Source organism: Medicago sativa, chromosome 5 (genome assembly GCF_051527215.1).
Source record: "Medicago sativa cultivar Bolivia chromosome 5, Bolivia_mono, whole genome shotgun sequence".
NCBI classification, from domain to species: Eukaryota; Viridiplantae; Streptophyta; class Magnoliopsida; order Fabales; family Fabaceae; genus Medicago; species Medicago sativa.
In genome coordinates, this window is record NC_140753.1 from 6,630,201 (window position 1) to 6,774,379 (window position 144,179).

Sequence of the window (144,179 nt, forward strand, 5' to 3'; positions counted from 1 at the left end):
TTTAAGTTATTAGATATGATTAATGAATTATAAGATGTTTAAGTTGTTGAATGTACTTTATATGATTTATATGCTTAATATTATTGTTTGAGAAATCTCACCCCTCTGCTTGGAAATGTTGCTCTTCGTATGGGTAACTTGCAGGTAACCAGGATTAGTTGCGGTCGTGAGTGGACTCCTCACAAGTGTGTCTTAGGTGCTCTGATACGTAACGGGATGGGATTATGTCCTTACTTTCTGTTCCTTACGTATTACTTTATGAATCTTTCAAGAATTGATGTTGAACTAAGTTTTATGAAATTTTATATTGAGGCCCTTGTGCGAAAGATTATTTAAGTTGTCAAACTATTCCGCTGCGAAGTTTTAAAGATTATGTTGTTATATTTTTGAAGGATAAATTATTATTCCATTTACGTTTTTTAAGAAATGTGACATTCCGTTTTATGATGAAAAACTCTGATTTTATTTAAGAAATTTTTACGTTGGGAAAACGGGGTGTTACATCTGGTGTCATCATCATGCATCCCCTCTATCTTCTTTTCGTTGTTGATGCATTTTAATTTTCCACGCCACTGCAAATATTTATAATTAATAAAGTGAGTTTAAATTCATGGCTTCACAAACATATTTAACAATAAATAAACCAGTTAGATATAAACAGTACATAACCAAGCAGTTTTAGATATAAACTGAGCTTCAGATATAAAGTGAGTTAAACAATACATACCACGCCATCAACTGCCTTCCTGGCCACGTGCACATGGTACCTCCACAGCAGGTCAGTCTGGTGTGGGCCACCGGGATAGTCTTGTAATGGCTCAGGGTCCACCACCTTCTCCTTCTTCTTTCGCCTCTGATGTGGCTCGTCATCTTCCATCTCCTCGTCCATACCCTGCAGCTCCTCCTCAAGCTCCTGCTCCTCCATACGCTGCAACTCCACATCAGGCATCTCCTGCTCTATGTCCTCTTGCTGATCCGGCTGCTGCTCGACATCAGGATCGACATCAGCACGGCGTCCTCTAGCACCCCGATGTAACACCCCGAAAATTAGATGTAATGATTTAATGAAGTTAATTAGAATAATTCTTTATTTCTTTTTATAATAATAGTGTTATGATGCTAGAATATTATGTTAGCTATGAAGAAATAGACATATGATGATTAATGACGTGTTATAAGGATTATTATGATAAAAGGGAAAATAAATGAAGTAATGTAGAGGCGGGAGGTGTAGAATAGAAGTTTTAATTAAGTGGGGGAGGGAGAAGTAAAAATAATATAAAATAGAATGACATGAATAATATTATGAGGTTAGCCCATATATAAATAGAGAATTAACAATCAAGGTTGTCACTTTGCTGAAACGTAGAAGCAAGAGAAGAAGAGAGAAGAGGAGGAGAAAACCCTAGTTTCGGAGAAGAGAGCCGGAAAGCTGTGACTTCGAAGATTCGAGGTAAGGGGGAGATTCCTCTCACTTTAGGGTGTTTAATCTATGATGGGGGTAACTTTATTTAGTATGATGTGTTATTTTAATATGATTTATGATGGAATTATGGTGATGAATAAAGGTCGTGATGTTGTTGAACGAATAGAATTGATGGAGATTAATTTAGAGTTTATAAATTGAAAATTTTGATCTTGAAAGAGTAGGTAATCCAATAAGATAATGGAAAAGTTAGTGTTTAGATGATAGGATAATCCCTAGGATGATTATCGGAAGTAGTTTTGAGGTTGGAACCATGGGATTGGATGAGATGTCGGTGAGTTAAGAATTAGGGTTTTGAGGTTGTTATAGATTGTCGATTGAATAGAAGTTTGTTGAAATCAGGTCCAGATGATGTACAGTTCATAGATTAATCATATAACAATGTTCTAATCAGTATTTTGGATTTTGGGTAGATGAATTCGGGTTTTTCGTGTGAAATATTGATGTTTAAGCGTTTTTGCAAATAAGTGACTAAGTGAGGTTCTGGAAAACGATTTTGGGGTGGTTTAAACTTGAATTTTTCAGTAGAATATGATAGAGCTTAGTGTCAGGAGCGTGTAGGCGAAAACGGCATCGAAAACGGATTAACGGTTTGGGTTTTACGAGCGAAAACGTGAAATCTGATGTTGTCTGTCGAACTATGAACGTGCCACGATGGGAGCCCAACGTGCCACGATTTTTCCAGAAACGAAACCATTTTTAGGCTGTCCAAACGTGCCACGATGTTGTGTTGACTTAGACTATTTTTGACCTATTTTTATGCCTCTAAAGGGTTCCTAAGATGTATAGTAAGGTCCCAAATCAATAAAATTAGAGGAGAGGAGTTTAAATAAGGGTTATGAGAGTAGTTTCATAAGACATAACGAATTTAAAACAATATGAGTATCAAAAGTGTTAGAGAAGAACTAAGGTAAGGATATGAGTTATTCGACGACCGTAGTGATAGGAAATGTTTGGTGAGCCTTAACCGTAATTTGGTGAGAGGGAGACATGACTATTATAAGGGAGAATACGGAAGGATAGTTTGTGGTAGTAGTCAATTACAAATTAATTCCCAATGTAATGGTAAGAGTCGTAAACTATTAAATCTAAATGAGGGAGTATGCTTAAGTGTCATTAGGATTGATTATCTCAAAAATCAAAAAGAGATTAGGTAGTGGAACGATGAAGGACTTAGAAGCGAAGTAGACAGAGTTGTGAGAGGGTAACTCAAAAACTAATGAAGATGAAAATAGTAGTAATTTAGGATAAAGGATAGACGCAACGACGAGACTATATGAAGAGTAGAAGCTATGGTAAATTAAAGAGACACGATGGTAAAGGATTAAGGTAATAAATGACGTTAATGGTGTGGCAAAGTATGAAGTAAGGTACAAGATATGAATGGGTTGAAGAAGTGAAAAGACGATGATGAGAGGGAATGATAGAGTAGGTGGCTATGGGTAATTGATGAGGGTAAACATAACCGCCTTAAATAATAATGAGCTTAGGAAGGTTGTTAGGTTGTAGTGAGTAAGAGTTAATATAAGCGGTAATGTTAAAGAGTTGATTAGGTGTATATAAACGAGGAGAAGGATATGTGGGTTAAATGGACATACAAGATGAAAGTTGAAGAGTGTCACGGGGAGTAAAATATGTAGAATGAAAATTAAACTAATGGTGGGTGTAAGATTTAGATATGATGTGAATATGACAAAATCATGAGTTAGACATAGGTAGACGAATATATGGTGTAAAATGATGATGAGTTGATAATGACGTAAGATGATGATGTAAAATGATGTTATGATTATTAACGACGAATGATGTAAAATGATGTATGACGAATGACGTACTTGTTTTCTAATAACAAGCAATATGACGAGTAACTATGATGTAAAGATGATGATATGTTGTTTATGTGTCTTCTAAATGATGTTTTGGTGGGTCTTCATGCATCATATCATACTGCATAATGACGAATGACGAATGTAAGTTCAGTAACACACCTCTGACTTACATTATTATGACGATAGGATCCGGTACCGGCATGCATGTAGGTCTAGGAATGAATTATGTTGCATATAGGTCATGTTAGGTGAACTTTGATATGTGCTAATGATGTGAATGTGATATGTGTGTTAAAGGTGTGCATAAGATGTATGTGTTAATAATGTATATGAAATGAATTGTATGAATATTATGATGAATGATTGGTGATGGTATGATGAATGATTGATGATGATTAGAGGAAGTACCGATGAAGATATGATTATCTACTTTATTGTTCATGTATCCCAATATATGCTATGATGTGAATTCTCACCCCTTTGTTGTTGTTTGTGTATTTTGGTGTCTGTACCCTTGGGGTACAGATATTCAGGACGAGGAGCTTTAGAATTGCGAGATGCTTAGAAGGTGGTGATGGGGACATACTCCTGTAGCTATTATTTGGGATATTAAGTAGTCGAATAAATACGTGCTCTGATATGTAACACTGGGGTTGGGTTAAATGTTGAATGTCCTTAATTTATGAAGTTTAAGCACTATGATGTTTTAAGCTGTATTTCCTAAATAATGTTAAAGACAAGACATTTATAATTATGAAATTTTATGAAGTATCTTCCGATGTTGTATCTGATTCTCTATTATTTTATTATGTGAAAGATGAATTAATGTGTGTGACATCCTTTTTCGTTAAAACCATGACTATTATTATATAAAATGACCGTCGGGAATTAGGGTGTTACATAGTTGGTATCAGAGCAGGTCGGTCCATCCGGCCAGGTTATTTAATTTTGTTATTTCCCTACAGGCGGCATGTGTGCAAACACTATCAATGCTTGAATCCCTTTAATATGGTATCTAACTGCTGATGGGTATAAAAGGAAAGTTGGAAGAAACTTTTCGAGCGAGGTCTACTCACTAAAAGAGTGTCAGATAGAGGAAGGGTAAGAACCAGGAGTACGGTGATGCCTTGTGGAGTTACGGCGGATAAGGAAGAGGATGAGTGTCAACACGAAAACAAGTGGGGGTGATACCTCTGCTCCTCTGGGATGTTTCACTTGTGGTATCGTTAAGAAGAGAAGTTTAGTCATTAAAGTGAGAGATTAAGAGCTACAATGATAACCTTTGGAGTTAGTTTGGTGTTAGTTATAAGTTGAAAGAGTGGGAGGAAAAAGTTGGGTATTTGTGCTTGACAATTTAGGAGGATAATATGGATCGAGAATTATTAGTTTGACCTTTTAAGCTTAGTCGCGAATAAGTGAGTTATAACATAATTTTGAATGTGGTTTAGATTAATATGAGTTGGGAAGATAACCCTTTGGTGGAAACATGTTTCAGATGGGTAGTTATAAGATCTTAATGCGAAGGGTATTTTTGGAGAATGTAGATTGGATATGATTCATTTACGGATGAGTCATAGAAAGTTTTGAGCAGCTTGAATTATCATAGGGAAGGAATGATTAGTGGATATTATTACGTTATATTTAAGTTTTCATGTGGATCATCGACAGTTGAGATGAAGATGTAGTAAGAATAGGCGACTCACCAGGATTGATGATCTTATAGATAAGTTAGTTGGCGGGTGCATGTGTGATTAGTTAGATAGAATTGAGATCGGGATATCATCATATTCAAGTGAAGTTGGAGGATGTACCCTAAAAACTGCATTTATGACTCATTATGGACAATATGAATATTCGGTAATGTTATTTGGAGTGTCTAACATGCCTAGAGTATTTGTGGAGTATATGAACAACATTTTCTATCCGTATTTAGCTCGGGTTGTTGTAGTAGACATGGATGATATTTTTGTGTACTCTGAATCAGATGTGGAGCATGTAAAACATATGATGATTTTGTTGCAGACTTTGAAGAAGAATAGGTAGTGTGTTATGATGTTGAAGTGTGAATTTCGGTTATGAGAAGTAAGTTTCTCACGACATGTGATTTCTAGTAATGATATAACAGTTAATCCTTCTAAAGTGGATGCAGTGTTTGCAATGGGAGGCTCCGAAGACGGTTGCGAAAATAAAACATTCTTAGGTTTAACAGAGTTCCTTAAAAGGTTCATCGAAGGATTTTCATAGATAATGTTACATGTGACACAAATGATGAAAAGGACATACATATGTGTGGGATAGACAATGCGAAGAAAAAATTCAAGGGCTTAAAAGGAAGTTGACGACGACGCCAGTGTTAATTTTGCCAAAGCCAAGTAGGTCGTTTGTAGTGTTTTGTGATCCATCTAAAAGGGGTTAGGATGGTGTGCTTATGCAAGATGATCGGGTTGTGGCTAATGCTTCAAGACAACTAAAAATTCATAAGAGGATTTATCTGGCACAAGATTTAGAATTAGCAGTCGTGGTAAGTGTACTTAAGTGTGGAGGAATTATTTGTATGGTTCGAGGTTTGAAGTATTTAGTGACCATAGTAGCTCACGATATCTGTTTAATCAGAAAGAGTTGAATATGAGGCAAGGGAGATGGTTGGAATTATTGAAGGATTATGATTTTGAGCTGAGTTTTCTTCCAGGAAAGGCCAATGTTGTAACAGATGCCATGAGTAGGAAGTCCTTACACTTGTCAACACATATGGTTAAGGAAATGGAATTAATAAAACAATTCTGAGACAATAGTTTAGTTTGTGAAGTGACGCCTGATATTGTGAAGTTGGGTATGCTAAAGCTGACGAGTCAAGTGTTAGAAGATATAAAAGAAGGGCAGAAAACTGATTTGGAGTTAATTGACTGTTTAACACTAATCAACGATGGAGAGGAAGTGAATTTCAAAATAGATGAGAATGAGATTACGAAGTTTTGAGATAGAGTTTGTGTGTCGAATATTCCTGAACTGAAGCAGAGTATCTTTGAGGAAGGTCACAAAAGCATTTTGAGTATACACCCGAGAGCCACTAAGATGTATCAAGACCTTAAGGAGATATTGTGGTGGGCAAGTGTTAAGAACGATATAGCTAAATTTGTGTGTGCTTGTTTAGTCTTGCAAAGGTTAAGGGTGGAGCATCAAGAGTCTTAGGGGCTAATGCAACCTTTGAGTATTCTGGAGTGGAAGTGGGACAACATTTCTATGGACTTTGTGAGGGTTTGCCAAATAACGAGAAGTGAAGAACTTAAGGGGAAAGGAGATTGCATTGGTGAAAGTGACATGGGGAGGACCAGCCAAAGGAAGCGTAACATGAGAGCTGTAGAGTTAGATGAAGAAGTCTTATCCGGAGTTATTTCCTTCAGTCAATTTTCGAGGACGAAAATTCTTTAAGTGGGGGAGAGTTGTAACACCCCGAAAATTAGATGTAATGATTTAATGAAGTTAATTAGAATAATTCTTTATTTCTTTTTATAATAATAGTGTTATGATGCTAGAATATTATGTTAGCTATGAAGAAATAGACATATGATGATTAATGACGTGTTATAAGGATTATTATGATAAAAGGGAAAATAAATGAAGTAATGTAGAGGCGGGAGGTGTAGAATAGAAGTTTTAATTAAGTGGGGGAGGGAGAAGTAAAAATAATATAAAATAGAATGACATGAATAATATTATGAGGTTAGCCCATATATAAATAGAGAATTAACAATCAAGGTTGTCACTTTGCTGAAACGTAGAAGCAAGAGAAGAAGAGAGAAGAGGAGGAGAAAACCCTAGTTTCGGAGAAGAGAGCCGGAAAGCTGTGACTTCGAAGATTCGAGGTAAGGGGGAGATTCCTCTCACTTTAGGGTGTTTAATCTATGATGGGGGTAACTTTATTTAGTATGATGTGTTATTTTAATATGATTTATGATGGAATTATGGTGATGAATAAAGGTCGTGATGTTGTTGAACGAATAGAATTGATGGAGATTAATTTAGAGTTTATAAATTGAAAATTTTGATCTTGAAAGAGTAGGTAATCCAATAAGATAATGGAAAAGTTAGTGTTTAGATGATAGGATAATCCCTAGGATGATTATCGGAAGTAGTTTTGAGGTTGGAACCATGGGATTGGATGAGATGTCGGTGAGTTAAGAATTAGGGTTTTGAGGTTGTTATAGATTGTCGATTGAATAGAAGTTTGTTGAAATCAGGTCCAGATGATGTACAGTTCATAGATTAATCATATAACAATGTTCTAATCAGTATTTTGGATTTTGGGTAGATGAATTCGGGTTTTTCGTGTGAAATATTGATGTTTAAGCGTTTTTGCAAATAAGTGACTAAGTGAGGTTCTGGAAAACGATTTTGGGGTGGTTTAAACTTGAATTTTACAGTAGAATATGATAGAGCTTAGTGTCAGGAGCGTGTAGGCGAAAACGGCATCGAAAACGGATTAACGGTTTGGGTTTTACGAGCGAAAACGTGAAATCTGATGTTGTCTGTCGAACTATGAACGTGCCACGATGGGAGCCCAACGTGCCACGATTTTTTCAGAAACGAAACCATTTTTAGGCTGTCCAAACGTGCCACGATGTTGTGTTGACTTAGACTATTTTTGACCTATTTTTATGCCTCTAAAGGGTTCCTAAGATGTATAGTAAGGTCCCAAATCAATAAAATTAGAGGAGAGGAGTTTAAATAAGGGTTATGAGAGTAGTTTCATAAGACATAACGAATTTAAAACAATATGAGTATCAAAAGTGTTAGAGAAGAACTAAGGTAAGGATATGAGTTATTCGACGACCGTAGTGATAGGAAATATTTGGTGAGCCTTAACCTTAATTTGGTGAGAGGGAGACATGACTATTATAAGGGAGAATACGGAAGGATAGGATTGATTATCTCCAAGGCGGGCGGCTACTTTCCAGCTTGCTGACTTCACTATGACCTTAATTCCCAATGTAATGGTAAGAGTCGTAAACTATTAAATCTAAATGAGGGAGTATGCTTAAGTGTCATTAGGATTGATTATCTCAAAAATCAAAAAGAGATTAGGTAGTGGAACGATGAAGGACTTAGAAGCGAAGTAGACAGAGTTGTGAGAGGGTAACTCAAAAACTAATGAAGATGAAAATAGTAGTAATTTAGGATAAAGGATAGACGCAACGACGAGACTATATGAAGAGTAGAAGCTATGGTAAATTAAAGAGACACGATGGTAAAGGATTAAGGTAATAAATGACGTTAATGGTGTGGCAAAGTATGAAGTAAGGTACAAGATATGAATGGGTTGAAGAAGTGAAAAGACGATGATGAGAGGGAATGATAGAGTAGGTGGCTATGGGTAATTGATGAGGGTAAACATAACCGCCTTAAATAATAATGAGCTTAGGAAGGTTGTTAGGTTGTAGTGAGTAAGAGTTAATATAAGCGGTAATGTTAAAGAGTTGATTAGGTGTATATAAACGAGGAGAAGGATATGTGGGTTAAATGGACATACAAGATGAAAGTTGAAGAGTGTCACGGGGAGTAAAATATGTAGAATGAAAATTAAACTAATGGTGGGTGTAAGATTTAGATATGATGTGAATATGACAAAATCATGAGTTAGACATAGGTAGACGAATATATGGTGTAAAATGATGATGAGTTGATAATGACGTAAGATGATGATGTAAAATGATGTTATGATTATTAACGACGAATGATGTAAAATGATGTATGACGAATGACGTACTTGTTTTCTAATAACAAGCAATATGACAAGTAACTATGATGTAAAGATGATGATATGTTGTTTATGTGTCTTCTAAATGATGTTTTGGTGGGTCTTCATGCATCATATCATACTGCATAATGACGAATGACGAATGTAAGTTCAGTAACACACCTCTGACTTACATTATTATGACGATAGGATCCGGTACCGGCATGCATGTAGGTCTAGGAATGAATTATGTTGCATATAGGTCATGTTAGGTGAACTTTGATATGTGCTAATGATGTGAATGTGATATGTGTGTTAAAGGTGTGCATAAGATGTATGTGTTAATAATGTATATGAAATGAATTGTATGAATATTATGATGAATGATTGGTGATGGTATGATGAATGATTGATGATGATTAGAGGAAGTACCGATGAAGATATGATTATCTACTTTATTGTTCATGTATCCCAATATATGCTATGATGTGAATTCTCACCCCTTTGTTGTTGTTTGTGTATTTTGGTGTCTGTACCCTTGGGGTACAGATATTCAGGACGAGGAGCTTTAGAATTGCGAGATGCTTAGAAGGTGGTGATGGGGACATACTCCTGTAGCTATTATTTGGGATATTAAGTAGTCGAATAAATACGTGCTCTGATATGTAACACTGGGGTTGGGTTAAATGTTGAATGTCCTTAATTTATGAAGTTTAAGCACTATGATGTTTTAAGCTGTATTTCCTAAATAATGTTAAAGACAAGACATTTATAATTATGAAATTTTATGAAGTATCTTCCGCTGTTGTATCTGATTCTCTATTATTTTATTATGTGAAAGATGAATTAATGTGTGTGACATCCTTTTTCGTTAAAACCATGACTATTATTATATAAAATGACCGTCGGGAATTAGGGTGTTACACCCGACGCCTCGGAGGAACAGCACCTTCAGCCTCTATCTGTTGCCTACGCGCTCTCCTACGGGAAGCATGCCCTGCCTCCCTTACGCGCTGAGTATTAGACGTTGAACCTTCTGTAACATTCAAATTAGGGTAATCAACCATCACAATCAAACAGCACAAAACAGAAGCAAAACAACAATCTGGGTTTGTCCGGATTTCGAATTCCGGAAGGGCAACAACCTAGTCCGGAAAACGAAATCCGGATTGGATTCGACAGAATTAAAAAAAAACGAACTAATTGAACTTGCATGACTACAGAAATCGAACTTACCTTCCATGATGTTTGACAAGGGTTGAAATGCGGTGCTTTTGAGCAAAAAAAACTCCAAATTTGGACAAGATTTGTTGTGTTCGGAATTTGGGATAATGTAGAGAGAGAGAGAATGGGGAAAGTGAAAATGTAAAACTGTAAAAATGGGGGGTGAAGTTCCTTTTATACGTCGCAATTGTCCGGATTATATAATCCGGAATTTTCATAGTTATTCCGGAATATATATTCCGGAGGGTATGTTGGTAATTTGCATAGGGCGCGCGAGGAGGCCATAGGGTGGGAAAAGTAACTCTCTTTCCTTTTTACTCCTATGGTTTGGGCTTGTTAAGGCTATCCACCTCTTTGAGGTCGGATCTATAACCCAATTTTTTTGCCTTTTCCTTTTTACTTCTATGGTTTTTTTTATCACACACCTCGGTTAAGGCTATCCACCTCTTTGAGGTCGGATCTATAACCCAATTTTTTTGCCTTTTCCTTTTTACTCCTATGGTTTGGGCTTTCCTGTTACACACCTCGGTTAAGGCTATCCACCTCTTTGAGGTCGGATCTATAACCCAATTTTTTTGCCTTTTCCTTTTTACTTCTATGGTTTTTTTTATCCTTTTGATTCTAAGAAAGGGAAGAGCAAAAGGCTTCTTAAGCCAAAAATGGATTTGTAATGTCGGGGGTTTTCCCTTCGTGAAACCAGCCAGCGCTGAAGTTCGTCCTGGTTAGTACTGCCATCGATCTTGCGTTCATGCCATATAAGGCATAGTGCTTGCTCATAAATTGGACCCTGCGGCTGACCCATTTTGGATCCTGCTCCACGGATCATTTATATTAATTCAGAGTGCTAGAAACATTTTACAGGAATTCCCCTTTCTTGTTTGAATTTAAAAAAAATATTAAAGCCAGTACCAAATGAAAGAAATTATCACCAAAATGGTATTTAAAAAAAACAACAGGTCAAGTTGGTTGCATCAACTCTAGGTGAAACAAAAAAGCACATGAGAAAATTCTCCACCACAAGGTTGGTTTGAAAATGTAGAAACAAACACCAACAAACAATGCAACAAAACAACATCATTAAACCTATATTATGTCTTTAAACATTCCCCATAAGACTATTGCAGCATCCAAATTCCCTCTCTTCACCATTTCTTTCAATGGAGCCTCTGAGACTATTACTGATCTTAATTACTGTTTTGTCAAATATTCACACTCTAAGGGGTAGTGAACTGTCAAATATTCACACTCTAAGGGGTAGTGAACTTCTTGTTCATGATTACTACAAGGAAAAATGTCCCTTAGCTGAAGGGATAGTGAGACATAACGTAGCGGTAGAAGTTTTAAAAGATCCACGTATAGCAGCGTCGCTACTTCGATTACACTTCCATGATTGTTTTGTTATGGTAATTAACCATGTATAAGTACTTCAAGATTTACAATATCAACACACACTCTGCACCAACCACTTGCGCTAGACCTACACGGTGTTTTCAATTATTGTTTGTATGTTTTAACTTTTTGTCTGTCATACATTGCTGGTTGTTGAAAATGAATATAAGGGGTGCGATGCATCGGTACTTTTGGACAGTGTTGAGGGAATGACAAGTGAGAAAGAAGCTGGACCAAATTTGAACTCTTTACGTGGATTTGAAGTCATTGACAAGATAAAGTATTTACTTGAAGAGGAATGTCCTCTCACTGTTTCATGTGCTGATATTCTTGCAATGGTTGCTCGTGATGCTGTTGAATTGGTACTCATCTCTGCCTTTTCTCTCTACTCTTTTTCTTTGGATCAGCTCTAGTAACCAATTTTTTAATAACCGAACTCGACATCGAACTGCAATAAAACCATGACCGAGTCACCAAATAACCGAACAGCAGTAAATGTCAGTTCGAAGTTAAATTGATTGAACTGTTCAGTTCGGTTAAGTTTTTAAAACACTGCTATTAACTAGTTCAATTGGATATTACTACATTGTTCATAGGGTCACCATGAAATAAACAATGTTTTTTACTACTACTGTTTGTTTTGAAGAGAGGAGGACCAAGATGGGATGTGTGGCTGGGGAGGAAGGACTCCCTTGAGTCAAGTTTCAGTGGAGCCAACCTATTCATCCCTGCTCCAAATTCATCTTTAGAAGCTTTAATTAATAATTTTAAGCAACAGGGTCTGGATATTGAAGACCTGGTGGTTCTATCAGGTATATTTATAATTATTACACTTCAATAATGTGAATCACCAATTTAGTCCAAAAAATTGTAGGGTAAAACAAAGTGATTACATATGTTGAATTTAACAGCATTTTCTTTTATAAAGTCAGTTTTAAAGACCAAATTATCTTGATTCAATACAAAACTGAACTCAACAGATACAAATCTATAGTGTATATTCTGTTTACACCAAATTTTATTTAAAACTGTCATATTTTTATAATAAGATTCGATTCACGACTTGAACAATAAGTTTCTAGATTCAAAATTTAAATCTCGATTTCATAACTTAGAGTTCTTACTAATTAATTAGAAGGGGGAAAAAACAGGTAGCCATACAATAGGAAGGGCAAGATGTTTAAGCTTCAGGCAGAGGATCTATGAAACAAAACATGAATACAACAATGACTATGATCGCTACAAACGATACACAACCTTCAGAAGAGTCCTACGGTCCATATGTCCTATTACCGGAAGGGATGACAAATTTGCACCCCTTGATTTTCAAACACCAAAACGGTTTGATAATCAATACTTCATAAACATTATTGAAGGAAAAGGCTTGTTAGGTTCTGATAATGTTTTGATCAGTCAAGACTTTGATGGAAGGATTAGAAGGCAGGTTTGGGGTTATGCCTCTAATGAAAAACTTTTCTTTGATTCTTTTGCTAAGTCTATGATTAAGATGGGAAATATTAATGTTCTTACTGGAAGTGAAGGTGAAATAAGAAGGAATTGTAGATTTGTCAACCCTTAGGGAGGTATTATGTATTTCTATGATTTGTAATAGAAACTTGTTTGGACTTAATTTTATTGCTTGCCTTTGAAGAATATAGTTATCTATAAATAAATGCAACAATATGGATTTCTGAAATTAAAAATAACCTAAATCACCTAAAGAAGCATGGTCATTTCCGAAATTTTGGCCAACAAAAGTGGCACTTCTCTGATCTCTATGATGAAGATCTAGTCAGGTGTCAACTATAGGTCAATTCATGGTTTGATAGATTTTTGCTTATTTTTCTTTTACACGTGTAAACTTGCATAGTACAAGAGCAAATAAATTATGTTTGCATATTTAATCCCCTTCTATACACTCATACTTCCTCTTTAGGAATGCATTTCTTTTGTACAATACGAATGCATATTATTATTATTATAATAATAATGTGACGAAGAAAAAACTCAATGCATTTCATTATAATCAAATCTCCAATACATGTTGAAATATCACAAATACATAACCGAGGATTATCAAATGATATGGTCACCTTAGCTAAAAAAATGAAACAAGAGATCGAGAATAACTTCTTACATTCATGAATTATGGAATCGAAATCTCGATAGATCCTCAACAACATCATTGATACTATCAACAAATAACTTTGAATCTATCTAGAAAATAACATTATCAATATGGAGACCCTTCAAACATTTGATTGCTCTGAGAAGACCATAAGTTTCACCCAACCTGACTCGAGATGCGGTTTGATCCAAACTCGTTGCAAAGACATATGCCAATACCAACCATATTAAATTGCAACAAGAAAGAAAGCTCTCCTACTCTCACTACTCACTAGCATAAAAGATGCTCGAAAAAACAAAAACAAAAATGTAAATGTTTGAATATTGAATGATAATAACTTCCATTGCTTTCTCTCAAATTGAAGAAACAGGACAGGAAAGCAAATGATATATGACTCCCAAAAGCAGAAATCCAAAACGGGGTGAGGATACATCATAGATGGTATAACCAGCTTGAAATCAGAGAGAACTCAAACAGAAAAAAGAGAACCAATGAACCAATATTATCAAATGAATTCTCTTATTCAACAAAGAATCAGTTTCTACTATTTTATATGAACAACTAGAAAACTGAAAACAGGTAAGGAAGTTACAACAGATTGATAACAGAAACTAACTACTAAGTAACTGTCAGCTCAGCGACTATGTTTGTGAAGTTGTATTAGATAGATCACTCAAAACATTAATCAATATTGTTGGCCTAAACTTACTTGCTATAAGCACGATTAAGAGCTGCATACAAATAATCTGATTATTACACATTTTCACTTAACTAAGCAATGATTATATCCTTCAACTACCATATAGAAGTATCATTAATCAATTCTCTATAATTATTTAACAGTATACCGGATACAGAAGTCAAGTAATGGGATTTTATACATATACATGACTCTGTCATGCACTGTAATACAATGCAATGTATGACTCTGTCATGCACTGTAATACAATGCAATGTTTATGCAGCCCAACATAGAAAGTATATTGAAAAACAGTGAAAAGTGGTATAATAGTAATGACCTTTAAATCGTTGCTAAGAAGAAGAAGAAGCAACTTTTATAGCTTTTTCCAATTCAGATTCAAAATCACTCACTACAATATTCTGAGTCTGAGACTTGATTTCTTGTTTTTTCTCATTCTCTTTTCTTCCATTTCTATTGCTGTCCAAACTTTGAAAGCTCTCGCCTGAATGCTTCTGCTTTGAAACGTTCCCTTTAGAAACTCCCATTTTCATTTCATCCAACACTCTCTTCCTCACCTTATTCTCCTTCTCAACATTATTTTTAAATTCAAAAAAGAAAAGACATTTCTTGTAAAATGTTTCTAGCACAAAAATTGAACTCTGAATTAATTAATATAATTGATCCTTTACTTTATGATATACAGAAGAAAAAGGGAAAAAAAAACTCAGAAGCATAAGGGAAAAAAATTGGGTTAGATCCAACCTCAAAGAGGTGGATAGCCTTAACCAAGGTGTGTAACAGGAAAGCCCGAAGGCTGTTCCCATCCCTGTCGCGGGAGATGCCAAGCATCTCTCCTTTTCATGAACACAACTACTTGACTAAGAATCAAAAGGATAAAAAAAATCATAAAAGCAAAAAAGGAAAAAAAAAATTCTTAGAATCAAAAGGATAAAAAAAAAAATCAAAGAAGCAAAAAGGGAAAAAAAAAATTGGGTTATAGATCCGACCTCAAAGAGGTGGATAGCCTTAACCGAGGTGTGTAACAACCGAGGTGTGTAACAGGAAAGCCCGAAGGCTGTTCCCATCCCTGTCGCGGGAGATGCCAAGCATCTCTCCTTTTCATGAACACAACTACTTGACTGAGAATCAAAAGGATAAAAAAAAATCATAAAAGCAAAAAAGGAAAAAAAAAATTCTTAGAATCAAAAGGATAAAAAAAAAAATCAAAGAAGCAAAAAGGGAAAAAAAAAAATTGGGTTATAGATCCGACCTCAAAGAGGTGGATAGCCTTAACCGAGGTGTGTAACAACCGAGAAAAAAATTCTTAGAATCAAAAGGATAAAAAAAAAAATCAAAGAAGCAAAAAGGGAAAAAAAAAATTGGGTTATAGATCCGACCTCAAAGAGGTGGATAGCCTTAACCGAGCTTAACCGAGGTGTGTGAAAAAAATTCTTAGAATCAAAAGGATAAAAAAAAAAATCAAAGAAGCAAAAAGGGAAAAAAAAAATTGGGTTATAGATCCGACCTCAAAGAAAATTGGGTTATAGATCCGACCTCAAAGAGGTGGATAGCCTTAACCGAGCTTAACCGAGGTGTGTAACAGGAAAGCCCAAAGGCTGTTCCCATCCCCCATCCCTGTCAGGGGAGATGCCAACCATCTCTCCTTTTCACAAACACATCTATTTGCTAGAGAATTTAGTTTATGAAGACTCTAACGTTTGTGTTATTACCCGATGTGGGACTAATTTTTCAAACCACCTTTTCATGTACTGAAACACTTCGACCTTTATTAATAACACTACTGTTAGACTTCTTGTTCAAAAAAAAAAAAAAAAGCACTACTGTTAGACTATATACCCTGGAGGGTTAGCATGATACCTATGTCATGTCATAGTTTGGTTGGTTCATATATTTGGAGATACCCTGCTTTTGTTTTTGTTTTTGAAAACATATGCCTCATGATAGCGGAGACATATTAGCAACAATAGTATTCAAATTCGACAAACTACCAATGTAAAACCCATCAGAAAATCCCGATCTTTTAGACATTGATGTATATAGGGACTGATCCAGTAATTTGTGGAATGGAGGGCTGGATAAAAAAATGGTTAAGCAACTATTTTGATCAAGGAATGTATGAGGTGTTGTCACTTTAGTTTTTGAATGTATCCCAAATACAAATACATCCATGAGTGTTTCTTTTTTTTAATAGTTATTTGGATCCTCAAATCTGCTTTTACATATTCAATTTAGTTTTCGAATGTGTTTTTTTTGTTGGTCAATTGAGTCCATAAAAATACTAACAAAAAAGATATTAGAAACGTGTTTGCAAAGTTCTAGAGAGGTTGTGGTGTGGGGACATGTAACATCAACCACAGATTTTCAAGAGTTAAAATTACTTATTTTATGCTTTAGAGTGAATTGTTAATCTTAGATAGTACTATAACCAGATCGAAATCAGAGAGAAATCAAGGAGAAAGAAGAGAACCAATGAACCAATATTACCAAATGAATTCTTTTAGTCTTATTCAACAAAGAATCAGTTTTTCCTATTCTATATGAACAAGTAGAAAGCTGAAAATAGGAAATGAAGTTACAACAGATTGATAACAGAAACTAACTACTAACTGTCAGCTCAACAGTAACTCACTGCCACCTTAGCAACTATGTTTGTGAAGTTCTATTAGATAGTTCACACAAAACATTAATCAATATATGTTGGACTAAACTTATTTGCTATAACTAGTGTTAAGAGTTGCATACAAAAGAGTAATATAGTCAACATAACAAAGTACTACACAATTACAAAAATAACAAGTTTCTTCTTGGCATCCTTTTTACTCCACCCAAATAATCTAATTATTACACATTTACACTTAACTAATCAAAGATTATATCTTCAACTACCATATAGAAGTATCATTAATCAATTCTCTAAAATTATTTAACAGTACACCGGATACAGAAGTCGAGTAATGGGAATTTATACATATACATGACACTGTCATGCACTGCAATACAATACAATACAATGCAATGCAGCCAAACATAGAAAGTATAATGAAAAACAATGAAAATTGGTATAATAGTAATGACCTTTAAATCGTTGCTAAGAAGAAGCAGCAGCAGCTTTTATAGCTTTTTCCAATTCAGATTCAAAATCACTCACTACAACATTCTGAGACTTGATTTCTTGTTTTTTCTCATTCTCTTTTCTTCCATTTTTATTGCTTCCTAAACTTTGAAAGCTCTCACCTGAATGCTTCTGCTTCTGCTTCTGCTTTGAAACCTTCCCTTTAGAAACTCCCATTTTCATCTCATTCAACAATCTCTTCATCTCCTTATTCTCCTTCTCAACATTCTCCAAATCCATTTTCATCTCCTTCAGCACCTGCAAATCACCTTCACAATTATCATCGTTGTTCCACTCATCTTTCTTCATTTCTTCAACCCTCTCCAACCCAATTTTATTCACTGCCAAATATGGCATTTTCAACCCCGATTTCCCTGGAAAACTCACACCCCAACGAAAATTCAACAGCAACCCTTGTGTCACCGGCATCACCGTCCTAGCCATAACACCAACACAAGGTGAAAGACCATATTTTTCACTGTTTTTAGCATCTGGGTCAACCCCAACACCAACACCAACGTTGTTGTTGTTGTTGTTGTGACCAAATGGTTCCAAGTTCAAATTTTGCCAACCGGAAGAACACCCTTCAGGAAAAGGAACACAACCCTTTTCAATTTGAGGTGAAACAGAAAGAGGGCTAGAATTAGTAACAGTTTTGGTGTTGGTGTAAGAATCTGAGAGAACGGTTTTGTGAAGAGAGAAATGACCAAATTGGGGTTTAAAGTGTAAAGAGAAAGAAGGAAGAAGAGGGGTAGAAGAGGAAAGAGAAGAAAGAGAGAAATTAGCGGAGAAGACAAGAGGAGAATGATTCGGTGAACCAAAAAGACCTAAACCGGATTTGAGGGAGAGAGAGAAAGGAAGAGAAGAAGAAGTTGTTGTTGTGGTTGGAGAGTAAGAGAGTTTGAAAGTTGGACCAGTTGGGAAATTTGTTGAAAGTGAGAATGAAAAATCAGAAGTTGAGTAGTTATTTGTGGCTGTGATAGTTGAAAGTAAAGGGTTGTTGAATATTGTTATTGGTACTTTTGCTGTCATTATTTGGGTTTGAGGGGTTTGTTGATTTTCATTGTTGTTTTGGAATTTGAGGGAGAGTTTCATTGTGAGTTGTGTTGGATTTGAGGAGGTTTGAAGTTAGAAGTTGAAGGAGAGGTGAAGCAGAAGAACCATGTTCAGCTAGAGAGAGAGGATGATGATTTTTTATTTTTGGTGGAAGAGAAGGGATGTGGAGGAAAGGAAGAGAATGGTTTTTCTGACCCCTCAATGTTTTTTTAGGCTGAAAAATGTCTTCGAGGAATTATCTGACCCCTCTATTTTTTAGGCTGAAAAATGTCTTTGAGGAATTATCTACACAATGTCTTAAAAGTTAAAACTAAAAAAATTGTCCTTCCATAGTTATCAACGTTTTTGGGAGCAATTCACAAACCTTCAATTTGTTATGAATTGATGCACAAAATTTAAAAGAATGTTTTTATTTTTAGGTTTCTTAACATGTTTCTTTATGATAACACAAGTTAATAAATAATCTGTTAATTGAAATCGATAAACAATCAAATTTAGGGTTAGATGAATTCCCCTTAGATGAATGAAGGTTGAGAGAATGTAAATATAGACGCATATGAGTTATTTGAATTTTTCTCAAGTCTAAAGTCTAATGAGGTCTATGAAAGTCATGGGGATGCTAGATTCAATCAAAACTCAGTGGAACTTGAAAATTTTGATATTTTTACTCGTGATCCGTGTTTATAAAGCCGCTAACCAAAATAGCTATTAGCACAAAAGCACGTTATGAGGAGGTGCTAGTTGGAAGAAATGAGAAATGTCACGAAGGAGGGAAGATCAAGTAAAAGGTGAGGCGCCATGTACCCCTAGCATCGGGAGAAATCACGCATTACGTGTATAATTAATTGGGCAAGGTTAAATTTTATAGGCCAGGTCATTTTGCCGAGCAAGACTCGTGTTTGTTTGTAAATATTGTACTTGTAATTTTTTTCTTCTAATACACAAAATAAATCAAGCAAGTTATTTATGCAATGTATCTATTTATTGTTTTGTTTTACCCTATTTTTTTTTATGTATTTCTTAGTTTAGTAGCTTAAAAAACACTCAAAGTTTTTATAATTTCGCTTGCATGTTTTTAACTAGTAGTGTTGTGAATTCAAGACTTAAAGTCGCACCAATAAACTTAGATATGTGAAGTAAAATAAAGTAGTGATCAAAATCAAAGTAGCTTTAAGCAACAACAACAAGAAACTCACTTAGATCTGAGTGTGAAGCTAAAACACAAGCATAACCAAAGCAATAAAGATAAAAAGGTAGAGAAAACCAACAACACATCAATATTTGTTTACCAAGTTTAAACAAATTTATCTTACATCTGAGGGAGAGCAACTCTTCAATCCATTATTAGAGTTTGCACCAAGACATGTGAAATTGCTTTTGATTGAGAATAAAGAAATTAGATTGGAGAAAGTGAATTTTGTTCGATGTGCATGAAGATGACGATCAGACAACACAATTCCAATAAATATCAAGTATTTGAAATGGGAAAAGGGTGTAATGAATAAGCAAATAACACAATACAATATGAAAACGAGATTTCCTGAATAAAACACGTTAGAATTTAAAAGAAGAACCTAAGCACAAATGCTTTTGGTCATTACTCTACGAATTACACACAATGTTCGAAGACAAATAAGAAGAAGAACATGAACATAAACGCATTTGGTCATTTCTCTACAAATTATAGGTAATGATAGAAGATAAAAGAAAGAAGAGACCTAATCACTTTGATGGTTGTATTTAAACACAACGTTGTGCCTCTTTTGAAAATCAAGCAAACATTTTAATAACTATCTTCTTCTTTCTAAAATTCTTATTCAATATTATTCTCATATACACTTAAGATACACTTGTTAAGTGTACCGTCGATATTTTGAGTTATAACAAAGGTAAGGACCGTCCATTGAAACGAGGAGTACTCCTACTACCAAGAAGAGTGAAGAGTCATCGCATAAATTGCATCTAACAATATAATTTTTTTTTTTATCTAAATGTAATTGCTATTAACCTTGTTATATTTTTACGTTTCTGTAAATCGTTTTATAAATCATCTTTTTTTTAATTTGTATGCATATCTATTTTTATTCATATATTAATACCGAAATTTATTTTTTGGTATTTTATATGGGGCTTACAAATCTATAAAATCTTGTGATTCTCCTACACAAAAAACATTAAGCAATTAGAGATTCACAAAGTTGGGAAAAAGAGTAAAAGATGGAGCATGGCCGCACATAAAAAAAAAGTTACCTTTTTTGGTTACTTGGCATTGATTTCTTAGGTTTTATTATAATTTTATTTAGGGTGCGTTTGATGGTCAGGATAGAGAGTCAGGATAGGAAAGATATATCATATCCTGTTTCAATCCTTCGTTTGATGCACCAATAGGATATGATAAATTATTCCTTTAATTTATCGTATCCTATCACTCTTTTGTATTTTTTCTATCCTGAGTTTGAGCTGGGTTAAAATTAACCTATCAGGTTTGATAAGAGAAATCCTAAATTTACTCTCACCCTAATCCTCTCTACCTGATTCATCCACAACATCCACTCATCGTCTTCTTCCTATTGCTCATGCCATCATTTTCGATTTCAATTCATCCATCATTATTATTGATATCAATTTATTTTTGTATGGATTCATATCATTTTTCTTTCAATTCCTCTTCGTCCTAACAACAGAATTGATGTACAAACACCATCAAAATCTGGCAGATGGTGTTCTTCGAAGTTGAAACAAAACGAATAAATTGTTCATAAAATCTGGCAGATGGTGTTCTTCGTCCTTTAATTTTCCTGTTTCAATTGTACAAAACGGATAATTGATGTACAAACACCACATATTCTTTTACTATGTTCATATCATTTTTTTATAGATCCATTTTTTTCTTTTCCGATTTCAATTCCTCTTCGTCATTTTCTTTTTAGCATTCCTCCTTTTTTTTTGTTTTATTATAGATTCATCTCTTTATTTTTTTATCGATTTCAATTTTTCCTCTTTGTTTGATGTTTTTATAATATGTACAATATGGAAAAAGTTAAAAATGTAATTGATTACAAGTGTAATTTTGTCATTTAATATGATATAAATAATGTTATACGGGTTGTTATCATGTGCGCATCAAACACATGATATGATAGTGTTTATCTTGTCTATATCATATCCTATCCCTATCCTGTTTCATATCCTATCCTGTCTTTTTCTTATCCTGACCATCAAACGACCCCTTAGTGTCTAATACTAAGATATTTAGTGTCTAATACTAAGATTCGAAATTCTTGTTTTTTTTTTACAGAGATTCGAAATTCTTGTTACACACCTTGTTATGCAAAATACGTCAACTTATTTATTAATTTTGTTAGGTCTGCAGCAATTTAACTTAATATTTTCCCGCTCATTTGCTGTATTAGGTTAACAGTAATTTAACCTAATAAATTTCATCTAAAAAAATGCATCGCACCAGTTTCATTCCTATCCTCTTGTTTTTTTTTTGTACACTTATTTAATACTAAAAAAATGCATCGCACCAATTTCATTCCTATCATGTTGACTATATCCTTATTCGTATATCAATCCCTTTACAATAAACATGTGCGGAGCACGGGTCAAATATCTAGTTTGTTTTAATAACCTTAAAAAAAGAACAACGAATAACAAATATTAAATGGATTTCACATATTAAAAAAGTAATCTATTTTACAAAAAAAAAATTTGGGGTGGGGGTGAGGTTAACAGGAAAATTCCTTGGGTGGACTAGAATATTATTTGCATGAGTAAGGAGGTTGGTGGTTTGGGGGTAAGGAGGCTAAAGGAGTTTAACATTGCTCTTTTGGCAAAATGGTGTTGGAGGTGTTTAGTGGATAGGGACAGTTTGTGGTTTAAGGTGTTGTCGTCCCGTTATGGAGAGGAGAGAGGGCGGCTTAGAAAGGGTGGTAGGATGGGCTCGGCTTGGTGGAGGGAAATAGTAAAAATTCGTGAAGGGATAGGTGTAGAGGGTGTAACGCCCTATTTTATTACTTATTTATTTTATTGAGATTAGATGTCTTTTTATAATTTAGTTGATATATTTTTTGAGTGATATTTTGTTATGTTATATGTTGGTATTTATTAGTATAATATATTTGTTATTTTGTGTAGAAATATATATGTTATCTGGTGTAGAAATATATTTGTTATTTGATGTAGAGATATATTTGTTATTTGGTGTTAAAATATTATATACATATATATGTTGATGAAATATGCTATTATGTGTTATTTAGTGGAAGAATATATTTAGTGGAAGAATATATTTAGTGGAGAAATATATTTAGTGGAAAAATATAATTATTTAGAATAATGAGGCTTTGGGGCAGAATTGGAAATAAGAGAAAATAAGTAGGTTAAGGATTTATATATATAGAGGAGAGTCAGAGTTAGAAAATAAGGATTACGTGTAAACTGTTTTTGGGAGAAAGAGGAGAAACCTAGAGAAAGAGGAGAAACGAAGAGAAGAGAAGAGTCAGAGAAGGAGAAGTCTGTAGAACCTTGCTGTCAATTAATCTAAGATAAGGGTGGGACTAACCTTCTTTAATCATAAGTATATGGTTCTGAAATAGGGTTTAACATGTTTGTTGTTGTTTTATTTTGATGATTAAAGAAGTTAGGTTTTGAATTGCAATTTAATTGATGAAATTCGTGCTCTAGTTGTAGTGATATGTTTGGGTATGTTAATTTGTTGATAAATGAATTGTTGATGATGAAATTGCATGCTCTTGGTATATGTATTTGGATACTTGATGAATTATGCTCAATTGATGATTTATGTTATGTTGTTGTTGATTGTGATGATTTTGAATGAATGTGAAGTTTGAATAATATAAGTTGCTTTTTCTGATTTTTTTCATCACTGCCCCGAATTTTAAAATGAAAACTGGTATTGATCGGTACAGAATTGGTCTTTGGTGTAAACATGAAAGTTTTAGATAATTTTGTTAGCTTTCTAGTGGCTTTGGTTTGACGTGAATATGATTTTTAGTTTTTGAGTTATGATGAAAATACTCCAAGGAAGTCTTAGCGAAATTGTACGGTGACAACATTCTCTTTTTCATGTTTTTGCGTTTGTTTCACATGTTTCTGTTCTGAATTAGTCTTTGGTATAAACATGAAATTTGTTGATATTTGTGATATCTTTCCAGTAGCTTTGGTTTGACATGAAAATATGTTGTGGATAATTTATTATGTTTTTACAAAGATACATAGTGAATTATTGTTGTTTAAATACGATGTTATATGATGTTGTTTATGATTGATGAATATGATGTTGTTCATGATTGATGATGTATTATATGAAGATATATGTTATTTAATATGATGATATAAGATGTTGTCTATAATTGATGAATTATGATATTATCATGAGAAGATGTTGTTGTCGTTGTCGCTGTTGTCGTCAATGTCATTAAGTTGTAAGTTGTTGTTGATGTCGTTGAAGTTGTTGATTTGTTGTTGAGTCCATGCATACATCATTCAAGTTGAGGGCTTGATGCCCTGGAGCTTTTGCTCAATTAAGTTGGGGGTTTGATGCCCTGGAGCCTTTTTACGCTCAAATATGTTGGGGGCTTGATGCCCTGAATTGGTACCACATGCATTTGCATTATCAAGATGGTTTTAAGAAGTTGAAGTTGCATAGTCGAGTCAAAGTCGTCAAGTTGATTAAGTTGATTGAGAAGTTGTTATTGATGATTGATTATGAAGTTGTCTATGATGATGCTATGATTTTATATGATTATTAATATGATATGATGATGATGTTTATGTTGTTAAATTCTGTTGAAGAATTATATGCTTATTATTAATAAATGTGAAATCTCACCCCTTCTGCTTGAAAATGTTGCTCTTCGTATGGGTAACTTGCAGGTAACCAAGATTAGTCGTGGTCGTGAGTGGACTCCTCACAAGTGTGTCCTAGGTGCTCTGATACGTAACGGGATGAGAATTTTGTTATTGCTTTGCTGTTCCTTACGTATTATTTTCAGAAGCTTTTCAAGAATTATTGTTGAACCAAGATTTTATGAGATTTTATGTTGAGGCCCTTGTGCGAAAGATTATTTAAGATGTTGAAATATTTCTGCTGTGAAGTTTTAAATATTACATTGTTGGATTTTTGAAGGATAAATATTTATTTATTCCGTTTACGATTTTAAGAAAAGAAATGTAACATTCTGTTTACGTTGAGAAACTCTGATTTATTTTTGAAATTTTTATGTTGGGAAAACGGGGTGTTACAGAGGGCGGGAATTGGTTTGAAGAGAGCATTTCAAAACGTATTGGTAACGGTTTTAATACTTACTTTTGATCGGATTGTTGGGTAGGGACGACGACGTTTATGGAGAGATTTAGGAGGCTGTTTGATTTATCGATTAACCAGGACCTAACGGTGGGCGCGATGCATGCCTTAGGGTGGGGTGAAAATGGGGAGGCTTGGGGATGGAGGCGGCGGTTGTTAGCATGGGAGGAGGATCTAGTGGTGGAGATTATGAATTTGCTTTCTATAACACCCTAATTCCCACATTTTATTTTTATAATAAAACACATTTAAAATAAGGAAACACACAAGGGTGTCACACATCTTCTAAAAAAAAAATTCAAAAGTACTCCATTCAAATTAAAATCATTGCAATGGAATAGTTTTCAAAAACTTTAAAATATATGTCGCATTAGAATTTCAACACCAAAACTAAATTCAAAAGAATTCTAAAATAGAGTCTAAAATAAAAAGAATCCCCGGTCCCTAGTGTTACTGATCAGAGCTTCGACTCAATAAAACTCCCAAAAAGCGATAGACAAAAAGGAGAAGGCCCCAACGCCATCCTCCGAGACTCACTGCTACTAAGATCTTCTTCCTGCAAATCTACACCACAAGGGTGCAAGCGCCCAACCCGCCACTAGAGGGTGAGAATATATTCAACATAAGAAATGCATAAACACATGTATAGATCCAGATAAAAGAACACAACAATTACATTTAGATATGTATGTATCATAGTCAGACAATATTCATATTTAAATATAAAGTTTCATTAATAAAAATCAAATAGACATCAACCAACATCTTATAATAACATATAAGCATCGAGAACATTTAAGAATATCGAGTAACCACTTAGCAAAATACAAATCATTCAGACATAATCATATAGAAGCACATCATTAAATATCACATCTTAAAATAGTTACACTTTTCAAATAACACGTCTATTAATTCCACATCTTCAAATAACACATCAATTACACATCGTTAAATGACACATCATCAAATAATTCACAAATTACACTTCTTTAAATATATAATCAAATTCACTACACCTTCAAATATGTTTGACAATGAATGCAATGTCCCTAACTCGACTCTATATGCATGTGATACCGGTTTTGGATATCAGAGTTATGTTACTGATTTATCCCCCATCTTTAAATCACATCTTTAAATCGGACTGATCATGAATGCATGAACATCAAGTAATGACTCAACAATGCACATCTTTAAATAACACCGTCGTCAAATATCACATTTTTATATAGCACATCTTTAAATCACACATCATCAAATAGCACATCTTTATAAGAAACATATTTAAATCACACATCATCAAATAATTCATCTTTGCTAATCAGTTAATATCTAATCAATTCAACCCATCATCTAAAACTTATTATTTCAAACATATTTCAAAATGGTAGCAATAATTTTCATCATAACAATTATCTCTATAAAATCTTTTTAAAAATAAGATTCATTATTTTAACAAATATAGTAGTAATCCCTCACTGCCAATTGTATAAACATGCATGTTAACACCTTTAATACAAGAATAGCTACAATTCACCAATAATTATCAATTTAGCCAACTAGTCACAATAAATACAAAGAATTGCAGCAAGGTCAAAATTTGAATCTCCATTATAAGGCAACATCTTTTATAAGTCATTTATGCTGAATGAAATTATTTCTAATTAATAGAGTACGTTGAAGAGTATATGTATATATGTATATAGGGACAATAAACTCGGCAACCCAAAACAAAAGTAAGGAACTCGTAAGACCAATTAAATGATTCCTTATAAAATTTCTAACCCGATAGATTTAGGAGTAAGACAAAAACATAGATTTCTTAATAAATAAAAACGGCAGGAACAAAAGATATAAGGCAGTACACATCACGAGAAGAGCATCATATTTTAGCACAACAGAGAAGAAGGAATCACGCAAGGGGATTAGCAAGCGCACAGGGAAATATTTGAGGATCAACACGATGACATGGTTAATTTTATTTTCTACGTTAACAACACCAAGTTCACAAAATCATAAATCAATTTCATAGTTATAAAAACACAAAGGGATAAATATAATAATGAATTCACCAAAAACCATGAAAACAAATAAAAATCTTTCACTACCCATATATTCATACAACCCTTATGGTAAATAGAGACTCGCCCCATACCTCTACTTTTGCGAAATTGATGATTTCCTACGGTGAAATCTCTCTCTAGGTTCTTCTCACTATTCATCTCTACCTCTTCTCTCCATAACCCTAGTTTTTCTTTTACCGTTTTGTTTCTCTCTTCCTCTCGGTAACCCTCATTCTCTAATTCTCTTCTCTATTTATAAGCTCTAATTGAGTTTGTTATCAATCTCTTTTAGATTACTATATGTCCTCTATCTTTGTTACTAATCTTTTCAAATTACTATCTGCACCTCTCGAATTTGTTACTATTATTTCTGTAACTACACCGTCTTGCTATTCACACTTCCGTCTACTTAAATCATTAAAGCACTACTCATCTCACTAACTACACCTCTTTTCTACCCAATTTTACTAATCCCCAGTTCGCACTCTAATTTCTTATTCTCTCTAAAAAAAACTCTATTTTCTTTCTATATATTAGTTTCTCTCACTCTTTTTTTTAATTAAACTACTACTATTAATTAAAGCTCTAGTTTATATATGTTACCCTTATTAATTTAATGTCTCTATCCCAATTAACTAAACAACCTCACCCAAACATGTTAAAACGGATTTAATTCAAATAAAATAATAAAAATAATAATAATGTCAAACAATCAACACTACTACTAATAATAATACTAATATTATCTAATAAGTATATTAATAAAATAATATTAAAAATCGGGGTGTTACACTTTCTAACGTTACTTTGTAGGATTCTGTGGAAGATGTCTGGAGGTGGAGACCAAATACAGGTGACGATTACACAGTTCGTGGTGTGTATCAAATGCTCATGAGACAGGAGATGCACGATCATGATATTGTTTCGGAGGCACCTTGGCATAAAAGTGTTCCTTTGAAAGTCTCTATTTGCGCGTGGTGCCTCTTCATCAATAGATGGCCGGCAAAGGATAACTTGGTGCGCCGAGGCGTTATAAATATGGACGACCAATTGTGTGTATCAGGGTGTGGCCAAAATGAAACAATTGATCATTTAATTATTCATTGCCCTGTTTTTGGTAATCTCTAGCAACTTGTTAAATCTTGGATTGGTGTGTACTCGGTGGATCCCTATCAGGTTACGAATCATTATTATCAATTTGTTCACTCCTCAGGTGGTTTTGCTCGACGTCGGTCATTATTACATTTGATTTGGCTTTGTTGTATTTGGGTTCTTTGGAACGAAAGAAACCAGAGACTCTTTGCTAATAAGGCCAATTCGACCGTGCAACTTTTGAAAAAGGTTAAGATGTCCTCTCTTTGATGGTTGAAAGCTAAAAATGTGTGCTTCCCTTTTGGTTACCATATATGGTGGCAGCATCCCTTTGTTTGTTTGGGGATTGACTGATGCCTTTATTTTCATTACTAACTCTGTTCCTAAGACTGGATTTTTGTAACTTTGTTTTGCTTCTTTAGGCACTCCTTGTGCTAGGAAGCAAACGTTTTTGTCGTTAATATATATCTCATTTTGCCTTATTCAAAAAAATAAATAAATAAATAAAGCTTATAAAATAGAAAAAATCATGTTGAATTTATCTAAATTTTGGTGTAAATATTCATTTTCTTTTTTGAGGGATGGTGTAAATATTCATGTTGTATGTTTAAATTACAAATTTGAAAAAAAAAGTTGTTTTGTTAAGGATAAATTTATGATGAAAAATAGCCGACAAAAAAAGTAGTTATTTTTTGTTCTGGATTTTGTTTTAGTACTAGTAATGTGCATATGACTTTGCACAAGTATATTTTATTTTTATGCATCTGTGTCAAAAATAAAAGAAAATAGTAAAATACAAAAGAATAGCAGAACAAAAATAAGTAATAGATTAGACAAAATCAATTTTTAGGATGTTTCTCATCTAAGTTGATAGTGGTAACTGCTGAAATTTATAATTTGTCCTAAAAATAATGAAAGATTACAAAATTTAAGTGATTATTTAAAAAAATTCAGTTATTTGAAGGATTACAAATAAATAAATGGGTGTAAGCGGTTCGGACTAAACCAACGAAACCGAAAGTCGAAACCGAACCAAACCGAAAAAATATCCGACCTTGTTTGGTTCGGTTTGAAACCGATCCGAACCAATCAAAACCGATCTAGTTTAATTTGGTTCATGGTTTTTCATTTCGAGATCCGTGAAACCGATGAACCAATCCGATGATAACCCCACTCCTTGTTTTACTAATATTATCCTACCTCACACAAACTTATGGTTAATCCCAAAATTAAAGTCCAACATAAAATACTTTTTAATCCATTCACTTTCTCTCATCATTATCTTCATCTCATCTCATCAGTCAGACTCTTTCATTTCTAATAAAAAATAAACCTTAGCCATCAACCACACCAAACCAATTGTTCATCACCACCGGCCACCGCTGGGATCGTTTATCTCTTGGTTAGTTTTATCATGTTTATGCCATTGATTTGCTATTTTGACTATGTTTTTAATTTTAGGATGTGCTTTTTGGAATTTTTGTGTTTGTTGATGAATGATGCATGTATGTATCATGGATGATTGAAATATTTAAGTTTGATGAAGTTGTTTTTGAAGAATGATGGATGAATGAATTTTGGATCATATGTCTGAAATATTGAGTAAGGTTAGTTATGAAAAGTTGTTTGAAAAATAGAGAACATGAAAAAACAAAATATGAAATACAATTATACAAAGTTCTATGAAATATTTTTGTGAGAATATGATTTTTTTTTAATTGTATTATTAAACAAACCGATCAACCGAACCAATCCAAACCGAACCAAACCGATTAGTTTGGTTCGGTTTCTTTTTTGAAAAACAGTGAAAACCGAAGCAATCCGAACCGATGAAGATTTCATCGGTTCGGATATTTTTTTGAATGAAAATCAATCCAAACCGAACCGTTACACCCCTATACTTGTAAAAAAACAATGTAATAGAGATTAGAATTTGCAATCTTTTTGCATATCTAGCATATATAATATTTATATCATAATATATATGACTCCGAGAGCCATATTTAATAGATGAAGAATCAGGGAGAATGATTTCTTTCATTCATGTAGTTGGTGGGAGTTTTATTTGTGATCGATATGTATGACTTTAAGAGTCATATATAATACATGAGAATTATGAAAAATCAATTTTATATGGTTTATCTAATATTCATTTTCTTGTAAAAAAAACTAATATTCATTTTTTTTAATTTAAACTTAATTATATATTACTTTTGTATGTTTTCATCATTTCTTTAATTAGAATTTGTAATAGCTGGATTTCCATGTTAAATGAAAATTTTCAGTTTTAAATTAAGTTTAAAATTAAATTCTCGATAAACAGTATCCCAGTTTAATCTTTAATTTGAATATTACTCGATATGTTTTTACTTACCTCCCATTGAATTTAATTAGATTACCATTCTCTTTTTCTTGAAATTTTGATGGATAAGATGAAATCTTAAAAAGATAAAAAAAAAATACAGATCATATCAAAGAATTTAAAGTTAAAGAATGTCAGCGGAAAATACTCGGTGGGATTTAGTCCCACATTAGATATATAGGATTCTTGGGAAGAGTTTATAAAGAGGAGACACTCCTCACCGTACAAACCGGTTTTATAAGATGAGTTAGGTTTAAATTTTCGTGTCAAAGTATTCGAACGGAATTTTATTTGATATTTTGAACAACTGATTTACAAAAAAAAGTAGGTATTTGCACGAAAATCAAATCAATAGAGAGATAAAGTAAAAAAAAAAAAGTTTTCATAAAATCAAATCAATAGAGAGGTAAAGTAAAAACATAATGTGAGTATGTGAAAGAAAGTTTTCATAAAATTCTTTAAAAAAAAAAATTTGTCATAAAATGGTTGTATAAATACCACTTCTCTATATTTAGTATTTTTTAACTTTGTCCAATCCGTGTTAGTATTTTTTAACTTTGTCTAATCCGTGTTAAGTGTATCCGATCATCATTATACAAGTTTCAGCGATCGTTTAGTTTGTTTCATTGCTTTATCTCATTATTTTTATATTACAGCGATCATTTTAATTTGGAGAATTCTAACTAGTGTCTCAAGGGCATTGTTTAAGCATCCAAAACAAGTAAGTTTTCATGCAAAAATTGTGTAATCATTGCTTGATAAAAAGTAACATCTTATATTTTCAAGACAATTTCTATTTCGAGATTTCTTAACCATTGTCCAGAGAGCACTGGTTAGCAAAATCCTTTTTATTTTAATTGATTTTGTATAAAATATTAAGTTTGTTTACGACTGTTTAAGCAAGGTTTACAGAACAGTCTTTAAGCAAGGTTTATAAAACAAAAAGGATTAAGTGTGCCACATAACACTTTACATGCATATCTTTTCCCTTTCCTCTTTAGACCTTCCTATCATAGAAATATATCACCTAAGGATTAAGTACATTTTTTGGGTAATTGGTTAAGAGGATCATGATTACTATTGGAGTAATCAAATCATAAGGAATCAATAAATTTTGCTCATTCACAAGCTGAGGCAAGATTTACAACAACTATTTTTCTGTTTACGACCCAATGATTACACCGTTCACTCGCAAAAATTATTGTTTATGTTGCTTCACTTCACATATCAAAGCTAATTCATATTGCAACACATGGGGCATTTGTTTATACCTAAAAATAAATAACTTGTTAGCCAAAATTGACAAACAATTAAATTTAGCATTATGCAAGTTCCCCTTAGCCAATTTAGAGTTATTCATATTTTTCTCATGTCTATTGAGGTCTTTGAAGGTTGTGGGGATGTTTGAATCAATCAAGACTTAATGGAACTTAAAATTTTGACTTTTTTTTTTTTTTTTTTCCGTGTTCTATGTTTGTAACACCACTAACCAAAGTAGATATGGACACAAAAACACGTTATGAGGAGGCATTACACACATGGATAGAGGAAATGAGAAGTGTCTCGAAAGAGGGAAAATCAAACCAAACGTGGGGCTCCAACAAAGGAAGAATTAAGTCACTATCTTTGCAAGTAACTGAGCTAGGTTGAATTCTACAGGCAACGTCATCTTGACTTGCGTCAAACATACGACTTTATCAGGTTTTCAAGGACAAAATTAATCAATGGTCACAAATTCAGAACGAATTATCCTATAATTACTTACAAGGTTGATTTATACTATCTTCACTTACGTACAAAAACTCTCCATGTTGCATATGGGGGTATACAAAATATTCGTGTGGCGTTAGTCTGATTTTGAACACCCTTACGAGTGGGGCATAGACATAAACAAAACAAACAGAGACTTTATACTACCAATTAAAAATATCTGAACACTGAAAAATCCAATAATACAAAAACTCCTTGATTTTTTTCGTGTCATTCATTGATTGATTGATAATCAATCATCATGACAACTATTCATCTTTCTTCTCCCACGTCTTCTCTCTTCAAATCTAATAATAATCTCAAAAATCTCTTTTCCTCCAATTCCATCTCCCAACAATTTCCATTTCATTCTACTAAGCATAAGCATAGGCATCCATCCAAACGCGTCCCCCAAATAACCTCCTCCAACCAGTCTCCCACTCTCGTAAGTATTATTAACTCATTATTTCTGAGTCGGAGTTCGACTCATCTAAACTTATATATTTTTCAAAAAAATGAATTCACTTCTCCTCTACTATTTGTTTAGGGAAATGATTACTACACAAACTCTTCTTTGCTTTATGGTACGTGGCGAACAGGGGAAGGATCAGATGAACGAACTAAAACGAAGATCGTGTGCACGATTGGTCCATCTACTAGCTCACGTGACATGATTTGGAAGCTCGCTCAAACTGGAATGAATGTGGCTCGTTTGAATATGTCACATGGGGACCACACTTCCCATCAGAAAACTATTGATTTTGTTAAACAATACAATTCTCAATTTCAAGATAGAGTTATTTCCATCATGCTTGACACCAAGGTTAAATTATTCATTGCATTGCATTGCAAAATGAATTAGAGACACCAAACACGACACTGACACCGGATTAACAATTATTCTTCTTGGCAGGGTCCTGAAGTTAGAAGTGGGGATGTGCCACAACCAATTTTACTCAAAGAAGGGGAGACGTTCAATTTTACTATTAAAAGAGGGGTTAGTACTCAAGATACTGTTAGTGTCAATTATGATGATTTTGTCAATGATGTCGAGGTTGGAGACGTTCTTCTCGTCGATGGTGAGTGTGTGTATGCTTCTCTGCTTGTATTCTGAAATTTGAAATTAACCTCCAATTTTGTGTTTATAATAATCTTAGTATTTAAGACGAATTTATTTATTTGTTGCATAATCACCTAACTCGATTATCCGAATCTCTTGATTCTCTCCCCATTGTTATTTTAGGAGGAATGATGTCTCTGGTTGTTAAGTCAAAGACAAAAGACTTGGTTAAATGTCAAGTTATTGATGGCGGAGAATTGAAATCTAGGCGTCATTTGAATGTTCGTGGAAAAAGTGCAACGCTTCCTTCCATAACTGGTATAATTCTGTTGTATTTGTCCTTGATCGATTGCAGATAGGCAATAGGTTTCAGCTACTTGCAGATATGTACTGTTAGTATGCTAATCCAGTTGACAATTTTATGCTACTTTGAAATGTGTTTATCTTCACAGAAAAGGACTGGGAAGATATCAAATTCGGTGTAGACAATGAAGTAGACTTCTATGCTGTATCATTTGTCAAGGATGCTAGAGTGGTTTATGAGTTAAAGGACTACCTCAAAAGTAATTATGTTTTTGCTATCTAATTTCCTTTTTATGCTTGTTTATCCCGTTGTGTGAATCTGGTATGCGTGTTTCTTATTTCTTGGGGTATTGATTCTTTTAAGAACTAATTTTATATCTTTTCTGTAGGACACAATGCTGATATACATGTGATTGTAAAAATTGAAAGTGCAGATTCCATACCAAATCTTCATTCCATACTTTCAGCTTCAGATGGGGTTAGTTCCTCATTGTTTAAATTATGTATTGTAGTATACATATTTTAACACCTTTTATTAAACATATAAAAACTGGAGTTAATTTTAGCTGTTCTATACATCAGTGTGCATCCTATGAACATAGTCCTCGATAAAGAAACTAAAAGTGGAACATTTCAAGTTAAAAATATCGGTGTCCTTGTATAACACACAAATAGAAAAATATCGAGTTTGATGTAAGTTGATCTGGCAGTCAGTTTTATTTTTCAAGTTCTGAGCAAGTCTCAGATTCTTACGGGGTGTTAGAAAAACATAACTGCATCTTGAGTTGATGACTATAAACTACTATATTTTCCCCTTGTCTTAGTGTTGTGCATTCATGATATGTTCTGCTTCACAGCATGGTGCATTATATGGACGATGATCACTATCTTTCTTAACTTAGATAGCCATTTCATGCAATCGAGTTATGGTGAAAATTGTCGGATAATATCATACACACTACTTGCATGGTTCATCCATCAAGTTGAATAATGGAAGATGGTGGGTTTTTGGTGCTTGTTTGTTTCTGCACTATTGCTGGCTGATAGTTTTTTTCCTTCTTACAATATCAAAATGCCAGATTACTAGGTATACTGCAGACGTTATTAAGGTTTGGAAAGTATATTGATTTGATTTCTACGTCAACATTCATAGTTGACCTTACTCATACAGATACCCAAAGATAACCACATTCTCTGTGCAGGCTTTGTAGTTGATTTCAATAGACTTGATAATGTATGAAACTGAATTTGTTAGAAAAATGTTAAATTAGAAAAATCTATTGCACATTTTTTAACTAAGTCTCGCTGAAAACTTCCCGCTATGGCTGATTTAACATTTGGTATACCCTGAATTAGTTTGAACCTGCCGATAGGTTTTCCAATACCCTCAGGCCTCAGAGTCTATATTTTGGAGAAAGCCATTAGTAATCATCTAATTGTACATACCAAAGTATTATATTTATTTGTGCGTAGCATCCAGTTTCATCTTTTGAGTTCTACTTTTGTAGGCAATGGTTGCTCGTGGGGACCTTGGAGCTGAACTTCCGGTTGAAGAAGTTCCTTTATTGCAGGTAATCTGATGCTGATGCTCAGAACATGATATGTATGCCATTTTGGTGACATGTATATAGGTTCTTTCATCAGATAATCTACAAAATATGTTTGATAATCATTATTTTGGCACATTTGATTAGGGATGCAGTAGCTCCAGTCACTGGGAAAATCTAATAAAAATAGCAATTTAAGTAGATGTTCTAAATTTCACTTTGTAGTCTCCTCCATCTCATTATAAGTGTGGTTTAAGGTAATGAGTATTTCTTAAGAAAATGATTATTAATATTGATTTCTATAGTAAAATATATAGGAGTAGATGACGGACAGACTATTTATATAAATGAGGGTATTATTGAAAAAAGATAATAAATATTTGCTTTGATATTCTAAAGTGACTAAAAATTTGAGACGGAAAAATATTTCAAATATGACACTCATAATGAGACTGATGGAGTATCATATTGTTGTCTTTAATTGTGTACATCAATTTTCCGGAATCCCCTTCTCTGCTGCCTGCATAGCTGTTGCACTAAACGTTAACGATGGTCTAGAAAGCAGTGAACTAAACGACGGCCTTTCTCAACTGAGAGGTCTTACCTTTCATAGAGGGCGTAATAGAGCCTATAAAACAAAAGATTCAAATATATGTGTGTTTCTCTAATATTGGAACCATAAAAAATGTTTATGAAGGAATTCATTGGATATCATTGATTGTTTAGAGTTTCAATGTGATATGTGGATTCCATGTAAAGTTTTACACGAACTAGATGGTGGAACTCTTACATATAGGCTTTCAAACTTTTATTTCTGTTTCTCCGTTCTTTTAATAATTTTGCGATTTCAAGTCTGCATATATCTTTTCACTGATATTTAGGACGTAGGACTATGTTTAACTCCATGTTCTATGTAGCTCAATCCCGTTTTTAATAAAACAGGAGGACATCATTAGAAGATGCCACAGAATGCAAAAGCCAGTTATTGTGGCAACAAATATGCTTGAAAGCATGATTATTCATCCCACACCAACTAGGGCGGAAGTCTCAGACATTGCAATTGCAGTAAGACAAGGTGCTGATGCTGTCATGCTTTCAGGAGAAACCGCACATGGAAAGTGTGTTTGCTATCCTCGGTGGCCATGGTTCCTTTTTTATTATATCAGTTCAAACATGTTTTTAAATTTCATTTTTTCTTCTTGTAATGCAAAAGATATACTATTTAGCTCATTTTAGATTAAAAAAATGTCATTAGAGAAGAGAATGAAAGAATAACAAGAATGTGATATAAAATATCCTCCAAGGGAAACAAACAAATATAAGGATAAATAGAATGGAACTTCAACTAAGCAAAGTTTGGGAATTTCTCTGCATGTCCGAAACGGGAATTTGTCTGAATCAACCTAGACATTTTAAAAAGTAAATAAATAACAGTCTTAAATGATTTTTAGTGCTTTATGACTGCAGACTTAACCTTGTTTTGGAGAACAATGCTTTCAGGAAAGAAACTTCATTCATAATAAAAATTAGTTATTTTTCGTCCTGCTATGGCTACAAAACCTAATTTGTCATCTTTTTTTAACAGAATGCGTCTGTGCTGATAAGTATGCATATATTGCATTTCTTTTCAAATATTTTTAATGTAAGAAATTTATTTTAAAAGGTTTACAACTGCTTCAGATATCCATTGAAATCTGTTAAAGTTATGCATGCGGTGGCTCTAAGGAATGAATCCAGTGTTTTAAGAAGTGATTCTTATCCAAATCATTTGAGCTTCCATAAGGTACTTAGTTCAGAAATAAGCCTCCTTGTGACATACATATGTAGTTTTGAAATTCTATTTCACATGCTGCAGACTAGAGCGTAGAGGATTTACCACCGTAGATTTGATTGATAATATCCTAAAACCTAATTAATTTGTGTTTACATTTTTGACAGAGCCATATGGGAGCAATGTTTGCCTTACATGCAACAATTATGTCTAATACTCTGAATACTCCTATTATTGTGTTCACCAGAACTGGATCCATGGCTATTCTTTTGAGCCATTATAGGCCCTACTCAACAATATTTGCTTTCACAAATGAGTGAGTATTAGCAGCATGTATGTTTTATGTTTTGTTTTTTAATATCGATCTTATATGCATAATGCATCTAACCAGAAAAATATACGTCAGCTGATGAAATTATGCATGCTGTACCTTTTGTCCTCACCGTTGTTTAGGAGAAACAAACAGTACTTGTTATGGCTTGATCATATTATATTATCTTGAGGTAATAGGTGCTTAAGTCAACAATCTTTTCCATCTATAACTTCTTATTTCACTATTACAGAGGAAGGATTAAGCAGAGGTTGGGACTTTATCATAGTGTTATGCCTATATACATGCAATTTTCAAATGATGCTGAGGAGACCTTTGCTAGAGCTCTCAAACTACTGTTGGTGAGTGATATCTTCACCAATTGCATGCATCTTCCTTTTTTTGATGGATATTCTCTTAAATGTTGCTGAAAGTCTTCTTATGCTGCAGAGTAAAGGTCATTTAGACGAGGGGCAATATGTTACTCTTGTTCAAAGCGGAGCACAACCAATCTGGCGTGCGGAATCCATTCACCACATTCAAGTTCGCGAGGTTCATGGATAATATTCTTGGTTAAAGGGTCTTTCTTTCTCAAAAGTGTGCAATAGCCTTTTCTTTTCCTCTCTCACTTGTAACCAAGTCTTTCTATGAATCATAGTTTTGATTGTTATTATGGATGTGAAACAACAAGTTGAATAATTTAGGAGCTTTTGTAATGCAAATAATGATTTGTTTATGAGCATTGACTATGGTTTTGATGAATTGTTTTTATTTTCCTACCTATTTTCTCACATACTTGTCATAATGATATTATTTTCTTGGCTGAAAGAAATTTCCTGATCTATTGCTGTTTTTGAAACCATTTGGCATAGATTTGATTTGATACAATATTCCACTGTGACATAAAGTTCAACCTATTTGCGTTTTGATTATGCATAATTTCATTTTGTGGACCAAACATTCTCCAAGTTTTCGTTGTTAATTCCGCTTTTACTACTACAAATTCCTAGGTTGTATTACTGCTGGGGTAGTTGTTGTTACCTATGAGTGCATTCAGTAAATATCTTAAATCATATGTTTATGTTGTCCTTTTTGTAAGTGATCTTGCACAGAACTTTTTCTGTCATATAGTGTAACCAGTATAATTTAGTGCCTTATTTTGTTCTTCCTAAGCGATCTTATGCAGAATTATTTGCTGGTCCACACTATTGTAGGAATGGCGTTAGGTATACTGCTGCCAATTCGGATTTCTTTGGTTTGATTGTACCAAACATTAAGGAGACATCACATGTTGGAAATCCAAACAACATATTTAACTCAATATTTATCAATGGAACTTACAAATAGGATAGAAGTGAAGTTTCTTGGGACCCTAAAACAGTCACTGTCTCATTGAGGTTTAGTTAACACAACTGGGCTTGAAGAACATAAACTGAAAATCAGAAGGTGTCCTAATTACAAATTAAAGTTGCAAGAGAATCGGAGACTCGTGTAAGAAGGGCTTCACTTTCTGCAAACCTGCAATGCATTTCTTCCAATGGAAGATAAAAGCAAGATTATTTCTACCGGTTTCTACCGGTTGCTCCTTCTTTCTCTTATTAGCATTGCCTTTGAATCATGTCCCTTGCAAATTAGACTTTGAAGCTACCTGGCTCATCATTCTCTTTGCGTTTCTCGCCCAGCTGTATACTCTTGTACCACTTTGCACATGCAATATAGGCAATTAAGTCCATCGATGTCAAGGCGGCTAAGAGGAAGTAAAACCTATCTAGGTGACCTTTATTGAGGTTTACTGGGATCCACCCCGGCATGTGATCCTCCGTAGAGATCTTCATAACTACACTGACCAGTAAGCTACTTACATAGTTGCCAAGGGAAATGGATGTCATGCAAAGTGCACTTCCGAAACTCTTTAAGCCATCTGGTGTTTGAGCATTGAAGAACTCTAACTGCCCTACATACATAAACACCTCAGAAGCTCCTATAAGTGCATACTGAGGGATTTGCCAGAAGATGCTCAAAGTACTCAAGCCTTTGCAGTGGCGGCAGTCTTGGTCTGCATGCTTAAGCCTATAACATTCAACTAGTCCAGCTGAAACCATTGCTATTACAGCTATAACAAGTCCAACTCCCATTCTCTGAAGCTCCGTAAGTCCCTTAGAGTCGGACTTTTTAAGTTTTCCCACAAATGGATCGAGAATTCGACGATAGAAGAAAATGAAGACAGCTACGCTGATGATATCAAAGCAAGACATGCTAGCTGGTGGTACTCTGAAATTGTAAACAGTGGTTTTCATGGCATCGCCTTGCTCCACAAAAAGAGAAGCCATTTGTGTGAAAACCACCGAGTATATTATGGTGCAGAGCCAAATTGGAAGGAGTCTCAGTATGCACTTCACTTCTTCAACTTGACTTACAGGACAGAGACGCCATGGGTTGGAACAGGCGCCTTTCTGGTTATCTTGATCTCTTGAAGATATAATCGCTGCTCTATCCAAGAACCTTCATCACAACAAAAAATGGAAAATTTATCAAATCATTTTAGTTCAGTAGGATCTAGAATGGGCAATAATGCTGAAAAAAGTTATTTTGTTCACAATGTACCAAAATTAGCTAAATAATATTGGAGAACTGTTTCATGCTTGCAGTCTCGGCTATACACACATAAGAAAGTATTATGGTTTCAGCTGAAGGTAGCTTCTATCACTTACTTGAACCCGTCTGTGTGGAGGATTTTTCTGTTCGCATCGGTGGAAGACTCCTTTGTATCCATGTTATACAAGTCATCTCCATTTGATGGCATTTCAACTTTCACTTTCCTTGATGCAGCAACAAGGACTTGGCAGAACCTGGCAAGAGGGTTGCCACTGGGCTTGAAATGTCGGTACTTTGGTGTGCCAACAAGAAACAATATCAGTGCGATAAAGGCACAGCCTGCAGACAGCCAGAAGCCAAGAGCCCACATTCCTTCATCCTCGAAATAGACGAGAATGGTGTTTGAAAAGAGTTGCCCAAAGTTCAAAGCTAGGTAGAAGTAGCTAAAGAAGGCCACTTTATTGTGACCCTCCTTCGAGTGCTCCTCGTCAAACTGATCAGCCCCGAATGTGGCAATATTCGGTTGGTAACCTCCATTCCCCAAGGCAATGAGATAGATCGAGAGATAGAACATCCCCATCTCCCAACTTGAATGTTTTCCACATTGAATTGATTCATTCCCACAACCTTTAGGTTTAATCAAGAAGAGGTACGATGACAAGGATAAGGACATTAGACCCTGTCATATATATCAAAGCCAGAAGATTTATTGATTAGTCAATGAAATAATGTAGCAGCTAAAAATAAAAGAGTGTTTGGAGATGAAACTGCTGAGAGTCATTACTTACAATTACAAAAATGACCTGAAAGACAGCACATGTTTTATATCTTCCCCAATAAGAGTCACTTAGGAAAGCTCCCACTAGAGAGAAGATGTAAACAGTTCCAGTCCATTTGCTCACATTGTTAGCGGCTTCTGCGTTATTTTGTCCTACCACCCTTGTCAGGAATACCACTAGGTTCACTCCAATCCCGAAAAATGCCAGAGTTGCCAGACATTGGTTCACTGATCAATACAATCAGAACAACAAAATAAACAGCATTAGCAACCATGTTCTTAATATTATAGTGAATTAAATATACCATCATGCTTATCTACACCTTCATGCTTTATGCCAAGTGCAGAGCAGATGTATACTGCTGAATTGATGTTCTGTTTTGTTATGTGTTTTTGTTCTTTTTTTTCTGTCTTATGTTGTTTTGGATTCTGTTTTTTCAGCATCTGTATTAGACTCTTCTTGAAGACTGAAATAATTTTGTACAAGGCAGCACAATTCACTTAAGATAATTTACTAAATTTGAAAAGAAAAAACAATATTGATAATATTCATATTATGTTATCTATATGCATGGCTTAGCTAAGTCAAATTTGTCGAGATCCTAATCAGCCATCACAACCATTCTGTAAAGGGTTGTCTATTTTGTCACCACCATACATATGCACACACAAGATATTGCAACAAGTTTATTTTATAATATATTGTTAGGTTACTTAGGTATGCTTAGGTTTCCTTTATAAAAGCACTATAAACACCATCTTATTAATGGTTTCAGAGGCGTGATAACACTTCAAAAAGCAGGTTTTGTGGAAAGAAATCATTCTTTAAATTTAATTCATTATTTTAACTACTTTTTTCCAAAAGGATTGTTGATTTTCATGCCATGAATTTTATATATTACTTTCATATCATGTAGCTTGAAGACACTTTTGTATATGGTCCATTCTTTTTGAGTACCAGTATATAAGAGAAAATTTATAAATGAAAATTTATTCTATATAACTCAAAGCATACATTATATCATTTGATTTTTTTTTGAAGAAGTTAAATTAACCCACTTAAATTGGCACCGGGGAGAATCGATCCTAAGACCTCAAGAGGAGCACACTCCCAGGTCCCAAACCAATACCACCAGGCCAACGCAAGTGGGTTATATCATTTGAATATTATTTTATGTAAATAAAAGATATTTTATTTTATTATTTTGCACACACAAAAAATAGATATTTATTTTGCAAAAACATTTTCTAGATATCAATCACGTAATATACATTTGCATGGAAGTATATTACTTGTTCACATTCTTTCTCTCAGCACCAAACTAACTTACACGAAACAACCTAAAGAAGATTATAGATGTGATCTATACCAATTTTCCATACTCAGAATAAACCATAGCATGCATATTAATCAACTAACCCTCAATAACTAGGTAGTTAGTAAATATATATACCAACCTCTTGTCAAAAAAAGTATACCTAGCTATCGTGATCCTTTTGTAGGGTCAATACCAATTTACTCTTCCATTTTGGGCTAATTATTACTCATTCTAGTCATTTTATAGGAGATAAATGAGTCAATTTATTGTATTTGGCTGTATTTTAAACCAAATACATCAACTTTAATTGACCCACATGATCATTTGGTTACATGTCTAGTCCATGACACATGTCATCCACCCAAGTAGTGCAAAATCTTATCGCTGGTTGCGTGTCTGTCATAAACGTATTTCTATGAATTGCATGCTTCTTTTCTGCATTTTGTCTTTTTTTTAGTTACCATAGTTCCCGGTCTCTTGTCTTTTGTTGAGGACAGCCAAAAGCCTCTATGACTATGAATATTCACAAACTCTTTCCCCTTTCTTTTTATTAAAATTTTCCTTTTTTACACCATAAAAAAGTAAATCGATCATAATCCTCATAAATATATACATCTAAAGTCACATACAACTACTTATAAAATTAAGTATATATAATTAGTTGTAATTTGTTTCCTTCAAAAAAATGAAGTTGTAATTTGTTTCCTCAAAAAAATAGTTGTAATTTATTAAGAATGTAAAGCTTTTTATATATATACAATATATCAAAAATTATTTGTATACAATTAAACTCAAGAGGTTAATGAGATTCACCAAAAAACGAATTGTTTAGGTAAAACAATTTTGATTAGATATTATTTACCTTCAGTCAAACTTTAGATCATAATGTCCTTCCCTTAAAAGGGGATGGTTAACATCATTTTTTTTTTACTTATTTTATTATATATTCAAAAATTTATTTACTCCCACAATAATTCTTTAACATTATTTTTTCTTATATTCCCCAAAGGGTTAATTAAGTTTTTAGTCCCTATAAATATTCACAGTTTTGTTTTTAGTCCCTACTAAATAAAATCACACTTTTTAGTCCCTGTGAAATTTTCCTTAAGCATTTTAGGGACCAAAAATGTTGATGGAAATTTTTTACAGGGACCAAAATGCTGATGGAAAAATTTTATAGGGACTAAAAATGCTGATGAAAAATTTTATAGGGACTAAAAAGTGTGATTTTATTTTATAGGGACTAAAAACAAAACTGTGAATATTTATAGGGACTAAAAACTTAATTAACCCTTCCCCAAATAAGTAAGTGTGAAGCAACAAGTTTAAGCATGTGAATTCGGTGGATAATGTAGAGTTAGCTGGCACTGGCATACTCTTCCTTCCAAGTTTGCATGCAACAAAGCTGACAAAAATGTTACTTTGAATTTTGTATGCCAAATGGAAAACGTTCCAAAACTTTCGTTTTTCCTTTTATACATAAAACTGATAAGCTTGAAAATGTTGCAACAACACAACACAAAAAGTAACTTCACCTTTCATTTACTATTCCTTATGATAAGCTATCTAAAATTACATGCAAACAATATGAACACAACACATGAATTTATAATTAACCTTTTTTGTTTTTTTTTCAACTAACAAGGTTTTTCAAACCTCTACGCCATCAACACCAACACCTTTCTCCAGCTATCATAAACTATACGTATACGCAATCATATACATATATGTATTTGCATGTGTATTTTTTTTCCTCAAATTCCCGGGATTCAATAAGCTTTAAGAACAAGATCATTGACAACTTATAGTACTAATGTATATCTCTTATTGATGAAATTTTAATTGTTTTTGTAAGAAAAAGTATGGAATATGTACTGTTATATATATGCATGATTTGCATTATGTGAAAACAAGTATTATTTTTTTTAAATAGTCCGAGTAAGTGCAGTTCAAATGATAAAAGTTGCAAGACATTTGATATTCTGGAGTACATTTGATATGTAGAAGCGCAAATTCTAATCAACAACGTTCAGCTTCTCTGCGTTTAGTGTGTGTGAGTTTTGTTACGAGGTTATGTGATAACAAAAGAATCCAAAGTATATAATAAAATAAAATTAATACGGTAAAATAAAAATTTTGCAATTTATGTTTGTAGAGCTTACAGAGTATAATGGTTCCAGCTGACCATCTTCCAGATTTGGCTCTTATTGCAGGACGGCCATTGAAATCAACACTTCCATCTAGAGTCAATTCTTCTGATTCTGTTTCAGAATCTGTTTCTTCTTTGAACATGTTCTGCAGAGAGTTTTGAAAACAAAAAATAAAATAAAATATACATTTTTAGTGTTTATATATTTATTACATAATTTACATTCATTGTTGATGAGACTAATATGCATGCTCAAAATATGTATTTAGTGATCAAACAAAGTATGTCAAAAACAATTTTAAGGGTGCTTCATGGTTTTAAGAATTAAAGAGGAATAATGTACATATTTGGAAATGTAATTTTTATTTTATTTCTACTAACCTCTTTAGAGACTTCTAACTCTAAGCAAGACATTGTTGAAATCAAAGAAGTTGAGGGTAGTGTACTCTAGCAGAGGAAAGTGAAGGGTGAAGAGAAGAACAAAAGTTGTTACACAAAGACAATTTTAAGGTGGAGAGTGTGGGAGTGATATTGAATAAATAGAGGAAGGGTGTGTGAGATGAACGGTGTAGATTTAAGTGTCCACATGGCATAATCATCCAAAAGGACCTAAACTGCGTGACAAAGCAAGATTTGATAAATATCATCAATCGAGGTTGAATGAAATAGAGGTTGTGTGTAAAATTAGTAAGGATTTCTTATAATTTTATTTTATGAATTTTAGTGTATTAATAGATGTATTTATCAACAAGGTGGGAGTTTAGGGATTAAAGTTTGATATTTTTAGTCTCAAGAAAGAAAGTTTAATTTCTCACGGGAGTTGTAAAATTGATACTAATGAATTGTTAACTCTTCCAACAAAACAAAAATCAAAACTTAGTATTAGTCACGTCTAAGCGGTGGACACTTCATCTATATTAATTATAGAAGAAACCCTTAATTTTAGATTTAGTCCAAGACGAAATTACATAAAAGTTTCACCAAGTCGGTAAGAGAACATTGAAGAATAATGTCTTTATTACCAAAACCAACATGATTACATCGCTTCTATATAATTCACCAACTAGTCATCTATATCGAATGAAAACACTTCACATTTTCTTTTTCCATGAGAAACCAAATCAATAAATTGAGCAACATAACTAGAATTGTTGATTTACAAAACAAAACTAATGACAAAACTAATGCTTAGTTAAGACAAAACATCCAACCATAACTTACAACATACATAACAATAAAAAAAAAAAATGTTTGTACGTTTCATATACTACACACTTCTAATGTCGAGTCAAGCATGGATTGATTAAAATTGTTTGTGCATGCATTTTTCAATAAGATGTATAATTTGGCGGTAAAATAAATAACATTAGTGAAAGAATATTTAATTTTTAAAAGAGAAACTTTAGGTTTTTTCTTGATATATATTACATATAATCAAGAAAACATAGTAATTACTCTTACTGTTGGATATTAGTTCGATCATGACAGTTTTCAAGCACTTATTTTAATGCATTCCAAATTGGCACACCCACTTTAACAAATTAACAAATTAAAGCGAAAAATTGAACCATTTAAATATAAAAAATTTGTTTACGTGTGCCTTATCATATACGATAAAGAACTGACGTCAAAAAAATATACGATAAAGAACTAAAAAGAAAATTCTTAGATAGAGCATAATACAATAATGTAATAGTAGTAAATTAAAATAATAAATAAAAGTATTTGGATTGTTTAAATAATGAATAAAAGTATTTAATAGCTCTACATTTATATTTGTTAAACAAACTCTGCACATTTACGGTTTAAAAATACTTTACACATGAGTCTAATTATATTCCGTCATTGTGTGCACTACTAGAAAAACTAAATTCAGAGAGGGTACAAATCTGTGATTAAAGCAGAGCCATGTTTATGCAATAATAATAATAGTATTAACATAACATAAAGAAAAATGTTAGAACACTCTCTTTTTTTGGAAAGAAAGAACGCTCTTTTTTTAACACTCTCTAATACTTACTTTTTTTATTGGATGAAAACTATGTAGATCTCACCACTTTATATGAGATTCATTTATAAAAGGAAAATGCTAGATGTCACGAAAATTAATTTCATGATATTGTCCGGACGTGAGGTGGCTGTTGGCAAATGGTACAGCGGTGCGGTTGAAACACTATCAAACTCTTCTCTCTCTCCCTTATCACCCTTTTCTGTTCCAACCTTTTTCAATTTTATCTCTTCAACCTTACTCTTTTCTCTTCTTCACTAAAAAAACTCATAAACATGATGATCACAAAATTAATATCGGCTCCAGAATTGCAAAATTAAAGAAAGGAAGAAGAAGAAGAATTCAGCTTCAGAGAGAAATACTCCCTCTGGTCCTTATTATAAGAAACAATTAACTTTTTTGATTCATTGTGTAAGTGATGTATCTAGTCTATATTTCCAATAAGATACATTAATTATTCTATGAACCTAAAAAGTCAATTTTTTCTTATAATAAGGACCGGAGGGAGTAGCATAACTTCAAATGGTACCAATGGTTTTAATAGGATGCTTAAGAGAGAAAGAGCATAGGTTGAAGGATTTGTACAGAGAGAAAGTGCTTGCTTTAGATTTTCAGTGTTCAAGAACTTAGAGACGGTACCAATGGTTTCAATAGAATGCTTAAGATTCTTCTTCAAAAAAAAAAAAAATAGAATGCTCAAGATTGGAGAATGGGTCTTCTCATTTATATCTTGTATTCTACGTAGGGGAAGTAGATCATTGCATGAAGGAATATGAAGAAAAATAAATTGGTTAAGTTTTATGAGGATCAAGGTGATTAAATTTGCCTTACAATTGGTTAAGTTTTACGTGTAGGTTTTGTCAACAATTCGTGAATTTCCGCGAACCACACTGTCGTGTAACCCTAATTTCTTCTCCTTCCCTCTAAATCGTTTAGGGTCAATTTTTTCTCCTTCATCCACCAAAGAGGGGGTGGTTTAGGGTCAATTTTTGACCCCAAATCACCCCTCTAAATCGTTTTTCTCCTTCCCTTCTATTTAAATAAGTGATTTTCACATTGAATTAGGTTTTCCTTTTGTGATTTCGTCGTCTTAGTGCGACACTGTTTTGTTTGTCGTCTTTATGCGACGTTGTTTGTCTTTTCCTCTTGTTCAGCTGTTTGTTCGATTCAGATTGTTAGATCAGCTTCAATCCAGTGCAGATCCAACCAATAACTTTGGCGTCATCAACGTTGCAGATCCGGAGACATGGCTATTCGGGTGATTTTAATATAGTCATATTTGTAGGCTTACGTACTTTGCCGTTTTATGCTATTAACATGGATGCTGTGAGTTTGTTCACAGATTCATCCTTTTTGTTTTTAACGAATTTGTATTGCATCGATGTACTCTATCAATTTTAATGAATGAATGTCGTTTGTTTTGTGTCAAAAAAAAAGCATCGCTGTTTATAAAATATGATACTCATGTAGATTTCACAAATAAGAGAGTGCGTGTTAGAGAGAATATCCATAACACCCCTCTTTGCACAAATATTTACATAGTTGTTTATTTAAACTTTTATAAATAAATAATAACATTGATCAAGTATTAATTAATGATAAGTAATATTTATTGAATTTTTATACCTGAGATAATTGGACTGGAACCATGTCGTCTAAAATGCTTGAGTACTATATACTATATGGTAAGATAAGTAAGGTTAACCCAGTAAACTTTTCAATTGTAAGTATTCTATTACTAAACAATTAGTCTGAAGTGATTAACAAATTCTATTAAATAACAAATTGTTTAAAAGAATTTGAGTTTAATTTTTTTATTGAATAATTCATAACTAGACTTTATTTACTTTTGACCGAACTTCTGAGTAATTACAAGTCACCTCCTAAAACTCAAAGTATTAACAACAAAAACTCTAATCCATATACGACTTTTTTTTTCCTACTTAATTTTGAGTAATGCATATTCCTACTTAGTTTTGAGTAATGAATACTTAGATATGAATTCCAACCTACCCTTAAGAAGAAAAGAAAAGAAGAAGAATTCCAACCTAATTAACGTACGTTTAAAAGTAAATAATTTCTTATCACGTGTTCAAATTTTTATATACATATATTGAACACTAAATCCAATATTTAGCACTAAATATTCGATTGGATCAAAAGTATGTCAATTGAACACTAAGTCTCTAGATATAATTAACCTTTTCAATTCAACGTCTCTAAGCTCACAATCGAGTTGTCTTTTGAATTGAGCATTTATATTACCAACTTGCATGATTAGTATTTGTGAGGCTCTTGCTAGCTACTTTAACAAAACTGATCCAACATATTAATAAGATTAAATTTGTTTTATATGCTGATTCTGATTTTCTATTCTCTCACGTTATCTTTAAACTGCAATTAATGATTAGGCATTGCTTTGGGCCTGGAAGTAATTAACAAGCCGGAATATATAGCATCATGAGGTGTTTAAAATTTGATCGTAAAAAAACAAGATGGATTCCATAAAAATAAAAATAAAAACAAGATGGACAATATATTTTATCAGATACAATATGAGAGGCCTTTTTTTTAGGAATCTGATAGATAATTTATAGGGAATTGCATCATCTCACGAGAGAATATCAAGCGAAAAATTCCCGACCGTGTTGTTGGCTATTACTTTGAAATGCAGTGGTTTTCTTGTTTTTATCCAAGAGCCCATGTTCTCCACCAAAAGGAAACTAAGAATGGAAAACAATTCGCAATCCATTCGCTATGTTAGTTGCAAATAGCACTACTCTAATTTATATTAGGCTAAAATATGGCAAAGATCCCGCAAATATGTCTCGTTTGGCTTTTGATCTTGTAAAAAAAAAAAATTCAGGTTTTCGTCTTTGCAAATTTTTGTTTTTTTAAAAAGTCCCTGGACCCATTAACCTTAATTTCCATATTTTTTTAAATTGATTTTTTATTTTTTATTAATAGGAATGCCACATCAGATGCTACATGACCACTTATGCACAATCAGTGTGCACCACGTCAGCATCAGAGTGCCACGTTGCAGCTTCAATGGGCCCAAGGATTTTTTTAAAAAACAAAAAATTTTGTAAGGATGAAAAACAACATTTTTTTACAAAGGACCAAAATCCAACCAAAGCATATTTGCAGGGACCTTTGACATATTTTAGCTTTTATATTATGTATTAATAAATGTATTAAATATATTTTATGAAATAGATGATAAATTAGATATGATGATAGATTGTTGGGTAAGTGGTTTGAGCTAAGTGATTAAAGGAGTTGAGGAGTTAAAAGTTCAAGGTTCAAATCAGAAAAAAAAATACTAACATAACAATTAACATACTAAGACGTGAGTTTCTTAATAATCGTTTTAAAAATATGAAATATAGATTTTTTTAGAGGAAATATAAATAGTATGTGCGTAATTTTGTCACACATGCAATCTAACCAAGTGATAAGGTTACACCATATTTTGTTATCTTTCCCAGGTTCGACTCTCTCTTGTCAAAGTTTGGTAAGTTTGGTAATTTTTATAAAACCCATTTTTTTTATAAGAGTGAAAACCCATTTTGATCCATGATAAAATATACATGGGTCAAATTAGTTCTAAGTCCCTTACAAAATTCATATTTTCTCCAACTAATTTTTTTTTTCTTCCCATTTTTAAACCGTAATTGGACATATGTGATCGTTAGGGGTGGAAATGAGCTAGGCCGAGCCGGGCTTTGTAAGGCCTAAGCCTGGCCTACTTCAAAAATTATAGGCCTGAGCCTGGCCTATTACCCGTCATAGGCTTATTTTCGAGGCCTGGCCTGGCCTTTTTAAAGGCCTGATGAAGCCTGAAAGCCTATTTAAAAGCCTATTTTACACTAAGGCCTAGGAACATCTATAAGCCTACCACTAAATAGGCCAAAACTTATGAAGGCCTAAAACACACAAATATGACTTCTACTAAATAACGAATACTTACGAAGGGCTAATCACACCAATATATCTGCTACTAAATAGCCAAATCATATGAAAGCTTGAGTTTATAAAAATAAAGCATCAACATTATCAATAATGAAATGCATATTATATATTAAAAGCTTAATAGGCCGGCCCGACGAGCTTAATAGGCTTTTTTTGTAAGCCTTAGCCTAGCCTATTTAAGTAAATAGGCTTTATAAAAAGCTTGAGCCTGGCCCTTTTATTAAACGAGCTGGGCCGAGCTAGGCTTTAAATAGGCTAGGCCATAGGCCCCTGTCGGACGGCCTGGCCTGTTCCCACCCCTAGTGATCGTTCAGTTATCTTATTGATTTTCACATGTATTGTTTACAAAAATAAGGAACATTTTAAGTCCCTACGGAAAAAAATTGGGACAATTTGGTCCATAAAAAAGGTAAAAAAATTGTGGAGTAAATTACACTCCTCTCTCCTCAAAGATGTTTCTATTACACTTCACTCATCTCTTATTGTAAAATATACACTTCCCTCCTCTCTAATTCAAATCATATTAGAAAACATTTCACTCTTCTCCCCTGAGAGAAATTTAAATTACATTATCCTCTCCTCTTTTGTTAAAATATACACTTTACTCCCCCAATAATTTTTTTTTGTTTCTAATAATCTATCAAAAAAATAATCTAAAACAATTCGAAGAAAAATAGTATCGTGGTTCCATTTTAATATAATCAAAATTTGAATACATACTTATCGCTATTTCTTATTCACAATTTCATTAACATATAGTTTTAATCCATACTATAAAATATAAAACCACCCAAATAAAACTAAAATATGTGAAAAATTACTAAAGCCGGTAAAGTATGGTTATTTCAAAGTGAATCATATACTCTAAATTTTAAAATTAATAACAAAATATTTAAATTTAATTATCATTGAAATTTAAATTATAAAGAAATAAATTTATTTTTCTTAAACGGTGGTTCAAAATTAGTATATATCATCAAAATTAAAGTGTAGTGCATATTTAATTATTGGGAAATGTTAACGAGTGCCCCCGGGCACTCTTTAAACACTTTAAATAGTAAGTTTTTTATAAAAAGTTGGGTAATCAATGCATTGAAAATTGTAATGATTGACTTTTTAAAGGAATAATTGCTAAATTGGGGATGCTTAAAGAGTGCCCCGGGGGCACTCGTTAACAAGACCCTTAATTATTTAGGAAGGGGTTGTAATTCAAACATCTCATGGGGAAGGAAGTATAAATTTTACTTTTCAAGGGGGGAGGGGAGTGTAATTTAAGCTTCTCTTAAGGGAGGGACGTGTAATTTACTAAAAAATGTAAGGGTGTGAGAGAAAATAGAAAAATGTAGTTTGTTAAATTTTAAGAGACTAAATTGATACTTTTTTTTGTCTGTCGTCATCACTGATACTCGCTGGAAATGGAAGGGTGTGGGAGAAAATGGAAGCATGAAACGACATGCAGGAAACCAAAACAGAAGGACGTGTGTTTAGGGTTTTCAATTTCACAAACCATTCATTGTTTCTGCATTAAACGGTAAATTATCCATTCTCTTTTAGTGTTAAACACGACCATTCATTCTCTTATTGTGAAACAGTTCAATTTTTTTTTTTGTTATATATTGATTTTATTTTAATTTCACGTTGGCACTTAACTGACATTGTTAATGCCACATAGTCAAATTAACAATAAACATCATAGTTCAATGATATAAACTGATTCAGGGACTAAATTGTCTCAGTTTAATTTTGTTAAAGACTAAATAGTCTTTTTATTTGTTGAGAACTAATTTGACCCCTATACATTTTGTCATAGATCAAAATGGGTCTTCAATCTTTTTATAAGATATTTATTAAAAGATCTGAACCAACTTGATTCACTGCGGGTTTCACCAGCTCGACCATTGAACCGCTTAAGTTTCTCCAATTTACTTGCATACCCAGTCCGATGAGCTGGCTAACCAGTGAACCCCTTTGTTTTCCATTTCAACCGGCAATACCTGTTGGTCCGAGTTTTAAAACATCGGCTTTATGAATTTGTCTTCTTTATGAATTTTAATGAGCTTATATAATTGATTTGGAGATCAAATGTATCACCACAACGCTCATAAAAAAAAACACAATTCATGAAATACAATTTAGTCTCTTAAATGTGCGATTCTTCCCTACAAATATAGAGAATTTGACATTTGATCCATGTAATTGTTTTCAAATACCCTGCAATATAATTACTACTCCCTCCGTCCCGGAATAACTGACCCATTTTCTAAAAAAAAGCGTCCCAAAATAACCGACTCATTTCAATTTTCAATACAACTTTCATCATTCCCAATACAATATAACACTAAATAATACTACTTTTATCATTCCCAATACAATATATTCCACTTTTCCTTTCATTTATACACTTTTCTTAATCTGTGTGAAAAACCAAAGTAGGTCAATTATACCGGGACGGAGGGAGTAATCATTATTAATTTGGTCTCTAAGATCGTTTTCTTGAAACGATTTACATATTTAACCCTAATCACATATAGGCTTGATTTTTCATTTGCAAAGTATTTCACCCACCACATTAATGCATTATAGTGGTCAAAAGATATAAAATTGTTCCATTGGTAAAAACTCAATTCGAATCCAAAATATCTAGTTAAACTTGAAAAAGAAAAACTGGAAAATCCTATCCAAGGCAAGTTTTAATTTGGATTCTCTAGATCCTCTTTTTGTCTTGTTATTGATGTACGATTTCGTTATACATTCAACCTTAATCACGTTATATCAGCCATTTATATGATGGTTAATTTTGTTATATAAATCAATATGTATAGGTCATTGAATCTACATCTAGCATTCATTGGGTTCCAGGGAACTATACTGGCTATGTCCTAATCAGAAAGCATAATTGTGCAAGTAGTCAAATTTAAAATTAAGAAGCTCGTTTCATGGAATGCAACTGTTAATTAGCACGACCTAATGAGTTTCAATATCCCCCTTTTGTCGCAGATGAAAAAAGTGTGATAGAGAGAGTTGAGAAGAGTACGACGACCCTTCATATAATGTTTGGGGTGCAACGCAAATTGGTGGGTGGGTGACACAAAGGTTAAACACTTTCTTACCTTACCGTTTTAATGGTATTGTTTTTTTTTTAGGGTTAAATATGTTTTTAGTCCTGTAAATATTTCAACTTTTAGTTTTAGTTTCTTTAAAAAAATTCTTCAACTTTTAGTTTTCAAAAGTTTTTCATCTTCACTTTTAGTATCTCTTTTAAAGTAAACTCATATGTAAAATTCATATTTTTGAATAAGATTTTGCATAAAAATTTAAAATATTATAAGGATCTCTCATTTTTTTTATTTTTTTTAGCAAAACAAGAATTAAATATTAATTTTTATATTTTTGGCGGTTAAAAATTCATATTTAATTTATGTTTTGTTAAAAATTTCTAATTTTTTTAGAGAGATTTTATAATATTCTACATATTTATGCACAATTTCATTTAAAAATACAATTATTTATGCACAATTTCATTTAAAAATACAATAATTAACTTAAAAATAGGGACCAAAAGTAATGATTGAAAATTTTATAGGGACTAAAACGAAAAATTAGTATATTTATAGGGACCAAAAACATATTTAACCCTTTTTTTTACCCTTATAATTTCGGTAGGCTAAGTTCACAAAGTTCACCTTTAGCTTTAAATGAGGTCCTGCAAGTGGGCAATGAGATTCAACCCTTAGATTAGTCAGTTCTTAGATCGGATATCGAGTTTTCAAAAAAAGATGAAGAAAATAATTTTACTAATGAAAGTCTGACAATAACTCAAAAGTCAAGATTGCAGAAATATAAGGTGCAATCTTTAGTCATTATGTAATTCGAATTATGAAGAACATGTTTAGCTAAATAATGAGCAGTTTGGTTGGTCTCGGTCTAAATTGTACTAAATTTAAACTATGAAAACAAAGACTAAAATCAATACACTACTCAATAGACGTGACATAGGTGGAAGATTGCTGATGAACATTCAATCCCAATACTACATTAGAAGCATCTGATTCTACTATGAGATTCAGAAAAGAGACGTCTTTTGCTAATTTCAAACCATTCTGCATGACTAAAGCTTCTGCTATATCTGAACCTGGTAAAGAAAAAACTTGTCGGCAACTAGCATGAATGACAACATCTTCATTATCTCTAACCACAACAACAATACCCTATTTACCCCCCTCTATCAGATATATGTTGTGTCAACATTAAGCTTATAACAGACACTAAAAGAGGGGTACTGGACATCGGATATGGGCAAATTTAGACCTCCACTTAGTGTATCTAACAATATCGTATGAACACTCTTAAAATTAACTATTATCTTATTGTCTTTTGAACCGTGGCAACCACACCAACATCAATTCCCTCAAAACATTTTTTTTTTGTTTCTAGCGCAACATATTTCATAACTCAATACCTAAATAAGATTTAAACCGTCTAATCCAAATACTCTCAACTTGAAATCCAATTCGAGCTATCTCATATACTTAATAGATATCTCCCTCAGCTGAAATTTAAACTTTGGTTTGTTACGTTATGCCAGGATAACCTCTTCTGATAATTCCAATCCTTATTGGTTATAAACCTCCTTTCGTTTTTTTTTTGTTCGTGATAATATAGACCTCTATTTTAAATTACTACTAGATATAGCAATTATCGTGAATCAATTGAAGTGATGATTTCCTACGATGAAAATTTACTTCTTTTCCTGACCAATGATAGTTTACTTATAATATCCAATTCCTTCTTTTTAAGGTTATTGAATTGAAGTTCGAACGTGGAGGAGGTTAGCAGGAGTTAGTAATATTACTCCAGTTTGTAGTGAAATGGAATTGCTCTTATTGCGTCCATGAAATGACTTATCAACAGCAATACCATAAACAATACTACTAATAAATTCCCTAGCTCTTTATTTTGTTTTTCTAGCATCAATTTCAGCTATATATATATTATCATATGTTACTGCCACGTTTGACCTAATATTGTCTCCCTTCTAAAACCCATGTTATAATTATTAGTCAGATCCCACCCATCAATAATTTCTAAACATCAATGTCGTGACCAAATTTCAATCAGAGTACATGCATTTCATGGAACCAATGTTGATGACGTAAAATAAGAAAGGGAGAAAGAGACAATGAGCCATTCTTTTACTCCATGCTGATTGTCACGCACGTTTCTTCACATTCATTGGTTGTCCATGCTCTGGTGTTTATTATCTGTACAATAAGTTAAGTATTTTGTTTTTACGCTTGCTGTTTCAATATTTCATTTCACTTTATTTTTTTTTTGAGGAAAATATTTCATTTCACTTATCACTTTTCTTATAATAAAAAGTTTATGTTAATTGCCATGTAAGTAAAACTCAATTGTAAAATGAGATGGCTACATTTGATATGATGATAAGACACGGATTTGAATCCACAATTTTTTATTTTTTATGATTTTGTATGTGAGTTTTAACGTTAGATGACTGTTATTAACCTCATGGTATATTTAGAGGTAAAAGTTGTAATCTAAAACGTAGTATTATGTGTGTATGTGTTTTGTAACATAACAAATCTCAATTAATTTAAGTAATATATGAAGCTACAACTGCACTGTAATCGCAAAGATAGACACACTTAACTGAGTCGCATAAACAAAGATTGTGTTCATTGTCTTTCCATTTATGTTTCAATTATTCTTCTATTACACTAGTTGTTCTTCTAACATTAGCCATTTTAAGTCGGTTAATTCTATACATAAAAATATTAACTTGAAAAACTAAGGTCTTGAGAATTTTAATTTTAAGACCATATTATCTAACTTCTAAACTTTTTTGATGATAAAAAATTTAGGGTGAAGGAAGGGTGTTTTAGTCTAAGCATGGAAGACATTTGAATCCCACTTCTATACCTTTGGTAAAAGTGTATGGCAAACTTTTAATTTGCTAATATATGGACCACAAATATTAGATTTGAGGTCACCTAGTTTGTGATTCGTAGGGTCCATTATTAGAGAAGCTTTGATCAATCCTATATTCTTCCATGTGTACAATTTCTATAGTTAATTAGTAAGTGCACTAAACCCACCTGCGCATGCTTGCTCTTGCCTCTTGATGTATACGTCTATTGCAGGTTGAACAGCAAACATGAAGATTTGGCAATCATATCCTTTTTAATAAAAACAATAGTTGGATATTAATGGTGAACACATACTTTCCTACCCATTGCAGAGACAGAGGCAGGAATTTTCTGATTTCATTTGAGTTAGGTCGTCCACAAACAAATCCTTTAATATTTTTCTATGAAAAAAAAAACAATTAGGTGACTTTTTCTTTTTCTTTAGGGCTAGAGAGTACGGACAAAGATATTTGTATATTATTTGCCAATAAGATCCTTACTTCGAGTCTCCGACAATTGGATTTGGGCTGCATCCTTAAGATGCTATGTATGAGTTAAATCTTTACCAACTTGACAAACCTCAGAAAAAACTCATATAATTTAATTATCATTTATAGAGACAAGATATGACAAATGTATGATATCCTGATTCAACATGTTTGGTGCGCCACATAAATTTAACATATTTCTTATCTTGTTTCACTCTCTTCTGTTATTTTAATCCTTAGTTTTTCATGGGTTAAAAACTAAGGATTACAAAACCCTCCCGTCCCCTCTCTCTCAGATCCGCCTCTCTCTACTCTTTCTCTCAATGGCGACACTTTCATCTACGATATTTTGTTGTGCTCATTTCATTCCACGTCGTTCTTTTAGCTTACAACATCAAATATCACTTATAAAGTCCTAACTTAGTTGTATCTATCTCTCTTAGTTATATGACATACAACTAAATCGTAGTTATATAAAGTCTTGACTTGTGCCACTTTGCCAGACCATAAAATAAACTTAAATGAGACAAAAATACATTCAATCATTTATGACTTATCCTTTTTTTTGTCGTCATATATCGAGATTGTGCAAATTTATTCATTGGTCTTTTAGGGTTTTTTAAATCTCGAATTATCTTACTGATTATTTGTCTTCTTATTATTGGTGCGGAGAGTACATGGCCTCTAGAGGTCACCCCCCACCCTCACACACACATTTTTAATAATTTTTTATATATACTACAATTAAACTATATTTCTACCATTTAGCATGTTACTATATTAATTAGCAACTAATATCATTAATTTTGTACTTTATATTCTTTTAAATTGTCTCACATTTCATAAAGTTCATCAATATGATCTCTCTAGAACACATTTTAAATCTAAAAGAAAAATAAGGGAGTTGGTGGAGTGTGTTGTGTGATCAATTAATCTTAACGTACTTTTATAGTGTTGCACTTTACATTTTTAATTGTGTATTATGTTTATTATTATTTTTTAACCATATGTTTAGTTATCTTTTATTTTAATTTGGCTTAACTGAAATTCTGAGTTAATCTTCAGATTTTAAGTGCATTTTGATCAATAACTTAGATTGTAGTACTTATATGATTGAAGCTTAAAATATTAACAAACAAATAAATGTATCCTTAGACAAAAGCTACGAGGTCAATTCTATAGTGCACAAACCAGATAAATCCTCATATTATGCACAATTTAATTTCCATAATTGGATCAATAAATATCAATAGTAATTTAAATAAAAAAATACTACATTTGTGTATGATGTAAGATCATTTTACTTCTGCATAACATATTAGACAAAGTCAAACTGCATTCCCTATTTATATTGAAAGATAAATTTTCCCTTGGCCCAAACCTTTGCTCACTTATCTAAGTTATGCTCATAATTTTTTTTTTTTTGACAAACAAGTTATGCTCATAACTTGAAATACGTATATTGTTTTTTTTAACAAATATACATACATTGCTGCTGATTAAGAAAAACCACGATGCTTTAGTAAAAAAAATAAAATACCACTATGGATATAGAATGTAAAAATTAAAAAACACATGTGATCTAAATTTGGGGTTTCTCTTCCCAACCCTACAAAATATGAACAACTTGTGGACAAATGAATGAATAAGAAAGCACTACATGAATTTGCTTTTTCACGATCTCGTTTTTCTTTTTTCTTTTCTTCAGTATTTGCTATCGTAAGTTAGGATGTTCCACTAAAAATATTAGGTTGGCCAATAAAATTGGTTTTAAATAGATACCCAAAATACAAAGTGATCTATCCTTACACTGACCCACTGGTTCTTCTCATATCTTTAATTATTTGTTAAATTCTGTTGGCATTCAAACCTAAATATAGAAGTTTCTTTTTAGTTTCCTTCTAATAATAGCACATCAACCCAAACACGTGCAAAAAGAAAAGATAATGGATTAAACACTGTTTTGGTATTTTATCTCACATTTCGAAATTTATGTAAATCCCCTAAAAAAAAGTATATATTAGTCTTTTGATTTGATTAAAATTGTGTTAGTTTACTTCTTTTCGTCTACTATGACATGCAACTACTTTTTTAAAAAATTACACATTTCCAAACTTGCTTCTTTTGTAAAAAAAAATTGCCTCCGATTTTTTGTTTATCTTAATGTAATATTTTAAAACCATTTTCATCATTATAAATTATTAATTATTATATCATTTGGAAGTTTTAATATAAGAAACACCGGATAAATATTTGTCAATAAACAATATTGTTGTACAATTCATACATGGGAGAACAGTTAGTCACTAATTAATCAATCAAATTGAGTTTATATATATATATATATTCTAAATAACAATAAGAGTAAGGAGATTATGATCCCTAAAAAAAGTAAGGTTATGAATCTTGTTAGGGAGAAAAGGTTGTGGATGGTATGTATTCAGGAAACGAAATTGTAGGTGATCGATGAGTTCATGCGTGCATCTATTTGGGGTTCAAATTACGTTGGTTATTCTTATAGCCCGTCTATTGAAGCCTCATGGGGTAGTTTGACGTTGCGGGATTGTTCTGAGATGGAAGAGATATTCTCCATGTCTACAGATCACGCTCTCATTGTGCATGGTCGATTTATTAAAAATGGTAAAGATTTTTCGTTGATCAATGTGTATGCACCTTATGATTCTGGGTGTAAGCATGTCTTATGGAATAACTTAAGTGGGTTGTAAGATATGCAAATGAATGCTAATTTGTGTCTTTGTGGTGATTTTAATGCCATTTGGTCCAAAGAGGAAAGGAAAACTAGGAGTGGTGGATCTCAACAAGATGATATTGATCACTTCAATTTGTTTATAGAGGATAATTCTTTGTATAATATTCCTCTAAGATGTCAAAGTTTTACCTGGTATCGTGGTGATGGACTATCTATAAGTCGGCTCGATAGATTCTTGGTGACAAATAAGTGGTGCACTCAATGGAGAAATTGAATCCAAGTCGCTCTTGTTCGAGGTTTGTCTGTCCATTGTTATGTGATATGATGTTAGCAGTTGATGACGATAATTGGGGTCTGAAGCCTTAACGTAAGCTGAAACGATGGGCTGATTTCCCGTTTATAAACAATTTGTTGTTGATAAATGACAATATTTTGATGTGAATGGTTGGGGTGGGTATGTTCTCAAAGAAATGCTTAAATTAATTAAAGGAATTTTGAAAATTTGGCATCAAACTCATGCTGAGAATATGGATCGCAGGTTGAAAGAAGTGAAAGATCGAATTTTGGAGTTGGACACTAAAGGGGGTGAGCATGCGCAAAATTTGTTTTCTAAAATCAAACATTTATAGTAACGTGCAGAGGAAAAAGTTTAGAATCAAGTGCCTTAAGAAAAGGGATTCTAACATAAATTTCTTTCATGGGATGATGTCTAGTAAAAAGAAGAGCAACATTATTATTACTTTAAATGTTAGAGTGGTGTTCTATGATCACTTTTCAATTCATTTTAAAGCAGATATTATTGATTAAACTAGTTTGGATGATTTGACATTCAAGTGTCTCAAATGGCCAGAAAGTGGCGACCTTATTAGATCGTTCAATGAAGAGGATGTTAAACATGCACTATGGGATGATGTCTAGTAAAAAGAAGAGCAACATTATTATTACTTTAAAAGTCTTGGTCCCAATGCAATTAATTTCAGCTTCATCAAAGATTTTTTGCGAGAAATCAGGTCCAATTTTATGAGGTTCATTTCTAAATTTCACAAAAATGGAATATTAGCAAAAATATTAAATTACACTTTTATAGTTCCAATTCCTAAAGTAGAGAGCCCACAAGGCTTATTAGACTTCCGACCAATCTCGTGATTGGGTGCATGTACAAAGTGTTGGCTAAGGTGTTAGCCAATAGACTTCAAAGGGTAATAGGCAACGTCATTACTGAATCACACTTGACTTTTGTTAAACGGAGGCAAAATCTTGATGGAATCATTAGTGCTAATGAGGTGGTAGACGAGGCTCGTATGTTAAAGATGAAATTATTGTTGTTCAAAGTTGATTGTGAAAAAGTTTATGATTTGGTGGATTGGAATTATTTTGAAGTGGTTATGAGAAAAATGAATTTTACTATTTTGTGGGGTAAATGGATCACGGAATACGTGAGCACGACAATAACATTGGTTTTTGTTTCTTTCAAAAAAAAAAACATTGGTTTTTGTTAATAGGAGTCCAATGGATGAATTGAATCTAATAACTTCGTCCAATTTGTTAGCTTAGGGTTGCTACTATGAAAATTCGGTCTTTTCTTCATTTGATTCGGCTGACTTGTGTCTATCTTTCAGCAAGAGAAAATGTCATTAAAACAACTCCTTTGACAAAGTAAAACTCTTCTCTTTCTAATGGTTTGAAAGCAAAGAACAAAAACAGCTTCTGAAGGCAACCATCAACTTCTCTTTCTCAATTATTTACTTTTTTTTATTTATTTTCTACCTAACTTCCCTAATTTTATGCCCACTATAACTAACCATTCACTCATCTTCCTCAATTATTTAATTTTTTTCCATTTATTTGAGTCAACTTAACCAAATTTTATCTTTTATACACACACACAAAGTTGTCAAGTTTCTTAGGTAATTTTTGGATCTAAAAATAGGGTTACTATTTTCACCCTATTGCCCCTAATTTTCTGCCAACTATAAGCAACCATGGACTTCTCATTCTCAATTATTTCCTGTTTTTAATTTTTTTGCCCAACTTCCCTAATTTTCTTCCAAGCAACCATCCACTTCTCTTTCTAAATTATTTAATTTTTTAATTTACTTTTTCCATTTATTTGAGTCAACTTAACCAATTCTTATCTTATAGTATATGTTAGATCATCATATCATATAAAAGTTCTTAATTCTTTTTTTAATAATAAAAGTTTTTAAGCCTTAGACAATCTTTTGGAGTAAAAAAATTGTTGTAGATTTTACAATTTTTTTTATCTTTTTTTTAAAAAAAAGGCAAAAGTTATGGTGCATAAGGAAATCCTTGTGCACCTTGCATAAATCATTCACAACCATCAGATCTAGTGTACATGTGTAATAATCCTAGGCTTCTCCTCTCAAACTACACCAAATCAAGGAATAAAGAAAGAGGTATAAGTGAAACATAAGTTAAAATGTTTCTCTCTCTAAATTATTTTAGAGAGAGAAGCTCTGCAACAAAGGTTATCTTCTTCGATCAACATTAAAACGCCGGCGCGGTGGTGGCCGGCCCAACAGGGCGGCGCCACCGCGTCGGAAAATTCAACTTCCTTTTTTTGAAAACTGAAGACACTTTCCGACATCCTTTTTCGCGCTGGTTAAGAATATGGCCTTAGATTTTTCGAAAACTCAACGGTTTGTTCTAGATCTAGAAAAATGGATCACGGTTTTACCTTTCCTTTCTTCTTCTTCTAGATCTAGAACCAGCTTTGTTTTGTACAGATCCGGTTCGGATTGTGTTGTGATTGCTTGAGTTCGGATTTGCTTTGTTATTCTAGATGATGATGATGATGATTTGAAAAGGTTGTTGTTATTTGTGAGATAAGGAAAACATATTGATGGAGATAGTGTTGTTCTTGGAATCAAAAGAAAAGGATTGTTGCTGGAAATTTTTATCTGATGATTGTTTGCTGGAAAAGAGTTTGATGGATTTGTAGTGAAAGCTCAAAAAATGAATTGCTGGAAAATATTGTTCATGTTGTTCTTGCTGGAAACCATTCCCACAGCAAAATGGTTTTGGAGTACAACTCACAGAAACCATTTCCACAGTAAAATGGTTTTGGAGTACAACTCACATAAACCATTTCTTCCCCCCTCCTCCAATTGTGTTAGTCCAAAACTGAATGATGGCAATGACTCTAGGTCCTTAGTTTTTTTTCACCTGCTGGAAATCATTAAGTACATCCAATGGTTTTGGAGTACAATTCACAGAAACCATTTCCACAGTAAAATGGTTTTGACATAATTTCATGTTTTCATTTTTTATTACATGTTTTCATTTTATCTAAGACATGTTGAGTTTTTTACATGTTAGTGTAAAAAAATTCTGAACTGGAGCATTTTTCTTTGTTTTATTAAAATGATTTTAAGCATTTACGCGAACAATTAAACTGAAATTTCGATTGTCAAAAAAAATAAAAATTAATTAAACTGTGATTCACGTAAATGCTTCAGGCTACTAATCAGACCAATGATCACTACTAATGTGAGAAAATAGACAAATATTAATTAGGACATTATGAAAACAAATTAAATTCCGTAAAAACAAAATAAATGGTAAGGAGATATTAATTGTTATTAGAATTTAGCTTTCACTTGGGGTGTAGAAAGCAATTATGTTGGGCTACCGGTTAATGGGCTGGGATTTATGCACGGTGCATAAGGATTTCCTTATGCACCATAACCACACCAAAAAAAAAAAAACTCATATTTCTAAGTTCTCTTAGGAAACTCACATTCCGGTCATTATTATAAGCAAAAATCAACATTTTAGATTAATTCATTATATGATGCATATTGTCTTTATTATAGACCACATACATCATTTAATGAATATAAAATATTGTTTTTTGCTTATAATAGTGACCGGAGAGTGTATTTGAGGCAAAAAGGTTGTTGCAAATTTTCTTTCTAATTTTTTACCTTTGTCAAGCCTCCTCGTTCGGTTCGCTCAGGTGGTCTTCCCTTATCTTCTCTTCGCTAACGTCTAGAGTTGTTCTGGTTTAAAAAAGGAGCACCGGCCGAGCGCCCTGAATGAATAATAAATGGACAGCAAAGGGAATCGATGATTCTTATTCAACCGAGTTGAAGTTAGTCAAACATATAATAAATCTAAATTAAAAGCTCCTAAGTATTAAATATATTTCGACAAGTATTAAATGCACTAAATAATATTATAAATAACTTAAACGATGAATTAAATACATTTTTCAATCACTTTATTTTCTTCACCGCTTTGCATTGAGCGCAATTTCATGGATTCGCGTGAACCACCACAGTCTCCTCACCCTCAGCAACTTCAATCGAAAAATATTGTACTAGTAGGCCTTAACCCATTCACAAAGTAACTTATTTTGAAATATGAAAAGTCAAATTTAATACACATTATAAACAAAAGACAATTTGGTAATATTAACACAAAATTGACACATTAATTGCATTAACAATTTTTTTTAAGAAATGTGAAAAATATAAAGGGACTTATATATAGAGACGGAAAGAGTATATAGTAATACAATTTTACAAATATAAGCCTCTTAAACAAATTTTAGAGGCAAAAAAGTTGTACAAATTCTTGAAAGAAAAAAAAAAGTTGTTACAATTTATTTATTTTTTATGAAATAAATTCAAAGTAGAATTCATTTTTCCTTAAAAGTTAAGTCACTCGTTAACATTTTCCATTAATTAGAAATCACAATGCACAAGATCATATATCATCAAAAGTGCATTAATGTTTCAACATGCACTTGTTATATAATTAGCCTCTAAATGAATCTTTTTCAGACCAGGAGTCCCAAAATATCTCCAACCAAAGAAGTTTATTGGAAACATTACACCAACAAAAAATCACAAAAATGGTGTTCCTAGATTCACAATGGTTTATCCTAGTAGCAGCTCTGTTGGGTGGATATGCATTTGTGTTTGGGTTCCTTAGGAGATTGAATGAGTGGTACTATGTTAGCAGGTTGGGAAAATTACAACATTACCCTCTCCCACCAGGTGATATGGGTTGGCCTTTCCTTGGTAACATGCCTATCTTCCTTAAAGCTTTCGAATCTGCTGATCCTGATTCCTTCATTAATAACCTTGTTTCCAGGTATTTCTCCATCTATTGTTCATCTAGAAAACGTTGAAAGATGGAGTAAAAAAAAATATTGAGTTACTATTTGGGTCTTGGTAACAAGTTGTGCATAGACATTTTGCAATGGAAACAACAATATTTAATTTTTAAAATGAATACATCATTTTTCAACATAAATTTTTGGGTTAAATATGTTTTTGGTCCCTATAAATATACCCACTTTTCGTTTTAGTCCCTATAAAATTTTCCTTCAACTTTTAGTCCCTATAAAATTTTCAATCACTACTTTTGGTCCCTATTTTTAAGTTAATTTTTGTATTTTTTTAATGAAATTGTGCATAAATGTGTAGAATATTGTAAAAAAAATTCCAAAAAAAAAATTAGAATTTTTTAACAAAACACAAATTAAATAGAAATTTTTAATCGTAGAAAATATAAAAATTCATATTAAATTTATGTTTCGTTAAAAAATTCTAATTTTTTTAGTAGAGATTCTCATAATATTATGAATTTTTCTGCAAAATTTTATTCAAAAAATAAGAATTCTACATATGAGTTTACTTTAAAGGAGGGACAAAAAATGAAGATGAAAATTTTTGTAGAGACCAAAAGTTGAAGAAATTGTTTAGAGGGACTAAAACGAAAAATTGACATATTTACGGGGACCAAAAACATATTTAACCCTAAATTTTTTATACTCTCCGGAATGAAAAATAAGCAAAAGTGATAGTTGAAAGGTCAATGTGTATGGTTAAAAATTTACATCAACTTTTTAACGATGCTATTTGCTTATATTTCATTTTGGAGGAATATTTGTGTCTTTGAATAGTGTTTAAGCAGGACCGACCCAAGGGTTAAGCCACCCAAGCAAAGGTTTTAGGCCGCAAGATTTTGTGTTAAAAAAAAAGCCTCAAAATAAGTCAATTTAACTATAAATATATAATATGACAGATTAATAATCAATATTTATTTAGCTTAGTTGGCCAATCTTAAGGCCTCAACCTTTTGGTCCTAATAAGTTCAAATTTTGGATTCAACATAACTTGATTTATTATGCTTTTAATAAGCATTGTGTTATTTTTTTTTATTTATTTCAAAAGGCCTCATTATAAAATTTGTTTTAAGTCTCTTGATATGTTGGGCCGGCCCTGTGTTTAAGGGAACTCTTTACTACATCCGTTCTAAAATAATTGAGTCATTCGAACATTTCACACATCTCTGTCTTTATATATATAAATGTTAAACACCTGATTAACCCTAATTTATAGTTCTGAAAAAAATTAATGAAAAAAAAATTAATGAAATTGTGTTATTTTTTTTATTTATTTCAAAAGGCCTCATTATAAAATTTGTTTTAAGTCTCTTGATATGTTGGGCCGGCCCTGTGTTTAAGGGAACTCTTTACTACATCCGTTCTAAAATAATTGAGTCATTCGAACATTTCACACATCTTTATCTTTATATATATAAATGTTAAACAGTTCTGATTAACCCTAATCCCGCCTCCTGATTAACCCTAATTTATAGTTCTGAAAAAAATTAATGAAAAAAAAATTAATGAAATGAAAAACGAAAAAAATTAATGAAATAAAATAAATTAATGAAATGAAAAACAATCCTTTGCAAGTATCGAACCCAATCCCAATTGCATGCACTTGAGATTATGTTTGCCACCAAGCCACTAATAATTTTGTTGATATAATGTTGCTTCAATCAATACTAATACATTTGTATAAGCCACTAATCCGCCTAAATTTATGCATTAACTACTCACAAGTCCACTAACCCCACTATTAGCAACTCGATTGCATGGTTTCGGTTCCTTTTTGTTTTCCTTTCATGTTTCAGGTGAGTTACAGAATAATTGGTTGTTGACTAACCCACGATGCAGGGAGAATTGCAAGGAGATGTTGAAGGCTATAATAAATTAATTGGAACGGTTACACCTATTGCTAAGGCTTTTTTTTTTTATTTTTAAAAAGGAATATTTTGGTAGGTTTAATAATTATATTCCCCACTTTGAATAGTATTCATGTCCATAAACTACTTTCAGAAGGAGCAGCAAGACCATGTACATGTAAACTCTGATCAGAACAGGTTTGATTTTTTTTTTTTTTATTTCTTATTCCTTGATTTCCATTTCTTATTCATGTAACTGGGTTTTAAACTGAAAATTTCTTATTTGATTTAAAACTGCATTTTTTTGTTTTACACTACTAAAAAAAATAATCACACTACCAAAAAAACTGGATTTTTTTTAAACTGTGAACCTCAATTTTGTGGCTACAATTTCATTTTTTTTTTCCCATGGTTTACTTGACTTTTATAGTTTACATCTTTTTATTAGCCGACAATCCCATTATTGCCTACCATGTTTGCGCTCAAGAAGATAAAATACTCAAGGTATGTGACCTGTAGTTACTGAAGTACATTATGTTCTTATGGTTTAATTTTGTAGTTTTTTAATTATGTTTCAACAAACAATTGCATTGGGTGTTGTTTGTAGTCTATTGTATAATTCTTTGCATTCTTTTGTGCTGAATATTTGATCATATGTTGAAATTTGATGCAGCCTCACCAAAGACACAATTTGATGCAGCCTCATCATATGTACGAAGTTGAAGAATAGTTGTTCTGCGATGTGTTTTGTCTGCTACATGCTTGGTCATGGGTTTTTTCAATTACCTATTAAAAGGTGTGGTTCTTTTCTTACTTATATTTATTTTCTTTTAATTCCCTTAATTTTTTTAATTATATTTACTATTAATTATGCATGTTATACTGTATAACATTTGGTGATTGTGTCTTTGAAATTTTCTCCTGTTTCTTTCAGTGAATCCTTTGGTAATTACAACCTAACTTTTTTTTTCTTCATGAAAACATCTAATTCATTCATGACATCATTCGATGGTTATATCCTAACCTTAAATGTGATAAAGTGTATAATTTATACTATTAGTTTTATGGTTGTGTGTTTAAAGTCTTATCTACATGATTTTTTTTTTTGTTAAGAAATCTTACTTGCATGATAATAGGTATTTTTAACTAATATGACAAATGAATGTGTATTGGATAGGATTTAGATGATCCTGTTACAACGTATTTAGATGAAAGATTTTGAGGGCACACATTGTGGTCCTACTCAAGCTATGCTCTTACTGAAGTACATTTTGTTCTTACGGTTTAATTTTGTTCTTATGGTTTAAACACATTGGTAAAAGATAAAAACCACAGTTTCAGTTAGGATACAAGGAGTTCTTTGCGGGACACTTCTAAACATGGATCGTCTCCAAAAGAATTATAACATTGCAAGCCACCAGTCTCAAATTCATGATTATGCTTAAGAGTGATGACCCACTCTAAATAAGCAAAAACTTTGTGAATGATAGCAAGCCCAATAATAGCATATCAATTTTCTATTGTGGAAATAAATATTTATGATGACTATTATTTATCTTAATTATATTATATGTTGCAATGTCAAGAGTTACTTCAAGGAAATGCTTAAAGATATTGATAATAGACGATGAAGGTAAAGATACAAATGAAACATGAAATGTAGTTTACAAAGAAGAATTTCAAAATGTTCAATAATTAATTATTTACTCATTGTTTAAAATGAATGTAACTTCATTCATGATATTGAAAATGATTTGATTTGATTTCTTCAATAGTATCATTGTAGTCTTTATCTAAATGGTATGTATTATGCATTCAAGGATAGCCACAAGTAATGATATAACCAATTTCATATGAAACTCAAAAGACCCGTGCATCGCACGGGTTGGAGTCTAGTATGAAAAAAAAATGTATAAGCGAGAGAAAAAAATACTTTTAAGTATCAATATCAAGTATTAGTGTATTCATTATCTTCGTTGGTATATTCGAAGATAAAATTTGTCACAAACACGAAATAAATAGCTTAATATATTTTACTTTTTTTAATAAGAAAAATAGCATTAAGGAAAATACAAGGGTACAAACCCTAACAAAGAATGTCACATGTTAAACATTACAATCGATCCAAGCTAAAGAATTACGTACAACACTAATCAACAAAATTATATAGTTCAATCTCCTTACATTATGGGCTGCCACATTCCAACTCCTGAGATCATCTTAATATGCCATCAACGCCAAGAACCATCAGACCAACAACCTACATTTGCAACAACACAATTTTTCACGCCATCATTGAACCATTCCGGTTGGCCATTGTTCAAAACATCCATGGGCAATATCTCTCTCTCCCATTACCTTCTCTGGCACCACCTATACCTGTCACAATATCACTCAACTTGCCATATCTGCACAATAGCTCGTAAATATGGATACAAACGGAAAAAATAAACTTTTTTCAACTTCTTGTTAGTTACTGGATATTGATGCGATGATAATGATATTGGTTCCTGTAGAAATCCACACTCCGTTAATAAATTAGTAAAATTATCAAAATGTTATACTTTATCGTTCATTTTTATAAGAAGATATTCTCTTTTCATGTTTATTGAATATTTGTTTATGATAGTGACTCGGGGTAGTATACTTAAAAATCGTGTATGGACCTAACACAACCTCACAAAATCGGTTTTTGAGGTGAAAATTGCCCCCATTTATAAACACGTTGTCAGACCATCTCCTATCAAATGTGAGACTCTTAATAAATATTACTTAAACGTTCATATGACCGTAGCTTAATTTTCTAATTTATGCTAATTGTTTCATTAATAATTTTGTTGTCATAATGAGAGGGAAATGTATTGATATTTTAATGTGTTTATACTTTTTTTTTTAAAGATGAGGAAGAAATTATACATAATCATATATTTTTACACGTGCATTTTACTTATATATATACTCCCTTCGTTCCAAATTGTAAGAAAAAAAATCAAATCACACTTATTAAGAAAATTAAAACATAAGAATTTGGAGTATAGTTTTTTGTGTTTTCTTTGGAATAAGTTTCATGGGAAGATGCAAACAAAATTTTCATTGGCTATTGATTATGGAGAAGATGGGAGAGAGGGAAAATTGAATGTAATTTGCATTTAATTTCATAAGAATAAACAAAAGTTTTTCTTGGAAAAAATGATTTTTTTAAAAAACAAGATTAAATAAGATAAAAGTTTGTCTTTTTTACTTACATTTTGGGACAAAGAAAGTGAGTTTTTTTTTGCTTACATTTTGGGATGGATGGAGTATTTTTAAAAGTTGAAAAAATGTTTATACGACCCAAGAAAATATACTATAAAGAAATTTGTCTGTATAATAATTGTTGTTTTTGGATTTTCAAAATCTATTTTGAAAAAGAATTTTAGCCATTGAAGTTATTAATGGATAGAGTCATGACAATGTTGCTCTCTTTAATACGTTTTGTGGCACTACCCCAAATTGTGAAAGTAGACTATCAACCACGACGTTTCCAAGATAAAACAACACAGTTACAAATGCCTCATCGGGGTCCTACCGTAAGATCCATTCAATAAATACACCTTCAATATGGTACTAAGACCAGTTGCAATTAAGAGTGAAACCAATGGAACTTATCCTAAATGCATCGAGCACAAATGTGAAGAAGAGAGAAAGAGTTATTAATAACTCAATAGAACTCTTTGGTGTAAATTATGAACTAAATAGAGTTTTTTTTAATAAAGAGATTTCGCAACCGATTTGAGAAAATTCTTAGGAAAGAGACTCAGTACAAACGGACGAGTTCAATCAAAATTGAACTTGTAAGATTTAGGGGGAGAATGAACTGCCCAGTCAAATAGATACAGGGGGGACGAGTGTTTTGTGGAACCGACTCGATCAATTGGTGAGAAAAGTATTGGCCAAAAAAATTGCACAAACTTTAAAAATAATTAATATGTTTTTTCTTTCTTTTTTTGGTACTAAGAAAAGAATACTACTATATAAACACTAATAGGTGCTATTGATTTTTTTTCTATGTGAGACTTCCACTATTTTCAATTCACACACTAATTCAAAATCTAAAAGACTTATTGTTTAGTGTCAAAAAAAAAGACTTATTGTTTAGAGAACTTATATTTGAACACCATTGTTGGAACATGTGTGGAAATTGAGTAAAAAGACTAAACACAAATTCCCATGTTGGGTAGAACTAGTGTTGTGTGAATTGAAAAAAGTGGAAGTCCCACATCGGATGGAACACACACATTAGTAGTGTTTATATAATGGGGGTACATAAGCACTAGAGAAAAAAAAAATATTGATATATATTTTATTATTTGGAAATGATAAATTAAATAATTAGTTTAATCATTATTAGAAAGTGCTTTCTTAGTCCCCAAGTTTTGCTAAAATATTTTGGTACATAATATAATATATTTTTGTACTAAATTTAATATATTTTAGTACTCAATTAAGATATTTTTGTACTAGATCTAATATGTGAATTACTTAATCGCAAAGTAATATGTTACTTGTTCCCAAAGTTTCTCATATTACTTGTTCCCAAAGTTTCTCACTTATTAGTTGTGAATTTTCTCTATAAATAGAGAGCTCACACAGTGCATTCTACACACCAAAGAGTTTCATTGAGTTGTCGGGAACTCTTTCTCTCTTCTCCCCTTTTTGACTTGTGTTGACGAGTCTTTCATCTCTTCTCCCTCCTTCGACTTGTTTAACAAGTCCTTCTCCTTTTTCTACTCCTTTCTGTCCCTTCGGAATTAAGAGTGTTCTTAAGACCATAGTCCCTTTTCGGTTTAATGTCCCTTCGGAATTAAGAATGATCTTAAGTTCATAGTCCCTTCGGTAATATATGTCCCTTCGGAATAAAGAGTACTTTTAAGATCATAGTCCCTATTTGGAATAAACAATGTCCCGTCGGAATCAAGAATGATCTTAACGGTATATATAAATATTATGACAATATTTTTCTATTTGAGGAGAAATGGTGGTAACACCATATTTGAGTGGTCATAGTTCCATATTGATACTTTGGAGAAATTAAGGTTAGAATGGTGGTAACACCATATTTGAGTGATCTTAGCACCATAATAGAGTGGTAACAATACCATATTAAAGTGGTTTCAGTATTAAAGAGTGGTCTTAGTACCATATTTGAAGGTGTAATTCTCGAACGGTTTTCTACAGTGCAGTAGTTAACCGCACAGTTGTAACTGGGCTTGTTTTATCCTGGAGGCGCCGTGGTTGATAGTCTACCTTGTACAATTTTGGGTAGTGCCACAAAACGTCTTAAAGAGAGCGACCTGGTCGTGACTCAACCTATTAACAACTTCGGTAGATAATAGAATTTGGAAATCCAAATACAACAATTTGGAAATCCAAAAACAACAATTTTAAGACGTTTCGATCTACTATGTTTACCGAAGAAGTTACTTATTAAGGTTAAGTTGTCCCTAAATATATTAAGGATAAATCATGCTATAGAAATACATCTTTTGACTGAAACGATGAAGTGATTGTTGTTTTAAATAACAACACTAAAAAAATTCAAATACGTTGAATTTGTTTGAAATATGGTTTCGAAATCAAAGCCATATAGTGAAACAATAATTTGTTACAAAACAAATTATTTGTTACAGAACCAAACGAGTTTATTTTGTTACAAAACAAAAGAAACGAGCCAAAAAAAAATGTTTGGAGCTGAAAATAAAAAAATGCGAGCTGTCACGTAACAAGCGATGTGAGCTCAAAAGAAAATGTTTGGTTCCGTTTATTACTAAACAGTAACATTGATAAAGTTTTTTTTTTATTGGCTGGTACTTACGTGAGTTATTGTTTAAAACAATAACAAGAATTGCCATAAACTTTATGGCATATTGGGTATATAGACATGTTGCATGTTCTAAAAATAAGAAAGAATCTGAATTTCAGATTTCTACTGAATAAGACTGAGTTGACTCAGACTTAAAGAGAGACTTGTCTACCATACATTCTTGTGCAAAAAGATTGCACCTTTGATGGTATGTTCAAAATTAAACTCTCCTTCTATTTTATTAGTTGTGTGATTTTAATATTTGACATATCAAAATTTATTGTGTGAACAAGCGTTTAATTTTAAACTTGAGTAACTTGGACTTAATTCCAACGTTATATGATTAGACAATTTTATTTATTGCAGTCAAAATATATGAACCAAAAGTTCATATAAATCAGAATTTAGAGAATATGAATCTCTAAACATAATAAATTATGATATGTGTGAATTTGATGACACATAAATTAGAAATGATAAAATGATGTTTTTATCATATTTATTGATGACTGTTGTTTTATCTTGGTTTTCGGGTGTCAAACATTGATTAAGTTTGAACCTTTTTAACCGGTGATATCTTATTTTTTCTTGGGAAGGGAAAAAGTAAGCAAAACCCTTGAGAATCGAGGTCCGGGAGTTGTTTTCGCTACGGGAAGGTGTTAGGCACCCATAACGACTATAGTATCCTATAGGAACCGTTTTTAATTTCTACGCGCGCGCTTTATTCTTAAATGCTATTTTGAAAGTAATTATTAGGCCTAAAGGTATTCTAAGTGAAGAATTGGAGGGAGAAGAATGTGTTTGAATTTTTATTTTAGTTGAATTGAAGGAATTTTGTTCCTTGCCTACGTACCCGTTTAAGGGATCAAATCCACCGTAGTTCTCTTCCAAAAAATGTTTTTGTTTTTGTTGGTTGATTTTAAATTTGAAAATTAGAAGTTGAAGAATGAGAGAGAGAGGCCTCAAGGGCATGAGATTTAGAAAATGTGAGGTGGGATTAGTTATTTGCAAAATGTGGTCTAAGTATGGTTATTTTTCATTGAAATTTGATTAAGAAAATGAAAAAGGAAAATTCAATGGGATTTTGATCCCAAGGTTTATTTTGAAAATGGTTTGAGTGAAGTTTGTTCAAGTTTTTTTTTTTGGAAAATGATTTTTCTAAGTATAAAGCCTAAACATTCATCTAAGCATACAATCCTAAACATACATCTAAACATGCATATTCTAACTATATACCTAAAGTGGTGTGTGTGCATGTGTCGGTGCTTGTGTCGGTGTATATTATTAGAGTCCATTGTCCTTTACATCATTGGCCTAGATACATTCTATGGTCTTTGCAAGAAATTAAATGGCATAAAAGTAAAGTACAAAAGGAAAATCCTAAGTGTTACATTCTAAGTCTTAATATGGGAATTAAAGTGCAAGAAACGAAACTATAATGGAAGGATGAAGTATGCTTGTGGAGATGCATGAAACATGAAACAAAATGGTTAGTGGCATAAGGAATGATAAGGATTGAAATAGATGCAAGTAGAATAGCATAGGGAAGTAATGAAACTTGACAAAAAAGGTAACAAAATCCTTGCACACAAAAGTGATAAAATATGCCTAAGCTTTGTCATAAAATTCCCACAAGCATAAGGCCTATAATTTTCATGCCATGACAATCTTCAAAGGGTTTTATTTCAGCTATGACATGAAAATCATAAGGCAATATTAAATCAAGAATTATGACACATTTTAAGCATATTTCACACTTTATTTCCACAAACAATTATTTACATGACTTGTAAAACAAGAAATTAACCACAACACATTAACATTCAGTGAAACACATCCAAATATAGAGATGAACTCATCACAAATTCACACATCACAAATCAAGGACATGCACCAAGAATTAAGATCAAGATCATGCAATTTTCACAAGATTTTAACCATAAAACTACACCAATAAGCAAGGAACTATCACATTACTTTCCACCAGCTTTTATTATGCAAAATTGACACAAAAAGGTCACAAAAATATCAAGAAACATATATGAATTCTTTTGGAATTTTTCAAGAAATTATAGGCATAGCAGAGGTGTGAAGAGTAGGACACAGTATGGAAATAGCAAGAAAATAAACGAAACTACAAACAGCATGCAAGTAAGGCCCAAACCCAAGGTTTAACTTGGATCTGGATCATCCAAACGCCTCAGAGGCGTTGGATTGATCCAAATCAAGTTAAACCTAGATCCAAGGGTTCACAACGCGTGTCACACAACACCACAAAGCAGGCACACCGTAACATGGCATCTAAGCCGTACACATCATCATCAAGCAGATCGAGTGGTGAGGATGAAGGAAGAGACGGTTTAGGGAGTGAACCAGACTGGTTCAGGTAAACCGGTCCGGTTCGCTCCCTTATAAAAAACAATGAGCCAGTTTTTCTTTCATTTCAACAGATTCTTTCTCTTTCTTCTCCTCATCTTCTTCTCGTTCTCTCTTCCTCCCAATCTAACCCTAACGGCGCCGTTCATCTCTTCTTCGATGGTTCAGACGAAGTGACACTCTAAATCAACTCTAAATCCCACACAGTTCATGAATATGAACCCTAATTTTCGAAACAAACGGTGAAACGTGATGGATCTACACGTTGATTGTCTTCAGTTTCGAGGTTTTTTTAAGTTTTTTGAAAGAAAAGAGTTCGAAACTCTTCGATCTAACTTGTTTCACCGTTTATTTTGGTCATGGATTCTTCGATGATATTTCAGACACAAAAGTGAGAAGGATTTGTGTGTTTACCTGATTTCGAACGAAAATCTGAGCGAGAAGATGATGAAAACTTCTTCGGATTCTCCCTGAGCTTCTGGTAAGTGCTTCAACGTTGTTCGTCTTCTTCCTCCTTGATTCACTTCGAATTCGATCCCTCTTCTACTCTTCCTCGGTCTTCTTCCTGTGATCACCCTAGGGTTCGAATTGCAGGGAGAAGGCAACGATTCGATGATGAAATCTTCGTCGAAGATGTTCTGAGAATCGAAATAGGTCACAATCAATTGCGAAATTGAAACTGTTTTGTTGCTTTTTGTGGAATCTGTTATTCGAACTATGTACTTGATGATGAATTTGGCTCGAATTGGTATTGAATTGTGTTTTTGATGATGAATTTGGCACGAATTTGTGTTGAATTGTGTTTGTTACGGTGGTTTCAATGACTGAAAAAGTTTGTTAGGGTTCTGTTAGGGTGGCGCGTGGGGCGCGTGAAAAGAATTGTAACTGTGTTTTGGTGAGTTGGCAACGAGTCCGTGGCTCTGTGATGATGATGTGTTGTATTTATAGCTGACATGTGTACTTGTAATCCAATAGAAAGTTGACACCTGGACTGAACTTGTTTGATTCGAACTTGGACTGGATTTGGACTTGGGACTTTTTGCAATTTCGAAAACTAAAAGGACTGATCTGTAAATTTTTAAAAAAAGGACTAATCTGCAATTGTAAAAAAACAAAACAAAATAAAATTTCGAAATATATGAAAAAAGGACTTAAAAAAAATAAAATTTGAATCAAAAAGGACTTGGACACAAATTTGGGGAGTTTTGAGGACTTTAAAAAAAATAAAATAAAATTGGACTAAAAATGGTAATTTTGACTAAACGTAAAGTGAAACGATTAAAATTGACAAAACGGACTAAAATGAACCAATGGCTTAAATGAGGTACTTTAAAGTAACCTCTCTCTGCCGAAATTTCATGTGAAATGACCAAAATGCCCCCGGGGCTAAAACGACTAAAAATGACTCAGATGCAATTTTAAAATGGATTTTTAACAGAGAATTGAAACAAAAGTTTATTTAAACCAATTTGAAAGACTCAGAGACAATTTTTAAGATTTGAACAGAGTTTTGACACATGAAAAGACTAAAATGCCCCTAGGGGCAAAACTGACTCAAAATGACTTCAAATGCAATTTTCGAACTGGATTTTGACATAAAATTGAAATAAGGACTTATTCTAACTAATTGAAAAGACTCCAACAATTTTTTTTTAAGACTGAAAGAAAATTTAACATAGGAAATGACTAAAATGCCCTTCTATGTGAATTTTACAGGTAATATTGAAATAAAATGCAGAGAAAGATGCAATTGATCAGAGACATATCAAATGGCTTGAAATGCAAGAAAAGAAGAGTTGAGTTGGTATTTTTAGGTCCAAAATGAGGGTATAACAACTGTGAATTTTGAAAAATAAAATTGATATGCTTGAATGTTCAATTTTTATAACAAAAATTGAAATTTATAGAGTACCCAAGTCTAAGAACAAAAATTCTAATTAAGAAATTTTTGAAGAAAAGACAATCCAACTTGTCTTATTTTTGAAGTTGGGATTGTCCGGACTATATTTGGCTTCAGGACCCCAAGAGAGTTAAACTCACTAGTAGAGCCTATGAATGTGTATTCATTAGGTATGTTATAAATAACGAAGCATATAGGTTTTAGGACCTAAATGTTAAAGTGATCATAGAATTAAAAGATGCTGATTTCTATGAAGTAAGTACCCCTGTAAATTAAAAAATAGTGGGGGCACTAGTGGGGGCAAAATAAATTCCCTTCTAAAAATTAAGAACTAGTGGGGGCACTATATCTAATCACATTCATGTAATTAGAAATAGTTATGAAAACATCATACGAGATGTTATAGAACCTCAAGGAGGTAAGAAAGCTAAAAAACCTAAAGAGTAAGAACTTGGTTTATACATTGGAAGAAGATTCATTAAGCCTTAAAGAAGTTATATCCTCATTGGATGCTGAATTATGGCAAAAAGCAATAAACGATGAAATGAATCTTCTAGAGTCTAACAAAACATGACACTTGGTTGACTTGTCTCATAGTTGCAAAATCAATCGGTTGTATTTGGATTTTGGAAAAAGAACTAAAACCTGATGGTACAGTTTATGAATACAAGGCCATCCTTGTAATCACCGGTTTTAGACAAAGAGAGAAATATAGACTTCTTCGACATTCATTCACCAGTCACAAAAATCATATCCATAAGAGTACTAGTCCCTTTAGTCGCCGTTCATAACTCGATAGTACTCCAAATGGATGTGAAAGTTGCCTCTTTTTATGGTGAACTAGAAGAAGAAATCTATATGAAACAACCTGAAAGTTTTGCGATTCATGGACAAGAAAACAAAGCCTGTAAGTTAGATAATTCTTTGTGAGGTCTAAAATAAATTCTTAAGGAATGACATGAAAAAATTGGCATTATAATGCTATCGAATGAGTACAAAGTGAATGAAAGTGACAAATAATATTTGCACGATCATGTGTCTCTATGAAGACAACTTGCTCATATTTGGTTTAAAGATTCATGTTATGAATTATGTGAAATCATTGTTTATCAATAACATTGATAAGAAAGACCTAGACAAAGTTGAAGTTCTTAAGGAAATATTATTATTTCACCGTAAACTTGCAATCATATATTATGATCCAAGTGTAAGAACACTTGAGATGGAGTTAAACAAATAAAATATGCGAGCATCATTGGCAGTCCTTAGGTAAGCCACTGAATGTATTAGACCCGACATTGCCGATGTCGTAAAACTCTTGTGCAAGTTTACTAGTAGACGGATGAGAAGCATTGCCATGCTATAGAAAGAGTCATGAGGTGTCTTAAGAAGATTATGACTCTAAGATTACTTCACTAGGAGTAACCTATTGTACTTAAATGGTACAAGATATAAAATAGAACATCTTTCAGATGAATATTTAGCGACTAGTGTTTGCATATTGAGCATCACTAGAGGAGTTGTTTGTTAAAACAAATGATATTGACTCAGTCCACTATGGAATGAATCTGAGATGAGAACACTGGAGAAAACTAGTGGAGAAGCAAGTTGACAAGATGCTTGCTAATTGAGATCCCTTAGTGGATAAAACCGTTTCCAGAAGTGTTAAATTGTTGTGATAGTACTGCAGCTATTACAAAAATTGAGAATCGTTAGAGACGATAATTAATGCATGAACACATAAAGGATTAGAGAGCTAGCTACTCTCAAAAGGAACGGTTAAAGTAGATCATGTACGTACTGATAAAGAATTAGTCATTCCCTTGACGAAAGGAATTACTAAAAAGAAAGTCCTAAACACATCCAATAGGATGGGACTAATGCCCAAAGGTCACAAGTGATGGTAACCCGACCTACATGACTGGAGATCCCAAGAAATAGGTTCAATGGGTAATAACAAGTCACAAGTGATAGAACATGCTATATTAAAAGTAAGAAAGCATGATTCCTGCAGCGATAGAAGGATGAGATAATAGAAACTCTTAATGAGACCTATACTCTATTTGGAGTGGAGTACATAGCTACATGAGTACTCTTGATAGACTCACCTATATGAATGTGGAACTAAGGGCCGGTTCCTATGAGATTCGGGGCAGAATACCTAGAGCGTTCGTTAAAACCGGGATACACGTGCAAGGCCATAAACACACGGGCTTTTAGAATACACCTTATGAAAAGGTTTGTGTGTGGGTTCTATGTCTGAGATAGAGTTCAATGCTGTAAGCAACTCTTGTTAGTCAGAATTTTACTCGCTTTGCAAAGGTTCAAGTTGTAGGCGACACCTTTGTTTACTAGCAAATCTTATGGAGAAGTTTTTGACGTTATTTTTGAAACCATTTTTTAAATTCAAGTGGGGGATTGTTGGAACATGTGTGGAAATTGAGTAAAAAGACTAAACACAAATTCCCATGTTGGGTAGAACTAGTGTTGTGTGAATTGAAAAAAGTGGAAGTCCCACATCGGATGGAACACACACATTAGTAGTGTTTATATAATGGGGGTACATAAGCACTAGAGAAAAAAATATATATTGATATATATTTTATTATTTGGAAATGATAAATTAAATAATTAATTTAATCATTATTAGAAAGTGCTTTCTTAGTCCCCAAGTTTTGCTAAAATATTTTGGTACATAATATAATATATTTTTGTACTAAATTTAATATATTTTAGTACTCAATTAAGATATTTTTGTACTAGATCTAATATGTGAATTACTTAATCGCAAAGTAATATGTTACTTGTTCCCAAAGTTTCTCATATTACTTGTTCCCAAAGTTTCTCACTTATTAGTTGTGAATTTTCTCTATAAATAGAGAGCTCACACAGTGCATTCTACACACCAAAGAGTTTCATTGAGTTGTCGGGAACTCTTTCTCTCTTCTCCCCTTTTTGACTTGTGTTGACGAGTCTTTCATCTCTTCTCCCTCCTTCGACTTGTTTAACAAGTCCTTCTCCTTTTTCTACTCCTTTCTGTCCCTTCGGAATTAAGAGTGTTCTTAAGACCATAGTCCCTTTTCGGTTTAATGTCCCTTCGGAATTAAGAATGGTCTAAAGTTCATAGTCCCTTCGGTAATATATGTCCCTTCGGAATAAAGAGTACTTTTAAGATCATAGTCCCTATTTGGAATAAACAATGTCCCGTCGGAATCAAGAATGATCTTAACGGTATATATAAATATTATGACAATATTTTTCTATTTGAGGAGAAATGGTGGTAACACCATATTTGAGTGGTCATAGTACCATATTGATACTTTGGAGAAATTAAGGTTAGAATGGTGGTAACACCATATTTGAGTGGTCTTAGCACCATAATAGAGTGGTAACAATACCATATTAAAATGGTTTCAGTATTAAAGAGTGGTCTTAGTACCATATGTGAAGGTGTAATTCTCGAACGGTTTTCTACAGTGCAGTAGTTAACCGCACAATTGTAGCTGAGCTTGTTTTATCCTGGAGGCGACGTGGTTGATAGTCTACCTTGCACAATTTTGGGTAGTGCCACGAAACGTCTTAAAGAGAGCGACCTGGTCGTGACTCAACCTAGTAACAACTTCGGTAGATAATAGAATTTGGAAATCCAAATACAACAGTTTGGAAATCCAAAAACAACAACCATTAAGTGGCCAACCCCTATTCTACATCTCGTGGCATTTTTTATTAATTACATTGTGGATGATATTGTATATTTACACTCTCTTCTCTCTCTTCATCCACCCTCTCTCTAAACTCATGTCAACCTTCTTCCCCCTTTCCTCCAACACTACCTACCTCTTAATTCATTCTCTCACCGACCACCACCACCGTCGCCCCCGTCCTCACCCACCACCCACATCGCCATCTCTCTCATGATCTTGTCTTGCCGTCACCACCACCCTCTCCCACCATCTCACCCTCAGATCTCACCACCACCAACGTCTTTCATTGTCTCATCCTCGGATCTCACCACCACCGCCGTCACCCGTCGTTTCACCCTCATACTCACCACCCCCTTTCGGTTTGAAAGACCCTCCGTCCACCATCTTGCTCGCCATACGCCTCCTCCAATGTATCATCCTCATATCTCACCACCACCATTGTCGTCCGCCGTCTCATCCTCAGACTCACCAACATCTTTCTGTCTGAACAACCCTTTTTCCACCACATTTCATCCACAATCTTCCTCGCCATACGTCGTCGATGATAGGGGGTTTATTTCGGATTCTTGACACATGTGGTCATGAACACAAGTTAGAGAGAGAGAGAGAGAGAGAGAGTTGAAGATCGAGAGGTTTTAGGAGAGAGAGGATGGTTTGTGAGTCTAACAATTAGGGCTGGATAAACGGTCAGACCTGGTTCTGAAATCCGGAACATGCCAAATTGACGGTTGGAGTGTTACAATCCATTGCCGTTAGTTTGGAGGCTTTGGTTACGGCAGTGGAGGATTGTCGATTTCTACAATTGAGCATGTGATTTGTATCGGTTTAAGAGTAAACAAAAAGTGATCCAACGACATTCAATAAATCCAGATTTTTTTTGTTATGATAAAACTCAAACGCAGAAACAAATGAAACTCAAATGAATTGACATAGAAAGAAATCTATTTCAGATATGGTGTAGAAGCATGAAAAGAATAACATGAACCATAACAAAGGGGATGAGAGACTAAAAATTCAAGCAGATTCATCAATTTATTTGGTGTTGATGTTGAACAAAGGCAAAACATAAACTATTTTAAATAGTGTTGATGTTATGAAAGAGAAAACGTTATTGTACATTAAACGGGTACAAAAGATACAAGAGATTGAAATGAAGGAAAGGAATGAAGATTGTGTTGATATATATATATATATATATATATATATATATATATATATATATATATAGAGAGAGAGAGAGAGAGAGAGAGAGTGGAATGTGTGTAAGGGTGGTTAGTGGAAAAGTGAAACAATTTCTTTGGGAAGTGAAATAAAGTAAACTTTCATGTGGTCTCAATGAGCACTTTGCCTGTAAACTTTTATTATTCAAGACTTGGCTACATTGTCTGTACCCTGATTTGGAAATATAAAACTTTAAACGTAGCAAGTAGCGGGCGGGTTTCAAGTAGTGTTGGTTTAGATGTGGAACACCGAATCTGCCCGTAGAAACCCACCCTTAACTTTTTTTTTTGGGTATTTTTCCACCCAAATCCAATTTCGACCCGCCCGAAGTAGTAATGGGTTAGGCGAATTTATCGGTTTTTGATCGAATCTGGATTTGTCGTCCAACCTTAGTAAGAACAATTTCTCTATTTTTTTTTTTTTGAAAGAACAATTTCTCTATTGTTTAATTTTTAATTTCCCACCAAATGTTCCAAGATATACTTCCGAAGAGAATTTACTCAAAACATAGTGTAGGCATGCGCACTACATTGCATGCAGATCAGGAGAGCCGAAACATCAATAGTATTGCATGCTCATAAAAGTGACCAAACTTTGGTTGGTTTTTACTTGATAAACTACAGATCATATGGCAGAACAGGAGGAATGTACATGACACATTTGTTTTGGAGTCCAAGCATCATAGTTTTCTCGCCAGAGATATGTCGTAAGGTACTAACAGATGAGGAAAATTTCAAGCCTAAATACCCGGCTTCAATTATGGCCCTTGCAGGAAAAAGCTCATTCCACACACTACCATGTTCTGAGCACAAACGTTTGCGGCGCTTAATCACTTCTCCCATAAATGGTCACGAAGCATTGTCTACTTATACTGGTCTCATGGAAGATATTACAGTGAAACATTTAGAAGAATTGTCTACAATGAACAAACCGTGTGAGTTTCTCAAAGAAATAAAAAAGTCCACTTTTGAAATCATCACAAAGATCTTCCTTTCATCTGATTTTGATCAAGTGGACCTTGCTTTGTTTGAGAATTTGTATAATGATTTCTTTCCGGGAATGCAGTCCCCCGCAATCAATCTTCCTGGCTTTGCATTCCATAAAGCACTCAAGGTAATTAATTAATAAATTACATATTTATTCATTTTTTTTAGAGAAATTATATATTTATTCATATAAGTACATAGTTTGATTTACTAGTAGCATTTACACCTTATTGAGTGTGTTTGATGCCCGACACGTCCACAACAACAACAACAACCAAGCCTTATCCCACTAAGTGGGGTCGGCTACATGGATCAAATGACGCCATAGTGTTCTATCAAAAACCATATTTGGATCTAATTCATTGACCTCTAAATCTTTTCTAATGGTTTCTCTAATGGTTTTCTTAGGTCTTCCTCTACCTCTTTTAACCTGACTCTCCTCCATTTGATCTACTCTTCTTACAATGGCATCTACGGGTCTTCTCTCTACATGTCCAAACCATCTAAGCCTAACTTTTCTACTATAGGTGCTACCCCCACTCTCTCTTTAATGGTGTCATTCCTAATCCTATCCTGTCTAGTCTTACTACTCATCCAACGCAACATCCGCATCTCCGCTACGCTTACTTTACTCTCGTGTTGGCTCTTAACCGCCCAACACTCCGTACCATACAACATTGCCGGTCTGACTGCTGTCCGATAGAAATTTCCTTTCAGCTTAAGTGGTACTTTCTTATCGCACAAAACACTTGAGGCTCTTCTCCATTTCAACCACCCAGCTTGAATACGATGATGTACATCAGCTTCTATTTCTCCGTCATTTTGTACTATGGACCCAAGATATCTAAACCGCGTAACTTGGGGTACGATATGATCTCCAACTTTCACCTCCAAGGTAGACCCACTTCTCCTTTTGCTGAAGTTACATTCTACATACTCCGTCTTGCTTCTACTCAGGCGGAAGCCATACGCTTCTAAGGCTTGCCTCCAAGTCTCTAGCCTCCCGTTTAACTCCTCCCTCGACTCACCAAACAAGACTACATCATCTGCAAAAAGCATACATCTCGGTGCTAACTCTTGGATTTGTTCCGTCAGTACATCCAAAACTAAAGTAAAAAAGATAAGGACTTAGGGTTGACCCTTGGTGTAGTCCTATTGTTATGGGAAAATCTACGGTATCCCCATCCTGCGTCCTCACACTAGTCGAAGCCACCTCATACATATCCTGGATAGCTCTTATATAGGCAATCCTCACCCCTTTCTTCTCCAGGGCTTTCCACAAAATCTCTCTAGGTACTCTATCATACGCCTTCTTCAAATCAATGAAAACTAAGTGTAAGTCTTTTTTATCCGTCCGATATCGCTCCATCATGCGTCGAAGTAAGTAGATCGCTTCCATAGTCGACGTCCCAGGCATAAAACCAAATTGGTTATCCATAACGTGAGTCTCTTATCTTAGTCTTCGCTCAATTACCCTTTCCCATAACTTCATGGTATGACTCATTAGCTTAATTCCCCTATAATTCGTGCAATGTTGTATATCCACCTTGCTCTAATAGATTGGAATTAAGGTGCTTCTTCTCCACTCGTCTGGCATTTTCTTCGTCCTCATAATCTCGTTGAAAAGTTTTGTGAGCCACACAATTCCTCTATCGCCAAGACTTTTCCACACTTCGATAGGTATGATGCCCGACACGTCCGATACGAACATATAGTTACATTTAATTATTTTTATTTTTTAAATTATTACCCTGTCTAGAGTCGTGTTTGAAGGGGAGAAAAACACATAAGGGGGGGTTGAATTGTGTTGGACGTTTCTTCGATTTCTCTAAAACTCAGAACACTTAATTTCAGAAGCTTGAAGAACAGCTTCTGAATTGGGTGATCAGAAGCGTATTCAGCGGAATAAAAACAGAGAGAAAGGAAAGAAGAAAGACACAAGCAATTATACAGGTTTCTTCTACAAACCGGAAGTAGTCCTGTCCCCCTTGTTTTATCTTGGTTTTCGGGTGTCAAACATTGATTACGTTTGAACCTTTTTAACCGGTGATATCTCATTTTTTCTTGGGAAGGGAAAAAATAAGCAAAACCCTTGAGAATCGAGGTCCGGGAGTTGTTTTCGCTACGGGAAGGTGTTAGGCACCCATAACGACTATAGTATCCTATAGGAACCGTCTTTATTTTCTACGCGCGCGCTTTATTTTTAAATGCTATTTAAGAAATGATATTTATACCTAAGGGTTTACTATGTTAGGAATTGGAGGGAGAAGAAAGTGTTTGAATTTTTATTTTATTTGAATTGAAGGAATTTTGATTCCTTGCCTACGTACCCGTTTAAGGGATCAAATCCACCGTAGTTCTCTTCCAAAAAATGTTTTTGTTTTTGTTGGTTGATTTTAAGTTTGAAAATTGGAATTTGAAGAATGAGAGAGAGAGGCCTCAAGGGCATAAGATTGTGAAATTGTGAAGTTGAATTAGTTATTTTGCAAAAGAGAGTCAAAGTATGATTAATTTTCATTGAAATTTGATTAAGAAAATAAAAAGGAAAATACAATGGGATTTTGATCCCAAAGTTTATTTAGAAAATGATTTGAGTGATATTGTTCATATTTTTTTGGAAAAAAGATTTTTCTAAGTGTAAATCCTAAGCATTCATCTCAACATGCAATCCTAAACATACATCTAAACATGCATACCCTAGGCATATATCTAAAGATATCTATGTGATATGTGTGCATGTGTCGGTGCTCGTGTCGGTGTACATCATTAGAGTCCATTGTCCTTTACATCATCCCCTAGTTTACATTCTATGGTCTTGCAAGAAATTAAAATTGCATAAAAGTAAAGTACAAAAAATCCTAAGTATTACATTCTAATTTTTGCATGAATTTTAAAGTGTGAGAAAGATAGAGACTAAGAATATAAGATGGAGAATGAGATGCCTTATGGAATGCATGAAACATGAAATGTAGGAGTTAGTAGCACATGATAATATCAAGAAAATAAAGCAAGTAAAAGTTACTATAACAAAAGCAAAGAAATTACCACAAAACATAGCAAAAATGATGCAAAGCATAGCCTAAATTACACCACAAAATACAAAGCTCATATGACTTATAATCCTCTCATTTTAACACATTTTAAAGACATGAACTCAGATTTTAAAATGGGGATCAAAGGGATATGAGAGACCATGCATTTTAATGGTGAACTTAAGCATATTTTTCATTATTCCTTCACAAACAAATCTTGCAAAGCAAGTAACTAAACACAAGGCACACACATATAGTAAAACACATTCAAATAGCAACAAGATCTTCACAAATCATATATCATGAATCAAAAACATCCATCAAGAATTGGAATTGAAATCACACAATTTTCATAGGCTTTTTACATAAAGTTTCACAATTAAAGCACTAAAACACCATACTATTTTTTATCAATTTTCCAACACAACAAATATCATAAAAGGACCACAAAAAAAAGTAAAGAAACATGTATGAATTTTTATGGAATTTTTCAAGGATTTTTAGACTCAAAAAGTATACAAACTTCACAATTTCTAACAAGAATAGTAAACAAAATAACAAGAAATACTACATATATTTTCCTCAGGTTTTGACACATAAAAACATCACAAAAAGGTCAAGAAAAATATCACAAACATATGGGAAATTTTATGGAATTTTTATAAGAATTTTTGAGTGAATAGGGGTGCAAGAAGCAACACAGCAGGTGTAATAGCAAAAAACCAAAACAGACGAAGAAACCAAGCCCAAAACCCAAACCTGCATGGATCCTGGATCACAAGGGAGACTAGGGAGCGTTGGATTGATCCAAACAGATCAAACCCTAGATCCTGTGGCTATGAATGAAAACCAGATGGACCAAGAATGAACCGGACCGGTTCAGGGCTTATAAAACCCCAAACCTACCGGTCCAATTCATTTCCTACGTTCATTTCTCTCTCTTCTCTCATCCTAGTGAGAGAAACTCTCACTTCTCTCTTCTCCTCTGGTCGTCTTCTCCGACGAACACAACGGAGGAGGTGCGGTGGCTCGCCGGTGGCGCCGCCGCACCTGAACTCTTTTCTGGAAATCTTTACACCGTTGTGTTCGTCTTTGCTTCCTTTTCATGATTCTGAAACTTATTTTTCGAAATAAGGCCTAGATGTGAACAGATCTACGCTTGAATCTTACGTTCTAGGGTTTCAAATCTTTTTCTAATTTTCTTGAAACTAAACCCTAACTTGACCTATTTTCTATGCTGATGATGATTATAAACTCTGATCTTGCAAATAAACGGTGAATCTTCATGATTTTACATTTTAGGGTTTCGGTTTCAATCTTTTTCAAAACTTTTCAAGGTTTTCACTTCGATTCACCGTTTGTTTTCAACTACGAACCTTCGATGATGATTTAAAGTAAAAACGAGAAGGATTTGTATGTTTACCTGGATTTGAGTGGGAGATTCGAACAAATAGATCCTTGCGAAGGCTTCTGGTGAGTTCTTGAACTGAAAATAAATCAGTTATCCTCTTCTTCTTCTTCACTGATATGATTCTGCTTCGATCCTCTTCTTCTCAAGCCTTCGTGATCGTGCTGGAATTCGTCACCCTCGGTGATGAATTCGCACTGAATTGCGAAGCAAACTGTTCGATGATGATGATCCTGTAGAGGATTACTGAGAACAGTGTTGAATTCTTCGGAATTATGATGAATTTTGGTTGAATTTGAGTTCTGGAATTTCTAGGGTTTCGTTGTGTTCTTCACTGTTCTTGATGAAACTGAAAACGGTTATGATTTTGATCTTGGAGGAGATGAGAGAGAATCAATTTGGTGTTTGTGATGATTTGGCACGTTGTGAATGGAATCTCGTTACTGCATTGATGAGTTGGCTATTTATAAGCTGCCATATGGATTTGTTGACCTGTGAAATTGTGACACCTGGATTTGAACTTGTGAGAAATTCGGCCTTGCTGGATTTTGATAAAAGGACCTTTCTGCAAAATTAAAAATTACAAGGACTAATCTGCAATTATTGAAATTAGAGGACTTGACTGCAATTGACCTAAAAAGGACTTTAAAACAAAAGTTTGACCTAAAAAGGACTAAAACCTAAATTAAGAAAGACTTAAAAAGAAATAAAATGAAAAAGGACTAAAGTGTAAAACTGTTTTTAAAAGTTTGAAGGACTGAAATGTAATTTTAGAAATTTTGAGGACTAAAATGAAAAATTAAAATAAAATTGAATTTAAAATTGGTAAATGGAAAATAACGTAAAGTGGAACCAATAAAAAACACAAAATGGACTAAAACGAACCAATTACTTAAATGAGGTACTTCAAAGTAACCTCTCTCTGTCAAAATTTTGTGTGAAATGACCAAAATGCCCCTGGGGGACTAAAACGACCCAGGATGACTCTGATGCAAATTTAAAATGGCTTTCAACAGGGGATTAAAGCAAGAGTTTACACAAACTAAATGAAAAGACTCAGAGACAAGTTTCCAGAGATTAAACAGAGTTTTGGCACTGGAAATTACTAAAATGCCCCTAGGGGCTAAACTGACTCAAAATGACTTCAACTGTGATTTTTAAAATGGATCTTGACATGAGATTGAAACAAGGACTTATTCAAATCAATTGAAAGGACTCAAACAATTTTTAAGGACTAAAATGAGTTTGAATGCAGGAAATGACTAAAATACCCTTTTTCATGAATTTTGCAAATAACATTGAAATAAAATGCAGAGAAATATGCAATTGATCAGAGACCAATTCAAATGGCTTGAAATGCAAGAAAGATATTTTTGGGTGACTTGAAATGCAAGAAAACATGGACAAATACACAGTTGAAAGGATTTGTAAAACTAAGTTGAGAGATAAAGCAGAGTGAAATGTCAGTGTAAACAATAACAAATTGGCAAATGTTCAAGAATAATAGACATATATCATAGATGAAAGAAAATTTTGAACAAGTATTTTTAGGTCCAAAATTAGGGTATAACACCCCTTGCACTTCCAAGGACAGTTCACTATAATGTAATATCTGATTACAAATGCTCACTGCTAAAACTAACAAGAGACTTCAAATGCTCAAGCACACACGCAAGAGACTTCTTATGCTCAAGAGCACAATCAAGAGACTTCTATGCTCAAGCACAACTGCAAGAGACTTCTAACCAAACAAAATTACAAAGAAAAATGTTTGAGATTGAACACTTGATATACAATCAGTGGTGTTCACAATACAAATCAGATAAGACTCTCAAGACTTAAGAATTTCTAAGATATGAACTTGAGATACAGAAATTCTAAGTGAACTTTGAATGCAGAACAATTTCAGCAGAGTTTTGGCACTTGTAAAATGTTGAGTCTTGTGTTCAGCATTACCAAACTTTAAGTCTTCACTCCTTTATATAGAGGCGTGAAAGAGACGTTGTGAAATTGCCAGCACATCAAAAAGAGTCGTTGTTGAAGCTTGATCTTTCACCAATGATCCTTTGCCTGATTTAGTTATTGTCCTACGAAGGATCAATTTCAAATCCATTCCAGTTGAGAGGGAACATTTCTGCAGGCTTGGTTGTATATTCAGAGCTGTTATATTGTCTTGTAGTAGAGACACAAAACAGAGTAGTGGAGAAGGTGGTTGTACAATTCGTACAAAGTACAATGTCAACGCTCTTGTTTCTTTTGCAAGAAAATGCCTTCAAATATCTTTGAAATGACCGTTGCAAAGTTCCACTAGTCTTCTGCCATCTTTAGACGAGTTTTAATCCATGAAACAACTTTGAATCCTTGAATTCTGCAAATTCAGTTGATCTTCAGCTTCTAGTGAAAATAGCTTCTGATAAGGCATCTTCTGATGAGGCAGCTTCTGATGACGTGGCACTTCAAGACCTCTAGTCTTCAGGAGCACTAGTCTTCAGGAGCTTCTAGTCTTCAGGAGCACTTTGCCTTCAAGAGCTTCTAAGCTTCAATCTTGTTGATTCCTTTGCTCTTTATTTGCTCATTCAGAACCTTTATATGATATAAATTTTTGTCTATGGTCTTGTACACTTAAACAAATATTAGCAATTCCAATTGTCAAATTTTAATACCTTGTTATCATCAAAACTCTAAAGGTTTTTTGTTAAACACATTTTGTTCCAACAGTGTTTGGTATTCGCATATGTCTTAGCTACACTATTATTTTATCTTTTTGGGTTAAGTAGTCTAGTGACTAGTGTAACACCCCGTTTTCCCAACATAAAAATTTCATAACAATTATCAGAGTTTTTCATCACAAAACGGAATGTCACATTTCTTAAAAATCATAAATGGAATAAATTAATATTTATCCTTCAAAATTCAATCAACAATTAATTAATATTTTGCAGCGGAATTATTCATCATCTAAAATAGTCTTTGGCACGCAGGCCTCATCATAAAAGTCTCATAAATCTTAGTTCAATAATAATTCTTAAACTTCAAAAGCAATACGTAAAGGAACAGAAAATAGTATTAAAATCCCCATCCCGTTACGTATCAGAGCACCTAAGGACACAGTGAGAGATAGTCACCCACGACCGCAGCTAATCTTGATTACCTGCAAGTTACCCATACGAAGAGCAACATTTTCAAGCAGAAGGGGTGAGATTTCTCAAACAATAATATTAAGCTTATAAATCATAAATTACATTTAACAACTTAAATATCATCACATATCTTAACAATAATCATGTAACATCATAGGATTATCTAAACATAGTATTATCATACACATAACGTTATCATAACTGATGAAGCAGTTTTGCATCAAAAACAAGATAAGTATTTGTGTATCGTCTCCACAGGGAATAGTGCGTTATCAATGACAGTTTAACATCAATTATCATTCCAAGTATTAAGAGTACTTGTTTGTTTGAATTGAAATGTAACTAGCTAAACTAATTTGCAAAAAGTAAAAGATGAGATAAATAAGGATTGAAACTTGTTAGGAGTAGCGTTCCTTAACCAAGCGTCACACGTAACCTAATCATCCATACGAATTCTAGCTTTATAAACAACATTATCACAATCAATTCTAAACTACCCTTCGTGTCCAAAGTGATATAATTATTTCCAAGTTATCGTTTAAACATTCGTGTCCAAATCCCTTAAACGATAACAAAGTCGATCGGATAACTTAATCGACCGTGTCCAGCCTGATTAAGCATCCGAAAGCATTAAACTCTTGATTATGGTGATTATCTCAAGATTAACAAAGTTGTCAAAGAAGTTAACCTAAGATATATTGCTACTCTAGCTCTAGATTCAAGAGTTTGTGTCCAAATCATCTTGAATCTTATTGAAAGCATTAACACAAGAATAACAACAATATTGAATATAAATTGCTAGAATCATATATTGCAAGATCAAAAGGATTACATGTTTAGCAAGATCAAGTACCTCTCATCCTAACAAAGAGTGTTTAGCTACACATCATCATGGAAGCCTTGCAAGGATAGCTTGAAAAGGAAGGATTCATTACACTTGTGATGTCTCAACTAAGGAGTAAGCATCCAACTTCCAAAACCACTCTCACTCTATGAAGAACTACCTTACTTCTCTCTTTAAAGAAATCTAAAGCTAAAACCTAAGAGAGAAACTAAGAAAATATCAAGCTAAGAAAATTCCAACATCATAATATCTTCAAGGAATAGCAAGTGGGTGTTTTATAGCCTCTGCCCTGCCTGAACTCGCAGATGCGAGCTACATCACTCGCAGATGCGAGTTGCTTCTCTGGACCAATGCAAAGCTGCCACGTCATAAATGAGGAGGTCATACCGCCCTAACTCGCAGTTGCGAGTAAGTGAGCTCGCAGTTGCGAGTTGCTCGCATTTGCTACTCGCAGGTGCGAGTTTGAGTGCGAGCTGCTTCTTTCCTGGATCAGCTTCTGCCCAAATAGTGTTTTTCCATGGTTTTGGTCTTTAATCAGTGTCTTGAGGCTAATTTCTGCACAAAAGGATAGAGTAAGATATATAAAGCGTAATAAGGCATTTAACACTTATTTCTTGGCTTTTCCTTCGATAACTTGTAAAACAAGTAACAAAAAGTGTATGAAATATAACATGAAAATAACACTTCTTGGCACTTATCAAACTTAAAACCAAATAAAGTACTTGAAAAATGTTCCAAGACACTGAAATAAAGTACTTCATATTCAATTCATAATCAATTTCATATTCGTTCGGCAACATCACTTGATAAATCGACTTAGCACTTGACTCGACAATGCAACTCAACTCGACTATGCAACTCAACTCGACAAATGCAACTCTTCACAACTTATAACATCGTAAACTTCTTGATATGCAAATGCATGTGGTACCATTCAACAACATAAATGAGCGTAATTAGGCTCTTCAACGTGTGAGCATAAAGCTGCCGGGCCTAAAGCCCCCAACGTAGTTTGAGCACAAAGGCTGTCGGGCCTAAAACCCCCAACTTTAATGAGCACAAAGGCTGCCGGGCCTAAAGCCCCCAACTTTAATGAGCACAAAGGCTGCCGGGCCTAAAAACCCCAACTTTAATGAGTATGCAATGGACTCAATCTTCCTACAACTTAAACAACTTGAACATCATGAACATCTTATATGACCCCAATAATTTGGACGACATCTTACAACTTTACAACTTAGACCGACATTTACAACTTTAATAAGATCAACAACAACATATGCAGCACTTATAAAGTCACATCATATCAGCATCATAATTAACAGTATCAAATGATAACAATATAATAGCATCTTAAGCATCGCATCAACATAAGCATCATAATAACACATATAGTGCATATATAACAATATCACATCATTAATAATCTTAGTCATTCTTAACTTAGGCTTCCTGGACAGCTTCTAATAATCTAGACATCCTTTCTTTCCTACTCCAAGTTCATCTTAAAACTACACGATCTTTAAATAGTAACACATCTTTATATAACACATCTTTAAAGCACACATCTTCAAATAGCACATCTTTATATAGCACATCTTTAAATCACACATCTTCACATAACACATCTTTATATAACACATCTTTAAATCATACTTTGTCAATTAATTTATCATTAAAACAAACATTACACAAATATATATAATAGAGTTCACACTATAATTTAGGAAGAAAGCACAGATTCATATTCTCTCTCTTTATTTCCACCTAAGTTACTATTTTTCATCATTTCAAATCCATCCACTAATTCATTTATAATTAATTAATTAATTAATGTGTGATAGCTCATGTTCTTTCTGAAGGTGAGAAAAACACAAGAAGGGGGGTTGAATTGTGTTTTAAAAAATTCTTCGTTTCTCCTAAACAACTGAATACACTGATCAGAAGCTAGATGAGACAGCTTCTGAAGTGATAATCAAAATCTAAATGCAGCGGAATAAAACAGAGAGAGAGAAGAAGAACGACACAAAGCAATTATACTGGTTCCTTCCACAATCCGGAAGTAGTCCAGTCCCCCTTGCACTTCCAAGGAGATTTCACTATGAGTAATATCTGATTACAAATGCTCAAGCACACAAGCAAGAGACTTCCTTTGCTCAAGCACACAAGCTAGAGACTTCCTTTGCTCAAGAACACAATCAAGAGACTTCCTGCTCAAGCACAACTGCAAGAGACTTCCTAACTAAACAAAATTACACAGAAAATTGTTTAAGGTTGAACACTTGATATACAATCAGAGGTGCTCACAATACAAATCAGATACAGACTCAATGGACTTAAGAATTTCTAAGATATGACTTTGAGACACAGAAATTCTAAGTGAATGCAGAACAATTTCAGCAGAGGTTTGGTACTTGTGAAAATCTTGTGAGTCTTTCGTTCAGCGTTCTTGCATTACCAAATCTCTAGGTCTTCACTCCTTTATATAGAGGTGTGAAAGAGACGTTGTGAAATTGCCAGCACACCAAAGAGTCGTTGTTGAAGCTTGATCTTTCACCAATGATCTTTTGCCTGATTTGGTTGTTGTCCTATGAAGAACCAATTTGAAATCCATTCCTTATCCAAAGGAACATATATGCAGGCGAGACCGTATTCTGGAGCTGTTTTCTTGTCTTGTAGCGTGGACACAAAACAGAGTGGTGGAGAACGTGGTTGTACAATTCGTACAAAGTACAATGTCAACGCTTTCGTCCAAATTGCAAGCACAAGCCTTCAAACACCTTTGAAATGACCGTTGCAATGTTCCACTAATTTTCTGCTATGTTTTCGAATCCAATAGACAGCTTTTGCAATGTAGATCCTTCAATCTTTGAATGTTTTGCAAATCCAGTTGATCTTCAGCTTCTGGTGAAATGACTTCTGATGAGGCAGCTTCTGATGAAGCAACTTCTGCAGCTTCTGATGGTGCAGCTTCTGATGATGTGGCTTCTGGACCTCTTGTCTTCAGAAGCACTATTCTTCAGGAGCAGCTTTACTTCAGGAGCGGTATTTCTTCAGGAGCAGCTTTGCCTTCAGAATCATCTAAGCTTCATTTCCTTTGCTCTTTATTTGCTCATTCAGAACCAATGATGATGTAACTTTATAATTATGGTCCTGTACACTTGAACAAATATTAGCTAGTCCAATTTACAATTTTTAATACCTTGTTATCATCAAAACTCTTTAAGGTTCATTGTTAAACACATTTTGTTCCAACAATCTCCCCCTTTTTGATGATGACAAACAAAAGTATTTAAAATTGATCAATTGTTGTTAATCTAATTAACAAGTTGACTTTGGGGTTCTGAGGTTTGTAAGCTCAGAGTCTGAGGTTTGTAAGCTCAAACTCCCCCTGAGTCTGATAGTCTTTAAGGTGAGGTTTGTAAGCTCCCCCTAAGTTCTATCCAGGTTAATTAAATTCATTTTTCGCACAATAAAATTATCAGAGCTTTTTTTTTTTTTAAAAAAAATTGAATCATTGAAAGAATTAACTTATAGAAAAGAAGAATGGTTCAATTAATTTTACTTGAATTTTGATACTTCTTCGTTCGTAGCTTATACCAATAAGGTCAAAATGATAGAAGTTTTTCAAAAATTTCAAATGCCATTAATGGGGCTCAGAGCCTTTAAATACTTGTCACATATACTCCCCCTTTTGTCATTATCAAAAAAAATGAGATAAACAAATAAGCATAAAAGACAAAAAGATTTGAGAAAAACTCAAACAAGAGAGAGTATACAAGAAATTAATTAGAATAAATCAGATCAAAATATATGAGCATGAATATCCAATTATCAGAAGCAGCTAAGCAGTCAGAAGCAGTAAGCATTCAGAAGCATAGAAAAATAAAACAAGATGGTTTCAGAAGCAAGGACTAAGAATTTAAAACAAACAACAAACAAAAAAAAACACAAAGGTGTGCAACTAAGGGTTGGTTTGTTGTTGTTTCTTCATCTCCTCCATTTCTGCAATTTTCTTCTGCAACAGTTCTTCAAGCTGTTGTTGCCTCTGGAGAAGAGCTTGTTCCCTTTCTCTAGCTTCTTGCTGCTGCTGTGCCATCTGTTTCTTCAGAAGCTTACACAACCTTGCTTCTCTGGTCAAGTAATCCGTTTCTAAGAAGAAAGGCTGGTTTGCCAGGAGCAGTGTAGAACTTCTTACTCTAAGACTCTGATTCAAATTTTGCATTAGCCTTCTGACTGAAGCTTGCTTGACTCTGATGCATTTAGCCTTGATATTTTCAATAAGCTCAGTTGCCCGGTTCTGAAGAGATGCCCAGGAGTCTTCATATACACTTGTGAGATCAATTGTCCTTCTTTGATCCACCAGATTATGCATCTGACTCAGGATTGTGAGAAGCTCGGCATTGATATATCCAGATTCCAGGATGTTTGTGGGTGGTTGTTCAAGGGTTTCAAGATCAGAATCACTGATTTTCAAATCTTGAACAGGGTTAGGAACTGGAATGGTAAAGTGTGTTTGTGTGTTTGAAGATGAAGGCTGGTCAGAAGCAATGTGTGTGGTAGAGGTTGAGGCTTGAACATTGACTTGAGAGATGTCAACATCCATAGGAGTTGGTGCTGGGGAGTGTTCAATTTCAGTTGGTGATTGTTGTGGTGAAGTTGATGTTTGAGTGTTGAGTTGGGGGTCAATGGTAGCTATTGGTGATTGTGGGGGTGTTGTGGGTTTATGTGGTTCAGGTGTTTGTTGATGGGGGTTTTCTGAAACAACATTTTCAGAAGCAGCTGCTTCTGGAGTTGTTTCAGAGGCCTTTTCTGAGGTAAACTCAACATTTTCTGGAGGAATCATGTTGAGAGGTTGAATGTTAAGGGGTTGAGGGTTAAGGCGAAAGATATTATTGATGACTCTATCTCTCTGCACGGCCAATTCAGTCAACTTCTCATTGATTATATGACCAACTGGTTCATAAGTGTTTGACTGAGATGGTTTTGTGTTGGTATTGGTTGATGTTGATTGGCGTTTTACTGGTTTTCTAACAAGTTGAGCCAAGGGTATATCATCATCAGAATCTGAAGATGATGATGAGGATTTTGAAGAAGGTGAAGGAGAGTCACTGGATATCTCATGTACTACAGGTTCTGAGTGTGTGAAAATATTACCTGTAGTAGAGGGTTCTGAGCAATCATCTTTAGTAGTGTCAGGAATTTTAAGAAGTTGTGATGCTTCTGTTATTACCCTCTCTTGAAGCTCAGAAGCAATCTCCATAGCTTTTCCAATAGCTTCTGACACATTAGTAGCAGCTTCAGTCTTCTTAGAAACATGAGGAAAGTTCTTGGTCCTCCTTACTGCTTGCTTTCTTTTCTTCTTTGGTATAGCAGGTTGATCAAGAGTAATGCCAACATCCATGATCATCCTGGAATCCATGTCTTTAATGGCTTCTTCAATTGAAGGTACTGATGAACTACCAATCTTGAGCTTGTCAGTAGCATCTTTTGCCTTTTTAGCAGATTGTTCAACCTCTAGATATTGCTCTGCAGTCATCTTCCTTTTTGACTTTCTGCCTCTGGCTCGTGGCAGAGCACCACCATACATTTCCTCTGGAATATCTTCCAATCTGATTCTCTCATTGGTTGCCTCAAAATGTTCCTTGATATAGTACATCTGCACTTCAATGGGATCCTTCTTGCAGATGGGTGGAAAGTCCTTCATAAGATCAGACTTAACAAGTGATTCACTCAAATCTGTATGAAGCTTGGTGACAGCAGGGATCAACTTCATATTCTTGAGGGTTTGTGCATTAATGAACTTTCCAGTTTTAGTATCAAGCAGCTCATCTGTGAAGGCTTCAGCACTGCTTAGCTTGTCCAAGATTCCTCCTTGATAGAATATTTCTGACAAGAGTCTTCCATAAGGTACCCAGGTTCTATTCTGCAGCTGACTCTGTTTCAGACACTCTATCAAGTATTTGAACATATATTTTGGCACGTTCACTTTCTCCTTCTTAATGAAGTGTTGAAGAAAGACCTTTTGTGCCAAATTGGGTTTCTCACTACCACCACATGGAAGTAAGTCCTCATTCTGAATCTTCAGAAGCAGCTTCTTATCCATGCTTAGATCAGCATACTTTCCTGCTTGCGTTGAGTTGTACAGGGCCAGGTTTACTTTCTCTTTCCAGAGGCGTTCTTCAGCTGTATTTGAGAGATCAATTCCAGAGTATTTTCCAGAGGCCTCTCTACAGAGTACAGCTTCTATCTGCCATTCCGCAATTCTCACTGGAATACCACAAATACTTGACCTGATTTCAATACCTGTAAATGGCTCAAGTCTCATTTCTTCTCTGGTCTTCCCTTCCAGTTCGGGATAAATCAACACCATTTGACTTTCTTCAGTTATAGACGCAGCTTTGTCATAAACCTTAGCCCTCACCCAGAAGTGTCTTACCAATGCTTCGTATGTTGGTCCATTCAACATCTTGAAGTAATGCATAAGTTCCTGCTTTTCATAGTAGCTTCTGATCCAACACTCATGGAAGGCGAGTGATTCAAAATCCACCGGATTTTCTATTTGAACCTGTAGTTCCCATTCTTCCAATTTCATACTTCTTCCTTTGTAGTCAAATTCAGGGACCATCCGTGAAGTAGATACTGAAACTTCTCGTTGCGAGCTTGATGATGCCATTTGATGATGATTGATGAAGATTTGAAGAAGATGAAGATTTTAGGGTTCTAAGGTTGAGAGAATGCGCTTACTTCGCAAGAGGTTTGAGAGCAAAAGTGTTTGTTGTGAGTGAGTAGTGTGTGAATTGTCAAAGTGTTAAAAGTAAAACGATTGCAATTCAAAAGAGACAAACAAACATAACATTAATGACAAAATTGGGGGCGCGTGAAAAGTACTTTCAAAGCTTTTAAATCATCATTGCCCTTTTAGTTATACACCAACACATACAGGCCACGTAAGAAGTTCACAGAGTAACTACCAAGTTAGTGGGCCAGAAGTTACTTTTTAAAAGGTAACTTCCAACGTTTCCACTAATTCAACTATTCAGAAGCAACAAATCCAGCTTCTGGACTTCAGATGCTGACGTCATCATCAGAAGCGAGTTTTCCTCAGAACCTCAATAAAGAGCTTCTGATGGACTACCGCTTCTGAACTGACTTCAGAACCTAAAACCCTATTCAGGAGCAAGCAAGCATTTAATCAGATACAAAGTGCATGTTCAAATTTTTCTTTATAAAATCAAATCTTTCAACAGTTAAAGGCTTAGTAAATACATCAGCCCATTGATTTTCAGTATCAATGAATTGTATATCTAAAATTCCTTTTTGAACATAATCTCTGATAAAATGGTGTTTGATTTCAATGTGCTTAGCTCTTGAATGCAAACTTGGATTTTTAGACAAACAAATAGCAGCAGTATTATCACAATAAATGGGAATACTGTTAGCAGTTATCTGATAATCTTCCAACTGATGTTTCATCCAAAGTAGTTGTGTACAACAACTTGCAGCCGAAATGTATTCTGCTTCTGCTGTAGACATAGCAATAGTTGTTTGTCTTTTGCTAGCCCAGGATATAAGATTATCACCCAGAAATTGACAATTGCCACTGGTTGACTTTCTTTCAATCCTATCACCAGCATAATCAGCATCACAGAATCCAATTAGCTTATAATCTAAGGATTTCCTATAAAGGAGTCCAAGATTAGTTGTTCCCTTCAAATACCTGAAGATTCTCTTGACAGCAGTCATATGAGATTCTCTAGGATCTGATTGGAATCTTGCACACAAGCATACACTGAATAAAATATCTGGCCTAGATGCAGTGAGGTATAACAAAGAACCAATCATACCTCTATACAGCTTCTGATCTACTTTAGCTCCTTCATCTTCTTTGCTTAAGTTGCACGTAGGGTGCATTGGAGTGTTCATCACTTTACAATCTTCAAGTTTGAACTTCTTCAGAAGCTCCTTTGTGTACTTTGATTGATGAACATAGACTCCATCTTTGCATTGATTGATTTGAATGCCAAGGAAGAACTTCAGCTCTCCCATCATGCTCATTTCAAATTCATCCTGCATTAACTCAAAAAATTCCTTGCAAAGAGATGCATTAGTAGAACCAAATATTATATCATCAACATATATTTGCACAACAAGAATATCTTTCTCAAGGGTCCTTCTGAAGAGTGTAGTATCAACCTGTCCTCTTTTAAAATCATTTTTGATTAAGAAATTACTTAGTCTATCATACCAAGCTCTGGGAGCTTGTTTCAAGCCATATAGTGATTTCTTCAGTTTATAAACATGGTCAGGATATTTAATATCCTCAAATCCAGGAGGTTGCTTGACATACACTTCTTCTTCTATGACACCATTTAGAAATGCACTCTTGACATCCATTTGATATAATATTATGCCATGATTAACTGCATAGGAAAGAAGTAACCTGATTGCTTCCAATCTTGCAACTGGAGCAACCGTTTCAGTGTAATCAATGCCTTCTTGTTGACTATACCCTTGTGCAACAAGCCTGGCTTTGTTTCTTGTTACTTCACCTTGCTCGTTCAGCTTGTTTCTGAATACCCATTTTGTTCCAATAATGTTCTTGTGCTGAGGTTTGGGTACCAGATCCCACACATCATTTCTTTGAAATTGATTCAACTCTTCTTGCATAGCTAGGATCCATCCATCATCTGAAAGTGCTTCATCAACTGTTGTAGGTTCAATCATTGAGATTAGTCCAATCATTGACTCTTCTTGTCTGAAATGTGATCTTGTTCTTCTTGGACTATCTTTGTTTCCAATGATTAGCTCCTCAGGATGTGAAGACTTGTGTTTGAATGTGTTTCTGGGAGGATCTTCTTGATGTGAGCCATCTTGTGCTTCATCAGAAGCAGTTTCATCTTGCACTTCTGATGTGGGTTCAGCTTCTGGACTTTCTTCAGATTCAGCTATCTGATCAGGTTCTGGAGTAGCTTCAGGAACCTGTATCTCTGCAGAACTTTCACCTTGCTTTGAAGTTTTATCTTCAAGCTCCTTGTCATCAATTTTAACGTGCATAGATTCTTCAACACAAAGTGTTTCTGAATTATACACTCTGTATGCCTTTGACCTTTCAGAGTAACCTAAAAAGATTCCTCTTTGGGCCTTGGCATCAAATTTCTTTAGGTAGAGCTTGTTGTTCAGAATGTAACATGTACATCCAAATTGATGAAAGTAAGAGATATTGGGTTTTCTTCCTTTAAAGAGTTCATATGCTGTTTTCTCCAAAATAGGTCTAATATAGATCCTGTTTTGAACATAGCATGTTGTATTCACTGCTTCTGCCCAAAAATGTTTTGGTAAATTGTTTTCATGAATCATGGTTCTGGCCATTTCTTGTAAAGTTCTATTCTTTCTCTCTACAACCCCATTTTGTTGTGGTGTTCTAGGAGAAGAGAATTCATGGAAAATTCCATGTTTTTCACAAAAAGCTTCAAATGGCTCATTTTCAAATTCTCCACCATGATCACTTCTGATTTTCAAAATTTTTGATTCTTTTTCAGATTGAATTTGAGTGCAGAAGCTACTGAATACATCACACGCAACATCTTTACTCTTTATGAATTTCACCCAAGTCCATCTGCTGTAATCATCAACAATGACTAATCCATATCTACTTCCATATAAGGATGCAGTACTCACTGGTCCAAATAAATCAATATGGAATAATTCTAAAGGTCTTGAGGTTGAAACAATGTCTTTGGTTTTAAAAGATGATTTCACAATTTTCCCTCTCTGACATGCACCACAGAGTGCATCTGAATGATAGTCAATGTCTGGTAGCCCTTTCACAAGTTGTAACTTACTAAGCTTAGAGATTAACCTCCAGTTAGCATGTCCCAACCTTCTGTGCCACATCCATTTCTTATCATTCACTGATAGTAGGCAAATCACCTTCTGATCAGCCAGTTCAGAAAAATTGATTTTATAGACATTGTCAACTCTCTTTCCCTTGAACACAATGGATTTGTCTTCCTTGTTGATTACTGTACAGTTGGGTTTTTCAAAAAGCACATCATAACCATTATCACAAAATTGACTAATGCTCAAAAGGTTATGTTCAAGACCATCTACCAACCATACATTATTAATTGAGGTAGAGGAATTACCAATAGTTCCTGTACCTATGATCTTGCCTGACTGGTTGCCTCCAAATTTCACATTTCCTCCCTCTTTCATTGTTAGGCTTAGGAACATGGACTTGTCTCCTGTCATGTGTCTTGAGCAACCACTGTCTAGGTACCATGATCTTTGCTTTGGCACTGCTCTTAGACATACCTGCATCATTGACATTTTTAGATTTAGGTACCCATTGTTCTATGGGTCCTGGAAGGTTAGTACTTAAGGCTTTACTCTTCACTTCTTGTACCTTGTGCTGTGAGTTGGGTTGCTTCTGATTAACCATCACCTTAGGTTTTGGTACTTCAGAAGCAGTAACTGTCTTCTTCTGAAACTTAGACTTCAGAACCCCAGATTTTGGTTTCACCAGACTCTGAGGAATAGGTTCTGATCTTTTCAGGATCCTGACCTTTGAAGTCTTGGAATCAGATTTGATCATAGCCTTTGACTTAGAGTTCTTTGGCTTTGAAGTAATCTTAGCCTTAGGACTAGAAGCTTCAGGTTCTGATTGAACAACAGTTTCCAACTCAGCCCCTTCTGGTACAAAGAATGTTTTCAGACCTTCCTTGATGCATTCACAACAAGATTTTAGATTGGTTTTCTCAAGTTTCACTTCTGGAAAACCAATTCCTCTGCCATTGTTCTTGTAAATTCTATAAATCATAGAAGCTACTCTGCTTCTGTCAATGCCAGATATAATAAAATCTTCAAGAGCAATTTCATGGTTACTTAAAGGTTTTTCATTACACTTTTCTTGTAGCTTCTGACATAAGAACCTGAGCTGATCTTCATATGTTTTACACATGAAGTCAAAGCCCCTAAGTCCTTGTTCAGAAGCTTTCAGATCCAATAGAGTTGATTTTTGCTGTTGTACCAAATCAGCATATTTTTCTTTTAAATCCTTCAACTCATTGGTTCTTACTTCAAAATGTGTAAGAAGTTCTTTAAGAGACTCAACAAGTTCATCTCTGGGAATTTTGGAATATACCTCGTTTTCATCTTCTGAGTCTGAATCTGATCCAGCTTCTGAAGTTGATGTTGCTACCAACCCAACAGCTACCTTTGCATCTTCTTCAGCTTCCTCTTTATCAGATCCAGATTCACTACCCAAATCATCCCAGGTTGCCATTAAACTCTGCTTAATCTGCTTCTTGAGTTTGCTTGGTTTGAATGTAGACCTCTTTGACTTGTCCTTTGACTTATCTCTTTGAAGGTCAGGGCATTCAGCAATGAAGTGTCCAGGCTTCTTACAGTTGAAGCATCCCTTCTGATCTTCTTTCTTTGAGCTTCTGGAGTTACCCCTTCTGGAGAGAAACTTTCTGTTCTTCTTGGTCAGATATTGAAGTCTGTTTGAGAGCATGGCCATTTCAGCAGCATCTGGTTCAGAATCTGAACTTGACTGTTCTTCCTCTTCAGATTCAACTACTTTGAGAGCTTTTGATGACTTGCCTTTGGATGGAAGAGCTATTGATTTATTCTTCTTAGTAGACTCATGTTCATTAAGACTTAACTCATGAACTTTGAGAGAACTAACAAGATCTTCGACATTTAAAGTGTTTAAATCTTTAGCTTCCTCAATGGCAGTCACTTTTGGTCTCCATCTTGCAGGTAAGCTTCTGAGTATCTTGCTTACATGATCAGAAGCAACATAGCTCTTCTTTAGAATATGTAGCCCAGAAACTAAGGTTTGAAACCTTGAGTACATCTCCTCAATAGTTTCATCATCCTTCATCTTGAATAACTCATACTGATGTACAAGCAGAAGAGCCTTTGCTTCTTTGACCTTCTTGCTCCCTTCATAATTTGAACAGAGAGAAGCAAACATAGCTTTAGCAGTGGATTTGTCACTCATTTTCATGTACTCTGCTTTGGGTATGGCAGTGACAAGAGCTCCTCTGATAATATGATGCTTCTTGTAGAGTTTCCTCAGTTCTGGAGTATGTTTCTTTCTATCCACAGCAGCTCCTTCTTCATCAAGGACTAAATCACCAACACCATCTTCCAGAATATCCCATAATTCTTCATCTAGGCTCATGATGTAACTGTAAAAATTGGTCTTCCACCAAGAGAACTCTTCAGCATCTCCATTGAACTTTGGAACTTTTCCAACACTGGTTTTCTTACTATCACTATAATCATGTGAGACATTTTTATAGCTAGTATCACTAGAACCAGAACCATTAGGAGGATGAGTAGTCATGTTTTTCTCAGATCTTTGACTGTTGCACGGTTAAGTGTTACACAACAGACCAAGGCTCTAGATACCAATTGAAGGTGAGAAAAACACAAGAAGGGGGGTTGAATTGTGTTTTGAAAAATTCTTCGTTTCTCCTAAACAACTGAATACACTGATCAGAAGCTAGATGAGACAGCTTCTGAAGTGATAATCAAAATCTAAATGCAGCGGAATAAAACAGAGAGAGAGAAGAAGAACGACACAAAGCAATTATACTGGTTCCTTCCACAATCCGGAAGTAGTCCAGTCCCCCTTGCACTTCCAAGGAGATTTCACTATGAGTAATATCTGATTACAAATGCTCAAGCACACAAGCAAGAGACTTCCTTTGCTCAAGCACACAAGCTAGAGACTTCCTTTGCTCAAGAACACAATCAAGAGACTTCCTGCTCAAGCACAACTGCAAGAGACTTCCTAACTAAACAAAATTACACAGAAAATTGTTTAAGGTTGAACACTTGATATACAATCAGAGGTGCTCACAATACAAATCAGATACAGACTCAATGGACTTAAGAATTTCTAAGATATGACTTTGAGACACAGAAATTCTAAGTGAATGCAGAACAATTTCAGCAGAGGTTTGGTACTTGTGAAAATCTTGTGAGTCTTTCGTTCAGCGTTCTTGCATTACCAAATCTCTAGGTCTTCACTCCTTTATATAGAGGTGTGAAAGAGACGTTGTGAAATTGCCAGCACACCAAAGAGTCGTTGTTGAAGCTTGATCTTTCACCAATGATCTTTTGCCTGATTTGGTTGTTGTCCTATGAAGAACCAATTTGAAATCCATTCCTTATCCAAAGGAACATATATGCAGGCGAGACCGTATTCTGGAGCTGTTTTCTTGTCTTGTAGCGTGGACACAAAACAGAGTGGTGGAGAACGTGGTTGTACAATTCGTACAAAGTACAATGTCAACGCTTTCGTCCAAATTGCAAGCACAAGCCTTCAAACACCTTTGAAATGACCGTTGCAATGTTCCACTAATTTTCTGCTATGTTTTCGAATCCAATAGACAGCTTTTGCAATGTAGATCCTTCAATCTTTGAATGTTTTGCAAATCCAGTTGATCTTCAGCTTCTGGTGAAATGACTTCTGATGAGGCAGCTTCTGATGAAGCAACTTCTGCAGCTTCTGATGGTGCAGCTTCTGATGATGTGGCTTCTGGACCTCTTGTCTTCAGAAGCACTATTCTTCAGGAGCAGCTTTACTTCAGGAGCGGTATTTCTTCAGGAGCAGCTTTGCCTTCAGAATCATCTAAGCTTCATTTCCTTTGCTCTTTATTTGCTCATTCAGAACCAATGATGATGTAACTTTATAATTATGGTCCTGTACACTTGAACAAATATTAGCTAGTCCAATTTACAATTTTTAATACCTTGTTATCATCAAAACTCTTTAAGGTTCATTGTTAAACACATTTTGTTCCAACACTTTCAAGTATTACTATATATATATAAAACACTGATGCCACTTCCAGACACAAACAAACAGATGATAAATTGATCTACAACAAAAAAGAGATTTAATCGGCCTACTTCCCTAAAAAAATAAAAGACTCTTTCCAAGGGATTTCAATTTCTCACTAGCGTTTTAGTTTGGTTCTCGGAAATACTATCTTCAACGCCCCATTGTTATTACTATCCCTAACCTTATCGATTTTCTTTAACTCGCATCTTTAAATAACTAATTCTTGTTCATCATTTAGTCTTTCACTAATTCAATTCACCGTCTAAAGCAAAACATACTACTTTAGACATGTCAATTTTCGACACTTACCCTTACTTAACTTTAACTAACATTGAAAGTTATTTTTTTGAGGTCACAATCCTATTATGTCTGGTCTCCTATCCAACTTATGCGTTATAATAATAGCTAGAATTCTAATCTCCGTTTAAAGATAAAGCACCTATTTTACCCGTACTCACTCGGTCCTAACCTTTCCCTGTTGTTTCTTATTTACTAAAAGTCCAAGTTCATGAACTGCACAATATTTATTATGTATCCCTTAGGACTATATCTTCAACTAATCCTTAAAACCACAGTTTTGGCTACTAATGCATATCAGCCACTTAAGTTTCTAAGCCTCTATATTTAAAATGGCCTATGACCAAAGTTGATAACACGTTCAGACTTACAAATCCATGAGTGCACCTAAAATAAACCAATACTCTTCTACTTAAGACCAATATTGATAGGTAGCTTCCATTAGTTTTCTATTAGGGAATTCACGTGGGCAGTTTGTTTTAATTCAAAGACAATCTAGTTGTTAATATTTTGTAACAAAATCAAATTCATATCTTGACGGGTCAAACACATCACGTGCTCTAGTTTTAGAAACATATAAAATTCAAAGATTCTAACACGAAAACGACTTCACTCAGATTCTTAATTCTAAAAGATGAACATTAAAAATTATGATATGGCTTCTGGTTATCATGTATATATTTTACCAAATCGACATCACATCGGAAACGAAAAATTAAACGTATAAGAATCATCGAAAAATATTAAGAGAAGAACGAAAATTAACAACCCTTAACTACCCCACATGAGTACACAACCCTTATGGTGAATAAAACTACCCCTTACAAACTCATCCTAAAGCATGTTAGATGCAATCTAATGATTCACAGACCTAATATTAGTGAAAGATAGTCTCACCCTTACCTTAGATTGTTTTTCTGAAATCAAAAGCAGCGTTCTTCGTTCCTAGGGTTCTCTCTCTGAGTTCTCCTCTTTCTCCAAAAAGCGGTTTTAACGTAAAAACTCTTTCTAACCTAATCTTCCTTATTTATAATACTAATCGCTCTTCCTAAATCTATTTAGGCCCAATAACTTAATCTTATTTCTATTCTAACCTCCAATTCTACTTATCACTAATAATTCTCATATTCTAATAATTAATAGAATAATGCCACATAATAAAATACTAACACCTCATGTATATAAATAAATCACATAAATAGATTCTAACTTAATAAAAATAATTAAATAAAAGGAGGGCGTTACAACTAGAACTCATACATTATTTTTATTTTTTAACATTATTACTGTCTCTAGTGTCAATGTCATAGTCGTGTTTAGGTTCCACATATGTCTCAACTACTCTTTTTTTTCTTTTCAAGTAGTATAGTGGCTAGAGGTCGCATATTTTAAATGTGGAGAAGTTGAGTGTCTGCATTTCGAACCCGACCGCTTCAAATATTATGCAATATCTCTACCAATAGAGTTAAGCTCACAGGACTTAGCCACACTATTGTATATATAAACAAGTTCCTTAATTAGAATTAGAACTATGGGTGTGTCTAAATTAAATAAAATTTCAAATTGATCCAAAAAATTGAAAGTGCACAACGTGTTCTTTTGTAAAAATCGCTCGTATTATATTATTCGTCAATTTCGATCTGATAGCTCAAAGGTAGAGGAAAATTTGAGGTAGTGTAAAAGGAGTTGAGATCCTCTTCATTTATAAAAATAAGTGGAGACTATCATTAGGAAAAAGAGGCTAATACAAAATATTAGATGGTGGGTCCTACTATTAAATAGGTCCGACTATCATTAATTATTTCAAGATTTTTTGTGTCTTTATCTATCCAAATGGAAGAAATGGAGAAAGTTTAAATGAAAAGGATCTTAACTCGTGTAAAGATCCTCTCCATTTATCTATATTATATATAAAGCAAACAACCAAACAATTATTTTCAGCTCTTTACGGCTTGATTTTTCTTTTCAAAAATGCCCTCAATTTTGAATAAAAATAACATATGTAACAAATAAATAAGTATAAATTTTAATATTAGTAAAAAATGTAACAAACATGATATGAATATATATATATATATATATATATATATATATGTATGTTATTTTTTTCTTTATCATTTAAAAAGTGTAACAATTATACTCTTAAACAACTTTTTCTATAATAAAGATCGTTGTTGGTGTCATTAAAAAAAAGAATTTAGATTTTTTTTTTGTTATATTATTGGTGTCATTGAAATAAATAATCATAATTAGTTTGGTTTGTTATAACTTGAATGCAACAACCATTTATATTTTTAGTTCTAATCCAAATCAAAATTTCATAAAAAAAACACGGTTAATAATTTTCAAACGTCGGCGCAATAAAAAGTGCGAAAAGACGTTTCGCTAGTAAAAATAAATGAAAGATGTCATTTGGAAAGAAATAGACACAAAAAATAGGTGGTGGATCAGAACGAGTTAAGATCCTCTCTATTTGTCACAATAAATGGAGGATACAATTTGGAGAGAGATAGACACAAAAAAGTGTTAGTGAATATTTTAATTAAATGGTCCCACCATCATTAATTACTTTGTACTTTTTTCAAGATTTTTTGTGTTTTTTATCTCTCCAAATGGAGGAAATGGAGACAATTGTAAATGCATAGGATCTTGACTCGATCACAACACTAAGTGGGTCCCACCATCGTTAATTATTTTTTTACTTTTTGTGTGTCTTTATATCTCTAAATGGAACAAATGGAGCGGTGTCACATGTTTCATTAAAAAATAGCTTTTAATCTCAACCATTAAGTTTGATCGTATGGCTATAAATGACTCCTCTCATATCTTATTATAAAACATGCTCTCTCTCTCTCTCTCTCTCTCTCTCTCTCTCTATATATATATATATATATATATATATATATATACATATATACATACACGCGTGTGCACACACATATAGGTGGTTGTTAACTTTGACCAACCTAATTCATTAAGGTCTAAGTTAGCCGGTGTGCACGTTTTCTTTTGGACATAAAAACTCCTTGCCACTAGTTTAAGTTAGTTATGACTAAAGGGCAAATAATAAAGTTTCTTAATTTACACCCACTTTGCTATTTTACACCAACTTTATTTCTGAACCAAAAGAATTAATGAAACATATTTTTGTATGCATTTGTGTTTATTTCGACTTGTTTCATGTTTATAATTGTGTGTTCCAAAACATAATAGTGTTTATAACAAAGTGGGTCAAAGTCGAACTAAATTAGCAAAGTTGGTTCAAATTAACAAAAAAAATTAATGAAAGTAACAAACGTAACCCTCAAGTTATTAGTCTTAAATAATAAAGATGAATAGTTTTATGTCCAAATGAAAAAGTGCACACTTGCAAACTTAGACCTTAATGTTTTCTTTATTTTTTTAATAATACCCGCTCCGGTTTTATATATAAGAGAAAGTTTGGTCAACAAAAGTTAATAGATTTGGTCTAATTTAAGCTCTAAATCGAATATATTAATTTTTGTTGATCAAACTTTCTCTTATATAAAGAACCGAAGGGAGTACTTATAGTTAGTTTAATTTTTTTTTTGAAGGAAGTTAGTTTAATTTAATCTATTAGTTTTTAACAATTTTATATGTTTGAAATATAATTCATCATTGTCATTGTGTATCATTAAAGGAAATAAATTATGAGTGTTAGATTATATCAAAATCAAGGGCTAGAAATGAGTGTAACAGATGGTGTGATTATTTGATGTAATTTGATACCTACTCACTCATGTATATATAAGAAAAACACAATATTCTTCATGTGATTGAAGAAATTGAGGGGATGTGTTTTATTGTTGGGAAATGCTAACCGTGCCCCTGAGCACTGGTTAAGGACATTAAAAAAGAAAATTATATAGTAGTTATTGCATTGAAAATTGTGTAATTAATTTCATAAAAAGTTAAGAAAATTTCTTTTTTTAGTAATAGCTTCCTTTTTTCGTATCCTTAACCAGTGTCCAAGGGACACCGGTTAGCATGACCTTTTATTGTTGGCAAATGTTAACTTGTGCCCTAAAGGGCACATGTTAAGGAATTCATTATAGAAATATACGCATTAAAAGTCGTGTAGTCAACTTCTGAAAAGTTAAAATATCATGTTTTCCAATACAAAGTTGCTTTTTTTTGGTTCCTTAACATATGTCCTTAGGGCATAAGTTAACATGACCCTTTATTGTTTATATATTAATTAACTGATTAGTTAATGGTTGTGTGTTTAGGCACGAAAGAAGTTGGTGAAGCTGTTGCAAGGCTTGGTGGATCATAAAAGGAGAAACAATAAAAAAGAAAAACAACAGATGAAAAAAGATATGATGGATTTATTGATGGAAGTCAAAGACGAAGAGAGTGGCATGTTGCAGGATGAAGACATTGTAGACTTGCTTCTTTTGTTCTTGTTAGCTGGTCATGAAAGCTCTGCTTATGGAGTTTTGTGGACCGTTATCTACCTCACAAATCATCCACATGTCTTCGAAAGAGCCAAGGTTTTAATATTAATTCATAGTTTATGGGAAAAGGTCCACATATATACATATTTCAATGTTGCATTTTCAAAATTAGTCATAGATGTCACAGAATTTTTTCAAAAAAAAAACTATGAACCTTTTCAGAAAGAACAAGATGAGATCATGGAAACAAGGCCTTCCACTCAAAAAGGACTTAACCTTACGGAAATTAAGCAAATGAAATATCTTTCAAAGGTATGTGATGTGTGAATTATTTCTTATCATATTACAGCCTATAGAATAGAAAGTTTGGCCAAAATATTAATGTATTTAGTAAATTAATTAGATACATCAACTTTTGTTAATCTAACTTTCGCTTATAATAAAGACCGGAGACATATTATTTTAATAAGGTATTTTGCCTGAATTAAAAATAACTACTATGTTTCAACTAAGTTGTGTGGTTCTTTAAAAAAAAAAAAAAAACTAAGTTGCGTGGTTATTTCCAAAATAAATATTATGCTTTGATCTGATATATTTTACATTATAGGTTATTGATGAGATGCTGCGCAAAGAAAATATCGCATTTGCGAACTTTAGACAGGCAAAAGTTGATGTGAACATCAATGGTTAGTTATTTTATTCCATATATTTTCCTAAGTTGATAATTTTGTACACCATTGCAACTTCTTAGCATGGTTTGAAGTTCCAATAAAATACACATTGATTTTTAAGTTGTGGATCCGGTCGCAATGGACAACAAATTTTTTAGTTGTAGATAAATGTGGTCAATGCAACTGCGATTACGATTGCAGATACCTATAAAATTTTACGAAATGGCTGCAAGAAATATGAAACCATGCCCTTATATTTAAAAAAATAAACGTCCTCTAGCATTAGAAGAAAAGCAAAACTAAAAATGAAAATGAAAAATTGCAGGTTATACTATACCAAAAGGATGGAATGTCCTGGTATGGAACAGAGGTGTTCACATGGATCCTGAAAATTACCCCAACCCTAAGGAATTTGATCCTTCCAGATGGGAGGTATGTATAATAATTAATATTGAATTGAAAACTTGGTTTTATTCTTTAACAATCCATTTATTTAATTTAATGAACAAATATGTATTATGTTATGTGTACTTTAAAAATGTGATACAGAATTACAAAGCAAGAGCAGGATCATTTCTTCCATTTGGATTAGGAAGTAGGTATTGTCCAGGAAGTGATTTCGCTAAACTTGAGATCACCATTTACCTTCATCATTTTCTTCTTAACTACAGGTTAATACACACTTGCTACCATTTTGCAACCATTGACTTGTTAAAGCATGCAAAGAAATAAACTATTGTTTCAATTTACCATGCAAAGCTCTAGCTAGATATCAAATGCTAAGAAATTAAAAAATAAAATAATCCATATTCGATTATGTTCTAGTTTCTGAAAACAAAAAAAATAATATGGAAGAAAGACAAATCTAACCCATATCTGATTGGTTATATTGTGCAGGATGGAGAGAATTAATCCAGAGTGTCAAGTTACTTACCTGCCAACGGCAAGGCCTACAGATAACTGTCTTGCAAGAATTATAAAAGTAACATAAATCTTTAGTATATTGAAATAACGCCCAAGTCATAGGGTTTTTAGGCCATGGAAGTTTAATAAGAATAAGGTTATTGGGACATAATTTTTTATGACCAAAGTAAGGTGAAACAATACTCGTTTCTTTTTTCTTTTTGAGATTCTTCATTAGTCAATTTCACTACTTCATTAATAAGCAAAGTGTATATTTTTTTTTAAAGAAACAAAATGTATATGGCTAACTACTTTTTTATCATATATTTCATACCATTTTGACTACTTCATTAATTAATGTCACTAGCCATTTAATTTAGGATTAATAGAGTTTCACCCCGTCATTTGGACAAAATTTGGTGTACCTCTACATAAAAAAAAAAATAATAAAAAAATTGAAGATTCCCCCTTGAAACTAAAAGATTTTTTGGTTTTGGACCCTCAAGGTAGCTGACTGTACAAAATGGATGAGGTGGCGCGCTGATTTGAATCTGACTATGTACAACTGCTTAGAGCACCCACATCCATGCCACTCTACATGGTGGTATAAATGGGTCCCATATAATACTTTATATTACTTCACACTTTTCAATTATTTAAACCATTCAACTACATTTTCTAAATATTCATACCACTCTTACAAAACTTACAATGGGTCCCACTAATCCTACAATATACTCCAAACTATATAGCAAAAGCAAGTTTCAATTTATTATAATATTATTTTTGTGGTAAGAATTGTGAATTGCTACCGTTGCCAAAGTTTACTACGTATCCATTTTGTACCACTCTTACCACATCAAATAGTGGTGTCCTAACTAACAAGTACTGTGGCATGGTTGAAAAAGTAGCTTAAGCACCTGCCGATATTTGTGCTCTTATGCGGCGCAATGATTTAACAAATTAAGTTTTTTTTTTATTTCCACTTGGATAAATAATAATCAGGTCATTATTTTTTTTTAACATCTTCATCACTTCTTCCTCTCTCGTTCAACATCTTTATCAACAAAAATACATATGAAAAATGTATTTTAAATGTATACGCTACTTAGCATCTGGAATCTGTTGACGCCTATGAAGCCCGGATACTCTAAAATGGTGTCGTACCCGTGTCGGATACGTATCGGATACCGATACTCCGCGGATACTCCGGATACCGTATCCCAGAAGTATCGGAATTAATTATTTTAATTTAAAATATATATTTTATCGGATACTTAAAAGATACTCGACGGATACACACAGATACTTATAAGATACTTCACACAGACGTATCCAAAAAAAATGAAGTGTATAAAAATGAGATTGTGTTGTGAAAATTTAAGATATGAATCACAATAATTACTTTTCAATTAACAAATTAAATATTATGATTTTGGTGGATGAAAGTAACGATAGAGGGGAGATTTAATCAATCAACATTAAACAAACTTTGTTTTGAGTTCTTTTATTGATACATTTGTTGATATACTAACATATGAATGAAAATAGAATATGATTTATACAAAAACTTTACAATTTTTATTTTGATCATATGTATTTTTTTTTTTTTTGTAAATTGTAACTTTTATGATTATATAGTATGAGTAATCAATGTTTTTTTTTAAGTATTTTACACGAATATAAATTTTAATATAAATATTTTGTTAACGTATATTAGCCGTATCGTATCCTAAATTTTAAAAATTTCGCGTATTCGCGTACCCGTATCGTATCGTACCCGTATCGCACTACGTATCCAGGCTTCATAGGTTGACGCTAGATTTAGCGTCACTAAGATGTAAATGCTGAGAATAAATTTAAAATACTTAATCCCGTCAGGTTTAGCATTGGCTTTATGGATGTTAGATGCTAAAACTTAATTTTGAAATCGGTTATATTGTTAACCGATTTAAATAAAACTCTATTCTTTTAAAAAGAAAACCTGTTTTTCCCCCCTACGAAATGGAAAACGAAAATTGTCCAGAGCTATAGTTTTATACAAACACACTTAATAACAAAAATATAACCATGGAACCAAAATTAAGTAGAGTACAAAATCATCCATTAATAACTAAGTTACAAATTATACAAGTAGTGTTTGTCACAACACTATGTAAATAGAGTACTTAAACAACTCACTGTTTAGACTTAGTTGTTGAGGAAAGTTCAAATACAACCAAAATCCACCTTTGTTTAATTCCAAGCACAACAATCATAACTATAGTCACTATTGAGGAAAATCAATTCATAAAAAGGCGAAGAAATTGTCACGCAGAGACTTAAAACTAGAATCTCAAAAACAATGGAACAGTGAGAAACATTGCTGCAAAAGGAGAGAACGATAATAAACATTGTTGCAAAAGAGAGACACATTGACCTGAAAAAGAGAAGAAAAAAAACACCGCACATGTTGAGTGAAATGTGAATGGGAAAACAGAATCATCAAAGCTATATCTGATCCTTTTGATAACTTACATGTGGATAATGAAGAACAAATCCATCTTTTTTACATAAGTAAGGGGAGTTCTACAAAAGAATGAAACCAAAAATCAATTATCAGAAAAAACTTTATATATACCATCCTTTATCATAACACATTTCACAGTCATTTGTACTCGTGAATCTTTGTCCATTGTAACAACTCTTTTGGCTTCAAAAAGTGACTTAAGACACTTGACAACTTTTATATATAAGATAAGATCCAAAATTATTAGATGAGTTGGATGAGTCATAATTAACCTCTAAAGGTTAAGAACATTAAAGTAAGTAACAATTATTATTAGTTTATTTCTAAATTCAATCAATAATTAAACAGGTTAAATAGGTCAAGAAAACAAAGTTAGGGTTAATAATTATTGTGACCTAAATCGATTTATGAACATTTGTCAAAGCATCAAAACCATTGAAAACAATATTAATCGAAAAGAGTAGCAAAGTAATCGACTGAAATTCATAAAATCATTTAAAGTTACATAATCAAACAATTACATGAAGTTCCTCTTTCATGACCTAATCTAAAGGGGATTAGCTACTCATAACTTCTAAACATATGGAATTATATATGAATAAAAAAGCATGATCACAAGTTGATGATTCATTGGCTCTTAAATGGCTTCGGTCGCTCCAATCCTTCTAAAATCGCGTTTATGGCTTTTGTTTGCTCGTCAATAGGTGTTTTTCTACTGACATATGGTTCGGTTGCATTTATTTCCTAACGTTTTAGGAAAATTAGTTAGCGATGCGAACCTTAGTCTCGCGATGCACATACTACACTCCTTGATTATCTTTTGCAAAACTGGTGGCTGCAGAAAATGAGCCACTCACTTTATCCCACAAGCCTGATGCCCTCCATATTTTCCTCGCTTCTACACAACCAATAAACAAATGCCAATCATTTTTACATTGAGTCTCACAATGGGGATAACCATTTGTACATGACACAGCTCTTGGAGTCGTATATGCGTAGGAAACACCCCTCTTAGCGCCCTCCATATGAAAACTTTGAACCGATTCGGAAATCTAAGTTTCAACATTCTTTACCATTCCTCTGGTATTCGATACTATCTTCCTCATCCGGTTTCGATATGACTATTTTGCTAATATCGGTTGTGCGGAGGAAATATATATTGTGCGGAGACACTCGTTAACAAGACCCTTTAATTAAACAACACATAATTGATCAATTACCTTTGTTGGGTGTATCCGATGATGGAAGACATAAAGGCAAGGAAGAATCATTAGAAGTAGAGGGTGGTGGAATAGGTGATTTTACATCTTCATTTAGAGTTTTTGTTTTTATTTTCTTTTACGGATATTTTCAGTTTGAATTCTTCTCTCCAAAGCCTCCTTTTTGATTCAGCAGCCAGCCATAAGAAAACTGCTGATATCACTTCATTAATTAGTTCTTCTCCAATATCAAAAAATGTAGGATAGAATCAAATTCATAATAATTTTTTTAATTAAAATTCAAATATATGTAAACACTTAAAATGAGTAAGTGTTTACATATAAGCTATTTTCATAACAATGAAAAAAATAATGTCAAAGTAATTTTGTATAAGTTATAAGCTATAGATATTTCGAAGAATTTATGAAAATAAACTTAAAACAACTTATAAATACATATTACTCCCTCCGTTTCAAAATGAGTGTCGCTTTAGTCAAAAAAATTTGTTTCAAAATGAATGTCACTTTCAGTTTCCAATGCAATAATAACTTTTTCTTTTCAATTGTACCCTCCAATTTAATTAATACTCTGCACACTACTTACAAAGTATTACTTTTAAAATTAACCAATAATTAATAAGGATAATTTGGTAAAATGACCATTCTCTTTCTTTTAATCATTGCATTTCTTAATATGTGTGTAAACACCTAAAACGACACTTATTTTGAAACGGAGGGAGTACATAATTATAAGTTGTTTGCGTAAACTCTTCCAAAGAGTTTCACATATACGTAGATAAACACAAACAAGTAAATTCAAATATAATAATAATAATAATAATAATAATAATAATAATAATAATAATAATAATAATAATAATAATAATAATAATACAATAGGTACTCCATCCGTTTCAAAATGAATGTCGTTTAAGGTTTTTATACACATATTAAGAAATGCATTAATTAAAAGAAAGAGAGTTTTTATTTTACCAAATTATCCTAATCAACTATTGGTTTGTTTTTCATTAAAGAAAAAAGGGTTAAATATGTTTTCGCTCCCTATAAATATGTCAACTTTTTGTTTTAGTCCCAAATTACACCGCTTAAAAGTTACATCAATGTTACACCGCTCAATATCGTTTTACTCGATGCATATTTTTTAAATTTGACCGTTGGAGAGTAAGTTTATATCACATAGATAATCCACATAAATATTTACGATAATATAAAATCGTTTGATATGTTATTGAGATACATCAATATTAACGGTTTATGCACTTTTATAAATCAAGAAAAAAAATGGGACCACCAATATTTATATATTTCCTCTGTATTTTATTATAACTCACTTTAGAAAAAATGTTTTGCTTTTTTAAAAGTCGTTTTACAACACCAATGTATCATTAAGGATTTTTTCCTATGATTTATCATTTAGTACTCTCTTTTCTTTTCATTCTTTTAATCTCTTTTTTTCATATCATTAATAAGGGATAATTTTGTAAAAATTCTCATAATTTCTCCTTTCAATACAAAATTAACTACGTTTTAATATGTGTGAAAAATAGAGGTGGACATGTTTCAGTTCGGGATGAAAACTGAACCGTTTGGTAAATTCAAAATAATTGAACAGAATTGAGTTGTTTGCATTTTGAACCGAACCGAACTATTTTAAACCGATCCAAACCGAATTGTTATTATTGATACCATTGAAAAAAATATAAAAAACCAAGAGACATCAAAATTAAGAAATTTTTAGAACCGAATCAAATTGTTTCAAGCCAAACTCATAAATCATGAACTGAAATGAAACAAAACGACCTATCTGAATTGATAGTAAAAGTTGGCCGTAAAAGTTTAGTTTATTTAGTTTGGTTCAGTTCAATTCTATTGTTAGTTTTTTGTCCACCCTTAAAATCTTGTCGTGGAAGAAAATAGTGCATTTATTAGCCCTTAATCTGTCGGTTAGAAAAATACATAATAAAATACAAAAGGAGTAATATATACTCCCGCTGTCTCTATATGTAAGCATCATTTGCATCTAATAAAAGGGTGGGGACGGACGGAGTAATATCAATCATTCCTTAAAAAAAATATAACTACTCCCTCCGTTTCAAAATGAGTGTCGCTTTAGCCAAAAAAAATTGTTTCAAAATGAGTGTCGCTTTCAGTTTTCAATGCAATAATAACTTTTTCTTTTCAATTGTACCCTCCAATTAATACTCTGTACACTACTTCCAAAATATTACTTTTAAAACTAACCAATATAGTTAATAAGGATAATTTGGTAAAATAACCATTATCTTTCTCCTAATCATTGCATTTCTTAATATGTGTGTAAACACCTAAAACGATACTCATTTTGAAACGGAGGGAGTATCAATCATAGATTTTGAAACGGAGGGAGTACACCCTCCGGTCACTAATATAAGCTAAAGTTTGATTTTTAGATTCATTCATTAAATGACGTATGTAGTCTTTATTATAGACTACATACGTCATTTAATGAATGAATCTAAAAATTAAACCTTTGCTTATATTAGTGACCGGAGGGTGTATCAATCATAGATAAAGCTAGCCGTGCAATGCACGGGACACGGGTTCCATGCTACTAGTTGCCTATACTGTGTGTGTCTAGGAGTGAGGGTTTGTGTTGCGGATAGCATTTAGTATATGAACACATCTCAGGACTTGGCCACGTGGGTGGATTTCATCCGTAACCAGCGATAACACACAATTAATGTTCTGTTATCTGTCTTCGAACCAGTGGCTCCACCCAGCCAGCATGTCCTTCCAAGTTCCACCGGTGGTTGAATTTAATGGTATTTATTAATGGGTTAAATATGCTTTTGGTCCCTACATTTAGAGGGACTTTTAAGAATAGTCCCTACCTTTCAATAAATGTTTTTAAACTCCCTATGTTTTTTCTCCGTTAGCATGTTTAGTCCTTACCGTCAATTTAACTAACGGTGGCACGATGTAAGTCCCACGTTTTTTTACTTGTCGTATAACTATGTGTGCATATGTGACACAGAGTGGTCCCCAACAATAAGTTAGTGTATTACTTACTCCCTCCGGTCTCAAATATAAGAAAAGATTCCTTTTTTAGGTTCATTGAATAATTAATGTATTTGTTTTACAATGTAGACTAGATACATTAACTACTCAATGAACCTAAAAAAGGAATCTTTTCTTATATTTGAGACCGGAGGGAGTACTATCCTTGGTGGCAAAAAAAATTGGGGTAGTGTTAACTTGTGCCCTTAGGGCACATGTTAAGAAACCTAAAAGAAGAAACTTTCTCTAAAATTTTGTGCATTTAAATGATTAAAAAGTTAAATATTAAATGCAATGCACACATTCCAATAAGTTTTTTTTTTCTATATTTGAATCATTAACTTGTGCCTTGAGGGCACAAATTAACATTTCCCAAAAAATTAATATGAACTTAGGTGATGATGCAATCGTAAACACCTCTTCATCCTAGCCAGCCTCATCCCTTTCCAGCCACCCAATTCAAACCCAGAAAGAAAAAAGAAAAAAAGCTTTAAACCCATAACCAAACTCACATGATTTTCCTTTGGTGGCTCAACCCCACAACCACTCTTCTTCACCTCAACTCACTGCCAATTCGTCCACCAAGTCCTCCTTCCTGTCCAATTCGAATGCCACCACCACACAACTCTTTCCTCGCACCCCTAAACACCCCGTTATAGTTCTTTTACAATTTTCGGTTATGGATTTTGATTGTTGAAGTTAAAAAAAATCCCAGCAAAAACAAGAAGGGAAAATGTCAAATGAGCAAAACCTAATTCTCAATTTTGAATTAGTGAGAGTGTCGGTTTTGATTGTGAATGTTGAAAACATAAATTAAAAAAAAAAACAGAGGAGGAGGTAGAAGGAGGAGAAGTGAGTTTAAGTCCCATGCATTGGGAGTTTTCCTTCAGATTTTGAAGGTGGAAGTGATGGCGGTGGGTGGGAGAAGATGAAGACGGAGGGGGTGATGTGGGTGGTTGATGTTGAAGAAAGGAGAAAGAAGATGAATTTTATTATTATTTTTAACCGTTTTATTTATTTAATAAATCAAATAAATATTAAAATCAAGCATTAATTGGGGCCCACTTGATGCCACGTCAGTATTCTGTTAAGAAATTGACGGCGAGGACTAATTATGGTAACGGAGAAAAAATGTGAGGATTTTAAAAACATTTAATGAAATGTAGGGACTATTCTTCAAAGGGGGACAAAATGTAGGGACTAAAAACATATTTAACTCTTTATTAATTACTCCTTCTTGTCCATTATTGGGATGTACATAGAGATAAAATCTTAATTTTTGGTTATTTGCGGAAAAAATTAAAATCTTTGGATGCACATAGAGATAATCTTAATTTTTTGTTATTTTGGGAGAAAATCAAAATCTTAGACTAGGCTCACAAAGAAGTACAAGTACTCCTCTTGTCTCGGATTAAAGTTTTTTTCACTATTTTTCTCTTGAATTATTTATCTCTTTTATAATATTAATACAACATTTACTATTTTTCTCTTGAATTATTTATTTACTTGTATTTCAATCATTTAACTACTCTTTTTTTAGATAGTCTAATAGTTAGAAATTCAATTTTTAAAATGAAATAAGTTGAGTGTGTAGGGTTCGAACTCAGACCTCTATATATATTATGTAATATCTCTATTAATTGAGTTAAGTTCACAAAGACAATCATGTAACTATAACTAATAAATGTGTTTTAGTAAATGAAGATATTTTACCATTAAAATCAACACTACTACTAATCATTTATTTAATAATTGTGTAAAGAACAATGCTAGTTATAGCGATTTTTTTTCAATAAAGTCTCACGAACACTTTTTTCCTCAATAACTTCCCTAAACTAAACCACACTCTCTCGCCTGTTTTCCGGCATGGCAGAAATATAATTGGTCAATTGTATCATCTAAATCAATTCCGCATAATGTTTATCGGGTTAAATAGCACAGCTCTTGTGTAAAACTAAAAATGAACATCTAATTTTAATTTGTAAATGGTGTAAATGGCACCTAATTTTTAAACCCCCATTTTGTTTATATTTGATTTTGGACGAAAACATGTACTGGCTCTAGGAGCCATAATAGAGCCATAATAATATTACTGTGTTTGGTGGCTTAATCTAATAGTTTTTTTTTTTTTTTTTTATGAAAAGAAAACTTAGCGATGGACGTGGGTGACACGCGAAACACGGAAGAAGAAAATGTTAGTATTTGTCACGGGAAACACGAGTGTGCATGTAATAATTACTCCCTCCGTCCCTTAATGTAACCCCCCTTTGCATTTTTCACATTTCTTAAGAAAAGTTATCAGTGTAATTAATGTGTCTGTTTTGTGTATTAATATTACCAAATTGTCCTTTGTTTGTATGTGTATTAAATTTGACTATTCATATTTCAAGACAAGTTAGTATTATTAATTAGGGGTATGTTTAGGAAAAAAGTAATAAATGCATCTAGTAATTTGAAAAGGGGGTTACATTTAGGGACAAAAATAAAATCAAACTAGTATAGTGACCCGTGCCAAGCACGGGAAAATAAAAAAGTTTTTTGATCAAATGTATGGATTTTATATTATGTTATATTAAAGTTTTAAGTGTGGTTATAATTTAAATTTGATATGGGAAAAAATATCATCTTAATTTTGTTAATGTTGTGTATATTTTGAAATATCTAAACATTGCACATAACGATTAAAGTATTTGGATTTATACTTATACTAATTATTTGTAGTATAAGATGTACTCATTGTTAAACTTAGCATATGTAATAATTTTGTAAAAATACGCCGACATACTGATATTATTATTTGTTGGCATAATGTATTTTATTAATCATAAAAACTAAAAAAATTGTATTTTTTTATATAATAATCAGTGTCAGATGTATACACCTAGTTTGTGAATGCAAACGATAAATTTTTTACGGGTGTGTATAAATATAGTTTGGGCTACAGAAACGCCGATTGTTATTTGTTTTTATTTTTTACAAAACCAGTGGTCTAATGTAAATATTGTATTTTAGGGTAACAACGATGTAAAAAAAAGTTCCGCGTATTGTTATACCTGAAAAGTGCGTCAATTAAAAGTCAATGGCATGAGGATCTGCTTATATAGAAATTGCATGTCCTGTAATGACCAGTATGCCTCACAAAGAAATTAAAAAAAATGACTTTCAAACAATACGTAACTTTAGTTTTCTAAATTATAGCAACAACAATTCTAAAACATAACCAATGATCATACTTTTTGAAAAACTTCATGATACACAACATTTGTGGTTGCAAACATTATTATCTTCATCCAAGATGAACAACTTCAAACCTTTTCTAGAAGTAACTCGAGAGATAACGACATAGAGTTGTCCATGCGCGAACACGGGCTTAGGAAGATAAACTCCCACTCGAGATAAAGATTAACCCTGACTTTTATTTATTGTCATTGCAAAACAAAGCATCAATGGAAATTGTCTGCGCTTGAATTTGAAGGGTAGTCTTGGATCACTCGGAATAAGATTCATCCTGGGAATGAATACCCTGGTACCTGCCCTTTTTCCTGTAATTACGGTAGTAGATATCGTGTTCTTCCCTAGAAGTGTAACTGTCAGCCTCGTACAATTACACAGTCCATTGGCCTGATCGATGGTTCTCATCTGCATAACTGGATATTCGACCCTTAGTTTCAACCGGTGATTTGGAATTCCAGAGCTCTTAATACCATTAAGAAATTCCATTGTGAACCACTCGCTTTGGACATCAGAATTTTCACCCGATCGACAAACAGAATCAGAGCTTAAATACTCTTTCTCTTCACCTGGAATCGGTGACATCATATATTCGTTAACATGCTCAACTGAATCAAGCGTTGGTGCGAGTATTCCCCTTTATTGGAAAAATAGTGGGTCACCAAGGTTATCATTCAAATCGGGATACACAAAGTCTATAAGTGACATCAACAGATTTGTTGTGTCCGATATGAGCAAATCTTCAGGAATTTCTACCTTCATTTCACCATTCTCATCCGAAACGTCGTTGTCGTCTCTAATTGAGAGTATCCACTTTCCAAAATTAGCAATGTCTTCTTGCTCTACAGGTACCGAAGATGCACCCAATCTCATATTAACAGTAAGCCTCAACATATCACAATAAGCCCATATCTTTGATGAATTGATTGAGGCGTCAACAATATCCTGCCTCGTTCCTTTTCGGACAACATGCAACATCTGTCTGCAATCACCACCTAAAACTACTGTCATTCCATAAAAAGGTCTAAACTCGTTTAGGGGATCATTCTTGGACATGATATCACTCAGCCCAAATTATCAACTTTGCAGCACGCACCAGGCCTGCCCTAGGACCATCCTTTTCCATCGTAAGCGATGATGCCTCATTAATCTCAATAGGGACTGTCAGCGTTGAGTGCGCGGTTCTTCCACCTAGTAATAGAAGAGCCGATATACTGCTGGATGCAGCATTCAAAACAATTAACCCCTTCGATCTAACAGCAGCCGACAATGTTTTCCATATAAAGGTTTTTCCAGTACCACTGTAACCATATAAGAAAAAGAAACCATTGTCGTCAGAACCAACAGATTCCTTGATCTTGTCATGCACACATCTTTGTTCATAAGTCAGCATTAGTAACATATCAGCGTGTGTCTTTGCCAGCTCATCCTTGTTGTAATTTAGCTCATCGACGATAAGCTTGTTTGTGAAGGTTGGCATGTCTACTGCATTTGGCTTGGGCATAGATTTGAAATTAGTAAGTGAACGTCCGTTTTCCTGAAGCAGCATTTCAATTTTAATCAAACACAAGTTCTTCAAATCATTAGCATTGATACGCAGATTTGTATATTAAATGTAAAGACACAAAACTAATATTAGAACCTTTGCATTCATGTGCGTACACGTTGAAGAGAAAGTAAAAATCTAAGCTTTACATGAGAAGCCTTTATATTTAAACGTATCATTATGTGTTGAAACATGCTTATTTTCTCTTCTGTCTTTCTCGTAAAAACTCAAAATGCTAGGGAAAACTGTAGCCTCTTTTGGGTAGATAGCCAAAAATCAAACGTGTTACTCAAATCATGGCTCGTCATACCAAAATATTTGTTAAGTTCATGACCACTAAATACACACTATCATGACGTAATACGAAGAACAATCCATTAAGTTTGCCACTAAAACTACGATAGCTTGGTAGCAGTAGCAAATGGTGTTTATTTGTCTGACATTTATATATAATCAAGTATATTGAATTGGATTGATCTACTTAAAAGATATATATAGTGGAAAGCTCCCAGGTGTGTCTATTGTCTTAGGTAGCTTGATTTTATCTTTCTTACATATATCAGTTAATTTAGTATCACAAGGCCTAAAATTATATTTTCTTCACTTGAATATATGGTCTACAAATAAGATAGTAAGACCTAAGCCATATAAATATATGTAAAACTCTAGATGTCAAATAAATATGTAAAGAAACTTTCAAAAAGTTATAAAAAGAATGATGGCGCACCTTTTAACTTTCATTTTCCAAATCATACTATGTTATTGGTTAGTGTGTTGAAATGATGCATGAACTCTGAAACCATTAGCAGACCAATTATATGTGATTTATATATTTAAGCTCTTCTTAAATTGAGTTTTTAAACTTGTATCTTACTTCAAGCTCAGTATTCTATAGGTTGTTGTATAAATTCTTTCTCATGAAAGTATAAATTGTATATGTTTATTATTAGTACTTAAATAGATAAATATATTTATCGAGACAGGCATACAATACTTTGAGCATGAATATGTCAACCATTTTCTAAACTGTGCCTTTTTAATCAAAGAAAAAAATGCAAAAATCAGATCTTACACAAAACAAAATGGTACATAGATTTCAAAATAAGTACAATAAATATTACCAGAAATATTCAGATGCCTCCTACATTCAAATAAGATACCATCGGACAGCAACTGCCATGTCGCATCCCATACAATATTAGGGCTTCATTGTGCTAGTGGTTAAGAGATGCACAAACGACCAACGTAATTGTTAACCCGAACCAAACTCACCATGTTCCGTGATACCATCTATAAACTCTCTGTCGTCATCAAGTAATCCCAAAGCTTCCTGGAACGTGTCATAGGTATGTCCATTAACTGTTTTTATGCAACTATATCCCATGCAACCCTTCTGAACGGTCAACAGTATCCTCATGTAGTACAACTCCCCTATACCAGGCGGCGTGTAATGAAGTCTTCCAATTTGATATCCTTGTTTACGTGGCTGCCACTGTTTATCTTTCTTGACATAAATAAATCTTCTTGGAAATTCAGCATACGTCAGATTGCGACCGCCTACATACCGACGATTTGTTTCAAACCATGCGAGAAAAGTTATTGACGCTTCCTCGTTATACCTCACTATGTCCTCGATGTCACGATCACCATCGTATAGTACCGATTGTTCATTATGCATGTGAAACGTCAGTTTAAGAACATGAGGCCATTTATGGTGTATATCAAAAGCAAATATTCTTAACATTTGTCACTAAAATAAGTAAATATTAATCTAACAACTAATTACTAAGTAACTAAAATAAGTAATAATTTTTTCAATCACTCCAAGGATAATTAGAGGTCCTGGGTTCAAACCCGAATGAAGAAGTAAATGTTAATCTAACAAATAATTAATAACATTTGTCATTCAAAAAAAGTAATAATAGTTTCAATCACATGTCAATTTTTGCACTAAGAAAATATTGTTCTTGCTATTTGTTTTTTCTTTCTTTCTTATTTCTTTTAGGTTTAGTTGTACACTTATTGAGTACCGTGGTATTCCTTACAATTTTGTATGTTCTTTACTCGGTTCATCTGCGATCTTTTTTTTTTCCTTCAATTATTAATATTTGAAGCGGATGTCCATTGAATTCCACAAAGTTAACACCAAATAAACAAATTAAATATATGTGGAGAGTCATGTTAAGCATGCATCATAAATTTTTGTATTTTATATTTTTTACAATTTTAGTAGTATTATAAATAATTGGTTTTATATCCATCGTCTATTGCTCCATCACACATCGTAGTAAGTATATCGATTTCATAGTCGACCTCTCAGAGATAAAACCATACCGGTTATTAGTAACATGAGTCTCCTTTTTTAGTCTTTGTTCAATCACTCCTTTTTTTTTTATAGAATTTTATGGTATGACTCATGTTTAATTCCCCTATATCCAATTTTGTATATCCCACTTGTTCTTATGAATCAAAATTAAAGTGTTTTTCTCCACTAATCTGGCATTTGCTTTGACCATATCATTTCTTTAAAAAAAAAAAAAAATTAAGCCACTCAATGCCTTTGTCTCTTAGAATTTTCCACCCTTTAATAGTTATGTTATCATGTCATCACTCGAAACGGTCTCTCCAACGCATAAATGGTTGGGAGTTCACATTTTCATCATCCTCCTTTTCAACGTTTACTTTACCTCATGTTCTTGAATCTGACGATGGTAGTTATAGTTTTGGTTCTCTTATCTAATGTATGGGTTGTTAGAGTATAGTAAGATCACATAACCTTCGTTAAATAAGTTGTGGAAATACTTCTTCCATCTATGTTTTATATCTCTTTCCTGAACAATAATTTTACTCTCTTCATCTTTCATACACTTCACTTGATCTAATTCTCTTGTATTTATTTCTCGTCCCTTAGCAAGACTATATATATATATATATATATATATATATATATATATATATATATATATATATATTCTCATTCCTTGGTGCCTAAGGATTGATATAACCTATCAAAAGTTTGCATTCTTGCTTCGTCCAACACATCTTGGTCTCCTTGTTCATCTTATAACTTTCCCAAAATATGACACTTTTGCACCTAAACGACTCTTTAAAACATTTTCTTTTGATTATCACTTTACTTTGAACACTTTCTTTCTGCCACAAATATTCTTTTGATTTTCCCACCTTTTCTTTTGTTACTTTTCTAATCGCATGTGACATCTTGTTACCAAGTCATTGGTGCTTCCATGTAGCTTCTTAAAACCTCCCATTAAAATCTTGTGTTGGAAATTAATTTGTATTTAACCCTTTAAATGTCACCACTTGATCCTTTGGAGCCCAGACATGGCATCTTTTCTCTGTTCACCTCTTAACCCTCAAAATCGTAACCAATACTTTATGTTCGGTAGTCAAACTCTCTCCTGGTAAGACTTTATAGTCAAAACAAATCTTTTTGACAAATTTCCTAATAAAAAATAAATCTATCTGAGAATATGACACCCTCGCTCTTGTATGCGATAAGATGCATCTTTCTTTTCCAAAATCACATATTAGCTATAGTAAGATCAAATGCCGACAAAAAATCCAGGATGAATTTACCCTCCACGTTTATCTCCCCAAGGCCATACCCCCACACACGCCTTCAAAAAAAGCATCTCAAAACACTCCCTCCATACCCATTTAGATTCTCTCTTAAAAAGATATTTTTTCCTAGTGGTATATCCTAAATTAAGCCTTTAAAGTTGAAAGTACAACAGAATCACTAATCTATAGAAACACCACTATTTTGGAATGTGAAATATCATTTACAACACAAATTGTATCTCTAAAACTAATTACACGAATAGTTGTGCAAAAGAATAATCATCACTTAAAAACTAATAAAATTCATTCATTCTAATCAAAGTGTTTAATCCAATTTCTTCTGAGTTCAAGTATAGTGGTAGAATTAACACACACAAAAAAAGGTAGAGTGGTAGAGTATCAAATTATGATTGTAACAAAAAAAAAAAATTATGACTATTAATTGCATTCCATCAATGTTGTTACCTCCACACTAAAATTGTCATTAATAAAATGGAATTAACATTTTGTAAAACATAAAAAAATAACATTTTTTCATAACACAATTCTTTTTTTTTTTTTGAATAATTCATAACCAATTCTTATTTCCTTTATAATAACCTCACCAAGAAAATGCAATTGATATACAATGAAGTTGCGAAATCATTTCATTATCCATCATGTCTATAATAGTGTATTCTTTTCACTTTTATATGATAGAAAAGAATGTTACAATTATTTTTTTTTGGTACAAAAGATGAAGCCCAAAGAATGTTACAATTTTTTTTGTCAATAAGAATGTTACCACAATTTAAAAGTGACATTAATGATTTTAAATTAATAATCCCTCCGTTTCAAAATACATGTCTAATTTTTGCAATGTGCACTATTCACTTGACTTACTTTGACCATACTTTTTAACTAATATATAAATACAAATATTAGCATGTAAGATGTTGTTTGATTTATCTCGACAAATATTTTCAAAATATTAAATTTTTATAATTTTTTACTTTAGATAATTAAAGATATTAACGGTCAAAATTGTGCATTGACATATGTGAAGTGGTTGACTTGGACATGTATTTTGAGACGGAGGGAGTATATTCTTTTCACTTTTCACTTTTTTCTGTAAAAAAAATATATTTTGTTGAACCTTTTTTATTTATTGGTTACGCATCCATTACTGACTGCACATATTTTGATGGATCTTTAAAATATCACTTTATAGTTTTTTACAAAATTTTCATGAATATGAATGATTAAAATTCTTCAATAACATGACTCTTGTTACCTTTTTCAACAAACAATATCAAATAGGTATTAAAATAGAACATCAAAATTGGAAATTCGAATTAAAAAAATGTATTATTTAAGTAAAAAATATCCATTTTGAATTACGGTGTTTTCAATTCAATATATTTTTTGCTGAGTTAATGTTAGTAATTAACATTACGATGTTAATTAATAAAAAAATTAATGGTATTTGTACGTTGAGACTGAAGATTTTTTTGTGGTCAACTTTGAGACCGAAATTTAAAATCGATTTTTTTTTAACTTGGTTTAATGATTCAATACTATTTTTAATTTTGACACCAATATTAATAACATGATCAATTTGATGACAATTTGGTTATTCCCTTAAAAATTTGCAGTCAGATTGTTATCCATTCTCGTGTCGTGGAAATGGTCCACTCTTTTGAAAATAATTCATTCTCATTGAAACTAATAATATACTCTTTGGTAATCATTTTTATGCTTTAGTCAATTTTTTTTTTTGAAAAATAAGATTTCATTCGATCATCAAATGTTTTTATCCAGAATAAAATAAATGAATATACTTAGGTCCTTGATGGTATATAACTAATTGTAAAATCTCATCAAAACAAAAAGAGAGAAAATAACATTGATATTGTTGCAAACGTCGACGTTTGATCTTTATAAGAATATATAGATCACATAATTATGAAAAAGAAAAATTAGAGCATAAACGATGGAATGTCAATTAGAAAGAATGATTGTTCACAAATACAAATCATTTTTCCTTTGTACAAACATAAGAATAACTATAAAATTTCCATTACATGTATAAATTATTTTTTTTGTCCAAACATAAGACATAACTATAAAATTTTGATTACATGTAAAAGTCTCATGCATTAAGTGTTTAGAAAAATACAAACTGAAATAAGATGACAAATGGGCTATCAAACATAGTATAAATTCAATTACATAATTTTTATAAATGATTAACACTCCTATGTGAAAACCTCTTTGCTTTTGGTTGCGATTCAGCGAATTTGTGGAAATGCGATGTGTTTGATCATGATTCTTGATTTGCTACTCTATCAAAACAAAAATGAAAAATAGGTTGATTCGGAGTATAATAGAAGAAAAAAAGTGTGATAGAAGTGTGCCTTATGAAATTAGACTGATTCGGATGTCTAATATATAGACGTATTTCACTGGGTAATTTGGTAATGTGTCATTTTATTGAAATATGAAACATTTATTTTGGTGAATCATTTTATTAAATTTAGACGCGTTTATTAATTTGGGTGAAACAAATTTTTTGAAAACATTTTAATACACCGAAGAATTTTTTGGACTACATTTTTAATTTTTAATGCATTCTCCTTATAATATTTGTTGCGATTAAGTAACACTTCCTCTTATAAAAAAAAGTAACGCTTCTTGTACCAAAAAAAAAAAATAACGCGTATGAACATATATAAAATTGACCAAATTAAAAGCAATATTAATGCATATTCAATGTACTTAAAAGTGAGATTTCAGTGTTATTTTCTTTGGTTCAATTTGATTAAAAGTAATAATTTTATTAATGCATATTCAATGTACTTCCGTTTTTCTTTTTCTGTCCTAAAATAAAAATTGAACAGTTTAATGAAATTTATTTAAAAAAAGAAGAACAGTTTAACGAAATAAAAATGTGAATAATATTTGTTTTATTACTATTAGTTTTTTAGATTTTATACTTTGTGATAAATTATAAATTAGATAATCTTTTTAATAGGTTAAGAGTATATACAATTTTTCTGCATATTTAAATATACGGAAATGTTAACCGGTGCCCCCGGAGCACTGGTTAAGGAATCAAATGTAGAAACTATTACATTGGAGTTTGTGTTGTCAACTCCTCAAAAATATAAAAAATGTTACTTTTATTTTAAAATTTCAATTTTTATTTCCCTTAACCAGTGCCCCGGGGGCATTGGTTAACATGACCCAAATAATAAAGATAATAATTAGTTCATTTCACTAATCCAGTATTCCTTTATTATTCCTTTTTTCATATTAATTGTCAAATGCACCAAAATGCTTGGTTTGGTTTATAATGCCACATGTCACTTTAAAAAAAACAAATGTTTGGTTTGGTTTATGATGCTACATATCAACACCAAGAGAAGAGATAACTACTTCCATATTAGGACTTGAAAAAGGTCATAAATTTATATAATATAGATTAATAGTGGCAAAAAAAAAAAAAAAAGCTTCTTCAAAAAAAATAGTGGCAAAAAAAATAGTTTTGGAATGAAGAAATCTGATTCAAAACGTCTTTCAATTACGTCGATTCAAATTAATAGAAAAATAATGAAATTCATTAAAACGTGAAGCAAACTTTTTCAAAAGGTGTAAATATATATGGGGATGAAAACCCTAAAATTAACAGAGCCGACAGCTAAACCTATAAAAGGGAATCAAAATTCGGAAGGAAAAAAAAAGGTGCTAAATCAATTTGATAATAATGAAATCAATAAAATTGAATTGGTCAGGAGGTAGAAATATTTGCATTTCAAATAAATGATATTGTAAACAATTTGTACGAAAGGAAGATGCATATACAAATGATGAAAGACAAATTGACTATATATAGGAAAAAAACTCAAGACTGACTAACTTAATATGATGATGTGTTGATTACAATTTGATTGGATGATAATTAAGAATTATGTACCAACATGTAATTGGTACATATCTTGTCATAAGCCGTTAGAACTCGAGGGTATCATAGGATGAATATGTGAATTTGAACAAAATACATGGATATATACAACATGTAGTGGAGTAATATCATAAATTGAATCAATTTTTGAAATTAGAGTGATGAAAAAAATATGTTAAGAAGAAAAGTGTTTCAATAAAATAAAAGAGAGATTTTGAGAATAATTTTAAAATTTTAGTATGAATTCTAAATGATGTGAAGATGTTTGAGACGGACAAACAATATTTATAGGAAAAAAGAAGCAAGTAAGTCACATCAATTATGCCATTAATTTAGTAATGAAATTAGTAACACATTAAATAGCAAAAATAATTTGAATAAAATATTCCATTTATTTTTTTTGTCATTATAAGCCTTTTAGTCAACTTGCATAATCATGTTAATTACATAAGTCTTGCACAAATCACATAATATGTACCAATTACACAAAACATTAAATGCACCTTTCAATATAAGGATGCCATGTGTACTATCAAAATAAAATAGTGCAAATATATATAATAGAGATGAGTGGTTACATTAAGGGACGGAGGGAGTATATTAGAGATAATCTTATTTTTGGTTTTTTTTTTTTGGGAAAAAATCAAAATATTTGGGGTACACAAATCTTAATATGTTTGACATTTTCATAACCTCTTATAATTTGGGACGGAGGAAGTATACTCTATCCGTCCCTATATATAACCATTCATTTGACTAAAAAATTATCCCTAAATATAACCCCTTTTAAAATTACTAGATGCATTTATTAATTTTCCCCAAACATAACCATAATTAATACTAGTAACTTATCTTGAAATATGAAAAGTCAAATTTAACACACATACAAACAAAGGATAATATACTAGTAACTTATCTTGAAATATGAAAAGTCAAATTTAACACACATACAAACAAAGGATAATTAGATAATATCAAAACACAAAAATCAAAATAGACACATTAATTGTATTGACAATTTTTTCTTAAAAAATGCGAAAAAAGCAGAAGGGAGTTATTATACTCCCTCCGTCCCTTAATGTAACCCCCCTTTGCATTTTTCACATTTCTTAAGAAAAGTTGTCAGTGTAATTAATGTGTCTGTTTTGTGTATTAATATTACCAAATTGTCCTTTGTTTGTATGTGTATTAAATTTGACTATTCATATTTCAAGACAAGTTAGTATTATTAATTAGGGGTATGTTTAGGAAAAAAGTAATAAATGCATCTAGTAATTTGAAAAGGGGGTTACATTTAGGGACAAAAATAAAATCAAATGAGTGGTTACATTAAGGGACGGAGGGAGTACAAAGGGATGGAGGGAGTATTATTTAAGATGCTTGAAAAAATTAAGTATTTTAATTTCTAATACATTAAATATGTAAATTTCATAAAAATGTACTTCCTCTCTCTCGTCTTAATAGTCGTTTTAGAGTTGTATGTGGTTCTTAAAGAAATGATTAGTTGAATTTATTTTAATGGTAAAATTAGTTTAATTTACTAAAACATCCTTGTTAATTTTAATGGTTAAGTAGAGTGAAATTTAATAGATAAAAGTATATTAACAAATTAATCAATATTGAATTGATATTTTAAACTAATAATTATTTTGAAACATAAAAAATGCTAAAATGATAATTAAAATGAAACGAAGGTATTTTCTTTTTAAGGAATGAGACGGAGATACTTAACAAGTACCATCATCCATTCATTAACATTCCTTACAAACTACAAAGTAACTCACAAGTATCCATGTACATATGTGGGTCTCTGTGAAGCCCCGATACTTCAAAATGGATGACGTATCGTATCCCCTGCGTATCCTGCACCGATACCTGCCTGATACTTGCCGATACGTATCAGGAGAGTATCCAAAGATTAAATTTTATTTTTTTAAAAAATAATTATCCGATACTTCCCGATACGTATCAGGAAAGTATCTGATAATTATCCTGCACCGATACCTGCCCCAATACTTCCCAATTAATGTTAACTAAAATAACTTAACTCTTTAGTACATTGCTTCTTTTTTGGATCGATATAGTATAGCACTAACAATGTTCTTTTGGATATAGTATAACACTTATGGTGATCTTTTTGGGATATATTGTGTATGTAATTGACTAATCATCACTCTCTTAATCATCAATATTATTTATATTTATGTTGATGTGTTACGAGCCTATGACTGGTTTCCTTTGTTTGTTAATATATTTGCATATTAAAATAATGGTTATAATTATATTGAACATTTAATTATATAATTTTTTTTATTAACGTATCCCAGCCGTATCGTATCTTGATTTTTGAAATTTTCCCGTATCGGTGTATCAGTGCAGTATCGTATCCGTATCGTATCTCGTATCCGGGCTTCATAGGTGGGTCTTAATGACCCATACATTCACATGCGGTAATATATATATATATATATATATATATATATATATATATATATATATATATATATGTGTGTGTGTGTGTGTGTGTGTGTGTGTGCTGCTAACTTACATCCACTTAAAAACATTAAGGTGCAAGTTAGCAAGCTACACCCACTTGCTTTTTACTAAAAACCCATTATCCACTATTTTGAACTAGTATAAACTAAAGGTTAGTTGTGTAAATTTATCTTTAAACATTTTTTTTTTGAGAGAAAATTTATCTTTAAACATAAATATCTTTAAACATAAACATTTTGTCCAAGATAATTGTTTTCTTAATTTTTGCAAACGTTGTCTTTATTCTCTACTGTGTTGGGTCCTCGTTTTGCCATAGAGACGAAAAGTCTAAATTTCCAGAGAAACTTGTTTAATTGAAATCAACTCTCCTTTATTTTTATTTAACTTGACTAAATCTGCATCTAAATAATGACATAAACATAATCCATGTGAAAAATAGTGGTGACAGAAATAAAGTCCGTCAAAGAAAAAAAATTAAAAGAAACTGAACAAATTGAATCATGGTGATATTTTGATGCCATCACTATTTTTCAATTAATTATACCTTAATGAAGACTTCCGACACTGTAGGAGGAAGAGCATCAACATTTCCATTTTGTTGCTATATTTAAATAAAATTAATATATCAAATTACCCTAATAGCCCTATAGTTAAGTAGTTGTTTGAAAGAAAGTGTTGGTTTTTTAGTAAAAAACAGGTGGGTGCAGCTTGCTAACTTGCACCTTAGTATTTTTAGGTGGGTGTAAGTTAGCAGCCCCCTATATATATATACAGTTAAAACTCTATAAATTAATAATGTCAGGACCGGAGAAATTTATTAATTTAAAGAGTTATTAATTTATCGATAAATTAATAATTATTAATTTAAAGAGTTTTTAAGTAATTATACTGTACATACCAAACAAAAAGGCAAATTAGTCTATGCCTCTTAGAATTACGGCGAACCTTGGGACACTCAACGTAAATTAGTAACTACTGTGTTCATATGCATTGGAAATCAATAATGACTTTTGAAGTACAGTAAATGTAAACAAGAGGAACAAATGTGTTCAATGTATTCTTAATATATTTTTTTCAGTTTCGATGAATTATTAATTTATGATTTTCTTGGGACCGAAAATTATAAAGGGATCTCCCGAAAAATTATTATCTTATTATTTTATCGAGTTTTTCAATTTTTTACATTGGCCCAAGTCAGGACCGGACAAATTTATTATTTTAGAGAGTTTATTAATTTACCGAGTATTAAATTAAAGAGTTTCTACTGTATATATATAACGAGTTTAGATCAAAACTTATGCCAAAGAGATTTTGATTGGTTATCTTTGTGAACAAAAGTATATGATAAGGGATTTACAGACACAATTTCAAATCAATATTATTACACACATTTACATGAAATGAATAAAATTGAATAAAAATAATTTAATCATATCAATTGATATTTTTTAATTTTATTATCTTTTAAAAATGAAAAAGTAATATAAAACGAATAGAGAGAATCATAAGTTTCCCTCCACAAATTATTTAAGATGAAAAAGTGTATATAAAAAAACAGACTCTAACTTTCCCTGCACAAACTTGTATGGTTTGCAATCATGGCCTGGAAGATGAAATGAACATGTTTATACATTGTAAATTTGTTACAGATTGTTGGAAAGCAGCAAATCTTTGGAGTAAGATAGCATCGTACATGACGTCAAGCGGTAGTTTTTCCTTTATTATGTTTGCTACTCTTAGAGCGCTTGAAGTGGAAAATCGTGATGGAATTGTAGCTATATTATGGAGTATTTGGCGTGCGCGTAATGCCTGCTTTATGGGAGCAAAAACCAGTCAATGCGCACACATCTTGTGTTCTAGCATTGGATACTATTCGAGATTTCATGTGTTGCAACCGTCCCAATGATACTATGCAGTTTGCTACTCCAGGATGGTCTAAACCGCAGGCAGATTGGATAAGTGTAATGTTGATTGTGCCATTTTCGAAGCCGAAGGAAAATTTGGTGTTGGTATATGTTTTCGGGACAACCTTGGACATCTTATCTAAGCTCACTCAATGGTTTTTGCCTCTATTTCAACCACAGCCGAGGATGAAGCTACCGCTCTATAACAAGCTCTCCAAATTGCTCTTGATCTTTGTCTCAATCGGGTTGTTTTTGAAACTGATTGTCCGCTAGTTGTGAATGATGTCCTTAGTAATAGCCCATATGTTAATGAACTAGGAAGTTTACTCTCTAATTGTAGGGCGTTGCTTTTTTCTAATGATACTTATGCTCTAGCTTATGTTAGGAGACAAACTAATAGAGTCGCTCATAATCTTGCGCGAGCGTCTATATTACGTACTAGTCCTAGTATTTTCAATCATCCTCCCTATTGTATTGACTCTATTATTCTGGATGAAATGAAATGAGCTATCTTCTCATAAAAATAAAAATAAAACTTTCCGTACACAAATTAGGTAGATAACCCCAATCGAAACAGAACATTATTCATTATACTATATTTTTTTGGACTATTCAGAATGCTTTTTTTTTTTTTAAGAATAATTATATTTCTAGTTAGCTAAATAGGTAAAAAAATGTGAAAATTTTCAATTTTCTTTAAACTAACGTTAAGTCGGGAAATAATATATCCATCTTTCCGTTTCTATTAGCAAGTAATGATAAAATAGTAAAAAAAAAATTAAATAAAGGATAAAATGCGAAGAAAAACGTTATACCAAACCGCACTTTCTTTTGCTAATAAAAATATAACTTTTTTTTTATATAAGGTCAAAATAAAAATTTTACAATGTAATATTGGTTTTATTGCTGTAGATTTTTTCTATTTGAATGAAATTTAACTAATTTTTAACAGATAATATAAATAAAAGAACTAATAATTTTCAATGTCCTAAACATATATACGAAGTTGTAAATTAACAGATATGGACCTTTAAGATCTTTTTTAGATAATCGTTTGACCATAAATTAACATTCATTTATTTTTTCGATGTAAATATAGGGTAATCCATGTTTATTTATCCTCTGACAAATGACAACTTCCTCTAAAAACAAAAGAGTACTTATACATGGACACACATAGGTGGTATACAACACTTAAACCCCCATACATAAATGTGGTAATGTGGGTCCAAAATAACTACATACTATTCTTTGTTGCATATTACCAAAATACCCTCTCACATAGGATGTGTACAAGAGTGGTATGGAAAAAAAGTGTCCATATATATTTTCCCAAACAAAAAGACAATGACAACTTGGCAGTTGCCACTATATAAACACCAGCAACCAAAGAAGTTATCGAAGACATTGCAAAAAACAAACAAAAAAAACTAGACAAAAATGGTGTTGCTAGATTCCCAATGGTTTATTCTAGTAGCAGCTTTGTTAGGTGGATATGCATTTGTGTTTGGTTTCCTTAGGAGATTGAATGAATGGTACTATGTTGGCAGGTTGGGAAAATCACAAAATCTCCCACCAGGTGATATGGGTTGGCCTTTCTTTGGTAACATGCCTACCTTCGCCAAATATGCTAAATCTGATCCTGACTCCCTCATCTATAACCTTATCTCCAGGTACTCATCCATCTATGGTTCGGTTCATCTACAAAACCTTGAAATATAAATAAATACGTAAGATCTTAAATTTTAATATATGTAATATTTGATTTTCTTTGTCTCTATCTTTTCATGGCCAATATTTCTCTCCACCACATATTCTGTTGATTATCTTCTCTACCAACCTATACCCGTCACAATATCACTCACCATATCTACACTACCAAGGGCGGATCCGGTGTCTAATCAGGGTAGGGCTGGAAATGAGTCAAGTCAAGTCGAACTCGTCTGAGCTAGACTTGATAAGATTTGACTTAGCTCGAAACTCGACGCGAGTTCGATACAAACCATCTTTTTAACTCAAGATCGGCTCGTTTAAAGTTCACGAATTCTAATTTATTTGAAAAAAAAATTGAACAAATATTAAACTAGTGACCATGTTGGTCTGAAGAAAGAGTTAAGATCCTCTCCATTTAATCTCTTCTCCATTTCTTCCATTCAGAGAGATATAGACATAAAAAATCTTAAAAATAAAAGGCTTAATTGCAATTTTGCCCCCCTCCCCCCCTATTTTGACTGAATCGGAATTTTACCGCCCCTAGTTTAAAACTCGGAATTTTACCCCCCCAATTTAATGTTTTTCGGAATTTTACCCCCCCTATTTTAAAACTCAGAATTTTACCCCCCCCCCCCCCCCCCCCCCCCCCCCCAATTTAATGTTTTTCGGAATTTTAGCCCCTCTACCACATTATCTTATTATCCACCTAATTAATTATTTAAATTAAATAATTTTTAATTACAAAAAATAAATAAATTTTTAAAAAAATCGAAAAACACTTTAAAAAATACCTTAAAATGCAGAAAAAAATTCTAAAAAATACTAGAAAATAAAGATAAAATGTAGGAATTACAAAAAATAAATAACTTTTTAAAAAAATCGAAAAACTTTAAAAAAATACCTTAAAATGCAGAAAAAATACTAGAAAATAAAGATAAAATGTAGGAAATAAACCAGAATAAACGAAAAAATCCAATAAAAATACATGGAAAATTCCATTAAAAATACATGGCTAATAGTTGGATGATCAATTATTAGGTGTATTATTGCACTCGTATATTTGGCTAATGATCATCCAAATATTTACAGGTGCATTATGTTTTTTTCATGTATTTTTAATGGGATTTTTTTTCCGTTTATACTGTTTTTCCATGTATTTTTAATGGATTTTTTTTGTTTATTCTGGTTTATTTCCTACATTTTATCTTTATTTTCTAGTATTTTTTCTGCATTTTAAGGTATTTTTTAAAAAAAATCTATTTTTATAAAAAGTTATTTATTTTTTGTAATTCCTACATTTTATCTTTATTTTCTAGTTTTTTTTTTCTGCATTTTAAGGTATTTTTTAAAGTTTTTTCCATTTTTTTTAAAAAGTTATTTATTTTTTGTAATTAAAAATTATTTAATTTTAATAATTAATTAGGTGGATAATAAGATAATGTGGTGGAGGGGTAAAATTCCGAAAAACATTAAATTGGTGGGGTAAAATTCTGAGTTTTAAAATAGGGGGGCTAAAATTCCGAAAAACATTAAATTGGGGGGTAAAATTCCGAGTTTTAAAATAGGGGGGGTAAAATTCCGATTCAGTCAAAATAGGGGGGGCAAAATTGCACTTAAGCCAAAATAAAATAATTAATGATGGTGGAACTCATTTAATAATAGGATGCACCACCCTATTTTTTTGTCTACATCTTTTCTAATTGCAATCTCCATTTATTTTAATAAATGGAGAGGATCTCAAACAGCATGCGCACCTTATTGTGCCTCTATTTATATTCACTCATCCTCACTTATGTGTGTAAACTTCCCGATGTGGGACAAATTATAGTATACATATGTGTGGTTAAAAGTCTAAGTCTGTACTTGTTTATTATTAGCTTCTTTTCTCTTTCTCTTTTTTTCTGTTTTGAAGGATCTCTTTTCTTATAATTAGCGTACATATAATTTTTTGAAGGATCACTTTTTCTTATATTTACTAAACTAATATATATATATATATATATATATATATATATATATATATATATATATGTATATATTATCGAGTTAGTTCATGAACCAACCGAGTCGAACTATATACAACTCAAGTTCATCTCATTTATTTAACGAACTTAATTTTCAGCTCAAGTTCAGCTCATTGGTTCATGAACCAAGTTCAACGAGTTAATTGTCGAATCGAGTTCCGAACTATTGTCGAGTTGGTTCCGTTCATTGTCAGTCCTAAACCAGGGTAACTTTAAAAAATTACACCAGTAATTCTATATATTTGCATTCTAGCAACCCTGACTTTTTTCAAACATATATATATATATATATATATATATATATATATATATTTTTAAAAAATTGTCTGAATAATAGTAGTTGTTTTTGGATTTTCAAAATATATTTTAAAAAAACAATTTACCCACCAAAGTTATTACTAGATTAAGTCACGACCGATTAACTTTCTTTTAAAACGTTTTGTGGCACTACCCCAATTTGCACAAGCAAACTATCAACTCCGACATCCAAGAATAAAACAACTCATCTACAACTGTCTCGACGTCCTTTTGCACTTTGGATCTATTCTAAAAATTAGGGCTGAGCATCCAAGAATAAAACAACTCATCTACAACTGTCTCGACGTCCTTTTGCACTTTGGATCTATTCTAAAAATTAGGGCTGAGCATCGGACGGTTTCAGGCGGGTTCGGGCCCGAAATCGTCACACTAGATGAAACCAAAGTGACAAAATCCAGAACCAATTCCGACCATATGTTGTGCTCGGTTTACGCGGGTTCGGTTTGAACGGGTATACGGGTTGTTCGGATGGGTTCAATCGGTTATGAGTTTCTCAGGTGTAGATGAAAACAAAGAGATTAATGTAACACCCCGTTCTCCCAACAACGTAATATTAATTATTATAATCAGAGTAAACCATACAACGGAGTGTCACACTGCTAATCAAAATTTCATAAATATAAAATAGCTATTTATTTAAATCAACATTTAAAATATCTCCAAAACTGCAGCGGAATAATTCTTTAGGAAATACAATTTCAACCAAATCCAACATAAAGGAAAATCTTGGCACAAAGGCCTCAACGTAATCAACATTATTTTCAACAACGATAAACTCCATTATTAAGTCTTTTCCCAAAAATATGATACATTAAAGAAATGAAGAAAACGAAAACATTCGCGACGAATCCCCATCCTAATATGTATCAGAGCCCTAGACACTTGAGCCGACCAAACCTACAAGCCATCATTACCTGCAAGTTACCCATACGAAGGGCAACATTTTCAAGCAGAAGGGGTGAGAAACTTATCCAATAATAATAATATATAATTCATCAAATTAATGAAAATACAACATATCACAACATGCATCATTGAAATGTATATAAAAGAATACATATAGCATCAACATAATCATCTTCAGCAACAAGAACAGCAACAACAACAATTTCATTATCAACCACGACACCGACAACTCGACCATGCAACAACGACGACAACAACTCAACAATGCGACTACAACAACTTAGACAAACTCAAAAAAAACTTAGACAACTTCATTATGCATGTGGTACCACCAGGGCATTAAGCCCCCTTCGTTAAGGTCATAATTGGATCTGTCGGGCATTAAGCCCCCATCGCTAAGGTCATAAAGGACCTGTCAGGCATTAAGCCCCCATCGCTAAGGTCATAAAGGACCTGTCAGGCATTAAGCCTCCATCGCTAACTATGCAACAACAACTCTAAATGCAATGGACTCAACTAGTGTATATCAACATACAACTACAACAGCACCTACAACAACAACATATGTGCCTAAAACAATTATGACACACTCCCCAACTTCGACATTAGACGATACAACAACGTCAACAACGGAAATCATCAACATAACATATATATAAAATCAATTACATTCCTCTCAAAGTTCAAAACATCCTTCAATAGCAATTAAGTTTTGATCAATAGAACATAAGCAAAATACCCATAAAACACCTCAATTAAATCACTAACACTTAAGTTTGAAGTTGGGAAACCAACCATAAGTTTTTGGACTAACTAGAGATTAGTCATGCTAAGTTTTCTTAAAATTTTCTGAAGACTCACTTGGACTATTTTCATCATAACTCAAAATCTACAAATAATTTTTTAGTCATTCCAAAGCCATTAGAAAGCTAACTCAATTATCTACAACTTTTATGTTTACACCGAAGGCTAATTCAAAACAGAAACGGGTGAAAAATGTGAGTATTTCCTAGATTGGCCTGTCAGAAAATCGGTGGCCGATTTTGACAAATCGGTGGCCGATTTTTCCAGAACTAAAACTGGAAATTTAGATCAGAAAATGGTGGCCGATTTTGACAATTCGGTGGCCGATTTTGGGCTTCTCAGCAGTTCAAAAATCAGTTTATCAATGCGTTTTTCGCTTAAGAATCACTATTAAAAACCAATTTTCAATCACCCAAACCCCCAAAATGATTTAGAACAATGTTTACAGATTCTATTTACAACATAGCAAGTAAAACAACATATAACCATGCATTCAACAACATAATTCATCATAATTCATCAATTATCATAATTTCTCTAACCCTAACCTCAAGAACAACAATTCACCAATTTTCAGAATTACATATCAAGATTATTGAAAGGAATCCCACCCTTACCTTAGATTAGTTTTCTGAATTCCAATAGCCGCGTTCTTCGTCCAATTAGGGTTCTCTCTGACTTCTCTGCTTTCTCTCCTCTTTTCTCAGTTATAAGCGTTATGTTTTTCTTTCCCACTTACTGATTTTATTCTTTCCCTAATTGCTCTTCTCACCACAGTCCTACTCTTTCCCTTAATAATTAATTATTTCTACTAATAATAATATTTCTCCCCCACTTAGAAAAATACCTATTTAATAACTATTAACATATATTTCACCAATATAACATATATTAATAATATTTCACATAATATTCTAATAAATCAATTCAAATAACAATTATGAAAAAGTGGGTGTTACAACTCTCCCCAACTTTAAAAGAATTTCGTCCTCGAAATTGTACCTTAGATCAACGATCCTCATCCTCCGTTTGAGTACCAGACAAGGCAAACACCCTTCCCCTGGCCGGGGGCTTCTTTGGTTCAGTACACTTAGCAGAAATGTGCCCCTTTCCACCGCAATTGAAACAAATAATGTCGTCGTGCTTGCAATCTGAAATTGTATGCCCCTTGACGCCACAACGGAAGCACCCTTTCACCTCATCAGCACCACAAGCATTACTCTTGTGACCTTTTTCTCCACATTTGAAACAAATAATCCCAGCAGGAGTCTCATTCTTCTTAGGCATTCCCTCATTATTCACCCTTTGCTTGCCCTTATCAGCTGGAGCACTATAAGGCTTCCCACGATCTTGTTGCTGCTTACTCTTCCTCTCATTCACAATCTTATAATGAGCCTTTGAATCATCTTCATAGATTCTGCATCTGCTCACCAAAGCAGAAAAGTCACGGATCTGTTGGTAACCAATGGCTCGCTTAATATCAGCACGCAAACCATTCCCAAACTTGATACACTTAGAAAACTCAGCATTGTCTCCAGTATAATGTGGATAGAATTGGGCCAGCTCCACAAACTTCGCTGCATACTCTGTCACCGACATGTTCCCTTGCTTCAGCTCAAGGAACTCGATCTCCTTTCTTCCGCGAACATCTTCAGGAAAATATCGGTTTAGGAACTCTCTCTTAAACACAGTCCAAGTAACAACCTCATCTTCTTGCTCTAGGGTAGTTTGAGTGCTCACCCACCAGTCATCAGCTTCCTCGGCCAGCATGTGCGTACCAAAACGCACCTTCTGATCATCAGTGCATTGCATAACTCTGAAAACTCTTTCAATCTCTTTGAGCCACGTCTGTGCCCCATCAGGGTCGTACCTTCCTTTGAAAGTAGGAGGATGATTCCTCAGAAAAGCCTCCAACATTCTCACTTCAGCATTAACACCAGCACCAGCATTTTGTTGTTGTCCTATAGCGTGGGCCACAGCTTCCAATGCAGCAGCCACCGCATCATCGTTTCTCCCAGCCATTCTAGTTCTCTTATAACAGATAAAATTTGCAGCCTCCACGTCTCTTCTCTTCATAACAACAAAAATCAGCACAACTAAGACAATATAAATTGTCAAACAACTCTACATGGCTCGACACGACTCAACTAATTGGCCGGACGGACCGACCTGCTCTGATACCAATTGTAACACCCCGTTCTCCCAACAACGTAATATTAATTATTATAATCAGAGTAAACCATACAACGGAGTGTCACACTGCTAATCAAAAGAAGATTGCTACTATTTTCTCTTTTTCTTTCACTTCATGGTTACACAGGGTTTTAAAAGAAGATTGCTTGAGGGCTTTTCGAAAAAAGGAGAAGAAAATAAACTTTTCGAAAAAAGGAGAAGAAAATAAAAGGATAGAAAGGAATTTGGAATAGATTGTAGAGTGTAGAGTTTCTACAAGACTCTAAGAACAAGAAGACCAATAGATTGTTTTTTATCCACTGAAAATATAAAAGAATAATATAATTAATGAGTAGTTTGGTAGTAAATAATTATTATCAAATTTTGAAATGATATACAAAGCTTAACATGTGGGTAGCTGCAAAGTTAAAACGTGTAGCTTGTTAAAGTCTTTCATGGGCATTGGCAGTGTGATGATATACTTTTGTGGTCTCAAAAAATATGGAAGCTGTAGTGATTGGACAACTGACTGTAATATAGCAGATGGCACATGGTTATAGCAATATACTTGGTCGGTTGTGGGTACCGATGGGTTCTCAAATCAGGAACCGCAACCGACCGTTGGTAACTGAATGGAATCGATTTTGTTCATTTTCTGAACCCGACAGCCGACCCGACCCATCCGTTTAACTAAAATGAGCAGCGGTTTAGACGGGTTATGGGCGGGTTCGGCTCCTATGCTCAGTCCTACTAAAAATACATTTCAATATGGTATAAAGACCACTCAAATTTAATACTAAAATCATTGGTACTATGACCTCAAATGTGCTACTATGACCGCCTTACTATGGTACTGCGATCACTCAAATATGATGTTAATATCATTCTAACCTCTAACTTTTCCAAAGACAGAGACATAAAATATCAAAAAAGACTCAGCTTAAGACCACTCTTTATTTTCCACCAATCTTCCAACATATACTACTCAAGAAAATTTACTCAACACAGAGTGCAAAAATGTCTATAGTACTGGATGCTCATAAACGTGACTAACTTTCGATGGTTTTTATTTAATAAAATACAGATATGGCAGGACAGGTATGTACAGAACACATTTGTTTGGGTATCCAACCGTCATAGTTTGCTCGCCAGAGACATGTCGTAATGTACTAAAAGACGAGGAACATCTCAAGCCAGGATACCCTGCTTCAGCTATGGCACTTGCAGGGAAAAAATCATTCCATGGAATATCAAGTGCCGAGCATAAACGTTTGCGAAAGGTAACCACGTCTCCAATAAACGGTCACGAATTATACAATTATATTGGTCTCATAGAAGATATTGTAGTGAAAAATTTAGAAGATTCGTCTAAAACGAACACACCGGTTGAGTTTCTCAAAGAGGCCAAAAAGTTCACTTTTGATGTCATCACTTCTGTTTTCTTTTCCTCTGATCGTGAACATGCTGACCTTGCTTTGGTTGAGCATTTGTACATTGATTTGCTTCGTGGAATGCGGTCCCAATCAATCAATCTTCCTGGCTTTCCATTCTATAAAGCACTCAAGGTAATTAATCAATTATATGTTTATTCATATAAATAGATCATTTGATTTACACCTTACAGTTACATTTAAAAAAAATCCTGTTGTGTTTAGGCACGAAAGAAGTTGGTGAAGCTGTTGAAAGGCTTGGTTGATCATAAGAGAAGAAACAATAATAATGAAAAACAACAGACGAAAAAAGATTTGATGGAGTTATTGATGGAAGCGAGAGACGACGAGGGTGAGAAGTTGGAAGATGAAGACATTATAGACTTGCTTCTTTTGTTCTTGTTAGCTGGTCATGAAAGCTCTGCTTATGGAGTTTTATGGAGCGTTATCAACCTCACTAATCATCCTCATGTCTTTGAAAGAGCCAAGGTTTTAATACTATTAATCAATTTTAGCACTTCTTTAATTTCTCC

At 33.1% G+C, this 144,179-nt stretch overlaps 7 protein-coding genes, 1 long non-coding RNA gene, 3 other non-coding genes and 2 pseudogenes across 14 annotated transcripts in view; 6 read left to right on the forward strand and 7 right to left on the reverse strand.

The window, feature by feature from the left end:
* The first annotated feature begins 11,390 nt into the window (after nucleotides 1-11,390).
* LOC146919563 (Peroxidase superfamily protein) lies at nucleotides 11,391-13,315 on the forward strand. Of its 2 annotated transcripts, XM_085712982.1 has the most exons (5): nucleotides 11,391-11,470; nucleotides 11,504-11,676; nucleotides 11,833-12,024; nucleotides 12,309-12,474; nucleotides 12,814-13,315. In XM_085712982.1, exons 1-5 carry the CDS (start codon nucleotides 11,431-11,433, stop codon nucleotides 13,239-13,241), a joined length of 999 nt encoding a protein of 332 aa, XP_085569108.1. In that variant the 5' UTR covers nucleotides 11,391-11,430; the 3' UTR covers nucleotides 13,242-13,315. The 2 variants fall into 2 exon arrangements, with proteins under 2 accessions (XP_085569108.1, XP_085569107.1); XM_085712981.1 differs by having other exon boundaries at nucleotides 11,391-11,676.
* Nucleotides 13,316-15,211: 1,896 nt separating this feature from the next.
* Nucleotides 15,212-15,340, reverse strand: LOC146919564 (U6atac minor spliceosomal RNA). The gene has a single exon (XR_015013083.1). It is a non-coding gene; the product is annotated as a U6atac minor spliceosomal RNA (small nuclear RNA).
* A 113-nt stretch (nucleotides 15,341-15,453) lies between these two features.
* On the reverse strand, nucleotides 15,454-15,601 carry LOC146919565 (U6atac minor spliceosomal RNA). Its single transcript, XR_015013086.1, has one exon. It is a non-coding gene; the product is annotated as a U6atac minor spliceosomal RNA (small nuclear RNA).
* Nucleotides 15,602-16,000: 399 nt separating this feature from the next.
* LOC146919566 (U6atac minor spliceosomal RNA) lies at nucleotides 16,001-16,149 on the reverse strand. The gene has a single exon (XR_015013087.1). It is a non-coding gene; the product is annotated as a U6atac minor spliceosomal RNA (small nuclear RNA).
* A 1,125-nt stretch (nucleotides 16,150-17,274) lies between these two features.
* Nucleotides 17,275-18,962, reverse strand: LOC146919567 (uncharacterized). The gene has a single exon (XM_085712979.1). It carries the CDS (start codon nucleotides 18,698-18,700, stop codon nucleotides 17,582-17,584), a length of 1,119 nt encoding a protein of 372 aa, XP_085569105.1. The 5' UTR covers nucleotides 18,701-18,962; the 3' UTR covers nucleotides 17,275-17,581.
* A 13,516-nt stretch (nucleotides 18,963-32,478) lies between these two features.
* Nucleotides 32,479-38,014, forward strand: PKP3 (plastidial pyruvate kinase 3). Of its 2 annotated transcripts, none has more exons than XR_015011528.1 (12): nucleotides 32,479-32,706; nucleotides 32,809-33,084; nucleotides 33,175-33,340; nucleotides 33,505-33,639; nucleotides 33,774-33,884; nucleotides 34,014-34,102; nucleotides 35,133-35,195; nucleotides 36,114-36,289; nucleotides 36,852-36,954; nucleotides 37,110-37,275; nucleotides 37,506-37,614; nucleotides 37,703-38,014. XR_015011528.1 is itself a non-coding variant. In XM_085713006.1 (12 exons), the coding sequence occupies exons 1-12, from the start codon at nucleotides 32,524-32,526 to the stop codon at nucleotides 37,814-37,816; spliced, it is 1,674 nt and encodes a 557-aa protein (XP_085569132.1). In that variant the 5' UTR covers nucleotides 32,479-32,523; the 3' UTR covers nucleotides 37,817-38,014. The 2 variants fall into 2 exon arrangements, 1 of the variants encoding a protein (XP_085569132.1); XM_085713006.1 differs by having other exon boundaries at nucleotides 37,110-37,258.
* A 529-nt stretch (nucleotides 38,015-38,543) lies between these two features.
* Nucleotides 38,544-44,605, reverse strand: NRT1.5 (nitrate transporter 1.5). 2 transcript variants are annotated; one of them, XM_085713004.1, is made up of 5 exons: nucleotides 44,475-44,605; nucleotides 44,107-44,239; nucleotides 40,636-40,853; nucleotides 39,964-40,526; nucleotides 38,544-39,754 (listed from the first exon to the last, which is right to left on the reverse strand). In XM_085713004.1, exons 1-5 carry the CDS (start codon nucleotides 44,505-44,507, stop codon nucleotides 38,884-38,886), a joined length of 1,818 nt encoding a protein of 605 aa, XP_085569130.1. In that variant the 5' UTR covers nucleotides 44,508-44,605; the 3' UTR covers nucleotides 38,544-38,883. The 2 variants fall into 2 exon arrangements, with proteins under 2 accessions (XP_085569130.1, XP_085569131.1); XM_085713005.1 differs by lacking the exons at nucleotides 44,107-44,239; nucleotides 44,475-44,605 and adding an exon at nucleotides 40,949-41,261.
* Nucleotides 44,606-66,571: 21,966 nt separating this feature from the next.
* Nucleotides 66,572-67,808, forward strand: LOC146919570 (uncharacterized). Its single transcript, XR_015010675.1, has 3 exons — nucleotides 66,572-66,710; nucleotides 66,880-67,002; nucleotides 67,384-67,808. It is a non-coding gene; the product is annotated as an uncharacterized LOC146919570 (long non-coding RNA).
* A 6,534-nt stretch (nucleotides 67,809-74,342) lies between these two features.
* LOC146919571 ((21S)-21-acetyl-1-hydroxy-apo-melianone synthase CYP88A164 pseudogene) lies at nucleotides 74,343-87,086 on the forward strand (annotated as a pseudogene).
* A 22,392-nt stretch (nucleotides 87,087-109,478) lies between these two features.
* Nucleotides 109,479-110,900, forward strand: LOC146919572 (beta-amyrin 11-oxidase-like). The gene is made up of 5 exons (XM_085711048.1): nucleotides 109,479-109,550; nucleotides 109,846-109,924; nucleotides 110,235-110,341; nucleotides 110,459-110,580; nucleotides 110,807-110,900. Exons 1-5 carry the CDS (start codon nucleotides 109,479-109,481, stop codon nucleotides 110,898-110,900), a joined length of 474 nt encoding a protein of 157 aa, XP_085567174.1.
* Nucleotides 110,901-120,804: 9,904 nt separating this feature from the next.
* Nucleotides 120,805-124,608, reverse strand: LOC146919573 (ATP-dependent DNA helicase pfh1-like; annotated as a pseudogene).
* An 11,072-nt stretch (nucleotides 124,609-135,680) lies between these two features.
* LOC146919574 (7,8-epoxymelianol synthase CYP88A154-like) overlaps nucleotides 135,681-144,179 on the forward strand; it is a 10,081-nt gene continuing 1,582 nt past the window's right edge. The window contains exons 1-3 of the mRNA XM_085713007.1: nucleotides 135,681-135,952; nucleotides 143,301-143,781; nucleotides 143,872-144,135. Coding sequence (XP_085569133.1) covers nucleotides 135,720-135,952; nucleotides 143,301-143,781; nucleotides 143,872-144,135 — 978 coding nt within the window. The 5' untranslated portion in view covers nucleotides 135,681-135,719. The remainder of the gene's footprint in view (nucleotides 135,953-143,300; nucleotides 143,782-143,871; nucleotides 144,136-144,179) is intronic.
* On the reverse strand, nucleotides 140,914-142,235 carry LOC146919575 (uncharacterized). The gene has a single exon (XM_085713009.1). It carries the CDS (start codon nucleotides 142,118-142,120, stop codon nucleotides 141,053-141,055), a length of 1,068 nt encoding a protein of 355 aa, XP_085569135.1. The 5' UTR covers nucleotides 142,121-142,235; the 3' UTR covers nucleotides 140,914-141,052.

Excerpts from the sequence above, each read along its gene's own strand:
- LOC146919563 (XM_085712981.1), top strand. The coding sequence starts at position 11,431 with ATGGAGCCTCTGAGACTATTACTGATCTTAATTACTGTTTTGTCAAAT. Across the intron at positions 11,677-11,832 it reads TCCATGATTGTTTTGTTATG|GGGTGCGATGCATCGGTACT; the intron begins GTAATTAACCAT and ends AATGAATATAAG. Across the intron at positions 12,025-12,308 it reads CTCGTGATGCTGTTGAATTG|AGAGGAGGACCAAGATGGGA; the intron begins GTACTCATCTCT and ends TTTGTTTTGAAG.
- LOC146919567 (XM_085712979.1), bottom strand. The coding sequence starts at position 18,700 with ATGAAACTCTCCCTCAAATTCCAAAACAACAATGAAAATCAACAAACC.
- PKP3 (XM_085713006.1), top strand. The coding sequence starts at position 32,524 with ATGACAACTATTCATCTTTCTTCTCCCACGTCTTCTCTCTTCAAATCT. Across the intron at positions 33,341-33,504 it reads AGACGTTCTTCTCGTCGATG|GAGGAATGATGTCTCTGGTT; the intron begins GTGAGTGTGTGT and ends TTGTTATTTTAG. Across the intron at positions 33,640-33,773 it reads AACGCTTCCTTCCATAACTG|AAAAGGACTGGGAAGATATC; the intron begins GTATAATTCTGT and ends TTATCTTCACAG.
- NRT1.5 (XM_085713004.1), bottom strand. The coding sequence starts at position 44,507 with ATGTCTTGCTTAGAGTTAGAAGTCTCTAAAGAG. Across the intron at positions 40,854-44,106 it reads AGCTGGAACCATTATACTCT|TGAACCAATGTCTGGCAACT; the intron begins GTAAGCTCTACA and ends TGTATTGATCAG. Across the intron at positions 39,755-39,963 it reads CTCCACACAGACGGGTTCAA|GTTCTTGGATAGAGCAGCGA; the intron begins GTAAGTGATAGA and ends GTTGTGATGAAG.
- LOC146919572 (XM_085711048.1), top strand. The coding sequence starts at position 109,479 with ATGGAAACAAGGCCTTCCACTCAAAAAGGACTTAACCTTACGGAAATT. Across the intron at positions 109,925-110,234 it reads AGTTGATGTGAACATCAATG|GTTATACTATACCAAAAGGA; the intron begins GTTAGTTATTTT and ends GAAAAATTGCAG. Across the intron at positions 110,581-110,806 it reads CATTTTCTTCTTAACTACAG|GATGGAGAGAATTAATCCAG; the intron begins GTTAATACACAC and ends TATATTGTGCAG.
- LOC146919575 (XM_085713009.1), bottom strand. The coding sequence starts at position 142,120 with ATGAAGAGAAGAGACGTGGAGGCTGCAAATTTTATCTGTTATAAGAGA.